Source organism: Pomacea canaliculata, linkage group LG14 (genome assembly GCF_003073045.1).
Source record: "Pomacea canaliculata isolate SZHN2017 linkage group LG14, ASM307304v1, whole genome shotgun sequence".
NCBI lineage: Eukaryota > Metazoa > Mollusca > Gastropoda > Architaenioglossa > Ampullariidae > Pomacea > Pomacea canaliculata.
This window is the reverse complement of record NC_037603.1, coordinates 1,868,157-1,976,092: the sequence shown is the minus strand read 5'-3', so window position 1 is coordinate 1,976,092 and position 107,936 is coordinate 1,868,157. Positions and strand designations below refer to the sequence as shown.

Genomic DNA, 107,936 nt, shown 5'->3' with positions numbered 1-107,936 from the left:
TGCCCGCTGGTGGAATACGCGGGTGACATCACAAAAATCGCTCGTTTTCAATTCAAAATATTTTATGGACTATCAGGAACAAAAATATAAAATTTAAATCACAATAAAGAACAACTTTTTCATGTGTTCAGAGTATGTCTTTGAATTTTGTAACAGGGAGAATAATGTGTATTGTCTGTGTGAGTAACATCGATCGGCAAGCCGTGCGGTTGTCCGTGTGTGCGCCGTGTAACGCGTTGTGATATGGTTGTGTCAGTATTTATTTGTGTTCGCGTTCGCAAGTTTTTGCATGGAAATTGATGTATAGACATTAAATGGTATCAGCGAAGATTGGCTGACATTCTTGTGTATTTTTATGAAATGTAATAGTTCTAAGCACAATAAATGATGACGCAAAATATCCGTCAACTTTGAAATGACGCAGCTCGAACCACGTGTAAAATAGCACATTGACGTCAATATGCAGACGTACGTAGGTGAATGATCATTTGAAGACTAACTTGACGAATGCTTGTGTTGAATGTCCTTTATTTTGTGACATTTCTGCCAGTCTTGGGGCAACTATGGTTGAACCTGCTTCAGGATCAGATCCCCATGCAGTTTACATTTATAAAACTTGGACAGGATATGTTGCAGTTGATGATGACGATCCACTTTTCAGGTTGGAGGTGGGTTTTTTTGTTTGTTTGTTTGTTTTTGTTTGTTTGTTTTTTTTTACATAATGAATAAACATAAAGCGATTGTCACATTTTAGGAAAAAATTGCTTTAGAAAATATAACCAATACACTTGGCCTTCAAAGGCTGATAGACAAAGTAGAAAATATACTTGTTTTTGCATGGAATGTAATTATATCTATCTAGCATCCAACAACGTGGTATATGGAAAGTACAGCAGCATGACCTTCACCAAAAATATAAAAATTATAAAACTAAATAGGCAGTTTAAAGTTTTGATGTCCAATTGTGAGACCTGAGTTCATTGTGACATTTTTTTTTAAAAAGACGTGAGTGTCCAGAACAAATATTAAATACTTACTCTTCATTTTTAATTATTACCCCCAACCCCATACATGTAAAAGTAATTAATATAGATTAACAGATACGTGTGTTTTCTATCGGTGTTTTAAATTTGAACCCACTCTGTACAGTAGATTAGAAATACCAGCTGTTTTAAGTTCGCTACCACTAAAACTTTTCATTTTTCCCCCTGAAAAATTGATGATTTTGAAATATTTGAAGTTGCATATCTACCTAGAGACCTTGCAAGTTTGTAGAAAAAAATAGAACAACAGTATATAAAAATATGTGCATTTAGTAAATTAGTATTTGAAATAGAGTACTTTAAATATGATGTCTTCATGGAAATGAGCAAGCGTAAGTCTATATTTTTGTTCAAATTTGGATTTGTTTTTTTCCCAGTACGTCTTTACAAATTTGTTTTTCAATCACGTGAGCAGAAAGTGTTGGTAACTTCTCATACAAAATCCTTGGGGACTTCTAAGATTTCACGATGGTATATTTGAGAGCCTTAAACATGGTCCAAAATAAATAGTTATTTAAATCGCGAACTTTAAAGAGCAATATCTCCAAAACAAATAAAGATAGAGACTCAAACAAAAATTAATTTTGTATGCTGGTACCTACTTTAAGGCAGGCAATTAAAGGTCTCGTATGCACGTTTCTCTTAGTCTGAGTTCGGCTTTGTTTCCATCGGTCCAATGAAAATATGAGTTTTAGGGGATTAAAATAATAATTAAAAAAAAGGACCTCTTTGATGTTTCCAGCGAGGGTGTTCACAATAAATTCAGTGTGGTGAATGTGCTTTCAAATTTGGCCTTGAAGACTTCTGAAACTTCTTCAAATCAAAGTGAATTAGGAGGATTCGTGTATGGAGGTGTTTTCATCGTTGAGAGTCCAGCCGCGAATGCAATGCTAGCGTCGTGATTTTCTAGAGGGGTTTACTCCTTTAGCCTTTATCCCAAGATTGCCCACAAAGACGTGGTGTCATTTTGCCTTGAATAGGGTTGTGGTAATGTGGGAAATGGCGAGGTCTGTTATCTTCCCATCCGTGGCAACACAAATCTTGTATTTTTAAACAGAATACGAAGATTGTATTGTAATCGTAATGTATAACTTAACGGTGAATGTTTTTCAAACATATCTTAGCTACATGTAACATATGATGAGGAGGTGTCCAGCAGCAGCAGAAAACAAATGGTAATAAGAGATGTCCATTCACACCACTGACGTATGCTGCGATTCACACAATTGGTCATTGGTCGAACGAGTAAACAAGTAAATAGGGGCTACGGGAAGCGTGACGGATGTATGTAGATGTATTAATTTACATCAGACCGATCCGCTTTCTCACTAAGGCTTACACCGCGGCCCCTAGCGCCTATCAGTCCGTTCCTCTTTGGTGTTCCAGGCAAGAGGACGGAGATTCCCAAGGAGAATTTTCTGCTAAAATTTTAGCTTTCGGGTGCGTTGAACACATGAAATCATGTAACCTCCCGATGGAAGCACGCTGATGCAAAATGAAAATAAATCCAACCCAACTGTGGTTAGGCTCTTAAGGTTCGAATCTTGTCTTGAGATGCATATGCGCATTTAATTCTCTCTAGATATGATAACAGGCCAGGGTGGCCGTTTTTTTCTGTTTAATTCTCGCTCCTCACCCTCTTTGGTCGCTCTTTTACCACTATATTACTCACCATTTGGTATTTCGGTTGAAGCAATTTCAACATATTAAAACTTGACCCCACCACTCAACTAATTACCTTCAATTAACAAGTGTTGTATGGTTGGGTTGATGCTCGGATGGGTGTAGCAAGGCATAGACAGATCACACAGGGTTATCATATTCGGACTATCCTGCTAAAAACGCAAATATTTGAATTTTGTTAATCGGACGGGTGGGTGGTATGGAGTGTATCTGTATGTGGCATCATGCTCACTCAGAATTCGGCCAACTATTAACACATTCATTGTCAAAACTAACGAGTTGATTATGATGATGGATTTAAATTAAACAATGACAGTGTCTCGCGGAGAGGAAAAGGAGTCTGTCAACTTGTTTGCGCGTTTTCTGTGATAATAATAAAGAAGATGTGAGCATCTGTAAGTTTTGTCTAAATGTGTGTAGGTGCTTATGCAAACATTAACTGCAGAGTTGCAGAGTCACAGTAGATAAAAGACAAAAGTGAAAGCAAAGCATCTAAAGGATACAAACACTTTCATGAAAGTAACATGAGTATGGCTACTTCCAAGAGAACTGTCATAATGTTTGATGATAAAAACAACAACAAATGTGAATATGGATGTCAAAGCAAACTGGGCATAGTTGTATTTTCCCTTAGGCTAATGTAGCCCATTAAAAATAAAATAAGTCTCTAATGTTAAGCATTCCATGGATGAAATGAGTTATTCTGTCACACAAAGGCTTACAAATTGCATATCTTTATTAGCTGTATCAATCATACTCAGATCAAAGAAACAGGAAGCAAATTCCATGATAAATAATGAGTCTTTAAAAGCTAAATGCAAACATCACATTTTAAAAAAAAAAGGCATAAAACTGTACTAAAACCCTGACTAAATATCGAAGAAAGACTCAAACTAGTGGTTTTCAATGTTATCCTAGTAAATTATCATTTCATCATTAAATATTCTGAAAACTTCAGTTTGCAATTTGATGTAACGCCCACCCTTTCACTGTCCTGTCATTCTATGGAACCTAAAGTTATCTGGTAAGCAAAATGTGGGGACATCAATTCTCCTGCTCACCTACAAAATCCCAGTCAAAAATGTTATTTTAGTTCCCCAGTTGGTGTGGTTGATGCCTCACTCTACTCCCTAACAGTACCCCACAACTATACTACCCTCGCTCCCACCCATCTAGTTCCTTGGTTCACCATAAAGACATGCTCTCACACACACTCACCTTCTTCCCTCCAACCACACACAGATAAAAGGGCAAAATCCATCACAGCCTGTCAAAGCCAAAGAAATATTTTGGTCTGGCTTACACCCCTTTCAAACATTTATAGACATACACATTTATTTGCCATTGATGAGCACTCACAACACTGTAACTTTGTGCAAAACCATGCTCTCACTAAATAATCAAATGTCACTTCACCTTAATTCTATGATTTAATGCTTTACACAATGGCAAGATATTTCCTTGAGCTACAGCTCAGTGTGAATAACAGCTGGAAAAAATTGCTGTGTTCAAGAATATTCAAACAGCACAAAAAAAAAAAAAGAAAAAAAGCAACTGTTAAGGAAAAAAAAACAACTTTGAAAGCATAACTGGTATTATAACTTCAAATCGTGAATAAGCAAATTACTTCAATTGTTGTTTACCAAAAGTATTTGAGACAACTGCTGGCCCACTTTCACATATCAGAGATAGATGAATATGACAAAGTCTTGAAATTTACCCAGTATCACACAGACTGCAGACTTCTTGTTTGTTAGGAATGCTGAACACTTCCTTCCTGTAAGGACTCTGTGGTGCGACTGCTGGTTGTCTTACGCATGACAAAGGTACCGATAAACTGAATGATGCCCCGGAGATGTTCTTGCTCGAGGAAATCTAGGTAGGTATCTTTCACAGTCTGTTCAGAAATATGATTATCTTCTCAGTAATTAGAGAAATCATAAAAATTAATGCATGATACATTACAGTAGTTGTTAGGTGGATAGAATTAGGTCTTTCTCCCTCTTTTTCACAGACATAAAAGTGCACATGTACATGTCAGAATGTCGGAACTTTTTCCCCCCCAAAATGAGACAGATTAGTTCATTGCAAAATACCAATTCCTAAAACATGGGCAAATAATCCCCCTTTATTCTTATGCAAGCCTTTACACACTGTCATCAAAGCTTCAGCCAATAGGTGACTTGGGAATGTGATTTTTGAGCCCTCTTTGAGTACAGGTAAGAGTACTGATGTCTGAAAGTTTGTATCTTGTTTAAAAAAGTGGAGCTATTAGCTCAGAGCAATAAAAATTAACATTTTGTAATGACTTTAACCCATTGATCAGGAAAATATGCCCTAGGAACTTTTTAACACTCATGATTGTTAAAATCTTGCAATAAAGTGGTTTACCTTTAGTTGATTTGGATGAACTTTTTTCCCTTTAGGCTGAGTCTGAAATCAGAGAATTTATATACTTTACCTCCGCCAACAAAAACTGGTCTATTGCAACTTGCAAAAGACATCACAATCAGCTTTTGATAAAGTACGTCATACCAAAAATCATTTTCCATAGGCATATACATGATCCATAAAAAATATTGTCTGGGTCTTCTTACCAGCACAAGAAATTTCCAGGCATAAGGCAAAAATGCCTGACCTTGGAAAATGGAGAAACGTGACGTGGGATATGATATGGAACAAGTTTGAAAAGATGGGGCGAGTTCACTGCCCATATTTCTGAGTGAACCCTGTGTTTGATTACTGAAGGCTTTGTTTCTCCACAGGGCATCACATATATCCACCAGCATGTCATTGAACATGTTGACACTCTCTCGCTTTCGACTTGGTGTTTGCACAAAGGCTTCTTTATATCTGTGGAAGCATTTAAAATATCATAAGAAATATAGTTAAATTTGCATTATTATTCAAAATGCCTAAGAATGTATAATAATGTAGCAAGCATTTTTTAAAACTTTTTTTAAATAAGAGGAATGCATGTTACTTTTACTTGTTGGGAGATAGTGGTTCTTAGGGATTTTTTGAACTGCATATGCCCAGATATGCTGGGGTTGTAGTTATGAAGGGTTAGTTGTCATCCCAGCAAATCAAGGTCAAGGTGAAGCCAGGTCCAGACAATGGAGACATTGCTTTGTTACTTTACCCTAGGGCATCTTTGCTCCTGAGCTCTAACTACAGACCTGGGAGTAAAGCAGTATTTACTGGATCTGGACACAGATCACCCTTTCTCTATATTACTCCAAATGTTGACACCACCCCTTCATAAATGTAGTGTCTCCATCCTGACCCCTTCATGTGCGCGCACACATGCACACAGAGGGACACATCTTAATTGATCTGTTCCAAAGAGGAAAACAAAATAAGTAACTTATCAAGACGTCCATAGTTTGTGCAGTTGACATTTCAAAGGGACTTACCGACAAAATACCATACAAAGACTTGATATTGCAACACTGCTACTGGAAAAGAGAATTCGGCGCACTAAATGCTCTGATGGCAGGGTAACTGCCTCAACTTTCAGCCGAAGATTCCAGTCTGCTAACTGTAATAATAATAATAATAATAAAAAAAAAAAAAAAAAAGTTTGGGAATTTTTTTCTGCATTGTCTTGCTATCATAACCATTTGAGCAAAACAAGATGTAGCTGCCTGTTATTATGTTTGCGCATATATATATATATATTTAGTTTGTAGTTTTGTATAAGTGTAAGACATGTGTGCAAAGTTCCATGTAAGTTAAGCATAAATGTGTGTGTGTGTGCACGCGCGCATTCATGCTTAAACATGGTCATGTGGGTGTCACTAACAAGCTGTTACTTATGCGTGTACAAGTGAGTGATGGTAATTAGTTGGTTTTTTTTTTTTGTTTTTGTTTTTGTTCTGTGAGTCTTCATTTTAGAACAAAAAAATTTGTCAGTGTATATATTAACACAATAAAAGTGGTCTTAAACACTGCTGGTACAGAAATATTGAGCAACAGAACTAATGGTAATAACAGCAACAGAATTTATAAAGCAAATTTCCTTAGTGGAGGCAACCTCAATGTGCTGTACTCAGAAAATTACAAACGAGCTAACAAAGAAGACAAGGGGTAAACAAGAATGAAGAGCATGAAAAAAAGATGAGAAAATGATAAAATAATGGTAAGGTTAGTTTGTAATAAAAAGTATTTCTGAAAGAGGTGTGTTTTAACACTGGACTTGGATGTAACTACTGTCAATCCAGTTCAAAGAGAAGGGGGCAGACAATTCTGAGTGAGGCCACAGAAGGAAGAATTCTGACAAATTGTTCTAATGCACGAAGTGAGCAGTAAAATTTGTTGCACACTGTAAACTTCTATTCTTACTGAGAAACAATAGATTGTCCCCTTTTGTTTTTAACAGTTATTTAGGAGCAGTAATAAAAACGATCAAAAAGGACACCACCACCACCACCCTACTCTCTCTCACACACACACCTACCCACACCATCACACATGCTCAGACTCACGCACACGCAGACACATTGCACAAAACCCCCTACCCCAAGTATTCACCAGGAAAGGAACACCAACCAGTTCTATGAAGTTGATAGCACTGTACATCAGAAGGCTGTTGTTCTCCTCAAGCAGTAGTCCCAGCACTGCCAGATGGTCTACATAGGCTACTAATCTCTGCAGGACACTGAGAGGTTGCACTGTCACGTTGACCTGGTCTGGAAAGATGCCACACCTGCCAACCCACTATACAAGGTCAGATCAGTTACTCAGCTCTAAGTATTCCTTAAAACCTATTGCATGGACAAACAGTGGATAAAGTCTGAAACAGTAAAACAGATGCACAACAAACAATAACTCATACTGTTTAGACAAAGACAATTAGATTGTCGATGTCTCAGACATAATAAGAAATGATGTTTAAGAAGAAACATGACCCAGAACATTTTCCTATATTCTGTACATTAAAATCCTCTTTCCTCGACCACCTTAAAATGTTTACACACACACAAAACATCAGAAAAGAATATGAAGATGAATTAGCTGGTGGAGGGAGATAATGCCACATTCTGTCAACCAGCTCAAACAAGCATTTAATGACATCCATAATGACAAGAACTGATAGCTGCTCACAAGCTGATCATTGGCTGGAGTTGGGTTTCTGTTGTGGTCTGGTCTTCTGAGCTGATCATGCCTAGTTGTTCCTGAAGCCTTGGACACTCATTGGCTGCATAGTTCCTTAACAGTTCCGTTAAGGCAAACAAACACTGGCACTGCACACACACGCAGAATAACAGCAACACATTAGTTTTTCAGTTAAAAGTTTTACACATCAAAATTTAAAAATACCTAAGTGGTATAAGAATGTCAGGAATCTCGATTAACCCCCCTCCCCCAAACTTGCGTGTGCAGTATGTACTGTGTGCATGCAGTGTGAGCATGTAAACAAGTAGAATGGGCTTAGAAACATATGCAGTAGTTCAGGGTTCAGAATGTTCACAGGGAGTTTATGACATGATTGCGTTTAATTAGCAAAGTGAATTGATTCCACAGGAGACCGCTGAGCAGGCAGGATATAAAACAGAGTTTTGGTGTATGACCCAGGGAATCCAGTGGAAAACTTAGTTCCTTGCCTAGACAAGGTTTACTATTATATTTATTTTAATTTATGTGATTCAGTGTAAACATAAGTGGTAAGCAGATTAACACACTTTCTCACTGTTTAACCTATCCAAGAAATGAATTATTTGCTTATGTTACTAGAGGCCTAATACATAATTTTAAATAGTAAATGAAATTAAGTAAGAAATAAGTTAACAAGAACTGTTGTGGAGTGGAACCATTGTGGAATGAACTATTATGGAATAAACGTAACTTCTGGGGAACCAGATTACATTCCCTTTCCTTTGGACCCACCTCGCGGTGCTGGCCATCGTGAGGGTGTCAGAGTTGGTGTAACAAGCGTCGCTGACTGGAAAGACCCCAGCGTTTTCTCTGACGGGTGTATGTCAAGGAGTTTCTCTCTTCTCAACTACTCAAGTTTATTTCTTCAGCAAGGATTAAGGTGTGTTCAATGGGAGGGTGTGGGGAATACCTTCTCCAGCATTCGAATGAAATATTATGTGCCAGAGGGATTTTGAGTAATCTTAAGTGAAATTTGTGTTGTGACCAGCGTATTTTTTTTAATCTTGTGACCATGTGAGGAAAGTGATATTGTTGGAAAGAGAAACCCAGTAGGAAAAAATACTGGTGTATATAAATATAGTAAATGAACAATAAGCCCATTGACAGGTCGTTGGCTCTCAAGTTGAAAGAACATGTTTGGACGTCATGTGTTTATTGGTGCTGTGTGAGTGTTGCCCTTGACAAAGGGGGAAAAAAAAAGCCGTTTGCAAAATACCATATTAAATTCTCACCTTGAAGTAGACAGAAGAAGAAAAATAAAGCTGTCTCAGAGGTTCTAGAATGAGGTCATTGAGATCTGCACAGAGAGATGAAGAAAGTTTCTAAGCTCCATTCAAATATAATCCAAAAACTGCACATACATAAGGACTAAAGGCATCTGTTTATCCATGTGTAGATGCAAGCACCCATACAACAAATTTACCACACAGCCTCCTGGTTTCATGCTCAGAAATTCAGAGGCTGCTCAACATAAATAAATCAATTTCACACCTGCTGTCATTACTTTCTATTTTTCTCAGGACATACCTTGAAATCCATAGAGGTGACATCTGCTTATCAACCGGAAAATCAAAGGGCAGTAATCCAGACCATTCCAGGTTAACAGATAACTGCTAAGGAAATTTTCCACAACAGGAATTCCTTCCTGCCAAAGATTCAGATATCAGATACAGTTATTTCACGATACTGCTAACATCAGATACAATCATTCCACAATCTTTCTGAGATCATTCCAGATAAAAATATCTAAATTCATTGGTTTTGTAAATCATAAACAAATGATACAAAATGAATAAAGGCACTGACCTGCAGAAAGTCTGTGAAATCCACAAGTTTCTTGAGAAGCATTTCATTATCTTCCATTCGCAAAGGAGCATTGTTAAGAAATTCTAGATAAAAAAAACAAACAACAAAAAACCCAAAAGCATAACATACATATTCCTCACTAGGACCTTCTCTACTGCAACTCCTTCATATGAGAGCTAATAATTATTTTGCAATACGGATTGGATTCTTCAACAATATTGCTAGCTCTGAAGAAGCAGGGGTTAGACAGGCAAAAGACAAAACCTTTAACTATTTGATAATGTTAGTCCTTTTCACACCCTTCTTTTTGCTATTTCATGTTACTCTCAGTTCTTGTTCTTGTTATTTGGTTCCTGTTTGTGTTTTCTGTATTTGATTTTATTTTTCGTTTAGTATGGTTGTTTATTGTTTTATAACTCATATGGTATATGTTTTCTTCCTGTCTTCGTATGCTGTTAATGTTTCGTTCTTGTTCTTAAGTGCTAAGAGCATACTCCTTAGGAGTTTGAGTACGCCTTTTAGAAACGCCACATTTATTATTATTATTAACTCATTTGCAACCTTACTTTTTCTACCCATCAGTATCTTAATTGATCCTCACAGCCTTATAATCTTGGGACTCAAACCTTTATATTTTATCCTGCAAAATGCATGCAGTTTCCTCAATCTTTTTACAATATCACTATCATCAATAAAGACTATTAGCAGAAAAGTGGAACTTCTCAAAGCAAGGATCAAATTCACCTTCAGTTAAGGTATGCTGGAGCCAGAAATTAAAGCGAGCTGCCACAACTTTATCTGCTGAATATGCCATCAAATGTTGCAAGACTGGATTCTGCAGGCAAGCTGCAACCTGGCTAGGAAACTGCAACAAAACACTCTCTATCACTTGTGTCCATGGATGAGCCATTGGCAAACACATAAAAGTGACGATTTATGTAATGATAATGCCCTTCAAAGATCTAGCAGGAAAGAAATTTTATTTGCATTAAAATTAGCCTTTTTTAAATTTATTATTTATGACCTTTACTAAAACTGACAGTGCTTGTAACTGACCTCAATTTTGTTGATGTTGTCCAGCATACTGGTGAAAGTGTCTATTTGAACGAAAGGAACACGGTTACAATTCACACACAAGGAAACCTGGTCAGTGTGTTCAGTTTGCTGGATTTCAGCAGATGCAGAATGAGCTATAGGAATGGAAAGCCTTTGTTTTTTCTTTGGCTGCAACATAATGATACAAATATATCTTTATAAATCGTTTTTCAGAATATTGTTGTACCTACCTTTAGTAAGATTAGAACATCACATAGTCACTTCAACATTTCATGTCATAACAAGAACATAAAATGTCAACATCTCAGTGCTAGCTATCCATTTTTACTAATCTACACTGGCACTTTCAGTCTCTCACTAATAGGTATTACAAATCTGTGCACATCAATGTAAAAATCCAGAATTGAGTTGTGGCATCAACATCCATCAGAACTAGCTTCTGAATAAGATAAATGCTTGTACTAAAAGCACTGGAGATGTAAAATTCTGTTTAAAGCATATAAAACCTCTTCTACACTCTATCTACTTCTACAATTCTACACTGCATTCACTTCTATAAGCATCAGGACAGCAAGTATTTATTTCTCTCACAGGACATTTTTTTTTTGGTACTGGCAAATTACAAAATGTTTTCCAAAGCAAAAGAGACAGAGCTGTTAAAAAAGAGACACTTCAAGGAGTATGCAGTGAATTTCTGCAAATTGGTCAGCACACACCTTAAGAAAGCTTTACTTTAGAAGACCCAGCTGTCAGCATACCTCCTCATGAAAAACTCTTTCTCCTCCATCCTCCTCCAGAACATTAAGTTTATCCCCCTCAATCTTTTTTTCTTTTGTAAAATTGTGGCAATCAAAGTGACACTAGAGCGTATTTAGCTTATCTGCATTCTCTCCTGTTCTCTGAGTTTTGATCAGAAAAATCTTCCTTCTACTCTGGTGCATATTCTTTACTTTTATTCCCTCTCATACTTTCTTCATATTTTGCACTTGAAAATTATGCTCCATCTTTGTTTCCTTTCTTTTCCCTTCTCTCTTTAATACCTCTTTAAGTTCTTTCTTAGGTGCCTTTCTGTTCCCATACCTGCAAGCTTGCTCCTTTTTGTTATAAACCCCCTTAATATCTTTCTTTGCCAAAGTTTGTTTTGGTAATGAGAGCATGTGTGTGCCTGTGGACACACACACCAATAATTCTGTATACTTCTTGAAAATGACTTTTCCTACCATTTCTTTGAAAATGTCTTGCTACTTAAAGTGAATAATGAAAACTGTGAATGTTTTTAAATACAAAAACAGCAATGAATAATATTTTATTTCTAGGACCTAACACAATCAGGTAGATCGACATATACTCACTGGAGGCTTGACTCCAAGTTGGTGTGACTTGGAGACACACAGATCTTCTGTCCTGGTGGGCCCTGACGTACCGAGTGATGCAAGAGTTCTGGACTCACTGCTGCTCTTTTCCATCATGGTCCTCACTTCGCTTTTCCACTTTCGGTCGTATAACCCAAAGAACATCTGGAACATTTTAAAAACCAAATGTTATCACATACACAACAAAAACATCAGCACCTGAAAGAGTTTTATGGCAAGACACAACTTGAAAATTGAAGCATCAAAGATGCACATGATATCTTCATTGTTTTGATATTATTTGTTTAGTCCTTGATTGATTGAAAGTTTAAAATATTCCTTGTACATGTCATGCAATGGATTGACAGAAAAAATTCAAGATGGTGCTCAAGCAAACAGTTTTAAGAGTTTATCGCTTTTTACCTGTTGTGAGTTAAACTGTTAACTGAAGGAAAGATCTACATTTTAATATCTGGAGATAACTAGAAAGAGCTCACTATTTTAAAAATGTTTTTGGTAAACAGCATGTTTACATTTTTAAAAATGGTTTATAACACTGTAACTGCTAGAGTATTAATTTTTTAAAAAATCAAGCAAAAATTAAAATGTTTAGAATATATAAAGGAAGACTCAACCATCCAATATGTTACAATTTTATAACTTTTAAAGAAACATATCTTTTATCTCATCAAAAATCATTCAAGCAACACGCAATGCACATATTTTTCTTCTTGTTCTTAGTCACCTCCAGGGGAGCAAAGGCTACAACAATGTACATAAGGCATATTGTAAAAATAAAGTCCTTATTTTTACTGCAAACTAATTATTGTAAATGAACCGATTTTCTAGATGCATCACCTTGTTTGAAGTAGGCAGAGCAAAAGACACCAGGTTTGGGTAATAAAGCTTATAGATTGTCAGGAGTCCAACAATGCAAGATTGATATCCCTGAGAAAAAGAGGAAATTATATTAAAAAATGCTGAGTACCCAGTCTTACAATGGTTTTTGCATTCAAATTGATCAAAGAACAAAAAAAAAAAAAAAATCATCAACAGTTCACCAAAATAATCCATTTCATGCTGTCAGCTGCACCTGCTGTCTGAACTCTGATCAGTTAGCAAAGCTAAATCAAGTAGTCTGTATGTATAATAATAATGGTGTGAGCTTTTACAGGGCAGTATCCCAGACAAAGCCAGGTTCTCCGTGCATTACAAACACACACACACAAACAAAAAAGACAGTTAAAATTCCAGTGGTTCTGTAAATGCCAAGTCGTTCTTCTGCTGGATGACATTCATAGGTCAAGACGTCAGGGAGACAGACCTACGGTCAATGGATTGAAGAAGAACAGATCAATAATCAAACATGTAGATCAAATTGTCAGGAGAATATCCAGATGATCACAAAGCAGAATTGCAGTACAATGTTGAAATGTATGAGTGTTTGGGACAGATGTAAAGTCTATCCTAGGGAACACTTGTAAAATGAAGAATGAAGAAACTGTGATTACATTAGCCAGAGAATATTAACGGTGATAAGAGAGAGCTGATATTAGCAGAGGAATAAATAAAAAGCCACAGGCAAGAACACAGTCAAACACAATGCCAATGACACATCAGAAAAAAGTGCAGCTCGGTACAAAAGGCACTACAAACAACAAATCCAAGAAGAAAAAAAAAAAAATGCTGAGAGCTGGTCCCCTCAAACCTGTTAGGCAAAGAGAAACAACTCTTGAATGTTTGAGTGTTTTAATGTACAGTGTTCCCTCGCGACTTCGCGGTTCATCTATCACGGATTCGCTACTTCGCGGTTTTTTTGAGTGAAGTATCAATCGATACTTCCGCGCTGGGAATTATTGTTCTACAAAATACCATAGATACTTCAACAGGAAAAAGACAAAAAAATTTAGCTATATTATATTTGCATGTATATTTCTATTAAAATATCACTGTAATTTTGTAGATAGTCAGACGAAAGAAATAATTGTGTATGAGAAATCCATTGCTATGCGTAAGCGACGAGCCATGATCGATATCTCCCATCTTGCAGCCAGTTTGCATCACTTTTTTTGGGTTTCTCTGAGTACAGTTATAATTTTTTTACACTTAAGTGTTATTGTACTGTATTAATACCATGATTAATATATTACTTTATACTAACATGATATTGTTTTGCATGTATATATTATTATTGCATGTATGTCCCTATTTCGCGGAAATTCGTTTATCGCGGCTGGTCTTGGAACCTATCCCCCGCAATAAACGAGGGAACACTGTACTTTGTTTTCTCAGCCAGAATTTCTTATAAACACCTATATTACATAACATGAATAGGAATACTTGCAAAGACCAGTTTGTCAAACACTTACTACTCGCCTTGGATGAGAGATAGGAGCTTTCGGACTCTAAACATACGGACATCCTCTTTGCGGGTAAGTAGGAAAAGCAGATGACACACATGAGGAAGCTGCAGAAAATAAGATTTTTTAAAATATCAATTTAGCAATCACCAAATGTTCTGTTATTGTTATTCTTTCCCTCTATTCACAAAGACCTGAAAAGCCCTTTGTTTACCAGGTGCTTTACTTGATGAAACACTCTCATCATGCCATTCTGTACTTGCTCTTTCATCACTAAAAGAAAGTTTGCTCTGGTGTTAAAAATAAAAAAGTACAGAAATAATATATGTTCATGCTGTTACATGACTTTGTTAAGAAATATGCTAAATTTATTTTTAAATTTGATTGGTTTTTTTTTTAATTAAGCACTACATAATCTCAAGTTTGTTTAGAAAAGCAATAGCTCAGAATTTCGCAGTATAATTTGTCTTGCGTGCCCATCATTTACTCTCAAAATAAAAATCAATTGTTTTCTTTATAAAATATTAGCTTTTGCTTGTACTTACCATAACCTGACTGTCCAAGAACAGAAAGATGATGCCATATAAGGCATGAAGTTTGTCATAGCCATCAATGTAGTCATACACTACAAGAATCCATCGAAGAAGAAGGCACTGCAACATATTATGGGATTAGACCCAGAAATTTTTTATTTATTTCTAGCCCAATGAAAGTATTAAAAAAAAATATAAACAAAATATCTGAGATAATATCCTCTCACTTTCAAAAGACTAAGCAACTTGTCCTTTGTGAAAGATTCTGCAGGTATACATAAAATTTTTTTTCATACCTGTATAGCAATGGGAGGTTTGTTTGTGGACATCCATGAAATGGCTTTCACAATTGCCTCCTGTGGAATGCTAGATGATGGTACTAGTGCACGTATCAACTGTCGACTCACTGTCTGGGCTAGATGTCAACAGAATTCCAGAAGTAACTGCATTTTTACATCTTGATACTATGACAACAGGTCTGCTAAATTTACTACAAAGTCACAAATATTTGTCATTTCTCTGCGCAAATTATTCTTAGATAACAAGCTTTGCAACCATATTAAATATGCAGACGTGAAGCTGAGGCAAACAGAGCCAATGTAGTCATTTTGCTCTGACATGCATAACATTTTATTAAAATTTGACATCATAATTCTTAGCTCAAGTAGGAAACCAAACATGCATACAACATCTAAGTTCAAATCAAATCACTTTCATGACAATACATACAGCCAAGACTTCTGCAACTACACACATAATTAAGTTTATAATGGAGAAATAAGCATTAACAATAAACATGGTCCGGAGCAACATGTACGAACCAAACATCCCACAACCTTTCATTTTGATGAAAACCACAAAAATGATGGACTTCTGCCTAATTATCAAAAAGAATTAATTAATTCATGAACTTTAAGAAAGTGTTAAAATAGTATGGAAAATATTGCATACAAAATTACTAATATAAAATGTTAAATATTATGGAAAATATTACCAAAGAATCCACTGGCTGCAGCATCCAATAATGGTACAAAGTGGAATGGTTCAAGGCCACTTTTTTGTGAGGCATTTTTTATTATTTCTAGTGATGTTTGCAGCTCCAAGTTACCTTTTACTACCACCTTGGCTTTGCCTTATTAATCAAAAAGTAAATAAATGTGAGATTACTGATAAATGGATACATGATAAACTCCACAAATATAGTTAACAATATATAATATTAACTATCATTACCATGCACTTGACCCGGTTACTATAGAATTCGTAATCGATTTGATAAAATCTCACTTGCTATCAAGACATACTTAGAAATAACAGGTAAATTTGTAGCAACGAAAAAATAAAAAGCAGACGACTCCAGGAGCGAACAAATGCTCAGTGAATGTACACATCTTCTATTCATCACGGTTGTTAAGGAAAGATAAAGCGATCCACTTACATTTTGCAAAATACTGAACTGCTTCACTCAGATCATTTTTCTTCCGATTGGCCTTTCCAGAGCTCATATTTCTAGAATCGTTCTAATCTATTTTTGCTGAAGATCCGCCAAGATTTTGAAACTAGTCCTCCATTATCTCGAGTTACTGCGCGAGAACTGAAATCGTGAGATTTCAGGAAATATTTATTTTGAGAATTGACACTATAAGAATAGAAAGACACAGAAGTGGTGTATGTTTCTCAAAGCGGGAACTTGCAAAAGCAAATTTATCTACTTAATCTGTTTTCAGCAAAAAACGTAATAAGAGAGGAGGTTTTGGAAATTAGCATATTGAACAGAGTGGAGCTGGTTGTGGACAAATGACACATACTTTACGACGGTAACAGAATAAGCAAAAGTAAGGCTATATCCACATGTAGTGATCGGACTAAGTAGTAGGGAAAAAATTACATTGTTTCAAAAGAATGCAATAAAAACAGAGAAATTGTTACATGTATAAACATGGCATTTTATATCTGAGTTGGCAGTTTTTGTTTGTCTGTTTGTTCTTTGTTTAGTAGGATTTTCCACATTACCTGATTTATGAACTGGTTTTAGAAGGGTTGGAAAGTGGGATTTACTCATTTAGCAATACTTGGGCTGTATAGGTAGGACAGCGTTTCAGCAGTAACTGATGCCAAGAGTTTTAGTATTTTATTGTCAACGTTATCAGGCCCTCTGGTTTCTTTTTTAATATAAATTTTATTTCTGTGTCATTATAACATTGCATGCCAGAGAAGCAAATTGCAGTCAATACAATTGTATATGTCAGCTGAACAAATCGCAATCTATGCTTCCTTTGTTTACCAAATTTCTTGAGTATGTATGTGGGACATAATATATGCCTTCGTAATTTCTGGAATAAATATGAAAGATGAAAAGTTTAACCCACTCCTACAAAAACAGAAAGTTAGCCTCTCTTTTAAGGGTTAGGGTAAGGTTATACAAATATATTCCTTGAAAGTCATCTAGCATGTAAAAATTGTAATATTAAGATGCTCCGCTGGGAGTGAATAGGAAGAAGCACGAACTTGTATTACTGGAATGCTGGCAGATGATTTTTTTCCAGTTAACTACTAAAACGAGGCATTAGACGACAAAGCTTCTGGTTTATTTACATTCTTTATTAAGGCTTGCCGATACTAACAGCAGATCACTTCGCAAGAGGCGAAGCGTTGGTCTTGGCAGACAGACAGCAATCCACCTATACACGTCTATGGAAGAAGTTTACTGAAATACTTTTTCTTTTTCATTCTTTTCACTGCGTTGACTAATGTTTCTTTGCTTCTTGGCCATTTTTCTTTAGTGAATCTCATACGCCTATGGCATTTTGGAGTTCTTGGTCAAATCATACAGAAGCATTTAACCTGTTTGGTGAGCAGTGATGCATGTTAGCTTATATATACATCCAGGAACTATATCAAGTTGTTCCTGTGAGCAAAAAGTCTGTAGGATCTGTAATATTGTATACATTATTTAGTGGAGAGCTGTAGAGGTCAGCAAGAAACTTCGATTCCACAAAGATTCTGAAGTGATAAGTAATTGTGGTTCTAGAAATTTTAATGAATTGTTTGCGCTAAGTGCACTGGGACGTGGTTGCTGCAGTCATTATAGGTGGTACACGTAGTTCGATAATATGTTGTTTTGGTTGCTGACGCAGATGTGGTTGATTAAAGTTTGGGATGCATTAGTGATTCTTGTGGAAGAGGTAACAAGCTGTGTGAAGTTGTAGGGGGTAGTAAAATACTCTTTGGCTTCAAACAGCACAGTATCCATCATAGAGCTGAAATTGTGTGCCCATAGGGGGACACTTTGCTGGCTCACCTCACACCCAACTTTTGCCTGCTCACCCAAGGTAGTGGCTTTCACTCGCGTGTGCTAACACAGTTGTACAACAATATAAAATTATTATTAAACAAGGAAAGCAAAATTAGGTTAGTGTGAAATCAGATGGTATGAAATCAAATACTCATACAAACTACTAAAGCAACCATGCATCAGGTCAGACAATAATGTGCTATATATATGTGCTGTATCACTTTGAAGATATTTTGGCACTGCATCGCTGGAAATGGCAACTGGAGCTGGAGTAGTTTTGTAAAGAGTTCAAATAAAGCCTGTTGTTTCAGGGTGGTAACATATAGTTGGGAAGATATGTGTGTGGGTGCACACAAGCAAATTTGGTTTTCGTTTTCATCAGCTGGTAAAATTAGAATTTTTAGGTAAGGCTCACAGTGTTACATGACACCTGAGTAATGCACTTGTCCATGCCCACGCGCGTGTGTGTGTGTTAGATGGACCTCAGACACAATTAATGGACATTACAACACAAAATAGAAGCTTGATTAATTAGTGCAACCACTTGTAGACCCAATCGAAAATAGTGTAGCAAAAACATAAGAAATTGCTATAACAAGAAATGTGATTGGAAAATATTCATAAGACAGAAACATGAATCCCAACAGCTAAACATTCATAATTACAGCTCGTACTTTTCAAGTCTTAGAGCAAAATAATTTATTCATTCACTCTGCTTTACTTTGTCATTTGTCATTCACCAAATTTACAGTTCATCATCAGCTACCAGCATCGCATAAAGCCTCAATGTAAGCTGACATATACATTAGTACACACTATGTAATACGCAAGTCAACATCGAAAAACATAGTTTCTTTTATTTTATTTACGTGTGCGCGTGTTATTTTGCAAGTGCTAGTTGTTGAGCCTGTCAGTAGGGTAAACTTTTCGTCCAAACATCGTGTCTGATGCAGTTCTTTGGCACGCACATATCTGTTTCATAATGTTCGCTCTGTTTAAAAAGAAAAAAAAAGCAGTTCGCAAGAGATAGGTAACGGTTCATAAAGGGAAGTCACACAGAAAAAAAGTGATGTTTGATTTGAAATTCTTTCCCTTTGACCACATCGTGAAGCGTGCTCGCTCTACCCAACCATCATACACTCTACCGTCGATCGACGTTTCATTTGAGAAGGGAGCGGGACATTATTGCCATTATTTTGGGGTCTGTGGTAAGGGCATCAATCATAAGTAGGTGTATATAGCTATACCTATATATATATACGCCGCCCATATATATTTATAATTATGCGTAGATTGAGTTAGAGATCAGTAGAAGTGGTATTAGGATGTAAAAGCACGAACATATAACTCATTGGAATAAACCTATAATCTACACGCGTAAACATCGATCGAACTGTAACGCATACAAAACACTTAAAAAATAACATTTATTGAAATCATTGGTTTTGATAGTTTTGTTTTTGAAAAGACTTTGAAAGACGTTCGATCATCTGTATTTAATTGATTACTTTTTTAAGAGCGAAAAGATATATAATTATAATATATATATAAAACTTCGGCATGTCTGATTCAACTTTTGCTGCGAAGAAAGATGCTCGACTTTGACTTCCTTCAATTTATTTCGAACTTCGTGAGAACTTCATTTTTCCGATCCAATGTTGTAAATCTCTGCAGCGAAACAAAAAATTAACGCGCCGAACAGTTGAGGTCAATGAACTTGAAAGCAGGCCAACAGCCAAAAGAATACATAATAAATAAACTAAATGAACATTTTATTTAATGGACCCAGCCATTATTCTAGACACTACACACGTGTGTTCTGTTTCATTTCTAGCATCAAGTGTAATTGCATGAACAATGTAAATGAGGCACAGAGCGCTGGCATCTGCTGTAAATTTGGTCTCTGATCTTCACAACCATTACTGCGGAGCATACTGTAGTAACTAGCTGCATTTGTCCTACTTATAAAAAGCCTGTTTTCTAGTAGTTTTATTTTAGCAGAAAGAAAATTATCGGGCAAGTTACACAAAATGCTAATAATTATGCTGTTCACTCTCTTGCTCTAATTAGGCAGCTGCATTATCTACAGCATTAACAATGATGTACTCTGACCCCCTCACCCCTGAAAAATATCGCACGCTGGTAGCTGTCGTTTCCAGACCAGTTCTCCGTAATCGGATAGTTATGAAGCCTGATTTATGTAGGTACACCAGTGAAGGATGCATGCACCGATCCATCACCCCCATTCCTGTTGTTGCATCCATTGCCTCCACAGCCACTCACTCCTTCACACAAACACACAGGCTGGTCCATCTCGTCTATCATAGGCAATCACGAGTTCACAGCAAGTTAATTTTCCGTACAAATTCATTCAAGACAAAAACCATGCATGTACAGAATTTGAACCAATTTACTATTATCTACTTGCAACTGCCTTTATTGTTAACCATTTCAGGAGCAGAAGCTTGATCGAAAAATCGTAGGTAAGAATAATGTAAAACTTGGCATGAAAGTGCACAGAAGCAGAAAGAGTGTATTGAATAAAACGGTGATACATACTAACAGCTCACTCTAAAAATTAAAGCAAGCGTTCTGATGAAATACACACAGTGCAGAGATATTAGACAAAACTTAGAAGGAAGATTGTTCTGTTTTGTTTTAAAGACAAACCACAAAAACAGAAAAAAATCAGTCAAAAATTCGAAGAAAGAGAGCCGTGAAGACTTGCAGGAGAATTTCTGTTTTGTGTCTGTCTCGGTATATTAGACTGGCACTAATATGTTCCCCTTTTACGAGTAATTTATCTCATTTGGCACAGACAGTGCAATCTATCTTGGTCGTGATGCTGCGTGTTATAAGTTTCCCATTATTATTATTATTTGTATTGTGGTTCTGAATTGACCTCGATAAAAAAAAATTATCTCTCAAATAAATAAAACAAGTACGAGCGAACAAATGCGCATGGTTTCTGTGTGTATGTGTGTGTGTGTGAGAGAAAGAGAACACTTACAGTGAGCGTATGCGTAAATAAATGTGAGTGAATGAGAATAAATTGCTTGAGCTTCAGTATGCTAATAAATGAACGAAACGAATGGACAAACATGGCCAGCAGACATAAGCACAGAGAGACAAATGGAATGCAAAAGCACGAGAGTGAATTGGTAATCCTATCCATTATGCCAACAGTCATTTGATGTCGTTAATAACGTACATGAGTGAAATACAACGACGTGTTAATTAGGGGGAGACAATGAGACCGTAAAACACCACTAACCCACATAAAAAAGGTCAAAGAACTTTCATCAAAATGACGATAATTCCAACATTTTTTTCAGCTTCAGTCTGCTGTCTGCTCAATGCGTTTTCAACGAAGAAAAGGATGCAGCCTGGTTCAGTAGTTTTGGAACTGATGTGACCATATATTTAATAGTCCAGCCTGATCCAATTAATCTGACCGTACATTGAAGGGTCTAACCTTATCCATTGGATGTGAACTGAATGACCGTACATTAAAGGGAAATTTCACTCGTGTTACGTAGATTAAAGTTTTCTTTAAGTGATTGGCAAAGGATAAGATGGCAAAAATACATCTTTACGTCCGTAGCCTGACAACATTAGTATGATTTTAGCAGAATTTAGTACAAAGCATGGTAGTTCCTTCTAGACATGACATACACTGTCCCTGGAGCCATGCTGCAGCAAACAGAAGTTGAGTCGAACTGACAGCAACCGAGAAAGTCTCGCAAAATTACAAATGAAATAAGGGCAGGTCAATGACAAGATCAGTATATTTGAAATGTTCAAAAATGTCGCGGCCCTGATGTGACTTTACTTCCCTCAACTACACCAGTGTTTCAGCGCCGACAGTTTGCGAGTTTCGGGCCTCGGTCTCGGAGTTGCTCACCACTGTTGGCCCAGTTCCAAGGGATGCTCCAGATTTCACCTCGGCGGAGGTCCTTGCAGCTTGTTTGCTTGACGTGGAACCATTTTCAGCCCCGTGAGCCGGGTCCGACGACGAAGACAGCGTCTTTCGCTCCCAGCCTCGACGTATTCGCTGGATGTAGTTATCGACGCAAGGAAGGAGGGTAATGATCCGCAGGGCGATGACTGTCGTTGGAAGGACGATGCTCATGAAGCTGAGGCGGAAAAGGATGATTGGCAGCCCCGCCCTGACCCACTTGTGGAGGCTCATCGCGTACAGGTGCGAGGTGGCGAGAGTCAGCATGACGTAGCCGAGTCCCGACTGCACGAAGCGCCACTCCGCCCAGTTCATGATGCGCGTGACGGAAGGCAGTGACGTTACGGCCAGCATACCCATCAGGACGATGGCCAGGACGCCGACCAGCAACGAAAGCTCGCTGTTCCACGTCATCCAGGCCTTGCTCAGATCGACGACGATGTCGCCGGTCTGGTTGACCGGCACGATCACCCGAAGGGCGTCAGGCGCGTACCAGGACTTGACATAAGTTGGGCTCAGGAGGAGAGCGGACAAGATGGCGTGAACGACGGCCTGACCGAAGGCCAGCAACCCCAGCTGCTTCCGGGCCTTCAGCCATGCGTCTAGCCAGCGTGGGAAACGCTTGTGCTTGGTGCCGTTGTAGATTTGCAGGAAGGCGGCGCAGGTGCCGGCCAGGTAGGTCAAGGCTAGCTCCGTCAGCGCGCAGGCGCCAAAAACTTTGTTCATCGTCTTTACGGGGAACTGGCTCCAGCTAGTAGTGCCCACCAGGTGCTCGCGTGTGATGGCGAAGAGCGCCCAGAAGGCCAAGACGATTCCGGCGATCACGGCGGCAACCCTCCACTCCGGGAAAACTGTCAGGACTGATTCCTCCAGCTGCCATGCGCTTTCCAGTCCTCCGCTCTCCTGGCACTCGAAGCCCAGGTCTCTGGCAAGGCTGCAGACGACGACGCGAGCCTCGGCATCGTCTCCCGCCACGCAGACCATCCGCGACCCTCCTGCCGTCTCGCTTTCGAGGACGTAGGCGGAGAGCGTGTTGAAGGCCTTCACCACATGTGCTCCAGGCACCAGCGACGACAACAGCTTGGCGTTCGACGGCTGCACGCCGCGCGTTGAGCGGTTGGAGACGTCCACCAGGATCTTCCCCGCGGCCTTTTGCGCCACTTCCGGCGTAAAGAAGCTCGTGAAGTGCTCGTGGTGCAACGCAACGATAACCACGTGACATCGCTCCAGGCACTCGGAGACGGACGTTAGGTGAATGGCGGACTGCAGGGAGGAGAGGCAGACGTCGCTGCGCAGCGTCAGCTTGCGATCCTCCGGGCGGCGGCTGGCCACGGTGACGTCATATCCGGCTAAAGCCAGCCGCTGGGCGATGGCGGAGGCGAAGTTGCCTGTGCCAAGAATGCCGACTTTCCTCACGTTTACCTCGTTCGCCTTGGTGGCGCCCACTTCCTGCTTTAAAAACAGAAATAATATCATGCGGACACACGATATAAAATGCACCATAAAGTCATTCCTGTCAAAACGTGTAACATATAGTTCGCCCTGTATCTACCGAAATTTATGAACTGTATGGCTCTGGAGACATTTAAAGGACTAGTGGGGTGAGATAATTTTTCAAGATGGTACAGGTCAAGCTTAAGGTACGATTTCCCAAATACCCATCTTCTATTCTCGAGATGCATGCCTACGAACATTATCATGCACAAAAACAGGTCAAAAGGCTAATTTATTTTCTAATTAACATATGGTCCTAGATCTCCCACTGGCGGAGAACTTTGTAGCATTAACTAATTCATGCTCAATTGTAAAGGCTGCGTTGCTGACATGGCAATGTTTGTCGGCGTGTTTTTCCAGAACAATAGTATAGTATTCAGCCAGATTTAGGGACCTTTTATCTCACACTTAACTTTACCAAATCATTACAAATAAATACTGCACCCACTCTTCCGGCTCAAAATGCTTGACATTATCAATGACTGTGGAAATCAACAATGTTTGCCGAGCATCAACAAGTCTGGGAGGAATATTGCCGTCGCCTAATGTTCTGGGATGGATTATATTTCTTTGGTTCCGCGATGTTTTCTTTTTCGTACTTTTTTTCTATTCCTAAACTCTGGCGCTGTAGCTCCAAATGAAAAAAAAAAAAAAAAAGAAGTTTCGAAACATTAAGCAGCGCAAATTTGGAAGTTTTAATTTGAGAGGGAATTCAATGCGACAACGAAAGAGAGAGAGGGTGTGTTTTATGCCAAGCTAACAGCTAAGATTATAACAAAGCAAAGCTGGCCCTGTAAACAAGGTCCACTTGAAGAAAAACAGGCGTGCCCCAGACGAGATCTGAACCGGAGACATCCGATCCTCAATGTTAACAAGGGCGTGCCACTGGACCACCCGAGAGACAGGAAGAGAATCAAGCGTGGCCACTTCACTCCTAACGATGTTCCCCATGAACTGGAGCTGTCAAACTGTTTGGTTAGGGGAGGTGCATTAGGAGTACAAGTATTTCTTTCTTCTGCTACATTGCAGCCGAGTTAGAATGGGTTTGGCTTATTATTACAAACGCAGAGCTATAGATCAACTGACAATAAAATAACAACTGAAATGGTGGCACAGTTCAACTTGGGCGAAGCTGGGAACCATGGCTTGTAATAATTAAAGTCAATTCTGGCAACAACTTGTCTAGTTTTCGACAATAACATGACTGTCGTCTTTCCCCTTTTTTTTCCAAGAATATTACATTGTTTTTACAAACTTTTTTTATAGTCTGTTTGGGTTGTATTTGTCAAGAGAATGGTCAGTCTAGTGTGTCTAGGCGGTGGGACAAACTGGTAGGAACTTTGTTCTACTTTTATTTTTAACTTTTACTTGTAACTAGAGCACCTTGCCGTGTTCTAATTGCCCACTGGGACAAATAAAGTTGATCATTGTCATTGTCATTGCCAAACTGGCAAACACTCGAGACAGGCTGGTCCGGAAGTTTGAGTGCGATGACTGTTAACAGATTTTGTATGTCTGGTGTTATAAACAACCAATCTTAATTAACGATACACCCAGTCACTACCCGTGCACCAAGTGCTTGGCCGTTATTGTTCGTTAAATCAGTCAGCAATGTGTATGCGGTTAAAGTATATAGTACACTGCGAGTCCAAGAACCATGTCACCTGCATTAAGAACAATATGTGCTAGTGAAATGAAACTTTATATATATCCCCTACGCACATATATCTAAAACTTGACACGATTGAAAGTTAAGTGTCAGACAATTTCAAAACAGATGGTGTGATAAACATGGAAGTGATTCTGTGGAACATATAAATCAAATTTAATTTCGATTTGTAGCGTTTTTATATTTTTATTTCAAAGAAGGAAATATTTTCTCAAAATTAAGCATCACAAACATACACACTCACGCCCAAAGACGAATGGAAGAATGCAAAAAAAAAAATAATAATAAAAATAAATAAATAATAAATAAAAAAAGCGACAGACAAATTATAAAATGCAATCGGATGTTCTTTAACAATTTTTTTTCCTTTTTCGAAAAATCAGTAACTTTGTAACAATAAAGTATTACTGGCTGAAAGAACAAAAAAATAAAATAAAAAAGAAAACGAATACAGACTAAAAAAAAAAAATTAGACAAAAGGAATTATCAAAAAATTTCTCCCCTTTTTTTGGTCGCGTGCTACTTTTCCAAACTTTCCACAAGCAGAAAGTCGCATCTAGACGGTTACAAGTGAAGAAACTCTCGTAGGCAAAGTGATGTCAAACTTTTTTTGCCGACTTACCATTTCCATCCGATTAGGTTAGAGTTGTGACTTCTTGAAAATCTTTTCCAAGCACCATCCACAGCTGGACTCCGCGAAGCGCTGGCACTTGGTTTTATTGACATCGCATGCGCAGGACCGACCTGCACTCCGCGAAGCGTTCCCCTTCCCCCCCCCCCAACTTTTCCCCCCGTCACGCATGCGGGCTCCGCGCCTGGCTGGCAAGTGGTCGCGACCCACGCTGTCTGTCGAAATAACTCGGGCGTCTAATTAAATATTGCCGAATATCAGCCCTATGCGCGAGCCCTCGGGCTGGATCGTCTTCCTCACGGGAACAATAGTTTCTGTTCACGACAGAGGGTCTAATCGAGAACAAAGCCTGTTGGTGTTTGCAATGGGAAGGGGGAGGGTAGGGGAGGGGTGGATCGGTGGGGTTGGTAGGCATCTAGGGACCCGAGATAAGAGGTGGTTTCCCCTGCTGTGACCAGTTACAGAGCAATCAAGCAACAAGTGCACGCTTGCATACAGCCTGTCTATAAGAACTCGATCTGAGTGGCCCTACAGTGACGTCGGAGGTCGAAATGTAATACGATTCTTGTGGAGAGTGCTCGAGAACTTTTGTCTTAGATGCTTATGTGATACGTCGATGAACTTTCTCTCTCTCTCCTTCACTGTGTGTGTACGCGCGTCTTTGTGTCATTTGTCTTCTTTGCCTTTATTCTTGCTTGTTTATTTTTGGTCAAGCGTGAGAACCCTCCGCCAGTCCTTTTCTCGATCAGAAAATTTAACATCAGATTGGACACGCCCAGTCTGCCACACAAGTCAAGTGGGGCGAGGAGGAGATCGCAGTCGCAGCAACGTTGTGTGTGAGAGAGAGATGGGCTGGGAGAGCATGTATGGGGTGGGAGGAGGACATCATTTCCAGAGTTCTGCTCTCCGATTATGGACAGCAAATCCAACAGACACAAGACCATGCAAAGACTATCTTGAAGTGAACACCACTCGCTAATTGTCTACACTGATGACATGCGCACTCGCTCTTTGTGTAGAGTTTGAAAGGGAAAAAGTGCCGTCCTCTCCCTTTCATATGATCACTCGCCAAAGAAGACGGAGTACTGGGATTTTAAACTAGCACGTGAAGACAGCCAGAAGAGAAATAACAGAGTGGCCGAATAGAGATCCGAATCCAGGACATATTCTCAATGTATCGGTGACAAGAGGGGGACCGTTGTTAACCGCCAGACCATCCTAGATCCCTTTTACTTAAAAAAAAAAATAAAAAATCCACACACACAACAAAACAACCGAGTAAATGAACCTAGTGTACTACTTTTTAAATAACTCTTGGCCTTTCCGTATCCTTTTCTACAACGTGACGCCGTGAAGTTGGACAAGACCGGAGACCAGTCCCGTGTATAGTTTATTGCACAACGATATATGAAAAACGATGGTTGACAAAATCATTGTAAAAAGATATACGGTAACAATCGTCGCAATATGTAATATTCTTTGTCTAGATAAGAACAGATGCTGCTGCATTGCCTTCGCTAAAGCATGGTTTGAAAAGGTAACTAAGAGTAATCGAGAAAAAAGCAGTTGCCCACTGAATCTGTACACTGCAGATGAGATACATTAAAAGGAAAAGAAAAAAAAATTACCGAAGTTCCAAGAACACGCACACAATTATCTGCACTAGCATCGCCTAACAAATAATAAATTCCACCAGGAATATACCCGGTTACCGATTAAAATATTACAACTAACCCTAAACAATTCAATTATGTAGAAAGAACGTGTAAAGCTGTCGAGAAACCTATACAACTATAGTTCCACAAACTCAATAAATCAACAATCATGAAAGGTTTGCACACTTCTGATGTTTGATATTTTCGTGTGGCTTTTTCTACTCTAATAACATCTCCGGATGGGAGACATTACACAGCCCGCGTATCACATGCTGAAAGGGAAGATTTTCAAACTTCTGTGTATATTTTGTTTCTGCTGCGTACCCTAAGAGATCACCTACATTTGTCATGAGAATTACCCCTCTCCCAGAAGCCTACTCATTCGAACGGGTTCATTAGTGTAATTTGCAAGTGCACGTGTTCTTGTGTGTGCTGGATTTTCGCCCCCACCAGAGCCACTTCACATAATGAGATGCAATGGCAAGAGGCTACCACCAGGGGTCAATTCATTCTCTTCTACCAAGAATGAGAACGCATACCGCTTCCTGTCTCTATAATGCACTGTTCTATGTCGGGACACAAGCCCCAATATTACAAGTAACAACAGGCTTATTTACTTTTTTCGTTAGCAGCGTTTAGGTAAAGCAGAAGACATTACAATGTACATTCACACACATGATCATACAGCTCAGCATAGCTGTAAAGGAGATGGGGAAACTTTCAGCATTTTTCTACGCACTCTCTTCTGAATTGCAAGCCTTGAAAAATAAACAAACAAATAAGTAGAAAAAATAATCAGCAGTCTTTGCGGAGCTATCTGATCCTCGGCGCTTCCCTTAAGGCCACGATGAACTGGTCGGCCATCTTGGAGGACCGGAAGCGTAGCCACAGCGCCACCTTCATGCGCTTACCCTTGTGCCAGGCGGACATGACGAGGCGCACCACTTTGCCTTCAACACGCACGCGAGTGACAGCATTGTGAAGATAAACATCTGACATAGCATTTCAGACAAAGACTTCTATGTTCCGGTGACCAGCCAATCTTTGTGTTCATAATGCACGTGCGCATGTGTAAATATATATTGTTTGCGCATGCACCGGGGTCATCCAAGATATAAATATTGTTTCATACAAGATCATATTGCCTATAACTATATTTTAAACGCTTTGTTTTACTTAGATTTAGTATAAACATCACTTCAATATCAACCGGTAATAAACGCACAATATCAAACTATTAGTGAACGAATTGTTCCTCTCTTGAACGTACTTGGTGGCGGAAAAGGTGACAGTTCACACAGGTGGTGAGGTCACTTGAGGACTACATTGAGCGCCTCTACCTTAATCTGTTTTTTGTTTTTTTTTTCAAATGTGATTCTTGCAACCCCTCTAGCTAAAACTTTTGCACATACACTGATTTGCAGTACTCGTGCAGTTCAGCAAGCAGAGGAAAGGAAAGAAAGACAAAACCAACAGAAAACGTACAAACTGTCCAAAAAACACAACAAAAACAAAAAAGTCCGAGAACAAGTGTTTATTAGACTTCTGAACACGTAACAGAGAATCAAAACTTTCAAAACTGCTTTATCTTTGTTGTCCCTTGAAACATTTACCAATATATTGAGCGATGCATTTTTTTCATTGTTTTTTTGAACTGTTTCTCACCAACGAAACATAGCGTTTCCCGAAGGTTAAAACCGAATATACAGAAATACTTTAGAACATTAAATACCCCCAACGTTTGCATTTCTGAATCCATAAGGACGCCAGCATCGGAATTGAAAGCTCTTGCAAACATTACAAAACCAAAGGAACCTGAGCAATGAGAACGTGAACAAAACACAACAGCCGACAAGACCTGTGTTTACCTGGAGATTTCTTGGGCGGCTGGGTGATGATCAACCCGGCGTCGATAACTCGATTGCAGAGGACGACGTCATCCTTGAGCTGCGTGACGATGAGGCGAGCAGCTCTGTCTCCCTCCCGAACGATGCGGACACAGCAGGACGTAGACAACCCCACTCCCCCACCGTCGAGATCCGTCCATCCAGGGTGCGCAGTACACGGCCACGCTCCTCTTCTTGCCTGCGACCTACCCGCACTAGTCGTCGGCGGAGACGCGTCATCCCCGCGGGTGGTGCTCCTGCCTGGAGAATCCCTCCTGCACAGACGGCTTTCGGAAACACCAGTCACCCTGTACTTTCCCGACCTAGGCGTGTGAAAGGAGTAAGCATCACGGCGACTCACGACCACGGCCTCATCTTCAGCGAAAGTGGAATCTGGGGTGCGGCTGGAGGCGAGGGTGGAACAGCTGTTCCCGCTAACTGAAGGATGTTGCAGGAGGCGTCCCCTGGACTCACGCGAATCTCCCTGGCTCCCTGACCGATGATGCTCCTCTCAGCTAGGCGGCGCAGGTGCTCACCAGCCTGGTCGTCCTGTCTGGATAAGGGACGCCGCGCCTGTGGTTCGTTGCCCGTTAGCCATGTCCACTGCACCTGCGCGCCCACTCCGTCGCCGTTGTGTGAGCGCGCCTCGTCTCTCTTCATCACCCCATAGGGGCCCTGATGGTGGCGGAAGTCTGGATGGCCACCATATCTAACAGCAGGACTGCGCGCTCGCTGTTTCTCTTCTGCAGGGCCGCTCCGCAAGGAAATCTGGCTGCACGTGGTCGAGCGGCAGGCAAGGGCACGGCCGGCGACCGGAACATCTTGCGGCTGTGCCATTAGCTTCTCGGAATCCCCAAGTGACGGCTTCTCGTGTGTTCCTTCCTTCTGTTCTCCTCTGATGACTTCCCCAGCTAAGCCCCAACTTCTCTCCAAGGTCTCGGTGTTCGTCTGGACAGCTACAGCGGCTGGCAGGTTGACTGCGATGTTGCCTTTAATGTCGATTGGTGAGAACCTGTTGGTTGCGGATCGTTCGGCAAGGTGTTCCTGCCAGCTTCTCCCTGATCGTTGGGATCATTTGCTGCGTTCTTCTCGTCTGCCCCATTCTCTTCGTCGTCCTCTTCCAACGAGAGGAAATTGTCGTCAGAAGCGATCGAAAGCGAGTCCTCGTCCTGGCAGTAGGAGCACGTGTACTCCACGAAAACTTCTGTCATGTCCGTCACGCCGTCTACCTGACCTTGCCAGTTCAAGTCTGAGGTCACCGGGCCGCCGTCTTTCGCCTCCGCGCCAAGGTAACCGAGAGACCTCCATAGTGGGGTGTCCATCTGCAGTTCTGAGCTAAGGAAATCAACATCTGATCTAGCAGTTGTATTTAGCCTGCCGGACGCAAAGAAAGCATCGGTGGCGGTTCCATGGCTTTGACGGCCACCTTTCAACCGGCCTTCTTTAGCCCTCGACTTGGCCAGACAATCCGTCTCGACTGTCGTCTCTGGGCCAAGTCCGATGGCTCTGATTGGCGCACATGACTGCCACACAGCTTCCGTGCACGACGCTTGTCTACCCTTCTCCTCTTCTTTGAGATGTAGGCTCTGAAAGCCAGCGTCTCTTCTTGATCTTTCCACCTGGGTGAGTTCCCTGAGCTCGCTTTGTGCGCTGTGCCGGTGTGTGCTGCCGTACTCTCAGCAGACGTACTTCCAGGGATCTTGAGTGCATTCTCCTCGTAACTCGAACATCGCATGGTATCCATGGTATCATGCAGCTCCACGCTGTCTCCCGTAATGGGCGGGACTCTTACTGCCGTTGTAAAGCTTTGCGAGCTTCTTTCATTGTCCAAGTCTGCAAAGGGCGTAGCTTCTTCGCCGTCGTTCGCATTCATGCAGTTGCAGCTGCAGTTTCTCAACGAGCTCACACGATGTTCCGATGAATTGTGACAGCGTTCTGCATCTTTCCTCCAAGTTTCTCGACGATAAGTCGCTATGTCAAGATCACTTTCTTCACAGAACACGACGTCTTCAGTGCCAACGGCGCCTCCGATGCTGTGTCTCCAAGCATCGAAACTAGGGTTAACCAGGCTCTGTGCGGCAACGCCCCCAACAATCACCTCTAGTCCTGTGAGATCCTGCCTTCTCTACCCACGAGCAGCAGGGTTCAGATCTGGTTATCAAAGCAGAGGCAGGCAGGAAGATACATTGACACGCCGACCTTCGCGAGGTCATGACCTCGGACCTGCTGTCAGTAATGCAGTCTTGTTACTGGTCATTACGCCAGCGGTGCTGTAGCCGTTTTTTCCAACTGATGCAGGTTTTCTGGTACAGGAATTATTGCCAAAGAGACCCCCTGAACTAGCTACACGTGTGCAGCAGCATCGTTGCTGTGCTCCAGAATCAGTTCTTTTCGTTGTCTCGGACTTCTCTGCCTCTCGCCGGCATGAAACACAGCCCTCTGACAATCCTTCAAGATTTCTGATGACGTCATCAGCTCAGCAGCACCTTCTCCGGCGTCCGAGTGCATACACGACCAGTTTGCATTTTCCTGCGTCTTCCGCCGCCCATAGGTGCTCAAAGCCACCAAGATACTGTCGCTAGCTTGCTGCACTTCCTCGCGGCACCTGTTGAAGACGGCCTTGAACTGGATGGCCAGTTTCTGGGTGGGGAACACTAGCACGAAGCATTGCATGTGCAGAGGTTTGGAGGACATGTCCAGCGCCGTGTAGATCCACCCAGGTCCCAACGAGCCTAGCGTCAGTTTGGAACCCCCTGGAGTAACTTCCTGTGTGGTGGTGGTGGTGGCTTTAGAGGAACGAAGAGCTTCCACCACTGCAGCAAATCTGCTGCCGCTCTTGTAGCGGTCTTTGACATCCAGTTTCCCCTGCTGCTGGCTGGCCGAGCTGCTGGGGTTAAGCTCCCTCGTCACACTGCCTTGCACGCTGCCGTCTCTCTGCGTCTCTTGCAAGCTTCTGCTCTTTTGGGCAGACAAGCTGCTTCTCCCCAGTGACTGCAGGATCATGCTTTTGCTGATGAAGTGGCTGGCACATACGCGCGCGCCGGACAGCATCACGACTTTGTACACACCCGGCTCATTAAGGTTTAGTATCTGAACCTCCACAAACTCTACGCTCGGGTGCAGCATCTTGTTGTCACATCTAATGCCACGCGGGTCTAGACGCACGAGCCTCGCGTGGCATGCAAAGATACAGATGTAAGAAGAAGAAAAGCCAGCTACTTCCTTTGCGTCTGGAGTACCTAAACCTTGACTTGAAAGCTCAGTTCTTAATAAACCATTGGAACGCGGGTTCGAGTCTGTGCGTTGATACGGCGCGGTGGCTGGTCTGCTTGCAGTAGCGAGCTGTAAATTCCTGATTCTCGATGCATACAAAAGTTGGGCACTCAAATCTGCAAACCGCGAACAACCCCTACTTGATAAGTAGGTTTTCGCCAGTCTCTTCCAAGCATTACGGGGATCCAAACTGTCATCACGCTGGCGTATGTCTAAATTGGAAGAATTCGTTTCTCCATCTTCACGGGCAGTGATCAGACGATCGGAATTTGAAGTTTGGTAACCATCCTGAGGATGAGCCCCAGCTGACTGTCTCTGTGAACTGTCTTTTTCATGCCCTGATGCTGACTTAGCCCTTTTTTCATTGAAGCGCAGTTGCTTGACTTTTTCTTGAAGGATACTAACGGTGCATGGAAACATGAAGCGGTATCTAGGAGGTGATGGCAATGGTCCACATGACGAGTCAGAGTTCCAGACAGAGGGCCCGGCTGCTGTGGTGGGTGAGCCGGAGCGGCCCAATGGCACTTTTTCATGGCTTGAAGAAACTGGCATTTTCTCTTTTAGACTGCTGTTCTGGTAGTCCGAAGCGTCAGGCTCTGCAAAGGGAAAAGCAGTTGGGTGCTTTACATCCTTTCCAACACTGCCGAGAGTTTCTACAGATGTGCATTTTAATGAAGAAAACTGCGATGAGACTCCCAAAGGTGAAGTAAACCTGCTGCTCTTTGCCTTTGTGCTATCAGCTTGAACTGTTGACATAAGGCCTGCTGGTCGCACTCCTGCCTTAGACACGCGCTGCAAGGGGATCTTGATTCTGTTCATGCGATCAGTGCTTGAATCTTCTCTGTGACTTGAACTCGGCTGAGATCCAGAGAAGTTCTGAGAATCTAGTTTCATGTGCCTTAGGACCCAAGAAACAATAGACTGCAGTCTTGATGCACTTTCAATTGACTGGAAACTCAGGCGAAAGGTCCTCTGAGATGAGCCTTTTCTTTGGTAAGTGGACCACATGATGTAGTATGGAGAAGATATTCGAAGCAACTGCATGTCTGATAAACTTTGCCAGAAGTTCAGGCTGCCATCACTGCATTTAAATTCCATGACACCATCATAGCCATCTCGAGTCACCCTCAGAGTACCAGGCACCTTCACATCTGCTTCAGGATGATAAACTGCATCTTCAAAGAAAATGCACAGATACTCAGGAATCAATGCTGCATCCTCTAATGTGGAACTTGGATTTTGCTCTTTGAGAGCTGTTGGGGCAATTTTTTCTTGTAGATGCTGTTTTATCCAGAATTTCTTTGCAGATCTTCCCCTTCTTTGCAGCAGGGCTTTGAGATGCCCTTACAGCCCTTTTTTCAGGAAATTCCTCCAGGCCACTTTTCTCATTTATGAACAAAGTCTTTTGTGCCACTGACGATAAGATGCGACTGGAAGACTCCTCCTTACTCACCTGTGCCCTAGTATATGCACTAGGGTGTGGTTTGGTAATGATAGGCCCAACATTTTCGATTAAAATCTTGTCAATGTCAGTCTCCCTATTCTGATCTTTATCAGCTGTTTTTTGACAGGTCAAATTATCATCTTGAGATGTCAGGGAGGCTGTCTTGTCCCTAGAGTGCAGGTTCTGCTGCTTACCTGCTACAGAGATGTTGCTGGAAATCATTGTCAACTGTTCCTTGTCACAGTCCCTTACTACGATCATAGGCCCCACATTTTCAACCACTATAATACCATTCTTAGAGGAAGTATTCTGAACACAAGTTCCATGTGCTAGATGCTCAGTTTTGTCAGCTTTTGGAGTCAGAGACGTCTTCCTCAAATCGGCAGCAGGCTTCCTGAATGGAATTTCTGCAATGTCATGTCTTTCAGAAACTGTCTCCCTAGAGTGCATGTTCTGTTGCCTACCTGCTAAAGAGATGTTGCTGGAAATCATTAACTGTTCCTTGTCATAGTCCGTTAGTACGATCATAGGCCCCACATTTTCAACCACTATATTACCATTCTTAGAAGAAGTATTCTGAACACAAGCTGCATGAGCTAGATGCTCAGTTTTGTAAGCCTTTGGAGTCAGAGACATCTTCCTCAAACTGGTATCAGCCTTCCTGAATGGGATTTCTGCAATGTCATGTCTTTCAGAAACTGTCTTTGGCATTTTTGATTTTCCGCTTGCGGTTGTATTGAGCCTTTGTAATGAATTATTTGGGATCCCCAAGTCATTAGAAGTTGTCTGTCCCTTGTTTGGAAGCACAGAAGCATAGGGGCCTACAGTTGGCAAGCATGATGGTGCCAAATTCATAGTATTTGAACATTGTGCCACTGGAACATATTTCTTTGACAGTGGGAGAGCCAAGCCTGTTTCTACTATGGATGAATCATGTTGAATAACATTTTCTTCTGCTTTTGCTTTCACTTTTGCAAGTGAACCTACCCTCTCTTTATTAATATCTGAACATATCTTCTGAATAAGTGCCTTCACTGAGACGAATGAGGATTTTTCATCAAAGTTTAAGTCTGCAAAAATGCAAGGAAGGATCAAGAAAGGTTGAAGCAGTATTAAATGTAACATCTCTGTACCTCTGCATGACAATAAGGTACATGTATATGATTTTTAGGTCTATGAAACATAAAAGAATAAGCTTAACTTTTTTAACAAAGCAGACAGGAAAAAAAACCCTGGCAAAAAAAAAAAAAAGAAAAAAAGAAGACATTTTACAGCTATGATCACCCCCATGAGTAGACAGTAATTTACTGGACTGGCATACATGACGGTGCATTATTGTTTCATGCACAATGCACAACGGGAAAATATAAAGATTTCCCAAAGAAACGTGGCATCTGGTGAGTCTCAAAAAGAAATTATCAAACCCTTTCCAATTAATTTTTCCTCTAATTTTCATAAACACATTCTTTGAACATCTGAATTGATTTTACTGACACCATGAAAAATGAGTATGATGTACAGTCCATGTATCTGGAGATGTGGCATAACCACGTGGTTAGTGTGATTGACTAAAGAGCAGATTCCTGGTTCAAGTCCTGGGCAGACAGATGTCTAGAAATCCCCCCTCAACCCGCCCAGGCATGGGTACTTGATTCATCAGGGGAGACAACGATGGCAAGAGAGGGTTGGATGCATATTTCTTGTGCTGTGCTAGACATAATAGAACATGCCCCCTGCCTCTGTAGCCTAAAGACTAAACATACACTCTCTTCAGGATTTAAACTAAACATAATAGCTAGCAGTACTCTGAATGTCTGAGGGGACAGTAACAGTATGAACAAAGCAGCAGTATTAACAGAGACAGCTGCAGTGTGAACAGAGACTGCAGCAGTACAGTAGCACTATGAAGGAATGACAGATCTGTGCAGCTTTAAAAAAACATTGTCTCATATACGTATATTTTTTACGGAAAAAAAAAACAGTGCAAGGTATTAAATGTTCTTTAAATTTTCTGAATTTAACACACTTGTTTCTAGCACTATGAGGGTATCCAAATAGTTCTACTGTTAAAAGGTTCTACATTTTACAGGAGCTGGTATATGACAAAAATTACAGTGGCGCTTCAGGCATGCAGTCCACCCCTCAACCTAAACCATGAAAATTGAGTTTGTTGCACATGCTTCCTTTTTTTGCCCCAAAAATCACTTACCTTTATCAACGTAATCATTTCTCTCATTCAGTAAACCTGAGGCTCCTGAGGGCGTTTCAGACTGATGGTGTGCATCATCACTAGAGATTAAGGCATCATGAAAAGGAAATTTGTCTTCTTGCTTAGATAAAGAACTAATTTCTTCTATGCTGTCTTTTACACATATCTCCTTAGATGAGGACATTGAAGCTGCAGTAATATTCTGGATGGTACCACTCAAATCTGTAGGCAAAACATTTAATGAATGGAAATATGAAGCCAGCTTAGAAACCAAATTAGGCAGAGACTGTTATAAGTTTACACCTAGCACATAGAATCTAAGTCTAAAGTGGACCTATCTTCATCAAGATAACTTATGTCTGTCCTGCAATCAATTTTATCCTCTGAATGCATCTTCAGGAGGATACTCCCAAAAGCTGAAACTAATGTCACATCTGAAGTACCTTCTGTCCTTTCCAACAAGCCCCTTGAAAAGGAATGCATCAAGGAATTACTTCTCTCCTCAGGCACATTTTCCATCTTCGACGTGCTTGTAACATTGTCCAAGAAAGTAACAGATCTGTTGCCTGTTATTTGGTTCCAGCTCTCTCTCTTTGACAAACTACCATCATGACTCCCAGATGACTGCAGCAGTGAAGATGACTTTAATGAAGATGAACTTCTGATAAGAACATCCTCATTCTTACTTCTCTCCTCAGGCACATTTTCCATCTTCGACGTGCTTGTAACATTGTCCAAGAAAGTAACAGATCTGTTGCCTGTTATTTGGTTCCAGCTCTCTCTCTTTGACAAACTACCATCATGACTCCCAGATGACTGCAGCAGTGAAGATGACTTTGATGAAGATGAACTTCTGATAAGAACATCCTCAATTTCTGCAGTTGGTGTTTCATCTTGGTCACCAATGGGCCAAAAAGCATTTGTGAAATCTTCTGTGCGATTACTGTGATCATTTGAGAACTGATTCCTTGTGAGCCTATAATCTGGATTAGTTTGACCTCCATTTACAGCTGTGTTTTCCCCAGAAGGAAGGTTGCTTTCCGCATGTGCATTTAATATTACATTATCAAAGTTAACAGCGGAAACAAAGGAAGTCCTAGAACTACTTTGATCGTTTGAAAATTTTCTCATAAGGATTGAATGGGAACTCTCAGAGTTGAGGTAGTTTTGTTTTTCAGTCTTCTGTACAGAAATAGCAGTACAACTTCTTTCCTTGTCAGTCTCTGTGCAAGTACCAGAAGTTGAGGTCTTGGGTGTTTCACAGATAATATCACTGTTCTTTTGTAAATTATCATCATCTTTAGGATCTTTAACTGTGAACCATGGAGTTGTTGGTGTTGAGGTACTTGTGGTTTCATATGAAGATGTACTTGCAGTACTACAAGTGGCATGGTCAGATGTCGATACAGCCAAATCCTGATATTTTTTAGACAAATGTGTAGAAGTAGGGACCATTTGCTTCAGATCTCTCTGAAAAATAACATGGATTTAATTAACGTTCTGTTAAGAAAAAGTGAACAGAGCATAGTAAAAAACTATATATTTTTATGACAATGTGATATTTAGAAGGATTTTGCTTTTATTTGTTATTGATTATTCTTTGTTACTTAAAATGATAATCATAGCTACACAACAAATAACAGCTGCCCAAACACTTCAAAGTCTGTGTCCAAACTTTTATCCTGTCATTCATTTTTCAACATATACTGTGTGTTTGCAATGGATATGATCTTAAATCACTTTTGTGTTATCCTCAAGCCACAATATTTAAAGGACCTTTGATAATGCACACATGGTGATAAATGTGCCATTAAATTTTAGTGTTCAGTATGTGCATCAGTTAAAGACTTTGCCTACCTTCATATTTTCAACATACTGCCTCACATCAGCAAGTTCTTCCTGGTGAAAAGGAATAAAGAAATAAAAATAAGCTATCACATTCAAAATTCATAACTCATCTTAAAAATTAGTATTTCTAAAAGGCACTCTTTCTTCAAGAAATAGGAATGCCTTAAAGTCATTCAAAACAATATTTATTTACAAGATCATGAGATATATATATATGTATGTGCATGCTATTTATACATATAGTTTCCTTTTCCATCTTTCAGAAAATGCTTTTTTTGTAGCTATTCCTAAAAGGATAGAGGTTAGGACAATATAAGGGCTGAGCTGTGAAAAGACTACAGACATAATAGTTGTATTGACTTCAGAAACTAGTTTGACATGGTGAGAAAGATACAGATGTGAGAGGAGAACAGTTGAAGCCATTGAAAAGAAAGGACGTGATATTTTTGCTGATGCTAGTCCTGCATCTGATTGAGTGCATGGAGGAAGTTATGCCTTTCCAACATCATACCCCCATCACTTACATACGTACCTGTAGGTGAACATTACTGGTCTTTATTGTGGACATTTCCTGCATTAGGTGAAGATTCATCTCCAGCAGCTCATCATTCTTTTCAACCATTGTCTGAAAATGACTGGTCTGTTGACAAGGAAACAGAATATGAACAGATGAAATAAGCGTTATTTTTACCCGCAAACGAGTTCTATCTTTCTCTCCTTCCCTATGCCTTAAACTGTAAGTTATGGTATCATACTCTGTTAATAACTTGCACGCCTCTCGCGCAAAATGTCATCTATATCACTCAGCTAGAAATAACTGTAATGAGAAACTTTATATTAATTACAACAATAATGATATAATGCATCCTATAAAGCCTAGTAACTCGGTGTGAAAAACACATGCACAACATTTATTATAATCGGTATTTCTGATTCGGACACTGCTAATATGGGTAGGGCACAAACAGTGCACACCTCCTCTGCAGATTGACAAGTTTGCAGCCCTCAATATTTTTTTACAGGTGAGGAGCTATCTATTTCCAAAACATTCCCAAATTTAGGCAAGCACAAACATAAGTCCAGGTACCAGTAGGTAATAATAAAAATAATTGCTTAACACTGTCACTAAAAGCCTCAGCCCCTAGTCATTTGTTTCGCCTAATATGTTCCTGAACACCACTCATATGCATCTGGGCCGACTGTTGAGCAAATAATGAAGAGAGACAGTCAACAGTGTATGTTCATGAAGTCATATGATGACTGGAGAAAAATTAAGACAACTGAGAGTAGTCTTAGCAAAACATTTTGCTCTCCTTATCTCTCCAAGGGAGCTAAGCAGATCAGACATGCCTGCCATGACTTAAAAAAAGAGTAGTTGGTTAGATGCACTCACCTGTTGTCTCCATGCTTCAATAAGATTGGTTACTCCTGTGTCTGGTATAGCCGCCAACTGTTTCACTTCAAGTTCTTCTTCATTTTTCTTTGATTGTTGATCCTGTGTGAGGCAAGCCAGTATTAAAAACTAGCTAAAATTATGATGCTATTCATGCAGCCATTATCTTTATAAATAAATAAAACATTCATCTTTATTCAAAGTGACTAAGCCTGGCATTATTTTATTTTTATTGCCGTTCAAATACTTGATGTCTATATCTAGACAAGTTTGTTTCTAACATCTCAGAACTGCACGTTTTGTGCTACATTAGCTACAAAATAACAGCTTGATCTGCGAGCATCTTTCCATCACCACCCAAATCCTCCTCTGTGCCTCTGTTTTATCAAGACTTAGTTTACTTTAGTCCTTGTTATTCCTTGAGGAGGGTAGGGCCGCAACAACACCTCACCAGCGAACCTGGTTTTGGGCAGCTCCTTTCAGTTGGGCCCATGTAGCTCCGAAAGTCCTTTGCCTCGCTTTCTACTGTTCTTTTCCATGTCAGCTTCGGTCTCCCCACTCTCCTCTTCCCCTGTGGATTCCAGTCAAGTGCCTGCTTGGCAATGGTGTCAGCTAGTTTGCACAGGGTGTGTCCTATCCAGCCCCATTTGAGCTTTTTGATGTCTTAGCTAATGGTATTCTGGCTGGTTCTTTTCCACAGGCTGCTGTTGGAGATCTTTTCAGGCCATCTTATTCCCAGAATATGGTGTAGGCATCAGTTGGTAAAAGGTCTGGAGCTTGTTGTTGGTGGTGTTTGTCACTCTCCAGGTTTCAGAACCACACAGTGGGACAGCTTTCAAATTGGTGTTTAAGATGTGGGTCTTACTGCGGAAGGATAATGCTCGGGAGTTCCAGATGGGGCGTAGGCTATTGAGTGAATGCCTGGCCTTGTTGATGCGACTTTCAATGTCATGGTCTGCTCCACAGTCCTTGTTGACAATGCTCCCCAGATACACAAAGCGATCTGTTTCCAGAATGTTCTCTCCTTGAAGTTGGATTGGGAGTTCACTTTGGTCTTCTTTCTGTTGACCTTTAAGCAAGTCTTCTCTGCTAGCTTACTCAGTTTGGTTTGTGCATGATGCTGCTGATGAGATAGGAGACTAATGTCATCTGCAAAGTCCAAGTCCTCTAGCTGTTTGGTGAAGGTCCACTGGATACTGGTGTTGTTGTCTTGGGTTGTCTTGCGCATAATCCAGTCTATGACCATATGAAACGCTGTCTTTTTGCCGGTCTTCATTACAAAAGGTTTAGTGAGTTTGCCGTTCTGAATAAATTGGCAGGACGAGTCTTCATAGAACCCTTGGATGATGTTTATGAGTTTAGGTGGAATGCCGTAGTGGATCATCAGCCTCCAGATGACGTCCCTGTCTACACTGTCGAATGCCTTCTCAAAGTCCACAAAAGTTTTATAGAGGGAGGACTGCCACTTAATAGACTTCTCAATGATGATATGGAGGGGGCTCAGTGCATGACCTATCCTGACAAAATCCTGCTTGTTCTGGTCTCAATCTCTTGTCTAGTGCCTTCTTCAGTCTCTCTGGAATTACCCTTAACAGAACTTTACTGGGGATGGACAGCAGCGTGATCCCCTGCCAGTTGTTGCACCGAGAAAGGATCTCTTCGAAGTGTTCCATTCAGCAGTGTCTTTGTGCTGCATTGTTTGCCATTGATCTTGCCATCTTTGTCTTTCAACTGGCTTGTTTGGGTTCATGACAGAGTTCGTGTTATTTCATATAGTTTTATCAAGACTTGACTCTTGTAATTCTCTTTGGTCCAGCAAGACAAGTCTGTTCTCAACAAACTTAGAGAGCTTCAAAACTCTGCAGCACAACTTATACTCCAAGTAAGCAAAAAGATAATGCAAAACCTCTTCTTCATATATCATTCAATCCAGACTCATGTACAATATAAACACTATACCTTGCTTCTGCTTTTTGCAGGCTCTGTTCCTTCTTATTCCTCACTAATTCACTATATTCCAACATACTATTTCTGCAGATACTTACCTACTTATGTCCCTAGAATCAAGGCAAAACCTTTGGTGAATGCATGTTTGCCCAATCTGCATCAATATGCTGGAACTCTCTCCGTTATTTGATACACCATCAGCAGACAACAGAATCTTTCAAACATGCCTCTTAAAATACACTTGTTCAAGCAACATCTGGAGGTTTAGCCAACAAAATTCAGTCAGGTTATTTTTGTTCCATATTACCTGCAGCTTTCACTGGTTTCATTTGTTGTACAAATTTTACCATTCATGTTGTTCATGTACATGACTGACATGCAGATCCTGACACTAATGTTGTAGTTGAGCACAGACAGGTATTATGTTAAATAGTTTTCTGTATACATTAACTGATTAGGTGTTCAATCTCAAATATTTTTACCTTAGCATATTTCAATGTAAGTGACACTGATGTAAGACAGAGACAACTTACAAATTCATGGTGAAAATATGCAAATGCTGTAACCCTAACCCTAACCCTAACCCAATGGGTTCCTAATACTCATCATTCACTAATTTCCTGGCCCATTCCCACCAAACTCATCACACTGACACTAATTGTTTGATAATAGTGCACATGTCCCTATTACAATAACTGCATGGACATACATTCTGGGCAAGGTCTGAATCTGTGCACATGTCCCCATTACAATAACTGCACGCACATACATTTTAGGCAAGGTCTGAATCTGGTAGCAGATTATAATTACAAATAATGAGGTCAGAGTGGCTGGTCATCTGATCTCTGGCTTGGTTGCACATAATATTTTGTGTTTTAGCTGCTCAAGGTAAAGGTTCCTATAGCACATAATGGCTCCCTTCGTTTTCTTTTTGTTCTGATATTTAAAAGTGAACCACTCTGTCTCTCATGTTTGAGCTGGCAGCATCCATGGTGGTGGTGGTGGGGGGACCCAGCCTATATATTTTAAATATTTTAAATTAATAAAAAATATAATAAAATGGTAAATTAATTTGCACAGTAAATAAATCTGTCAGAATAGTTAAATTTACAGTCTGACATCTATGGCATGACGAATCATTTATTGATAGTCATTGTGACTCTGACGGTCAAAGTTAACACAATACTGTGAATGCCAGCAATATGACTAATGAAAGGTGTAAAGAAAATGCTTATTACCTTCACATCTGAACCATCTTTAAGGCTCCAGTCTCTCCTAACCTTCTCCCTGCATTCATGATCCAGGTCTTCTTGTGATGATGAGGAATCATCATACTCAATCTCTTTCACAAATTTGATACTAAAATATCTGTAATTTTCCCCATCCCTGTCTTCAGAGCTGTGGTTTGTTTGAATATAACTTGGTGAATGCTGCACAAATAATAATAATAATGTTAAATATTGTTTAGACCAATAGGCAAGTGCATTGCATCTTCTACTAACTAGATTAAAACAAGCACATATCCACAAATAAAACAGCACACTCGCATATCACTTAAGCATTTTATACCCCCACTCCCCTCCACACAGTAAGCAATTAGTCTTTTAGATCAAGATATGTAAATGTCTCGGAGGTTAATAATTTACAGTGATGGACAATTTTTTTAATCCAGGCAATATATAATTCTGCTGGTTTATAGTGGTCTTAGGCTGTATGGTTTAGAGCCAGTCACAGAAAAGTTTAAGGTTAGGGTAGTTGAGTAGTAGCTCCAAATCATGTTGGCTTGATCTTGTTACTTGTCTGGTTGTTGATTGTCTTGAAGTCTTATTGCTGCATATAACTCATATCATTAAACACTTCTCTAACATTTCGTCACTTTTCCTCAAATTCAACTCAGCTATTGTTTGCCCACTTGTAAAGAAACTGTTCGCTGTATCACAGCTGTTTAAGGAACTACAGACCAGTATTAAACTTGTTTTTATTCAAGATTCTAGATTGTTGTTTCTCAGCTTCTTGCACATGTAGATCAAAATCATCTCTTTAATCTGTTCTTGTCTGCTTATAAAATGGCCATAGTACTAAAGCTGCATTTCTTAAAGTTATTAACAATCTGCTTCTTAATGTTGATGATGACAAAGTGTCTTTTCTTGCATTGTTGAGAATTGTCAGCACCCATTTGATGATGTTGATCTTTTTATGCTCTCACATAGACTTCAGCCCTCTTTTGGCATTTATGGTGCTGCTCTTTACTGGCGTCAATACTGAGGTACCAAACTCAGACCATATATGTAAACAGTGTCTGCTCAGATACTTCTGCCCTGAAGTATGGGGTCCTACAGGGATCTATCTTGTACCCAATACTTTTTGTGTTGTATACTCTGATGTCATTTCTTGCCATGCCATGTCACATGTGAGTTTCGCTGGTGACACACAGCTTTACGTCAACTCTCCTTACCGAGCTTGCTGCATTGATAACATGGACACAGGAATGCATAGCTGACTTAAATACCTTGATGATCCATAAGACTAAAACTAAATGAAAAGACCTAACTGCTACTGACTTGTCCAAAGAAATTTCTTAGTCATCCTTCTCTCCCTGTTTTTCTTCCCATGAACAATTTATCTACTCTTTTCTCTGCTTCTATCTGCAGTTTGTGTCACTCTTGATCGGAATTTGACAATATTTCTCATGTTTGCAGAATTGATTACCTTGAAACCTCTCTAAAAACATACACTTTCTCAGAACTGCTCCACTCATCTTTGAGTCCCACCATCTAAGACATATGGACAGAGGTCTTTTTCCTAACAGCTTAAGATGTACTTTTTTCAGAATCAGACTTCACCTCATGGTCAAAACATGCGCTGGCACGATGTACATCTGTATTTATTCTCTGTTGTACAAATGTGTTTATGGATGTTATTGTGCCAGTTTATTTAGAACTGGTCTGTTTGTAGTTTCTCTTATTTGTGAAGCTCTGAGCAAATTATTTTGGAAAAGTGCTGTATAAATATTATCATGAGGTAAGAATACTTTATCTTAGAAGGCAATTCATGTATTTCATGTTTAAAGCACAGCATTTGAAAGGCAGAGCTCAGCACTTTCTTTCTGCACCCCTTTAATTTTTCTTATTATGCAGAAACATATTGCAGATAGGTGGTCAGAGATTAACCCAGCCACAAACCCAAGTGGCGCTTGAATCATCAATCTCTGTTCGATCCACAGTCCAAGCAATAGCCATCACCTAATTAAGTCTCCCAAAGTCCTGATTACATACTAACCAATCAAGGTCAACATCTCTTCTACAACTTCTTAACATCCAAATCCTGTTGCATTGAATAAGTGCATATTTTTTAATTCCCTTGATCGGTGATCCAGCAGAAGTAATTATGCTGGTTTGCCTGTTGGACAGACTGGACACGGTCTAAGGATTAAATATTTTGGATCTTAATATCTTGTATGTTACAGGAAACTACTACAGTCTCAGCAAGGTGGTGTTGAATATTACATTCTGTTAGTAGTGAGGGATACAGGATGTTGTGAAACGTCACTGTGAAAATAAACATTCGCCCTGTCATTACTTAAATGAAAAGCAGCTTTTGGACATCATCCTTTGTTCTCCGCGCTCTTTTGAACACAAATAACATAATGTAATCCTCGGCTAGCTTAATCCAAGATTTTACCCGCAACGTGGTATTATTGCTTTGTCGATTTAAGAGAATATCGATGTACCTGGGCAGTCGAATCCTAAATGGTGCTAGACGGGGAGAACGGCCTACCTTTTCCATTTCAATCCCACGAAGAGAGAATATCCAAGATCATGCTTGAATAAGTCTTGCAACACCTGTGATAATGAATGTTAAACATGTTCCTGAAAATATTTTAGGTACGGAAAGAAAAAAACATTGTTTCACTCCATTTTAATTTTGTGCTCGACACAATAACAGCAGCTAAACAGAGATGAGAGATTAGGTACAGTGTGATTCAGATTTAAGAGGATTCTCTTAATTCATATTTTATATCGAGAAAAACGACATCATGATGAACTGCGACAAATTCGGTTCTTCGAACCTCGGAACGCATACCCGCCGGCAACTGCTTTCTCTGAACTGAGAGCAGGGAACTGGAAGAGGAAAAGGGCCAACTTTCTGTTTCGCCGTTTGTTGACGTAGATCATGCAAGAACATGAAGTAGTAAAACTAATAAAAGAACTATATCTGGTATCCTGTTAATTAAAAAAAATTAAAGAAAATCTAAATTTAATTTTAAAACACTGCACGGGTAGCATGCAAAATGAACTTTAAACAGCTTCGAATTGGATATTTAACAAGACGGAGTTTCATTGGTTAAGCAATTATGCACAATGGCAACAGTTTCTTTTAGTATTGGCTTATGTTTATCAATTTATAATTGAAACTATCGTTTGTTAACACAAAATTAAATCTTTTCAGTTGATCAATAGATATTTATCTATATTTATTCAAAGATAAATTAAAAATGATTTCTTTTCTTCTTTTATTGTCGATCCGCTACCCAATCACGCGTTTTGTTTCAAAACGAAAATACCACTTCCGGTTATGGTTGTCGAATGCCTACTCTGTACTAAATTATAGAGGTACACCAGATTAATCTACTACGCGCGTCAACTTTCATGATTTTTTGACATTTTTATTGTGCATCGCTTATATGGATGAATGAGGGATCAAATAAGTCACAGTTTAGAAGCAAATAATGGTGATTACGGGCGTAATTATTTACTGATAAGGTTTGTTTGGGATGTTCCAATCTGGTCATTACCCTACCGCTGACAGATGAAATGTTACCAGCAGCAAACTGCATGGGCAGTGTTCCTGTTAACATTAGGATCCCGTCAAGTAAATAAATAAAAATGTATGATTAAAAGAAGAAAAAAACTTTTTTTTGCAATTTTCGCATTTAAAATAATTAAAATACTAAAGAGGTCAGTCAATTGCAAACATAAGTGACGAAGGCAAAGTGTGTAGGCCCGAGAGATTGAGAAGTTCAACAATGAGCCAGACTTCGAACATGGAGATTGATCCACCAGCTTCTTCTAGCGTACCAACAAGTCAGGGAGGAGGAACATTGAAAAGGTCGAACAGTGCTCCAATGATCAACATGCTTGTAGCAACCTCCCATGTGGAAGTCAGGTAAGAATAGAATGAATGCCTATAGCACTTAACAAAATCAGGTGTAATTTTTATTAGTTGTTTCAATATTAAATTCATCGAAATACGGTAGTCCCTCACTTATCGCGGCCGTTATGTTCCAGAGACACCCATAATAGGTGAAAAAATGTGAAGTAGTGTTATATTTATTTTATTATTTGTATATATTTTAAAGCTTTATAAACCCGTCCCACACTCCTATAAACCTTTCCCACTCTTTTATAAATACTTCTTTTGCTCTTAAACACTTTCTACACTCTTAAACCTACGTATTTGTAACAAGATATAAAATTCTATATGGGTACTCACCAGTGCAGTACAGTAATCCTTGCCACTTCATGTTTCACCTTTCGCGGCTTTACTACTTTGGGGAATTTTACAAGAAATTAATGGGAAAAATGATTCGTCAATTTACGCTTTTTCATGGATTTTCTGCAAAATTCGATCAGTGGAAAAAATTTCTTTTTATGAATTTTTAGGTGAAAATATTCTAACAATAAAGAACTGCTATAAATAAAAAAATTAATATGAATTACAGTAAATAGTGCTTGTAATTACTCTTAAACGAGAATCTGCATCGCTTGCCTAAGATGCTACACACCTACTCACAATTATAAACAATTGTTAACAACAGTGTGGGAATGGTTATTAAGGTAATGGGAAAGGTTTGTGTAGTGTAAAAGTATGGGGGAGGGTTTGGAAAGCCTTAATATAGTGTATAAATACATAAATAAATGTACTATTTCTATTTCTATTGCAGTACATTGATATCAAGCCTGGAGTAGTTCATAATTCACATGCTTACAGAATTAGGTGTATTTTTTTACACCTAAAATAAATGTAAATGTTATGGCTGATTAAACTGATTTAGATAAGTTTGTGAAATATATGTAGACCAATTGTGAAAAAGTGGGAAAGATAAGATCAGTTTGATTTACTTCTTAGTCACCTGGCCGCAACTGGGAAGAAATGGTGCATGCAAATTTAAAATCGTTTTAAACATCTTGAACAGATTTTGCTTGTCTTATTACCTGTCGACAGCCAATCTTCGTCCTTTAAAGCTGCCGACACAGCTCGCATCCGTCGTTTGAGTTCCAGCAACATGGGTATTCACAATATTGCTTATGTAAGTTCAGACATTTCATCTTTGCTGATTTAAAGTTGAACATTTTATGACTGCATTGCAAGATGATGAAAGATAAATAAGTTTAGTCCTTAATGTTCAAGACTAGATCAAAATAATGTTGTTTCACGAGTGGAAAAGTACAAGATATAAAACAGGTGGCACCCTATTTTTCCTGTTGCTAAAGTCCAGCAATAGAGAAAAATCAATAAGGCTCATTTCATTCCATGTAGTTTTCCTTCAACAGCATGATGCTTATTGCATCATTCCAGACTTTGTCTAATGATCTGCATCATTTATAAGACCCTTTGTTAATGCACATGGGCTACTTGATAATTGTTTGGCTTAAACCTTGTTCAGTAAATATTTATCTCAACATTAAATGCCATGTTTAGTAACGAGATTTTATTTATTCCTAGAGCCCAAAGCCTCCAGACCGTGTTAACCAAATCAAGCACGAAGAAAACAGCATCACTCACAGAGAGGCAGCCCATGAAAAGTGTGTAGTCTCTTTTAGATCAACCATTTTAATTTAAACTGGTTGCTAGGTGGAGAAAATAAAATATTCAAGAGATGTTGTGAATATATGGTAAATAAGGGATTGTGTTAAGGTAAAACTGTAGCTTCTATGAAATCTCATTGCTTTCATGAAATGCAGATTGGAACCATACTTCTGAATACTTGGAGTGTGAAGCATTCTTCTTCCTCTAATGATCCCACTATCATTTTGTTTTTGTTTTTCCTTTAAAACCATGCATTGAGCCTGCTGCTTAGCAGGAAAGCATGCTTTTTATTAGAGCATTTTAGTATTGCAAAGAACAATGTTTAAGAGCCTTTAAAAGAGTATACTGAAGTATAAATGGGTTTTGGCCCATGCAAAATTCTTTCCCCTTTTGGTGTTTTTGTTATCTGTCATTGCTTTACCCATTAATGCTCAAATTATATGTTTAATTTTTCTTGTTTCAACCATTAAAGCAAGTTCTGCATATGCTCCAGATAACAAATTTAATTTATCATTTTGCCTATTACTCTGATTTTTCTTATGTCGTATTTTGTATTATTCTAAAACTTTTAGATATTTAAAAAGGTGTAAGTTAGCATATGTGTGTGTTTTACAGAGAAGTCCACTTTGCACTGCAGGTGACCAATTCTTGGGACATCTTTTCATTAGTGAGTTTTTATTTCACAGCTTTAACTCTAAATACTTGCATTCAAATGAAGTTACTGTGATCTAATTTGGTTTATTATTGCTCTTCTGTATAAACATTTTCAACATACTTTTATATCTGCTATTTGCCATTAGTATTACATGTTCACTCTTTTTTCTATTTTTTTGTTTTATTTTAGCAGGAGTTTTTTTCACAGGACAATGTTATCATTATGGTTGTGTTATCTTACAGTTTTACAGTATTTTAATGAAAAGGACTGTTTTCTAGACAAATACAGATCAAACCATGTCCGAAGCACATCGTCGACCACGGTCATTTAGTGAGTCTCTTCATATTCTTACCACACCAAGTCAGTCATGTGGCTCACCATCTCCAACTCGCAACTTGAAGGTGAGCATTGGTGTCACATATTACATGGAAGGTGTGGGGGTTTTGATTTATGTTGCACCAATGACATGCCTCTTTATAATCATGCATCCTAAAAGCTGACGTGCATATACCACTAAACAGTGCACAAACATTTTTCTGGACTTGCACACCATTTTAATATTGAACCATTTTAAACAATGATTATTCATGTCTAATTTCAGCATTCTTGATGGTGTTATTTCTTCGATGAGTTCTATAATTTTCTAAAAAGTAAGGCTGCTTTTGAGAATGTTTCTGATGTGTTTATTTTTGTCACCAATCTGATATCTTCCCTTTGCCATCTTTGACTAAACAGGATTATGAACCTCCTTCATCAAAACTTAATTTTTTTCTGACGTTGTAAACTAGGTTGCTTTCATTTTTTGACAGAGCATTTAGGCTGCTACATTTTAAGTAGTTTAGATCTTAGATCTTCAGTCTTCGATCTCTGCGCTTGAGCAATGTTGTCTGGTGATAAGATGTATTTCCTGTGATCCTACATCTTGCTCCATCCGTGTTTCTTGTTTATTGTAGTGTTTGATTTGTTTAGAGTAGTTGAACATCAACAAAAAGCTGCAAGAAGACCAGCAGCTATGCAGTGTTACACATCATCAGCAGTGTGGCACCACAGGATAACAAGGCACCAAGCAGAAAGGGCTGGAGAGAGATGTGCAACTGTCTTATGTCATCTTTCATCTTTAGGGTCAGTCAGCTGTATGAAGGACTAGAAACAGGACTGCAAGAGAAAGATTAATGCAGTGACAGAGTATCTGAGAGTTGCCGTATTCTTTCTATCCAGCCTCATCGTCCATCGATTCCAGACTGTGTTTGTGTCTTGAGAGTTTATTGAGATTTAGGTGATATTATCTGACAGTGGTAGGAAGGATTTGTTCAGAGAAAAGTTGGTGGTTACCAAGAGTCAGAGCTCAAGTTCTGAGTGACACAGCCATTGTTTTGCTGATGCAGGCATTGTAGCTGATGCTGTCAAGGCATTGCACAGAATTATTTATTTGTTTGGCATGAATCATTAGAATCCTAAGGTCCATACATCAGATCTTGTTTTACAACAGAACCTAGCCACTACCTACATTGCAGTGACATGTTGGTAAGTTTTAAATCAGGCTCTGCTGTCAGTGGCATGTCTTCCATATCCATCTGTTCCCTCGCTATTGCAAGTTGCACCCCCTCTTCCTGCAGGGTCTGCTGCATCCTATCAGGTTGGATCGCTAAACAAAGGGGAAATACCTGTTCCATGGCACCTAGCAATAACATTTTTCTACTTCTTCTATTAATATGACATATTAATTGGTATTATATTATTTAATTATTATATGTATAAATTAATATGATGTGCTTGCATGCCTATGTGTAAAGTGCCTTGAGTCTGGCTGATGCTGGGAAAAAGGTGCTCTACAAATGTGCTATTTATTATTATATCTGATCTAAGAGTGCAGCAAGAACTGGTCAAGATCATTGCTTTTTTTAATAATTTGACTTGTGCATCATAAATGGGTGCATTTCTTCCCTCTGGCAAAGTATGTTATGGATAAATACACATATTAACAGGTGTACATAGTCATCTATGAACATATATACACACAGATGCATAGTTAAAATGCAAGATATACCTTACAGGGATTCTAAAGGCAAAATAAAACTGCTTAGAATCGCGTAAAGAGTAGGATCGATTTGAATCTCGTCTATTTATATGTGTGTAAAATATTGAAGGTTTTTAGTAGAATGTTGTGTTAAATAAGAGAAATGACACGGGACTCTTTTTTTGCTTCGACTAAATCTCGTTCTCCGTCACGTGACCCTATGACATGTGGTTTCCATAGTGAGAACCATGCCTCGAGAATGTGCTGCACCCGATTGCCACGAAAAGATGTGAAAGGAGTCAAAAGTTTCTTTTCATCACTTTCCTAAAGACAAAGCGATACAAAAAGAATGGGTCATACCAATAGAAAGGCTCGATCCCAGTACGAAAAAGCTTTGGGAGCCCAAAGAGTGGGACATATTATGCTCCAAGCCATCTTGATTGTATATTAGTTTGGATATCACTAAGCCAATGCAAAATCTTCCCAATGACCACAGACACTTCATGTCAGAGACTGATGTCATAAGGAAACAAGTCTTCCAGCTTTGGAAGATATTGCGATTACTCGGCGGAAGGACACAACGGTCGATTTCACTGGATTTTTTCGATTTTTATAAACATCGGCAACCGAAATAGTGCTAATAAGTAGTAATTAAGTAAGAAACGAATCATTTATTTCTCCTGTATTGCTCTCGTGCTCTGTAATTGTAACTAAATATATTTTTGAAACGTTTGACCGTCGCCAGAGCCTTATCACAAGCCTTGAGTAACCCTTTAATGATGTGTAAACTCTATTTCAAGATTTTGGCTGTATTTCAACTTCTACTACTGTCAAATATATCTTCAAGTATAATCAAATTTAGGAACAAAAACTCCAGCTGTTTGACATTTTTTAGTCATAAGTGTGGGAGAAAAATTGTAATGGAAAAATGTATGATTAGAGCTAAGACTTAATCCTCATGTTTGATCCTTGTTAATCAATAATCTTAAACTTTCTTGTTTAAAATAAGAAATTGTGAACAGTTTTATATTGTACACATTGTCAAGAGTGCAGGTTACAAATCTTGTAAAGTAGTGCTGTTTGAATTAGAGTGCAGTTGGATAAGAAGAAAACTGCTGATTTTTTTTTTAAAACCAAACTATTCACTAGTTACGAAATTACAAGAACACATGTCTTAACTGCATCCTTTAAAAGCTGCAAATTGTAGTAGTCCAACAATATTTGATTTAATATCTATAATTATTATGTATGTCACTGCTACTTTTCTGCTTTTTCCAACAGCAGTGCTTTTCACCAGCAATGCGTGCTCCTGTGAAGAATACCACATTCACTCCCAGTCCAAGTCCTAGTCCTACTCGCAAAAGTTTTATCAGGTTTGTAGGTGATAGTTTTTTTCTCTCCTCTTTTTTTATTTCAGACTTGTTTTTACAACAACTTTGTTATTTGTGAATTTATTTGTACACATTATCAAGAGTGAACAGATGATGATTACTATATATACATATGTTGCCAAACAGAAGCTGAGATAATGCATAGTAAAACTGCATTTACTATATATGCAGTTTCATTAGGGTTAAATTTAAAGGAATTTTGTCTCTTAAACTGGCATATTATTGTGTACTAAGATAATGCCATAAAAGAAACATGGTTAATTATCTTTCTTTCCTGTTAACAGAAGTCTTAGTCCCATTGCCACTCAATCAGCACCATTAAAGAGAAAATGTAAGTTGTTCTAAACTTTACACTAACAATGTTAGTGAGGACTTTATCTCCACTTTGTTCATTTTTTTATGTGTATGTTGGTGTTATGAAAGATAGCTGCTTATCTGCATGTCTTCTCTCAAAAGAAGTATGAAAAGCACTTAAAGAGGATTTATTACTATTGTTTAGTGTGCAATTGTACCATTATAACTCTTTTTATACATTTCACTCCCACAGAAGCAAATGTCTTCACAGCTGCAATGTGTTTCACACATGAAAATGTGAACTGGGTAGTGTCGCAAAACATGTCATGCTGTGTGTAAATAAATGAATATATATAAGGGAAGAAACTGTTGGCTTCTCCAGGGATTATTTTACTACAAATATTTTCCTCAAAGGCGGAACTTCTTGTGGCCGTTTTTTTAAATGGTTTTGCCTGTGTGAGGGAAGGTAGGAGTACACGGTGGTGACTTTTACAAGGAGTCAGTTTTCCCTAATTGCTACCCTGACCCTGAGACGTCTTTTTCAGCCGAGTACTTGCTGTTAGTGTTTAGAAAGCTGAAGGGAAATGGTTTCCAACTGAACACACTGTCAGGGTTAGGACCGACAATTGAATGTATTCTCCATAAAATAGAGAGTAAAATATAGAAAATAAAGATGAACACAAAAGATGAACAGCGGAAATGACATAAACATAAAGACAACTGAATTTTAAAACTTTATTTTTATTGCTTTCGTCTATCTGTCTTTATATCTATATCTTTCTTTACTCATACGGGATGATAATATTCAACATTTTCAGTTTATTCCCATCGTGACTGACATAAAGTACATCTGCGTTTGGTAGCAATGTTTGTAACTTTACAAATGGGCAACAATTCACACCTGTACCACAGGGCCCTTTCACCATCTACAATAGTGGCCCCCACGGTCCATGTTTGTTTGTTGGTGAGCACGACAAGGTGAAGGACATTGTAGAACATGTTCATGCACATTCATTCTCGTGCCCCTCTTTGTTCCAAGTGAAGATTTCAAAAATGGGTGGACATGTGCTGATCATCTTTAGTTGTCCTAATGGACATAATATCATCTGTACTCTGTAACTAGTCCCACTAGGTGACAGTTATTCTGTAAGTGAAAGAATGTACCTTGTGGTAGATTGGGGATTATCCCCATTCAATATAAAAAATTTGCTAAGTGTGCCAATTTAGGACATTTAAATGATAAATTTTTGAGAAAACGGCTGCCACGGATCTGCAGTCGGTGATTTCTTGAAGCGCCAGTCTGTCACAGTTTCACTTCAAGCAGAAGTCTCCTCTGACCAATGGGACTAGTGTGATGACAGATGCAAGGCACGCATGTCGTAAAAACTCATATCATGTTGATGATGTTACTCTGGTAGTATCGACCCACAACGTTCTAAATCTTCAGCACATTATCAAAGAGGATAATGTGTGCACCCAGCGGCATGAGGCAGTGGGTGCGAGAGGATGTATGAAACAGACAGTAGTTCTGATTAAGATTTGGAAATAAGTAATATAATTTAAATAACAAAATCCAACCATCATTGATAAATGATATAATAATTTACCCTGAATATTTTCATTTTCAAAACTGAAATTGTTCTAACCACAGTTCAGCTCCACACTGACAATTGTAAGTACTGGTCGGGTGAGAAAGACGTTTTATTGCCAGGCTAGTCAGGAGTTCCTGTGATGTCTACTCTGCCTATTGTCTGGGTAGTAATTGGAGACAACTGGCCGCTAGCAGTCCGCACCACATGTATTCCTACCTTCCCTCGCACAGGAAGTTCCGCCTTCAAGGAGCTAAAATAGTCAACCAATCAGGTATTTTGTTATAACATAGGCAATGAGTGCGTTGGTCAAGAGACGGGGATGGTTGCCAGTTACTCAGTTTGACATGGATTTGTATTCTAACGTTTTTAAAAGCATGGCTGCTTATTTGACATTGAAATGGACAATGCTTTTTTCTCAGATTGTTTGTTTGCTGCTATCCTGAATACCACCCATTAATGAAAATCTATTGCATTAATTACAACTTTCAAAAGACTTTTTATACATTTTGATTGCAGTGGAATCAGATGGGGTGGACCGATATGACTACTTAAGTCCACCCAAAAAGTTTCACACTGGACCCAGCACACCAGATAGAAACCTTCCACATCCACTAGCACACAGGTACTCTAGATCTGAACAAGATCAGCTATAGAGTTAATTGTGTATTCACCACTAGCAGCATGCAGGTGGTCCAGCAGCGCAGTGGCTATTGCCTATCACCAATAAAGTGATCTTTGGCTGCCCTGGGTTCAGATCTTATCATAGGCAGGCTGTTCTTTCTCTGCTTTTGGCATGTTTCCACTTTGCTGTGATAGCCTTAATTGCTGGATCGGCAAAAAACGTCAATTCCCACACCAGCAGTATGCTTTTCAGTTACTCATTTAAATAATAGATGCTCATTGTACTGATAAAAGAGTACAGAAAAAAGTTTGTTACTGCTATGCTAATCCTAGTTGCAGCAAATGTGTAGTTTGTTGCCAACCACCTTTAGTGTGACAAAAGACAGGACTAATGGTAATGTTCTCTTACTCATACAGCAAGAGGCATATTTTAGGCTGACATAGTACATAAAGGCAAGCAGAAATTTTTTATCATTAATGTTTGATGTTGAAGTTGCAAACATTTTTGTCAGTTCCTTTCCATATTTTACATTCCAATATGACATTACATTCTCCCTTTGCTTATTGAAAATGTTATACTAGATATCTGATTTTTAGAATTGTTTAATACTAGTTTTTTTTTTTTAACCCATTCTTTCCCCCAAAGCCCCCTTCCCCTCATGATTTTTTTTTTTGCTTGTTAAAATTCTTCCATGGATATGAAGCAGTGCCAAATTTATTTGAAATTTAAATTTGACCTTTCACTCTTTCTGGTAACCCATGGGTGTGGTGTTAAGGCAGCACTGAGGACTTTGTAACACTCTTCTTTCCAGTTGTCACAATTTGCTATTTCTGATTTTTTGTTAGTTTTAATTTTTTTTTTTTAAATTAACGAACGGCAGGCTTGTAAGCTTTTCATCTGTCTTTGCCTACTTCATCTTCTTCTATTCTGCATAATAGCTTTTATTTCATAATTTTAAATTGATAATGTATTTTACTGTGGATAGATATATTTATTGTTTTAAAGGAATTGAAAAAGGTATTTCTTTTAATGTAGAAGGTGGTCATGCATGATGTTGAACTTTTAACATTTTTTGATGAAAAATATTTTAAAGGCATTGTAATTTCTGTTGCTCATAGCATTTCCTCAAGCAGTCTGGAAGAGAGCAGTCCAGAGCAGACAGTGCCACGTGGTCTGATGCCTCCTCTACCCCCAGCACCCCATACCCATACCCATTCCCATTCTGATGACAGGCACAAGACCCACCATCTGCGGGCATTTATGCCAGTTCACGATCCCACAGATATTCACATGACAGATTCAGAGAGTTCTGACTTTGCTGAGAGTTCCGACATATCAGATTTAACCAAACATGGGCTCGGAACACACAATCCTCAGACCAGCGGTTTCACACCTATTCATCCAGACCATATATGAGTTGACCAAAGACAAAACAAACCAGAAACCAAAAGGAGAAATGAAGAGGAAAAGATGCAAATGGTGTCCTTCTCAACTTAGATGATGACAGTTGTTCAATAGTTTAAAAGACCTAATGTAGTGCAAGCTGAGGAGAAAGTGGGGAAAGATGGAAGATGATAAATTCTGAGGATAACTAAAGAATACAAATTTATCAGATAGTTAAATATTCTACATCATTAGCACAAACATGGGCTGTGAATGTGTGAAGCATCCTTGTTTGCTGGCTTCAGTTTCAGAACATGACCAGTCCTTTCCCAGCATACATTGTCTTGAAATGAGCAGATAGCTATAAAGAGCATACTACTTGCTAATTGCTTAAAAGCCAGTGAGCAGCAAACAGTTGTGTGGATGCAGTCTTATGGATTGAATATGTGGATGTTCCCAGACAGATCTTTCTTGGTGGAAACATTTTGAAATGCCCATTTTTCAAAGTGGCTGCAGATCAGTGTACGCAGAAACTATATCACCTGCTGTGAAGCTGGAGAAGACAGCTTTGAAGATGGACATTAAAAATGCCCAGGTTTAATGAAAGCTTTAGCTCAGTGGTACATGCTTGAAGAAAAGCTTAAAAAATGGATTTCTGATGGAAAATATTACATCTGCATTTTCTGCAGAGCATAGAGGGACATGTTTATTTGAAAAACACCTTAATCTGAATTTTAGTTGAAGGGGATCTCTACACTAGTGCTACATCAAGAGCTGGAAAATATATTTTGTGTGCTTGAAGGAAAGACATCTTTTTCACTACTGTGCATCTTCTCTCAGTGCCGTAGAAATGGACTGGAGAGTGTCATAAACTGGACCGAACTGTGCAGAATAGTGACAGTGTGATACATTATTGGTAAATGGTAAATGTAAAATGCTGTTAATAGTTTAGCTTGTCATCTCCTTATCATCATATCAGATGCAAAACTGTTTTGTTGTAATACTCAAATTAAGGTAATTTTTTTTTATTTTGTATTCATGTTGTAGTAATTATTCTATGTTGCCCATTTGGTAGAAAAGATTTGGACTAACAGACGGTGTGTTAATGAGAAAACTGCATGGTTTTAACATGACAGCAGTAGTTTTGAAGCTCAGTGACATAAAAATTTGAGTGAAAGAAGGGGAAGAAAGTAGTGCGTTTTTTTTTTTTAATTACTATTTGGAAATGTTATTTGGTGCCTGTTTTTTGTCCAAAAAAGGGAAGTTGGGATATGGATTGCTTTTGTCTGAATGAGGATGATTCCTCTTTTGTTTCCTCACCCCTTTTCCAACTCCCCCATTTGTAAAGGAAGTTTAGTGCTTGCCTTTTGCTGACCTATAGCATCAATTTCACCACTGGAGGCTTCTGTTTTTAATTTGGCAAGCATACAAGAGGGATACTTTAACACGAGAACGTTAGACCAGACCCATGCACTTCAAGATCAGTTGCCAGACCCATGTATTTCAAGTACTGCATTTTCAGGAGCCAGGTGCAAAGTTTTTATGACAGCAAAAGTGCTGTAAATAATGCTAATTACTGCCATGGAAATGATGATAAACTCGATAGATACAAACACATAGAAAAATGGACTTGAGGTGGGCTAAAAGTGCAAGACATTTAACGGTTATAGAAAAGTTTACTTTAACGGTTATAGAAAAGTTTACTTGGTTGCATTTTCAAAACAGTGATATCATTATTTTGACTTTTTTTTCATCTCTTTATAGCTCAGAAGTTTTCTACTAAATCACTGAACAGACATTTTGTTTTGACTATTAATAATTCGCTAAACTGTAAAGAGTTAATCTTGCACTCTGTTTGGGTCCCTTTTTAAAAAATTTTTCGTTTACCTCATAATTCTGCTTCCTGGTTACCGCACTGTTGATGCGAGTTAAGCTTCTGTGAAGTTTCTGATGGAGGCAAAGCTGACCTGTTCTACTAAAGAATTGAAGACATTCTTTAGTAATGAACAAAAGGCTCATTATTTTCCCTAGTCAAGAGGAAAGTTTTACTTCTTACTAAAGAATAATCCTCCCCCCACTGCCTTCAGTTTCCATTTTGCTGTTTCTTTTTGTAGTATGCTTGTATACAAATACACATACCTGATATACTTGCATAAGTGATGGGCTATAAGAAATGTTGGGCTGCCACTCTTTGCAGTGCACCATGTGTATAAACCTCACCATTTGAGATAATATTGTACAGTTTACCCCTAGTCATTAGAGAGTGAAAGGGTTTTTGGCTGGTATTGAGAAGCTTGCCTACTTGAGAATAGTTTTAATCAAAAAGTCAAACCATTAGCTAGAATTATGCATTGTTGGATTTTTTTCCATGCCGTTCTTTCTTGCTCTCGGTGTTATCTGCAGCATTTTTCACCATGATCCTGACATTGCTGCAAGTCATTTCTTAAAGAGAATGTGCAGATTTTACCACCTTAATCATGAGATTGCATTTTGCATCATAGTTTTCATGTGGAAAACATTCTCATGGCTTTATTTTCATCTGCTTGCTTTACATCCGCTCCAAACTTTGTTACTAAACATGCCATTTTAATATTTATACATTTTGGCATGGCAGTATCTAAATTTAAAAAGTCTCTTTGGAATAGGAAAAGACAGTCTTCCTCCATACACAAAAAAGGAATTAATCCTTTCTTTGTTAGTGAGTTTTCAGAAGTGTTCTGACTTGTTGAATTATTTCAGATATGTATTTTCTAACTGACATAAGATATGTGTGCATGTGTGTGAGATGAAGCATGAAAATAACACCCAGCAGTCCAAGTTTCCTAAACCATAAAGCCCCAGTTTAGAAAATTGATCCAGGATTAGTGCTTCAGTGCATGGTTGCTACAGAAAAGTTTCTTATAAAGAAGTTGTTACAGCATGAAAAATGCTATAACTTAAGACAAAATTTTGCAGACTGCTTGTGGTTACCTATTTCTGTTTAGATGCAGACCCTAGAGGTGACTGTTGATGTCTTAATAGTGCACTTTAGCTGCAGATTGCCGGATCCAGCACCAGTTATTTCTCATCTAGGGTCTGGAAGTATATTGTCTATGATGATGAGTTAGGCTTTAGCTTGGCATGAAGGGCATGGGCTTCTTGTAAAAGAAGTGTTTATTACTGTGGTGCAAAACAAAGAAACAAATGGAGCAGTTTGATCAAAACTAATGTTTAGAGGGCAATCTTCTGATGGCAGAAGATTTATATTGTTCCTTGTTCGTTGCAATTTTTCTTTAGTGCTTGTTGCAATTTCATTTTGGACATTAGCTGCAGAAACTTTATGGATTTGTAATTTCTGTTACAGGTTATTTGTGGTAATAGTTATTATTTGTATGAGGACTTAAAGGGGTCTTCATTGGGAGGTCATTTTAATAACAGGTCATTTTAAAGGTGTGCATAAAACATAATAAAAGTATTTAAACTCATTTTCATGATGCATTTATAATAATAATGAAAAATGAATACAACTGCTGTCTTTATAGAATGTGGTTGGAGGTGATCTTTGATGTCAAAATGCATTTTCTAGCTTCATACCCTGCATAAACTATACTGATAAACAGTGATTGTACTGGTACCTGGAATCTGTCGCAACACTTACTGTTCATGTGCTTGTTTACAACAAATGTTTAACAATTTAAAAAGATTTCACAGCTGTGTAGACGCCTCCTTCTGTGTTATGCTGCAATGCCTGCATACATAGGTCTTAATATTATTGTGAGATGATGATTTGCTTAAAGGCTGAACTAATGTTTACCAGGAAAGAATGGGTCAATCAGGGGGACGTAGAAACAGCTAGTCAAGCATGACGTCTGAAATCTGTGCTTTTCATCTCCCTTTCCGAAATCAAATCATTCTCTCTTCAGTTAAGCTCAGAAGTTCAGTCTTTAAGAAGAAATACACATAATAAGAAAGCTGTTTCTGCAAGTGGTGGGCCAAGAGCTTCCAGTGCAACTACACAGTAATTTTTTTCTTGTAAAAAGATTGTTTAACCTTTGATAATGGCAAACAAGTTTCTTACAGTTAAGGCCATGCACTCTGTGTAGATGATTCTCTGACTTAACATATTTAGGATGACAAGTTCTGGACATAAAGCACCAGTCTGATAGAATTCAAAAACATTTTGCTGTGCTGGATAGATACAGTTTTGTCTATAGTGCTTTGCTGCAATTTGGCCTCAGAGGTTGTAGGTTTCAGCCAGCACTGTTGTCCCTGCTACACCTTTATTTATTACATAAAGTATATCATTTTTTGGAATATTCTTTTTCTTGTTACTGCACATCGAAGCTGGCAGATTATGTAACCTGTTTTACTGGCTTCACAGCTGGTCGTAACTCACCTTCTTCTTTTTACACCCCACCAACCTCTATGCCATTTAAAAGTTATCTGTGCTGAAACCAGCACTAAAATTGTCAAATATCTGTACTTGTACATATGTAAATAGCTGTTCTTGTACATAGAAGTAAACACATAAGGTATTAAAAATGATCTTGACTACCCACTTTCTTTTTTGTCGGAAGTGACTACACTTTGAAATGTTAAAATTTTGGGAAAGTTGAGCCATATATTTTTGAAAGTTTTTTTTGCATGCAGTCTTGAATAGACCATGATCTAGTTCGCACCTTTTTCAGTCTCTTAACTGGAATGCAGCTGTTAACCATAACATTTTCGCGTTTTAACATGATGCAGCAATCATTTGAAAGTTTCCCTGATTCTGAGAAGTGACATAATTGTTGCAGCTTGGTCTTTAGAGGCTTTTTTTTTTTAGACTACATCCATTTCATATTTTCAGTACATCATCAGCCTATAAAGCACAATGCTCATTATAAATGCTGCTTTTGTGGTAGGGCCTTTTTCTTTAATGGATTAGCGTGTATGTACCTGTCTACTGGGAGTCTGTGCACAAGACATCTACAGAATCAGCACAGTTTTGCCATGGTTGGGAGGCCTTGTAGTTTCATCTTCTGGGTATGTGATGTCTCAGCAGTGTATGCCTATAAAGTGCAGCCTGGCATTTGCTTCTTTTCAGTTTGGTTCTATGCATTCTGGCTGAAGCACACGCTGCTGCACACAGCTCATCTTTGGCATGTTGGCAAAGCTGTTTGTCACTAGGACTTTGTGATTTTGTTTCCTTTGCTGTGGCAGGATCATATCACATCAGAGTGTTCGGATAAAAATGTGTACAATGATCACCAGATATGATAAGTGAGAAGTCTCACCAGCATTTAATCAACAAGAAAGCTAAGGGTGGGTGGGGGATGTGTGTTTCTTCATTTGCATGAGGTGCATTTTGTGTGTATGTGCATGTATGTTGAGGAGATTAGAGCAAGACATAGGATTTATTTTGGGTTTGTGTTGACTGTTTTCTCCTCCCTGTTTGTAATGCATAGTTTGTGAACTTTTGATTTTATTTTAAATGGGAGTGGAGGTAGTTGAGAAGTGTACAAAGTCTTAGGTCTTTTCTTAATGATTGTGTGCGGCAAGTTTGACACTTAAATTCTCTCTCTGTCCTCTCCCTGACCTGGGTTTCCTGCATCCTCCCTATATTAATTCTCACAGTTTCTTCGTTGCTTCATCCATCCACCTCTACCTCACTAAGTTCTTTGCTCATTTTATCATCTTCTCACACTTGTCTAATTTACTTAGAACTTAGAAACTCCTACAAGGGAGTCAACTGCCAGCAATGGTGGAACATTGTTTCTTCTAGCCAGCTTTTCTTTTAAAAAAAGTTTGTACCACCAACTTACTGCACCACTGATGGAAACACAATGCCTCTACTTATAAACTGTATGACAATGAAAATACTTTCTTGATCTTTGTGAACTGCAGTTATCATGCAACTGTTGGTGAAATAACAGTCAGTATTATGCTGGAAACACTTTAGGAGCAGTGTGTTAAAACAACTTTTCCCAGTTCTGTTTCAGTCTTTCTGGGTCACGTTTAAATCTGCTGCACTTCCTTCTCCCTGCTACTCTTTCCCTCTTAAGTTTCATTGGTTGATGTCAATCATCGAATATGCTCCATGGTCCATACGCTATCTTCATGAGTGAACTGTTACACTTAACCCTTACCCTCCACCTATATATATATACACCCAGCACACTAAAGTTTCAATATTTCGAGTACACCCCATAATTTTTAGCCACCCCTTACACAACTACAGACATTTTTGGGTTTGTTTTCCAGTATTCTGACCTCATGGATGCTTCTACTTGAGCAATGTTTATTCTGTAATATCTAGTCCAGACCCATTTCAACCTTACGCTTTCAGTATTTCCAACACTTTGTCCCCTCTCCCTCCTAGCACGCATGCATGCACACACAATGAGCTCCACTCCATCTTGTATGTAAACAGTGATTCTACGACTGTTTTTGAGACCAACATCCATTCTTATTATGTTTGTGTTTTGTTTGCTTGTTTTTAGTAAAGCACTTTGAGCCCACCTTTAATGGTGGGGAAAACTGCTATACAAATAAACATTATTATTATTAAACTATCATATTGGATTTGGTCTCATTGCATTTTTAATGATACAGATCATTTTATATTTAAAATTATAGGAACTGATCAGGATGGCATTTTTTTCACTCCCCAGCCCCTTTCAGTCATTTTCTTGTAAATAGCAACATGTTGAATATGTGCAATGCAGGTAATTCATTTTTTTTTTAATCCAGTGATCAAGTATTTCACCCCAGCCCCATCTATTTCTTTTGCACACAAAGGTTATAAACATGATCTTTTGTTACATTTTTTTTTTAGCATCTGTACATATAATATTGTGGACTTGAAAGTTTCAGCTACAGTGATTTACTTGGGATTTTGTTGTATTTCTTGTGTAAATACATACTGCCTCTTTTTGTTACCAAAGATTTAACAATGCGCTAGTAACATCTTGTTTATGTCAGCCTTGTCATAGGGCGTTTTGAAATGTTGGATCACCAACAGTTATCTACGACGACTGTAGTAGGCGTTACTTAAGTAAACATTGGGTTGCTTCCCAACCCCACATACCTTTACTGAAACTATATTACCCTTTGTGCATATGATGTTATCGGCAGATGGGCTTTGTAATGTCTTTTGTCACAGTAGTTTGAACTGTAGGCTTGTGTTCGCACTCAGGGTAAAAATAGGTCTGACAAAATAAAGAATGTCGACGTCTTGAGCATCAGGTACTGTTGTTAAAAATCGTTCTTGTCAGTTTTTCGGGCAGGAGTTGGCTTGGGAGAGCAACAATCACCATTCAGACTAGCACTCACTTCAGCTCCCAAGGGTAAAGGGTTTATCCGCGACGATGTACTTTTGTGCTTGCGTTTCCTTATTTATGTTGGCGTGCCATATTCTTAAAGGCAAAGATAGTCTGTGCTGGCCGTAGGAGGCAGTGAACGTAAGACATTCACTAACCACAAATCTACGGAAACTACTCAATTCGTATTCTTCAGGAATGATAATAAATTTCACGCTTCGTAGCCCTGAAGTCCAGGAGCAACTGCACGTTCCTAGCGAACTGTTGGTTTCGTCTTCCGCCAGGACTAATTGTACTTCAGCGCAATATTACCTTGTACCGCGGGTACAGTCGTGACTCAGCCCTGCAGCCGTGTGAACGATGGAATTCTAAAATGCCACGCACACAGCACATGACCCTCTTGGTCCTGATCCTTGGCTGTAATGTTGTTTCTTGGTACTATAGCCAGGGGCGTGAGCGGACTTCACTGCAGTACAGAGAGTTTGATCACATTGTGCATAACTGTATTGTACGAAAACGAATTTCTGTCGGTCGCTAGTTCTAGACAAAATGCACAGCTGTCGCCTCGATGTCATATCGACACGACACACACGTTTAATCAGTTTATTGGTATGCGTATATAATGATATATGTGTTTAACGGCAGAAACATATACGTATATTATTATTACAACTGACAGAGATCAGAGAGGAACGCTGCTTGGAACAATAATGTGCCCAAGAGAAATACTAAAATCAACTTGTGACCAGTCAAGGTCTTAAACTGTTGAAAAAAAGTTTGTTTCTCAGAAGTTTGGTAGGTGCGCCAAGGATGGGGAGTAGAGATGAACCTACAGACCGCGTGATGCAGTGTTGAACGCATTGATTTCGCGGCGCTTCCGTTGCTACCTATTTGTTAAAAAAGAAAAAAAAAAAGGGCGGAAAGAGCCAACAGGATATTGTAATGTGCAAGCTGTCACATGCGCGCGCGTGTATGTGTGTGCCTGCGTGCACACGCGCTTGTATTTGAATAAGAAATACTGGTTTCACGAACTATGACTTTCTGAGGACACAATACTTGCACAAAACAACGTGATCGTAAGATCCAATCGTGTTCTGACAATGAAATATGAGAGTTTTACAAACATGCAGCCCCCCTGTACTTTTTCAAACTATCGTGCTTCCAGCAGTGCGGTGTACAGTCGCGATAGTCACGCACTGATGACTCGCCACGTCATAAAATGGCGCTGATGTCGACGCGGCTGTCGATGTATCTGTGACCTTACGGCGGAGTGTGGCTTCACGCTGGGTTCATGTTAGAAGGTATACAAACTACGACACTGCAAGGATCGATTGTTGAAAGCGTAGACGTGTTATGAGCCTGTGTATGTCCATGCGAAAATCACATCGATCTGAGACCCCATTAGCTGTTAAATCATTCGTTGAAATAAGTGCTTGGACCATTAATTTTCCATTTATAGTTCCATGACATCTCATACAGAGAGAGAGAGGCAAGCTCGAAAATCGAATTGTTTACAGTTCATTGCTTTCGTAATTTCGCACATCGCTGTCAGACGAAAGCAACAGACTTGCTGAATAATGTGCACGAGCAGACGACAAAAAAAAAAAAATCAATCGTGATAAACGATCGTTGCGTCTAGAAGAGCTGCGAGAGACTGAGGAACGCATAGTACTACTAAAATTTAAAAAATGGAAAGAAAACGTAAGTCGTCAAAGTTCTCAACTTAAACTAACACTTCTAAGAACGAGTGAAAATCAACAATAAACATAAAAATTCCTAGAAGGAAATAAAACTGTTTATAGACAAAAGTTAGGTATTTAAGGATGTTCTTGTGCTTCGAAGATATCAAGGACATCCAACCTTTTCTTCGCTCCCATACCCAGCGACTGCGTGTGACACCGCGCCATTTAGTTTACTCGCAAAGACAGCTTCCTTTCCAAGAATTGTTCTGTTATGATTTCATTCTTTGCGTTGGATGGCGTGTTTTTTAAATGTCCGCTGAAAGAGCATGTTTAGCTGAAGGCGAGGTTTCATCTATGACGATACTTTGCCTGTAGTCATTTGACACAGGTTCTGGTCATCGCTCCTTCAAGCTGACATTTTGATTACAAGGGATATCCTGCCATTGTCTTGCTACCAACCTGTAACAGCCGATATTTGTGTCTGTGGTAAGACTAATGCTGTTTGATCGCATGTATGACAACAGATTCCTTACGATGTCACACTTGTCAGCACAGCAACACAGTACTGCGATCTTCCTGTAACATTTCCACGAAGGTTCAAAGCAAAAACTAAACAAAAACAAGTGATGTGCGTAACAGGGGGTGATCGATTCGATCAAATTCTCATTCTACCACTGTCCATAGTCGATTCGACCACGTCTTCATATGATGCTTTGACTACGAAATTCTGCATGTGTCTAGACGCCATTTTAAAGTTGAAAAAAATCATATGCAAGTTTAATGTGAAATAAACAATGATAGGCAAGTTTTCGAAATGTTTTACTACATGTCTCTGCATATCACAAACCACCGACTTTTGTGTTAGAATACAACACTCATGCAATATGTCACCATAATGTTTTGAGACAAAATAATTTTTATGATGCGATATGATAACAAGTAATGAAGTCCAATCACAAGTTACACGCTCATGTTTCATTTCTGACAAGAGCGTACACAGGCGCGAACGTTTGATAGACGAAAGACGAAAAGAACAACTTCGAAAAACCTGCAGGTTAATCACTGTCTTCTTTAGATGATGATAAACTGTCAGTTTTTGTCTTGGAAAATTCATATGCATTCGACACAATCATCATGCTATTATAATTTCTCGCCTTAAAACAGTGTTTGGAATTCATTCAATAACACTTCAGTTGTCCGGTTATACTTGTCCTAACTCCACACTTTTATTCAATGTTCCTCAAGGCTCAGTTTTAGGACTGGTTCTGTTTGTCATATATACTCCACAGCTATCCACAGACACCAAACAACATACAGTCAATTACATCTTTGCAGATACAACGACAAAAATCTTGCAAGCCCACCAACATTCAGGCGTTGACTAGCACACGACGATTGCACTGTTGACACTTTATCGTCGACGACAGTCAAGATGCTAAAACAACGACGAGAGGACTGAACCTCTGTTCTTTTCTGGAGCCACCAAGCTGAACTCTGCCGATATTGGTCAAGGTCGCTTTCGAGGGCATTCCGTTTTCCAGCTGTGCATGAGATCTTGGCTTCTTTATAGATTATACATTGTCGATGAAACAGCATTATCATCAAACTCTGTCAGCTGTGAGTCCTTGAACTGAAGAGGATAATTTCGATTATAAGAATTTCTGCATAACAAGATATCCTCTTCGCCATCTGTGTTCCGTCCAGATAAGACTACTTCAATGCAGTCTTACATGTTCGTCGCAAACCACTTTTTATCGACAGCGAGTTTAATATTCTGCTGCTCGCCTTATTTTTAAATTACATCACCGTCGATGCTGCATTGCTTTTATGATGAGGCTACATCGGATGCCTGTCTCAGAGCGTATCGAATACAAGATTAGTTGTATCTGCTTTAACATGATCACTGGCGCAGTTCCAAGACACTTTGTTTGCCTGGTTTCTGGCATAAACTGGAATTCTTTGTCCTACAATATCTGACACTCATCCTCTTATCTCGGACTTCTGTCTATCTGTTTAAAGTACAGCACTACTTGTAAATGTAGTTCAGCCTGGTTGGCATCGTTACCAGGTGATATGTTCGTCGCGTTTTGCGAATAATTTACGTGACCGAATGAGGGAAGCAAGTACCTGTTGAATAGGCACTTTATAAACGCTGGTAATTATTGTTATTAACCAATTGGTTGCTTGTCGCAAAACAAAAGTCGGGACTCAGGAGTCGGGTGAAAGCAAGTCAGTCTTATAGATACGATGTTATGAATTGTTTTGACTCAGAATTTCGAAATTTACACGAACTTACAACTGTCTCTCAAGAACTCTAATTATATTAACAATAATATTCTAATAATATTAATAATAATCATTCTCTGTCACGGTAATATTCTCTACTTCACTCTGCTCTTTCTCGCCGACATGAGGTTCGAAATTGTGTAACACGTTACCCAGGTCTATCATGCCAGCGTTTCTATGGCGCACTTCTGGAGTGGGAAAGTGACCGCAGACTTCACTGACAACAAAAAACATGGCAGCCTCCTTGTACCGACCAAGCGATGCGTTTCAGACCCGACTGTCAACAAACCCCATTGTCTTACAACACGAAATCTTGAAACAATTCACAACGACAGTATCTATCGCTGAAACCCAACTTGTCACTTTACTTACATTTCTGCAGCATGCCATAGATTGTTACACACTGCCTCATGTCCGATTTCCCCATTCAGATCCAGATTTCACGACACCACCTAAATATGGACGTTATGAAGGTGGAGTCTTTCCTGCCAGAGTGGGCCCAGTCACCAAAGGAGAGGAGGGAGAGGAAGGAGACGGGTAGAGGCGACGGTACCCGGTTTCTTTCCTTGTTTCGTTGACAAAAATTTGGTGACGAAATAAATGCAATGTCTCCTGACGTATTTTTCTGACGTCTCATACTGCGTCAAAATGCTGAAAAATGACGTCAGGTGGAGGTGTCTGACAGCACGCGGAGACCCAGCAAAACAACCAGCGACCCGGTGATTACCATCACCACAGTGAACAACATCAGGGATCCGTCTGGAATCTTGACGATATCCGGTTCCTTGGCCGTAGGAAAGGCATCCTGCAACCGAAACAACCACAGTTATTCAATCTGCGAGGCACCATCTTGTAATCACAACGCGCCGCACGCAAGTCATGTCTTCTCTCCTAATAAAGTTACTAGCAAGAGAGCAGACTGGGTAACGTTTCGCTGAGTCATGGTCCGGTCATCGAAAATGATTTTATTAGAAATTCTGTAAAGGGAGGGAAGTAATTCATTATGTTTCCTTTGTGTGTCTTGGCCACCAGTCGGGGAGACCTTCTGAAGGGGCGCAGAACAGGTCATGCTGGCGCGCATACACCACTATTGACTACACCTTATCATGCCCACCCAACGAATAACACATAGATAGTGACACACATACACACAAAGTATATATTTATTTTTTAATACTGCTACACGTGCTAGCGCACATCCTCCTACGAACATGCACGGGCATTAATATACACACATGCACGCGCGAGCGCGCGCACACACACACACACACCGTCTAAAGGTGGGCTAATGTAAGTTCGATGCTGACAAGCAACCAGGCATGGGCCTTTTAGAATATTAGTTCAGTCTAAAGAGGCTCGTTTCCAGAAATTTCTTCTAGACCTCTGATCGATAGGAACTGAGGAAATAAAAAGTGCCTTCCTCATTTGGAACACATAGCCTTTTTTTTCACCTGCCTCCTTCCCTCCACACACATTCTCTCTCTTACTTTCGGACTGTAAGTGATAGATCCTAACTTTCCGAGCAATCTGTAGAAGAAGAAAGGGGCAAAGGGACAGAGAAGAAAAAAAAAGTGTCCGGATTTTTTCGTGGCTATGCAAGCGTCTGCGCGAGGCAACAAAGACACGGCAGTGGAAACAGCTAAAATAAACTACATCTCGGGCAATCCTCATTGCCCCCAACCCCTTGATAGTAACGCATACCAAACCTCCTGCCGTCCTTACCACACACTACAGTGCACTTCCGCGATGGGAGAAAAAGCTCCCAATGTGCTAGTAGATTACAAATGCAACAGGCGCGCATGCGTAGATCACACTGCTCTCTAGTGAAAGAAGCCTGTGTTTGATATAAGATCACAATCTGTTTATACCTCTCTGATAAAGATCTGTGTGTGAGACCACAAAGTGTATATATCTCTATGATGTACGTGTGTATGCGCGCGCGTGCACGACAAACTGAGGACTGAGTAATCAATATTTTGCAATGAACAAAACTCCGAGTCATTAAAAAATATTTTCAACTCGGGTTAGTCTTTAACATATCCATAAACCGAAGAATAATTACATGCACATATTACCCCAACATCTGTAAAATCTAAAAACTCCGGAGAAACCTATATAACCTTGATCATGCTAGATTCACCTCCCCTTATCCTACAATCATCTCCCCTCTTTTGTTTAATCATGTGTTTAGCAAAGAAGGGGCAAGAATCGATATGCGCGACGCACACTTGACATTACAGTCCTCGCCTTGAAACCGACAGTTTGTGCGCAGTTATGAGGCTACGGCTGTCTCAGAAGAAAGCGATGGCCGGTTAAAGAGCGTTAATTCCGTTTTTATCTCTCATCAGCACGGGCTAATATTTCGGCTAATACTAGCTGCCTTGACAGGGATGAATGAAAGATGAAAGCACATCATTGCGGAAGCAAAGAGAGAGAGAGATACGCAGGGTGGATTTCTGCGCAATCTGTTATTGCTCTTTTGTCTCATGAAGCCAAGGGAAAAAATCTCTTCCCGATGCTGAAAATCGATTATCCTTTAAAGTAAGTACATCGTTTTAGTCTTCGCTGTTTACCCTTTGTGTTCTTATAACTATCAAGTAACAACCTACAGAAGACTACCAAGACACGAATATAGAGGACGGGAGGGAGAAAGGTTACCGGGTGAGGAGGGGTGGGGAGACTGCTGAACATCATCGTCAAATTCTCTTGCATGTCGATAAAAGGAGAACTATTAATTATCTTACCATAATAACAAAAAAGTCGAAATAGCATGTGTGTTTAGCGCGGGGGACTGGTTTTATGAGGTTTAGGTGGGTGGGGATTCGCCATCGCGTGCAGACGTGGCGTGACTGCTACTGGTGAGCTGGGGTTGTCGAGCAGCGGGACCATTATCTCCGTTTGTCACCCAAAACGTGACAGCTGCTTGCAGACGATCCATTGCATGCGTCCAACTACACGCCTATTTTTCAGAATTAATATTATTATTACCTTCACCGGCACGCACTGTGCCTCAAAGATTACGCATTGAGCATGATAGCGACCCTTAGGCTGAGGACCGCATGTCTATGTCGTAGTTATATTTTCTGGCCAAGTGGAACATCCCTGACATTCATCTTAAGAAGCGCATTACTCAGCATTTTCTGGATGACTAGAAAGATGGCGTCTGTGCTGGAGGTGAGGTGAAAAGACGCGGAGGGGGGGGAGTTGGGTGGGAGGAGGTTGGTGGGGAGACGAGGTGGGGTGGACTGAAAAATAAGCGCAGTCCTCGAGATGAAGAGGCACACGCAAGGGACGGGCGTTGGTCGCTGTAGCTGCATCGACCGTGGCTGGGGCGTTGGTTGCTGTTAGGACTGCGCTCAGAGGTCATCGGATGTAAAAAATAAAATAACTGGACAGGCAGCCAGTACTCTTCCCGCTATAACAATGGTAAAAGAATTTTTAGCCACGTTACCGACATCCTCCTCCCCTCTAAAAAGACAGAAAAAAGGACAAGAGAACTGACACACAGGCATACGGGTGGATGGATAGCAAACGTCTGCCGAATGGCACACAGGCTACGGAGGTCACATCGTCCCCAGCCACGCCCACTCACCCAACCCCCTTGCGCCGCCAGCCAGTCCGTCAAGTTCATGGCCACGAAGTGTCCAACGCACATAACGATGTCCTCCACGAAGTTGGGGTGACCTTGAACCACGCACTCCTCAGCGAAAGCCGCGGCGATGGCCACCATGGAGACGACCTTGGCCCACGTCACGCCTGTGCGAAACGTGGCCTCCAGGACGGTGGTCAGCGCGCGCCGCACAAGCTGCGGCGAAGTCATCGTCATGGAGATGCGCCGCGAGACGTCGCAATAGATGCGAGGGTACAGCCGCTCCAGCTCCTGTCCTGCAGCGAAGAGGTCATCCGCCACAGGGCACTGGTAGGGTGTGGCCTTGACCCGCTTGCTCATTATACCTTTTAAAGACAAGCGGTGGAAGATGTAGCTGCTGCACAAGAGCCTCGTCTGCAAGCATATGTGTAGGAAAGAACACTTTTAACGAACAAGCAACATAATTACGAGGAATTTATGAGGAATGGAATTATCATGATGACAATACGTGTAGTTGCCATATTAAAACATACACTAACATGCATAAAACAAAACAGCCATAAAATAAACAGGTTACAGAGATAGATTCATAGACGGTAAGGTGACCAGACGTCCCGCTTTAGGCGGGACAGTCCCGCTTTTGACCTCGTGTCCCGCCTGAATATCGGGCGGGACGCCCAATGTCCCGCTTTCTGGCTTTCTAGCAAGTCCATCAAATGTCCCGCTTGTCTTTAAAAATCACTTTTTTCGGCGTTCTCTGACGGTGACGACACCATCATCGTCACGTGTCCCGCTTTCGCCCCCGAAACGTCTGGTCACCTTATAGACGGGGAGAGAAAGAGTGGGAAAAGATAAGAGAAGATAAAAGGAGAGAGAGAGAAATGAGCAAACGAGCGAAAAAAGACAGAAACAACGCTTTCAACGCGGAATATTATCATGCTGCCACGTTCTGCCGAAAAGTTGCCAACTTACCTGCTGGACAAGGCCTCAATGCTCAGGTGATCGTCGACCGATGTCGAGAAGAGTGACCTGGAGGAAGGCGCCTGTGACCCCAAACTCCGGACCCCCGCCTCCCCGCGTCGCCTGCCCAGGAGCGACGATGACAAGGCCCGCACACAGCTCCGCACCTTGACGAAGGTGCGAAAGGTGTAGCGGAGCAGCTTGGTCTGCATCCAGCCGGCAGTGGACGACCCATCACTTCCCTCGCGGTCACTTGCTCGCCGCGCCGCCTTCGCGTCCCCTTCACCCCGCGTGCCGCCCGAGTGCTTCATGGCCCGCTTCTTCTTCTGCCAGGCCGCTGAACCGAAGAGGTCGTCGTCTGGGTCAAAGTCCGGGCTCTTGGGACTGCCACCACCGCCGCTGGTGGTCTGTCCGTTGATGGAGACGTGCAGGCGGGCGCCATCTGCCAGCTGCCACCGTGTGTAAAGACCCGCGGGTGACGCGCCTTCTGAACTGGCGCTCGTGGCCGAGGAGGTACGCCTCATTGAGCGGGTGGGGGTGATGAGCGTTCACCGGAACCTCCTATTAGAAATAAGAGAGAAAAAGAAAACGTGATGCCATAAACGAGGTCAGTGTGGATGAAAACGTTCGCCTGATCTCAAACCAGGCTTTCATCCTCCGCCGCCACCTTCCTCAACACATCATCAATTCTTTTACCATATTAATCAAATCGTGTAGAAACCAGCGTTTCCTCTTTGCCTAATTGTCCACTCGTTTTTCCTGTCCAATGATGCCATGACCTCCGCCATATTTGAATTTTGTGTATGCCGTCATGTAATTAGTTTTGGCTTTACCAGGCATACGGCTAAATTAATTAACATCATCAATCGTCAGCTGTCGTCGTCGTTAAAGTACATTCTCAAAACTAAACAGTTAAATTTGTTTGGCATAGATTCCCTATTTCATGTGTCACGCACTTCATTGATTATACAATCTCGACAAGGCCGAGTAGCATCGATGTTCTAAGTACATGGGCTTTCCTTGATTTATCGCGGTTATACAGGCTAATTCTTAAAGCACACAAAGACATTTCTTTGTACACCCAGCCACCCTTCGTGGGTCCGTCAGGCGATAGTATTTCTGGACAGAGGAGAGCTCTTCCACCAAATGGCGAGAGATACAATTAACTCCGACACAAATGCCGCAGGAATGAGTAAATGTCAGGTGCTGCTAATATTTCTTCCACCCAGCTCTGATCAATGTTCAGATGTGACTTTAACCCAGACAAGCGTTATGAGCGGCCTTCTGTAACTCCTCCAGTTTTAATCCCATTCCTGCGGAATTCCTTCCTTCCTCCATTCATTCTGCATTGTCATGTCTTTGACGGCGACATTTTCTTAGTGCATTTAAAAAGCAAGTGCATTTCCACGCTCTTACCACGCCTGTGCACCTTACACGACTGTGCAAAGTTCATCTTTGTCACTCTTCAACCTTCTTCAGGTAACGATGCCATCTTTAAAGGCTAACTCAAGACATCGATTAACTTAAGGTTACCGTAAAGTTATTAGAACACAACACTGAAATGTGGCCTTGACTTTTTGTTCGCTTTTTCTACCCTACAAAAAAAAAAAAAAAAAATAGCGGTGAGAACTCTGATGTGTAAAAGGCTTGCATCTTACGAATAAAAGATCTAAAGAAGTAGTATCTTATAATGAAATAAACCTACTAATTAAAAACAAATTTCGTCGGTTTAGCCTTTAAGCAGCACGTGACTGTAGTGAACATGTTGGATACTGCCGAAACAGGGTAGGCTTTGTTCCGGAATTCATCCACAGACCACAAATTAAAGATGATGATTAAAATTTTACAATAAATCGAGGACTGTAGAAAAATTATTACAAAGATTATGCACATGAATATTCAAAATGTGAAGTTTTATACTATATATCGTAGAGACAAATTTGTGACCCGATTTTCAAAACCTTACAACTAATAGAGACATCAGGGGTGGGGGCGGTGGCAGCAAGACAAAACTCACCCGCAGCTTCAAAACCCTACGACTAAAAGAATCTGAAGAAGGGGATTGGGAGAGAGAAAAAAAAAGGATAAAAAGTTAGTGGGGGAAGGGCGTTGGTAGGCTGCAGTAATAAAGCGCCACGTGTGGGAAGGTTGTTCCCCTTGTGTATGCGCCACCCACTGTCTCCACCCGTCCTCGGAGTCCCACTTTTGTCTCCTGTTTCAAGAGACTTCAATAAACAAAAAGTGCAGAGGCTAGAAGGACATCTTCGGTGTCATAGAAACCTTTACCTTCCGTGCTAGTTACCAGCTGAGCCTGTCTACTTCACCAGTCATGCACTAGTCACTCCCTCCTCTCGTTGCCGCTGAATACCGTTTCCCTCTACCGTTGTGGCTGTTTATCAGAGTTCTCCCTATAAGCATAATCGTGAAGAAAACCTACATTGTCGTCGTCGTCGTCTTAATATCTCAGATTTCCGGATTCTTTCTTACCCTCCCTCTCATTGCACACCTTAACCTTTGTCTAGAAAGGACATGTCAGTGGAACAGATGACATTTCACCCTGGTGCTGGTGCTGCTGCTGTGGTGGTGGTTGTGTAAAGCAGCGATGGGACACTGCATCTTAGATGGTTCTGATGAGAAACAGTAGAACAATGACTGACGATGGAGCGAAAAGAGCAACGACTGTGACGACTGGTACAAAAGGGGTAAAAGGCAATCTGTCGAGGATAACTGGAGATGGGATGTCGATCGATTTCCCGAAGGCTGAAGGGAAACCATCAAGTACGTATATAGATCGCGAATGAAGCAGTATACTGGCATGACCAGGAGTTAGGTGTCCTTGCCACACACTGTCGTGAATGTATGGCTCTCTGTATATACTGTGTGTGTGTGTGTGAGAAGAGACAGATGTTTATATCTTTATTCAGCCTTCATTTTTTCACATATACTTCTCTGTTATTACATAGTACATATTACAAACTAACACCTTTCTTCATTTCGTCTCGCTATAAGATGAACAGAAACATGATATTTATGTACTTCATATCGTTGAGTCTTGACACAGTCAATCCCTCCTTTGCTTTGACGTTCGTGTTTATCTCTGCCTGACGACAAGGCTTGTGGATTTGTCCCAAAGTTTATCTCACCACGTCTTCCTTAGCAGTGTCACCGAAGGAGTGAGGCTAGATATGACATGCTATTGTTACGTAGCGACAAGCGACAATGTGGGATCACGAGCTTGCATTACTGGACTGCTTGCAGACGACTTTTTTCTCAGTTAACGACTAAAACGAGGTCGTCGGTTTAGCCACGTTTCAGCTTAACTACAAGAACGAGGCTGTTGTACATAAAGCTTCCGGTTTAGTCACATTCATTAAGCTCGCCGAGACTTGCGGAGAACTTCGCAAGAGGCTAAGCCTTGGTCTTGGCAGACAGACAGCAATCCAACTGTAAACGTCCATGGTGGGTTAGCACAGCAAGAATTCGTTGCTGCCAACGTGCCGTTCTCCGTCAGACTCCCAGCATGCTCTCCCAGAAGATAAATGGTACTTTAAAAGGCTTAGTGTAGTGCAAGCGTTATTGTTTTTTTCTAATTACCTGGTAAAGTGCAGTGCTTAGATGTCAGCAACACAGACATCAGGGTTATCAATGGAAAATCATGGCGCGTCCGATCTGACTTTGTTCTGTGCAGTGATGATGTGTATAAGCGTGTGTCTCGAGAAAGGAAGGGAAATATTTTGGGAAATAGTACCCAGATTTGGGAAAATATTGTCTTCTACTATTGCCTAGTAATTATTGAAATGCACTCATACTAGATCTTTAAACATATCTCAACGAATCGAAGATGTCCACAAGGTTTCTTTCCCCACTGATTCCGACCTTAAAGATTTAGTAAGAACTGAAAGCTGTCTCTCAACAGTAAGAGGGTCAGAAGATCGGCCATGCAACCACGGGTTCTATGTACATGCATCGTTTTATCCCTGCTCAAACAACAAACTAAGCTGCTAGCCAAGAAAAACTCAGCTTGGGTTGGGGAGAGTTTTTTTTTTTACTTACCAAAGAAGACGAATCACTGTTCTGAAGCAAAGGCACAGGTTAGAAGCGTTGGGAAGACCTCCAAGAAGAGGAGTTTAAACGTTAGATACATTACTTTTTCCTTCACATTCGAATGAGTTGTTATGTTCATTATGTATTCTCAAGGCAGCCTGAAAACAGCATGTTTCTCTTGCACCCATCGTATTTTCCATGCGCGCGCCACACACACATTGTGCGCGTGAGCACGAGTAACTATGCGCAGGGCGTTCACCTCAGTCCTGGCTGCGCAGAACAATGAACCTTGAATAAGGCAAAGTACTTCTGGTTTCCGTTGTTAAAGGTCGATAAAAGTACTAAGCTTTCTTACAATCTTGGCTGAACTAAGCACGAGATTAGAGTAACACAGGTTTGCAAATATCATGAACAAAGAGGTGTCATGACTATATCAGCCATGTACATGAATGCCTTTTTCGTTGTCAAGGTTACAGCCAATGACAGTGCTGGGATCATAGGTTGAGTTTGGCGACATCATGATGACATGCCTGAGGTCTTTCTGCACATCATAATGATGATTATATGATTTTACATGTATTTCTCGTACGTTTTTAAAACTCATTTTAATCTCATCGCTTCGCGCGCGCGCACGCACACACGCACGCACGTACACACACAAGCAAAAACTAGCGAGCAACACAGTATGATAAAGCAGGTTTTACAAGTTTTGCAAAAGAAGATTCCAGAGAGGGATCTTTCATTTGAGAAAGCCATCAACCATCATGGAAACAAAAGCCAACTCTCAAATCCGAAAGGTAATTCATTAAAAGATACCCAGATAGAAAAACGAGAAACTCGGATGAAAATGAAACAACCGTTTAGGAGGCTTGGGACTCGCACGATTAAAAACAAAAATGAAAAGGAAGTCTGTCTTCACCTAGAAAATACAGGCGTGACAGACCGGCGACAGCCGTTGCAGATGCTAGAGGACTTATGCGTATCACGTCCTCCACCATGACCAGCTCAGCGACACGTAGGCGAGTGGTCAACGCCAGGAATCGTTTTGCCTCGTGACGTCAGTATGGGAGAAGGGAAGTGGAGGTGAGGGGTCAGTATGTGCGTGTCTCCACAGACGTGAGGCGGAAGGATGGCAAAAGGAGGAGGTAAAATGGACGAATCTCATAAATTTCACATCACAGACAACCCAGTCAAAACGCACAAGACAGACAATATATACATATCAAAAAATCTTCGTCTAAAGCGGACAAGCAGATAATTTTTCCCCTCCTTATTTCTTCCTAAATGGCTTCATACTGACTGCGGATTTTGAAAGTGCGACGCTAAATTTAGCCATAGAGATTGCCTCTGATTTAGCTTACAGATGGCGATCATAAGGCTATTAACGGCGTTATTGCCGGAAATTTCGATGGTGTGAAGCGCGCAGCAGGAAATAAACTACAGAGATGAACAGATTATTAATTAATTCCTGCCGGTCCTAGTAGAGATATTATGTTTAAAGGAGCCCAACATTTGCATCCGCCAGCTTATGACGGATTTATACATGCATGCGCAGTGGCACACGCATGAATGTGAACAAATGGAGTTGAGCTGGGAATTTTAACTTATTATAAACGTCCTACACAATTTTATTTACACAATAAGCCCTGTAAGTTTAATTTACACGATGTGTCCCGATAATCTTATCCACACACACGCAGAGCGGCTGGTCCCATTAACACAGAAGGTGGTCTGAAGATCTTATTTCCACATCTTATGGTCCACAAAATTTGCTTGCAATGTAATGTGGCCCGCAGCCCGTAGTTTAACAATGCATGTAAAGCTACACAACTTGTTTAATTAAATATCTTACAGAAAGATGATACGGAGGATATTTGTACATGATAAAAGCCAGGGATCTGAAGGTGAACCGTTGCACACGCACGCTTAGAGTGAGTCAAAGTTCTTCCTTTTTAAGCCTAATTTTGTTTTCTCCTCTCATCTCCACAAACAAATGTAGCGGGTCATTTATAAGTCTTTAACTAACACTTCAGCTCGCACTCTCCCACATCAGTGGATCGAAAGAACTTTCCAGACATCCATCAGAGTAAACTAACTTTTCCAGAGTCGAGCGCTCTTTCTGTATTGGAAGGAAACATCTCATGGCATGAAGACTGACAGGCTGGGGGGGGGGGGGGGTGGAGAGAAGAAAAGAAAGAAAAAGAAACCAAACTGAAGCAAGAACAGGGTTCGATAATCTTGGCGGACCCATACTAGGTGGTCCCCATTATCTTGGCTATCTGAAATTGGCTGACACTGCATTGCGACTGATCTGCAAATGAGTTAAAGTTCAATTTTAAAAATAAAGGGACGCATAAATCATGTGAGACAAATAGCCACTGAGGATTACAGTTCATTTCAGTACACTGATCGAAGTACAGGGTAGGCCTTACAGGGCGAGTAAATGACATAAAAGGCGGGTAAAACGGCGTAACGAGCCGGGGTGGGGAGAACTTGAAGAAAAGTGCGATCGACGGGGGATACATACACTGCAGTTCACGTGTACGACAGAAAGTCTGGGAGTTCTATTGTGATAAATAACGCGACAGCACGAGACAAATGGCGTCGTTGGTGAGGCAATACATCATCAAATTGTCGCGTGCGCTGTAACCTTTGCCTGACCCCACACCGCCCTCTAATGATCAATTCGTTCTACATGCCACCGCGAAGTGGGTATGAGCATACTTCCCATGATACCCTGCACTTCTTCTTGCCACACAAAGCAATGCGGGTTTAACTCATCGGTCTCAGAAAGCTCAAGAGACTCGTTCATCTTTGGTTTATCCTTTATCCTCGATACAGGACGAGTCTAAAGGGAAAATTTGCTTCTGTGCGGTGCAGATGGATTTAGCTTTTGAAGCATGTACAGACAGATAGACGTACGAGTATACAGAGGTGCATGAACTAACAGCAAGTCTTTGAAGATCTAATGACCACTCCCCACCCTCCGCCCAAAAGGGAAAAGAAAATCACTACCCGATGTAGACAGAAAACAAACGGAATGTAAGAAGAAAATATAAAAAAGGGCCAGAAAAAAAACAGTCGATTCACCAGAGAAAATAGAAAGCAACTCTGATAAAAGGGATCCCAAGAGAACCTTCTAATGGACAATGTTTCTTCGATATATCTTTGCGCTAAAATGTCTTTCAAGAAAGCTTTAGAACATCAGATTTTGGCCAAACAGCCCTTTCTAGGACTTCTAGCTGTACATGTGTATCACAAGAAACTGTACACAGTCTAAACTTCCAAAACACTGCATCAGAAAATGTTCTTGAAGCCGACTGCACCATTACATATATTTACGCCACGGAACTACTTTGTGCTTTGCACAATCCGCTTACACCAGACAGAACAAGATCGAGGTGCTTCTGGTAATGCTGTCGACGGGAGCATCGTCCTGCAAAGGATCATGTGACCAAAAATTCGAGAGCCGGTTGCATGTAAGATCTTGAAAATAAGTCGTAAATTTCCGGTCTCAAGTTCAAGTTGACTTACTTCGCTAGTTGACTTAACCGAGGTTGGTCTGAATAAGACTACTTGCTAAGACACATTTTCAATACCTCAAATGCACACCAGCCAACAACTGTTGGAAATAAAGCAGAAAACCTGCTCATAAATCAATTCAGATCCAATATGTAACCCAGCCATGTGCTCTATGTCTGTTTTTGATTTACCAGCGAGGCACATGGTTACCAGTTTCGGAGTTGAACACATTGAAAACTGTGCCAAGGTCTGTTAACTGATGCACGCCTGAAATGTACTACCGTTTTTTTTTTTTCCTTTTTCTTCATCTAACTTCTCTCTCTCTCGCTCTCAGGCATGGGAAGATCATATAAATAGTAGTGAGAAGTTTTCTTTTAACTCTATATGGGTATCTCAGGAGCTGTTAAAATATTTGAACATTAATTTCAACGATCAATTGCTGACGGTTTGGGTCCACTTTAGAATAGGTGTATCCAACATTGCTATTAATTATTTTCGATGTAGAAAATCTGTCTATTGTGTATAAATGAATAAGGAAGGTGAAGTTCACTTTGTTGTGTGTTGCAAAGCCCTGTATCTTCTTAGAACAAGACGAACAAAGAAAATTTTACATTAATCCAAACACTTTTAACTAAAATGAGTTTGTTATTGGCTGATGGTTAATAGAATGATTGTAAAGAATTTAACATTGTATCTTTTTGTGCATTTCAGTAAGAAAGTTTATAAAATAAGATTAATCTATACACTTATCTAATTGTATTTGAAATCAGTACGTGTACCTATACTTTAATGCTAATTAATTTAATATTAATGAATGCAATATTGTAATCATTGCTGTTTGCTTCCATTATACGGAGCTATGGACTCTGATCAATCAATCTCCTCTTTCTGTCTCATTTTTTTAAGACTAGCTACAGCAGAAGAGAATTTCATAAAGAGTCTCTGGTACTGACTTGCACTGAGAGCTGCAATATGTACAGCAAGATGTCTATGAGTAGAATTTACGCGATTCAACAACACATTCATGAACAATATATCACGCCAAGGAACATATTTGTCGTGGCTTCAAAACACTGATTGTCAGGATCGTACACCAAGGAATTAGAATTGTAAACATTGTAATTACCATTGTTCTAACATGAGCGATTTCCATCACAAACTCATGTTTATCAGAGCCGTCCTGTTCACCTGCAGCCAATACTCACTTATTGCTGGATCCATGGCTGTTGACAAAGGGATGCTGTATCTGATTTATCACACCTTGATAGTATAAGGAAGACGAAGCCAAAGAATCTCATTAAGGGTCGTCCGATAGACGTGTGGACAGACCAGTATGTCGCCTGATGGCAAGATTGAAAATCTGTAGGCTGGTCGGGGGGTGCAAGAGGCTGTGAGAAGCAGAACTAGACCCGCTGTATCGATTCCAATAAGCTTCCCCGAACAGGTTTGTAATCTACTATATGTCAGTGCCGAACAGTCTACAGTGTGGCGCGTGCACTGTGGCTTCAACCACAACTGAGCTCTTAGTCTAGTTACCAAACAACCCCGATGACACCATCACGACTGAAATCTTAGGTGCCAAATGAATGAATGTAATAATGTCACAGGACTGAACCTTTAGTTACTGAGATGTGATGGGGTCAAAAGGCTGACCTATGGATAGTAAAAGACAAGATGACGTTAACACTAATGAACCACTAATGAACTAACAAGCTTTATTTGTGCGATTTATGCCACAGTCGGTAACATCCCTCCCCAACTCTACCCCCATCCCTCCTACCTACCCAGCAACAACAAACTAAAAAAAAAAAAAGAAGTTGCTCCAGAACTGCCAGCGATGTGATCTGTTAGGCCATCTGTTTAACCTGCCCTCAATAACAACTCTAAAAGCTATGCAACATGTTACAATTTTTCCAAGGTTTGATACTATTTTGCCGGCATTGCAGCAAAAAGTGTCAGATATGCTGCCAGGAGGCGATGTCTGTGCTGTTATTTTGATGAATTAACAATGAAGGAAGAATTCTCTTATAATACTGAAGATGACAATGTTGAGACGACGGAGAACTTTGGCAGCCAGAGTGAGAGATCGAGCTATGCTGCAAATTATGCCACAATTCGGTGGCGGAGGAACTATAAATTATATTTAGGATATAAGGACCGAGTATAAGTTCGATTTCTGGATCGTTTTAAAACGAAATGGAGGTCGCTCGTGTGTCCAAAATGCATTTTGCATTAAAAGAAAACAAAAGATACTTTTCTGTTGAGTTCGCATTGAAAAACAGAAAATATTAAAAATAAAACATCTGTAAACATGCATGTACAAAATTAGTATATTTCAAAGGCAATGAGTATAAAGACAACAACAATAATGTTTTTGTGTGTAAAAAATATTCTCACTGATTAGAGTTGCAAGGCAATTGCGAATGTATACTTGAAACATTTTTTGTTTTTGTTTTTTAAATTAGAGAAGTTGCCATTTTGGAATGTTTTATTTACAAAATGTAGGCAAGCATGTGCATATGACGTGTGTGTGTGTGTGCTAAACCGAAGTTGCCAGCACGCGATCGTCAGAACAAAGGCGCGGCACCTTTACTTCGCGGAAGGAGGAGTGGACCTGCGGGCCGTGACCCAGTGGGTTCTCTTGCTGGCGCTCTTTGATGGGACTCATATCGTAAACAGCTTATTCCTCACCTTGTAGACTCACAAATGTATGGCTATAGTATGAAATGTTCACCATAAAAGTACTGTAAAAACAAAACAAGCAAACAGATACAAAACAAAAAGGTTCTCTCTGTTAGTCTGCATGCTCGCGCTATGACGGAAAGCGAGTTCTCACTACAAGAGGCTTTCTAACCTTTTCTCTATCAGTGAATAAAGAGGAATAGTTTCGCTGCGGGGCGTCACAACTTTTCGATCGTTGTCGTGACAGGGATGTGGCTGCGCACCGGAGAAAGTTGTAGTTGCCTCCGATGTTGCATTAACTCTGTCGCATAGCTATATGATCCCGGAAGAAAGCTCTAAAGGATCGAAAACACATAGGAAGGGGGACTTAAGATTATCTGACGACCTTCGACCTCTGCACCAGTTTGCTACCTAGACGACAACCTTTGCACAGTCACCTCCGAGACAGCCTTATCCGTGACTTGGTGGGGAGATTTCAGGGGAAGGGGAAAACGAGATATCAATTATTCGAGAAATAAAAAAAAAAAAATCACATTGTGGATTACACAGTGCGTACACTGAGATAGAAAAATATTTACACAAATATTTTTATACATAAAATTAATAAAGTAAATATTTTACTTTAGTGCTACAGAGCCCATATTTTGTAGTTATTTAGATGAATGGGAAAAACATTAACTTTCTTTCAAAGCAAACGGAAAAGAGCAACAGGTGATGTAAATTCTTGTTATGCCTAAATCACAATGGGTACTGCAGCGCAGCTGATAAAAAGGGTATTAAAGAAAGTGGTATTCTCTCCTCCCCTCTGTCACGATAACGGTGCTGATGATGATTACGAAGAACAAGCTGCTGTTGACAACTCTGAGTTTTATTTTTAAGCCGACATTGCGTGAATTGTAATCCTCAGACTAATTAAAAATAATAATGTTGACAAGGACCTGCTCTTGGTTAATGACACTGACAGCAGCCTGTCTTCGTCAAGGGTCATGAGGATGACAGCAAATACAACGATGTCACTTTTGTACGGTGTTCTTCTTACCTTCTTTATAGTTGTTGTTTCAAAGCGCCGAGGGCCTGAACGAACTGCAACTTTGCGACGTTGCCTCACCCCTCCCTGACCTATGACCAGTCCAATGCCGACACAAGTACGTGCTTTGACGACACAGCCGAAGTAATTGCTAAATGATAGGTGTACCTGCGCCGCAAAGGTAATCAGGTGAATATTGCTTGAACCACAGGCCTGGCTCAGGTAGAATGCCCGCTGGCTTTCTGACAGCAAGAAGGTAGTAACTGTCACGCGCTTGTCATGCAATCGACGCGGCGATGGGAAGGTAAGTAGAGTGCAGCAGATCAGACGCTGCCGAGATATAGTGTGTGTGTGCGCGCGCGTATGCTTGAGAAAGAAAGTAACAATAGTATCATATCACACATAAAACTTAGCAGGCAAGCACACACACACACACAATGCTGAGTTATAATATCACTTAAAGGACTAATAGGTAGAAATCTTTTTCCTAAAGAATAAACAAAGCTTAGGGCAAGATATTTTCAACCTACAAACATCAACATGCAAAGAAAGAGGCGAACATCACAGCCGGCAGGGTTGTACGTGGACATAATTACTTGTTAAGGCCCAGGCCTGACGAGAGGGGGGGACAGGGGGGTTTGGTGTACCCGGGCCCGCGGCTGTCAAGGGGGCCCGGTCTTGGTCAGTGGATCTTTTTTTACATTATATACTGGGAAAATAATTTACGCTTACAAGTACAAGTACAAGGGGCCCGGAGAGGTCGTCTGTCCCGGGGCCCGGGCTGGCTCTCGGCGGCCCTGTTAAGGCCTCAGAAAATAAGAAAAGGGTGGGAACATATTATATTCATTTATTCGTTGTTTGACTGGTTCCGGGTGTTGGGGTGGTGGTGGTGGTGGTGGGGGAAGGTAGTGGTGCGGCAGCTGACAAGACCCGCCACTCACTCTTGCGTGAAGGTTAGTAGGTCCTGCACGGGAGGACCAGTCTACTCCTTCCCATTCATAAGCCAGCTACTCCTCTAGCCATCGCCACGTCGATCTCATTCCAAGGTACCTTGAAGGACAGTCATCGACAGAGAGTCGTTCCGGGCCAACTTACAACGCTTGACTGTTGTGAATAGAAGTTCCTGGTGTCTTACTAATGTGGAAACCGTGCCTCGTACAAAGTTATTGGTTTTATGTTCCTTGTACGAGATCCGGTGCATCCTCACCGTGCACTTGTTCTCGAATGCCAGATTCTCATTTCTGTATAAAGCAGAGTCCATGTTTCCCATACGTAAAGCAGGACAAGTAATAGGGACTTGTACGATTATATTTCTCAGTAAACCTGATGTTACGGACGCGCCAGACCCTGTTCAGCTCTTGCTGCTGTTGCTGTCGCAATCCTGATCGGACATCTGTCGTGGAGCTTACTGAAGACCTCGCCAAGACATCGTCGGAGTCTCAAAGAAATCTCTGCTGTACTCAACCGACGAACCGAATATTGCAAAGACCTGTACAGCTTCCACCTGGATAGATTTCAGCAACCTTCAAAACAACCAGACTAAAACCAGCGAATTTGCAGACCTACCAGCTCTACGGGAAGAGGTTAAAGAACGACACGCAGTTTGAAGAGGGTGAAATTTTGATAACATTCCAGCTGAGCCACTTAAGCAGGGTGGGATTGAAACAACACTGTTCTATGTTAATCAGGCACATCTGTGTACAACCGTGTCGTCAAGAAGTTGACATATATCTGTGTATGCTGGTGTTCGTCGGTGTGTATCTCGAGAATAGAAAGGAGATAATCATCCAGATTTGGGGAATATTTTTACTCTGTCATTAGAGTAAAGTGCATTCCACTAGTCCTGTAAAATAATGTCACGTCTCTATGAGGCGCATTCTGTGCAACACCTGTGACACACACACACAAATCAACAGCACAAAAAGAGAGCTCAAGAGTAATATTAAATGAATCTCGGGAGTTTGCAGCTGTCCGACGAACTGATGATCGTTTCGCATGTGTCTAGCGCAATGGAACGCATTATTACGTCTCAAGAGCTACGCGAGGTTGTCCACTGCCTTGACACGAAGCAGCTATTTGGTCTTTAAGGCCAGCGGCACTGACAATAACGAGTGAAGATGAATACCCCTTGCCACTCCCTCCCCACCTCCCCGCTCAAAAAACAAAACGCAAAACGCCGGATAACGCAAAGCCTTAAACACTTTGCCGCGCTACCCTCGGATAAATACGGCAACTGATGTCGCAGCTGACAGCGTCAGTGAATTTACATGAGAAAGAGAGACCATTCTATCCTTTGCTCTTCACAAGTAAACGCATCTGTTGGACCATTTACTAAATTAGTTCGTGGTTGGACTGCTTTTGCGCCGTTCGAGTGGACTAACCTCGTAACAGGCTGTCAAAAACTAGAAAAAATGTATGCGACGCATCTTTCATCTAGTGTCAGTGTACACAATTCTCCAGCCACCAAATCTGTCAAAGCGATGCTTCACCAACAGCACAAATCTGATCCAATTTGAAAGGGAATTCAATCAGTTACTGATTACAGCCGTCAGATCCTTTTTGATTCAGTATATTCCTAACATTATTTCGTCATTACATCACTAAGATTAAAAAAAATCACGTGAGTTGTAATCTGTGAAGGCAAAGCAAAATTTTTAGCAAGAAAAAACACACATACCTCACCCACCCAGCCATACACACACAAGCACACTTTGGGATGTGTCAAGCAAAAGCTTTTGCATGTTCATCACAGGACACAGCCGATGGTGTTACTACAGTTAGAGGAAATGTCCTCGATTTGGGTATTAGGTATTGATGGAGTGTGTGAAGGATAACAATTAAAGGACAGGTTAGTGTGTTTAAGTCACGGTCCTGGAAATTCCACTGAAGTCTCTCTCTTTCTCCCTAGAAATTAGTACACTCCTGCTCGTCAGAAAATTGTCCTTCACCAAAGTAAGCTTTGCATACTAATCCCAATCACTGAATTTAAGAAATTTTGTCAGAAAATTATAAAAATGTTTGAATGCATTGTCAATAATGAACTTATCTCATTTTAACTCAATACCTGGCTTACAAGCAGAATACTGTAGTAGATATACTATGTTTGATCGTGTGTGTGTGTTGAGTACTTGCACATGTACCTGTGTGTATGCACACATTATTTACGGATCACGGACCACATGCATACATTATAGTGTTTAAAAATGCAGCACATCTACATGGAGGGTAATATTCTCCACCCACTTTTTCTCTCACTCTCGTTTATCTAAGCAGCACATATAAAGCGGGGTTTCAAATCTCCCTAGGCATACTTATCTCCCCAGCAAGATAAAGACCTTAAAGAGACATAATCTTATCTTTCAGACGAAAACTTTTACGAAATCTGAAATGTTGCCGAAACTTTTTCCCGAGCACCCCTCCCCAAATCATCGAAGCTCATCAGTGTTATGTATAGTCATTTTCTATATCCTGCACTATTTCGTGATTTTTTTAAAGCATTGATGATGAAAAGCTTACCTGTGAATGTTACATCAGTCCAACTGTCCGCGTCTTGCGATTCTCTCTCTCTTCGTTATGGCACCTGAAACTCCCAAGAGGCGAAACTAAAAACCAGTCAAAGGGGCCGTCTTCATCATTGACGAAATTTACTCCTTGTACAGCCACAGTGACCCTGACTGACCTCTAAAAATGCGTCGCACAAGACTTACTGCAACAAACCCACTTCTCCAGCCGACGTTCCTAAATCTGTTGCTGGGACATAGGTGGACGAAACGACAACGCCAAGCATTCGGCTTACAAACTCCTGTCGTCTGCGTTATCAAGCGAGGTAACTCTAACAGCGAGTTCAAGTTAGAGCGAGACGTAGACCTAAGTTAAGTTTGTCGCACAACAGAAGAAGATGCCGCTGCCCTTTTTTCTGAACAGTTCAGTAAGTACATTTTTTGGGGGCATGTACATGCACGCAACAGTTACTCAAGAGTTTTATGAGCGAAGTAAAACACAGCTCACGTCGTAGGTGGAGTTACCATGGACGTATATATGGAGTTATCTTTTGATTTGTGGTCACGACGTCGCAGAAGTGACTTCGCGGTACAAAGTTTGTCGCATGCCGGATTGCAGCATACTCATTTTCTGTGACAATTCCAGTCTGCTTGCACAATTAGCGACACGCAGCTTGTCATACTTGTGTTTCTCATCCTGTCGTCCTCTTGTCTCGCGAGGAAGGAGAGGCGGGGGGGACATTTGTCGCATGTTACTGTCAACTACACCGCGCTGTAGTAAATCATTGAAACTGTAATACTGATTGTGCCTACGAACCACTACACCATTTTCAAATCAGTTAAAAAAGTAAAACTGATTGGAAACTACATTAGAGCATCAACATTCAATACCCCAGTGGCGTAGACTTCCCATCCACAGATACTGAATGGGCTTATCCCTTAAAAAGTGTTGATAGAAAACCAGCAGGGGGCAGGGGATGGGCGTCATCTTCATGAAAATGCTGGTCCGGAGATAAGTGATGACTACATCGTTTCTCTCCCAGTGATGGAAATGATATGAAACTTTTTACATTTTGTCTTAGGCAACACTATTCTAAACCATTTGAACCTATATATTATACTGCTGTAAATCCTATGTTGAAAGTTTCCTTGTCTTAGTCAAAGTGTTGAATAACAACTTTAGCACCATTCCAATAGCCACTGGCTATGAAAATAAATAGGAAGCAGTTTATGCTTGAATTTTAAATGAAATGTTTGTATAAAGTGTGTTCCATGCACGCACATACACAGACATATACTATCATGTGTGTTTCATTTTACATGGATACGCAGGATTGGTTGGTAGCACAGCAGTAATTATAGTGCTTAAAAAACAAAAACTCCCCCAAAAAATAAGAATTGTATGTGGGTTCACATCACACACAATTTGGATATACATTTCCAATTCACCAACATGAAGTTAAAAGTAGTAAGTCGTTTATAGACTCTTGTTCCAAAAATTGTGGGATGCATTTGCATTTATTTTTTTTTTAGCAGAAAAGCACATCTGGTTGACCCAAATTTTAACCAGACATCGTTGAAGATTGCAGAAAATAGAACACCTCAAGCACTTTTATAAAGTACTGCCATAACATTAGTGATCGTACTGTATGGTCTGTGGGAAGTGAAATTTCTGACTTTTTTACAAAATGCAGGTGATAGCTTGCACCTCATGAACATAAAGATGGATGAGATTTTAGGAATCAGTTTCATGCGCTCCATTTAGCCTTTAAAGAATTTTTCTAATTGTTGTGTAAAACTCATTGCAGATGTGGGTAAATTTTCCCTTTCTCCTCACAAGATGCGTCTCTACAAACATCATTTACAATTTAGTATCTTGCACTAAGGTTTACTCAGTCACAAGAAAAAAATGACGCACCCTGCTAGTTCTTTAATTTTCCTCATATCTCAGTCCCTTCTGATCCTTTAGGGCAATCTTCCTTGTCTATATTTAGCATGAATGCATATGACCCAGTAAGCAGGTAGTACTCCTCAGAAACTATTTTAGCTGTTATAAATTGTGGATGTTTTATGTGCATACATACTCCCTGTTCACACTGATTACCTCTCTGACATGAGCATTTCATTCAATTCCATCCTTGCTAACTTGGTAAGGTGACACCACAGGGGAGTTATGTCAACTGCAAAGAGGTTCATTTTAACTGTTTTAATTATTCCAGCTTTTAATTATAGGTGAAAGCCAAGCCTGATTGGGATGCTTTCTGCAGTGATGTATTGGTGGAAACCCGCACACACACACACATACCCCACCATGCAGAACCTCTTCTTTCTGGGCTCGAGGAAAGTCTAGATGTGCAAACAAGCTATATTGAAACAAAGAAAGGGATATGTCATAGTGAGATCTGCCTCAGGTTTAGAACAAAATTTGAGTCTAGGTCAAGAGGTGATTTTAAATTTTATGTAGCTAAAATCTGTTTTGTTGTTTGTAAGGAAGAGGGGGGGAGGAAATATAATTTATCTGCTTGACATTTAGAGACTGACAGTGATTAAAGTAATCACAGATGATTACTTGTAAAGTATGTTAAAGATAAGCTTTTCAGCATGCTAAATGTACATGTATATGCACAAATATTTGACACACTATTGTACAATTAGGTGGTTTTTTTCACCAGACTTATTTTATTGTTAATATTATCTCATAAATTACTATATAGGCTACTGTTTTATCCACAAGATAGTTTGCTAGAATGTCTTTCTTTTTTCCCATTCCACATTAACTGTTCACTATTAAATTTGAACTTTCTTAGCATGTAAAACAATTGAAAAGGAAACAAAAATCAACAGTTTAACAAACTTGTTAATAGAATTGGTGTGAGAAATGTTGCTATCTTGAACTAGATTCTTTTGATTTTTAAGTGACTTGCATTTGATAAAACTTCCATTTTGTTGCAATAATGATTGACATCACCATTTCTGTCATCTGATCAAAGAAATGGCCTTAAGTGACAAGATGATGAAATGTGATCAATATAAAACTCTCCAATGTCTTAATAAAAAAGTAGCAGCTTCTTCAAGGATCATATATTCTTTTTGAAAATTTCGCCTGTCTTTTATCTCACCTAATTTTGAATATAAATTTGTGCAATACCATGTGCAAACTCTGATGGATCAGGTTAATATGTTCTGGTGAAAGGTAATTTAAACATGAAGGGTCACAAAGAATGAGTTCATGTTTGTTTTCTGCACTTACATTCAGGAATGCAGACATACAAAGAAATATTACAAAACAACAACAAAACAGCAGTTCAGAAAAATACCCACCTTTATAACTGACATCTATGAAAGTGCATGCCTTCATATATTACGTGTATTATGCATTACCAACTACACCTGTACAGGTACACATGTGATCGGGCACACACACCGACTTCACAAATTGTTGTAGTAATAACTAAAATACAAGGAGAGATAATACATTTGCCCTTTGTTGTGCACGACTGACTTAAAATGCATGTTCAATCGCTATAAACAGCAGAATGTTTTATTAATATTTTCTAAAGTCACTAACTGTTGAAAGAAACATTAAGCTCTAATGACTCCTTTGCTGAATTTTATCTTCTAAATAAATACAAAATGCTTGTCTTTTGGTTAGGTTTGAAAATCCCTACGCATGCACATACCTAATTCAAGCAAACTTCTTATCCCCCAGAATATTGTCTAAGCTGACCTCTTAACTCTGAATGAAATATTAACTGGTGTCTAAGGACAAATAAAAATATGTATAGTTCTTAGATCAAGTGGGAACAGCAAGTAGAAAAATATAGCCTTATTATTTTTCTATATTTGCATTTATTTACTAATAATGCTATAGTAGCATAATGTTGGAACTGGTATTGCTAAGACTATTAATTTGTGTTAAGCAAAAAGATTTTGCAGACAAAGTTTCAAAACAAAGTATGAGAGGCAATAATAGTAGCATCAACAGATTTTCCTACATTGACAATTACCCACAACAGGTGCCCAGGGATCTCACCACAACAAGGTAATAACAATAATAACATTGACATGACGAGGCATATAAATAAATCACTAGTTTAGAAGATTATATATCCTAAAAAAAAATATGTTCCAATAACAGCATTAAAGATTTAATTGTGCCATTTTCTACTCTTTCTTGCATTACTGCAAAATTTTAAAAAAATTTCTTCTTGCTTCATCATTTTTTCACTCATCACCTTTAAAAGATTTCTGAGAAATACATTGCTAAAGTGAGAGACCATGAAAAATATAGTCTCAGTGATAGTGTGGCAATGACTACAGATTACGCATGATAATTTTTGTCCAAACATTTTCATATACCTTTATATAGACCCAAATGACTTGCTCTTGAGACAATAAATTAGATCACAACCAGTCTGCCATTTTTAATTAAATTGTAATTGTACAAGCAATTGATTGCAAAATACACAGATATGCATTTATATGCCTAATAGTTCCAGAGCATCATTTAGCGATCCATTGGCCTCCTGCAAAGCTTCCGCCAGTTGTAGACGGTCCATATGAGGTAAGATGCTCTGAAGAACATCAACATTGTAGTCAAACTCTGCGCCAGCTTGGAAATGTGAATCTCCATAGACCTGGTCTGAGCTGTCATCTGTATCAAAGTCAGCATATGTTTGATTTCCAACCTGAGCTGGGAATTCCCACTGTCTGCCTACTCCCCCTCTCTCCCTCAATAATCTGCTCTGGCTGCCATACAGGCTTGCTTCTTCTCCTGAAATGCCCTGGCTGATATAACTTCTGGCTATGTTTTGTGTCGAACTGCCTGGCTGTCTTCCATCTCTGCTTTCTGCTTCTCCTTCACTGCCAGTGCTAAGCGATGCACCAAAATAAACTCTTTCAGCTGATGTCCTTCCAGATGTTGGCCTGGCTGGTGCTGGTTTTGCTGGGGCTTGTGGGTTTTTCTGACCAGAAGGAGCTGAAGACCCTAATGACCGACTACTGGAACCTTTGGCTTGAGCTTCTAGCTTATTAAGAAAAGACTGATTTACCCTGTTAAGAAAAATATGGCATAACATGAATAAACCCACAAAAAAGAAGACAAGTAAATATCTTTAAATAATAAACGATAAACTTACAACTCTAGTATCTTAAAAGGTAATTTAGGCTAAAATTGTCACATTTACAAAATAAATGCTGTCAATTCTTTAAGGGCAAGAAGTAATAATAGTAGAATTTTAATAGTGCATTTTCCCACATAGAAGTGAGCTCAATGCACTTTACAAGATGGACCATTCGAACAGTGCACCATTCTTCCTTAGCATCTAAAATTGGTGAAACTGTGATGACTGAGCAAAATTACACATAGAACTATAAGACAGTTAATGGTTTACCTTCTCATTTCATCCTTCCATTTGTCTTGCTTGTCTTTCTGTCGTTGCTCATTTAACTCTGACTGAACAGAGGGGGAAAACCAAACTAGAATACCCTGTTATTTAGAACACCTCAGAGAGCATATGCTCTTAGCAAATTATCTTTTTTCACTTTATAGTCAGGATCACAAACACCTATTTAAAATCGTTAAACTTGACTCTTTACGCAAGGTGTGCAGCAATAACAGAGATGATGATGTTGATGATTTATACAATGACACTGAGAAGAACAAGAAAGATGAAAGTAGGTCATAATAAGGGAAGAAATTTTTACAATGATGGTGTTACCTGACACAAGATTTGGAGTTTTTTTTAAGTGGTATCTCTATACCATTTAAAATTCCCCCTTCCCAATACTGACTTACAAATTGAGATGCACGAAAGACACATTACCATGTCTCTTGCATTATAAATTATTGGAAGCTGAATACCTGTCTTCTAGCAGCCTCCTTTTTCTGAGCTAGCTGTAGCTCCTCAGCCTCTCTCAGCTTGGATTTTCGTTCTTGTTCCTTCAGCTGAAATAATATCATTTACATTATTGTCAACTACACATCCACAGTTTGACAAGGCAACAAACTGGAAATAAAAGACATGGGTGGCATTGAACTTTATCTTCACCTGTTCAACCTTTTTCAGCATTAAAATGATGAACTGTAAGACAGCTTACCAGCCGACCAGTTTTGTTCAGGCCCTGATGCATCATTGCCTGTTGTTGACGTGCATTCCATTCTGTCTGTCCACCTCCTGGAATAAAGTTTAGTTGCTATGATGAAATGTTCACTCATTATACTCTTGTCTGTGTTCCATGTTCTGTATAGTTTCAGCCAATCAGCACCATTCAGTAGGCATGGAGGTAAAGTGTTTCCCTCATTGTAGCTCAGTGATACAATGCCAGATTTTTAAAAGACAAGAAAGCTAAATTTTCTTGCCCATTAAGGCTCTTAGCTATATAGTGACCAAGCATGGGATGCCTAGCATACTGCTTTATGTAGTTAACAGAAAGTTTGGGCTGCAATATATTTTTGATTAACCCAATAAGGTGATCACTAAGATGCAAAGATTGCAGAACAGCAAATAAAATTTATAAATCTTTAATTGCTTTGTAAAGAATAATATTGTGTTTCTATATAATAAATGACCCTAACTTACCAACAGTTCCAACATAAGAGACTCTAGTGACTTTGTTTCTTTGCTTGTAATCTTCATACTGGAGGGCCTCTCTTTCAGCCTCTTTGAAAACAAAAAACAATATATATATAAAAAAGAAAAAAACGGATAATAAACAAGAACTGAAGTAATTGTCATTTTGATTCTGCATAGTCACTTTATAACAATACTGTGAAACAAAAAAGGCAGTTTAATGGTGAAAATAGTGTAACAAAAACAATATAAACAAACATAACAAAAGATAGTGACAAGGCCATATGCTGAAAGTATGAAAATATTTATTTCATCCAAATGATTAAAAGAACTGACTTACGTGCTGCAATACTTTGACGTTTTTTTTCATTTGGGCTGATCATTGTGTATCCTCCTGCACTGAAAAACATTAATGGAGTTGTTTTAGTCTAGCAAAAAATATCTGTTGGCAAATGCAGCACCCCATGTAAATATTACTGATATTATATTAATATTATATATACTTACTATACTGCTCTCTGTTCCAGTGAATTTCCTTGTGCTGGTCCTGCCTCCTCCTCATCCCCTAAATATTGCCTATTTTGGTAAGGGTCCATTGATGTTTTTCCTGAAAATGTTATGGCCATGAGCACAGGAAGAAAAGAAAAATAGAAAATGAGATAAATGGAATAGGAATAGAATAAAATCTAAGACTGTCATGATCAAAGTTCTAGCCCTGTTAACACAGAAAGCTATTTTCTTCAGGGATTTTTGATCATATTTTGTTTAAAATACTTTGTGGTATCACTGATTCCATCAACTACATCATGTCTCTTTCCATAAATATAAATGTTGTTTGCCAGTCTATACACAAAAACATACAAAACGCTGGCATTTTCATATACTGTCTGATGGTGATATATTTTTAATGTCATAATGACATGCACAAGTCTAATCCATAATATCGAGGCATTCAAAATTATAGCTGTATATAAATATACGCACACCATTTCTTTAAACCAGTATTGTCGATCAGCTGTTTCATCGGCATTCTTTCAGGTAAACATACACATGAAATATTTAAATAGTTCTGATATGACAACGACTTTCGGTTTGTGTATTTTTTAACGCGCCGATAGGTTTCGATAAATTTACATAAGTGTACCTCCTGTTTGACGACCAGCAGTTCTTCCTCGACCACGATTTGTCAAAACTCTTGATTTTGTTTGTGTCGTCTTTCCGCGAGGTGCTAGAGGCTGAAGTTTTGCTTGTGTCGAAAAATTTGGCCGTCCTCCTCTTCCTCGGATTGTCGTAGCTGCCCGCCGCGATGCAAACGTGTGGCTCATTTTCTACTTTCCGTTTCACTGTTGAGTTATTTGGTGCATGGGGTTTTCTGCAGCTGTTCAATTACTTCTGTTTTTCAACTTTCGCTTTGATCTACATCAAATCAGTTTTATATAAAATTATGTTTATACAAATAGGAAATCAAATTTTGATTCTGCATATGTTAACACGAGTACTATACCGATACTCTTTGTTTGTACGAAGTACAAGTACAATTAGGCAAACTAATATTTCACTTGCACCACGTACTACGTCGGATCAGTTATAAATTCGTGCTTGCACAGTACCGTGAAATCAATTATTTCCTGTGATCCGACCAAACTGATAATACTTTTAGTAACACATAAATAACATATGCTTAAGTAGAAAATTATTTTTAAAATTTAAACCAGCAATTCCCTGGGAACTTTAAAAGTTCGCTAACAATTGCTACATCTCTATGGTAACGCCTCGTCTTTACTTACATGACGTCAAATAAGTTTCCCGTCACCCTCAGCAGCTTGACAGTGGTCGTCGCCATCAGCAGACGACACACCTCTGGAAACTGTGGTTACAATTCACGGCCACTTTTGCTATGTAGACTTTGCAGTACCAGAAAATTATGTTAAAGGATGGTTTATCCGAAAACAAACATTGAAGAATAGTATGGTTGTTAGATGCATGATATTTCTGGTTTTCTGACCGGTACCTAGTTTTCGGACTCCGATTACCACTTAAAAGCCGCCGTTGCTAAGGAGATCCCACGCCTTTGAAGTCGACGAAACCACGAACTAATATCCCTATATACGTCCGTGGACGAAAAGCAACGGATGCAAGGGACGTAGATTAACAGAAGCCAAAAGCCTTCGATTATTTAGGCTTTACTAAAGAGTTTCTTCTTGCAGTCTTGAACACCCAACACCTCAAATATGGCGTTGCCATTTCTTCCTGCCCTTGGTTTAAATAACAATGTAAGCTAACGCCTTTTAATTTAAAATCGGTAGTATTTATTTATGTTGTCGGATATTTTCGTTGAATACTGTCCCTCAAACTTAATAACATTAGTGCAATAATACCTTAAATTAGTTCGGGTATGAACATTATTTTAAATCAATAGGGTGACAGAAAGGATCGAAGAGATCGACGATTTTAATTAGTTGCAACAGTAAATTGCAAAGAGATTATAACATAAATTAATTTAAAAAATGAAAGTGTTCAGTCAGTTTTTTTTATTCATATCTACATAGCAATGAAATCTACTCTTTGTGTATATCCTAGTGGAGTTTAAATGAACATAAGACAAATCGGCATCTATAGTAATGTATCCACTAAATTATATAGTTGTATTCCAAACACACAACTTTAATTGTATCAGTGTATAACAAATCATGAATATGTTTACATTTACGTGCTTTCAGTTATAATAAACAGCAAGTGCCTGGGTGCATTATTACAAATGTGTAGACTTGCATAAAAAAATGCAAAAATGTATATATCTTCCCACATAAGGCTGATTGAGTACTTACAAAATAAGTACAAAATAATAAACTTTTGCATAACACAGGCAGTCCACAGTTACCAAATTTTTTAGGTACAGATGAGGTGTTACAAAGCCTATTAATTTAGAAGTGTGACTTGCAGACAACTTGTTCATAGTAATGAATGTGGGAACTAGTTTAATGTTTCACTATTATTATTATGTTTAAGATGTTTTATTTTGTGTGGCAGTGTTTCTAATAACATTTTATGTGCATATAAAGGTAAAATTTATGACTGATGCTGAAGACAAACTTTACATATGTGTTCTGACTTGCACGCAAAGTTGACTTTGATCAAGAATGTGTAACTTGTTCATAACCTGGAAACCATCTTTATTTCTAATTCTAAGCAATTATCATGACTATGTTACAGTTAGGTAAAACAAAATACCACAAATCTCATCACTTTGATATCTACTGCAATGATAACCACTTATGTGTTGGGGATACAAAGCCTGGCATTGGTGGAGAGCCCAGATTAGGCCAGAAAATTAACGCATTAAACTCGAAAATACCTAAAGGGGAAATCCCTAGTATGCCAGCCTGGGTCGCATTTGATCGTCAGGTAAGATGATGAATACTAGCACGATGTTTTGTTTATGACACATTATTGGGTTAGAATAGGCTTTGAATAATAACTGTAATTTTAGAATTAATGAAATATAGTAGGTGGAAGGTTATAAAGACTTAAGGCCTTTAAAATACTTTGATAAATTTCATGCTTTTATTAACAAAAAGGACTAAAAGATACACATTTTCTGAACGTTACTTATATGGCCAACATCAAATTAACCAGTGACATGTTTTCTAGTAATAATGCTTAGTCTGAGACATTTTTATATGCATTATAAATTGCAACCATTTTTAAGGGTGGTTGGATGCTTTCTGGGAAGTTGTTTCCACCTTAAGGTGATTTCTCACCATGGGAGGAGGGGAGAAACCAGAATACCCAGAGACCCCTTCCCCTTTGCAGAACTAGCCCTGCTATATTTGTGTCACATTCAGATAGTGTCCTCAGATGAGAACTGAACCAGAGTGTCTCACTGCAGTGAAGACAAGCAAACTTTTTAACTACTTTATCACTGGGTGCCCAATTTTTAAGGTAAAGATTACCTTATACTTTTATTGGGGAATGAGGTGTTAAAGACAGTTTGGTGCCTATCTCTTCTGTTTTACTACCTTATCTTCCCTGTAATGCATCAGACGCTGGGTCATCTTGACAAAGTGTGCTGTATCACATGGACATCGAATCAGCCAATGTGCATGCCTCCAGGTTTGGATGCTATTGCTCTAACTACTACATTCTCCATTCCTCAAAAGTGACCCATGTGTTCGCTAGTGACATCTAGGTACAAATGTGACATCACAGTTTTTATCTCTTTGTGTGCATGGTGATGCTTGTAAGCATGTATATGAGGAACAAAAGGGATATATTCACCCAGATATTGGAAGATATTATCATACATTGAGCCTTACCTTATTATTAAAAGAAAAAAGTTTGCATCCCATCAGTCTTTTAAACTGTCCATAGATAGTAAATACATATTGCCATCCCAGCAACCCTATCCCCTCTTGAAAAGATTCCTTTTTTTAAAATAAGGCTATGAGGTGTATTTTTTAACTATTGTTGACAGGTGCTGTCATTTGATGCCTACTATCTAGAGAGTTATGTTGAGAGACTTGAGCAGTACCGTGTGGCAAAATCCAAAATTTACTTCTTCTTGGAAGATGACTCGATAATGGTGAATGAGCAAAGAATCGCAGATGTAACTCATTGCCAAGGTTAGTGTTCAGGACTGTTTAATTGTTTGTGTAAAATATCTTTGTATCAATACGTTTTGATGCAAAAAATTAATTATTGAGGAAAGTCACACCATTCAATATGCATGTTGGTGTATATGATGCACAATAATCATTGTATAAAAATTGTAAAAAAATAGATATTCAACTTCTTTTGAATAAATAAATGCATGGAGCAGACATGAATGCATTTAGTGCATCTGTGCGTTACATGGATACTAACATAACAACATCCAAGACTGGCCAAATTGTTTTAGTGTACATAGTATATGTTCTGGTTTGTGTGTGTGAGCAGCGTATTGTTGACTCCATGTTTCATACATCTTGAAGCAGATGTTAAAAAAAAAAAAGTTTGTAATAAAGTTAGTTTCTGCTGCTATGCAGGTACAATAATCCACCGACACCGTATTCCTAAACCACCACCAGATGATGATAAATTTTACACTGTGGAAGATTTCAATGTAGGAATTGAGCTGAACTTATACTCTAAAGTGTTCAGGATTGTAGACTGTGATGATTTCACTCTGAATTTTTTGAGAAAGCTTGGAGTAAAAGTTGGAGCACCTGAACGCATACCAGAAGATCCTTTTTTTACAAATCGCAAAGCCGTAAGCTGCTATACTTGCTTAAGGGGATTCTGTCTCATTTATTTCTTTCTGTATATTTTGAATCATAAGCAGATATTGGTTGTCTGTTACTTGTGAAAAGAAATGAAAATGTCTATATGCCCATGTGTGCACTGACAGACAAAGGTGTGTTTTATGTACATCTTTTTGATATGCCATTTGAACTTGTTTCATGTATGCATGATGGTATACTCAAGGACAATCATAATCTTTCTGGTGCATTTGCTGTTTTGCTGTTATTTTTACCCTTAGATTTTATATTTTTAGCATTAGCACGTTAATTTGCTATACTAGAATCTGTAACAATGCATTTGCAAGATGTAAACAGTTTGTATTGCAAATACATAACATAAATCGTAGCAGACACATACATGAACCCACAAGAGCGAATAATAAATGCCAAAAAAAAAAAAATTATATGCATGCAAACATGTAAATTTTAAGTCATACTTCAAAAGGCCAACAAAGACTTACAGCATTATGAATCTTTCAGGAAAAAGTTGAACAAAAAGTATTTGTCCATAGACTCGCCAGCCACGTGAGAGGTATGACACACTGAAGCAGTTCCTGGACCACGATCGCCATGTCCTGCGGTTTTTCTGCTTTTGGGATGACAGAGAAAGCGAATATGGTGACCTACACTCACTGGTCATGTGCTACTACCTGGCAGATGACACAATTGACATAAGACAGGTCTCTGAAGTGCAAATTCTAAGTTTCGTTGGTTTTTGTTTTCTTTTTTATGACTGAACTCTTTAACATACTATCCCAGCAAACACGCAAGATTCGGCCAATCTTGGATGTAGATTATCAAAAGATATCAGTAGGTTTTTGGAACATTTAGATTGAAGGATTTTTAATGGAATCAAATGGATTGCTATTTATCCAAATCTTAGCACATAAAATACTAAATACTTAAAGTTACAGTTACAGCATTAAGCAACAACTTCTAATTGTGTTGTTACTTGAATGGGTGCTTGTATGAAGAGTAAGCCATTTAAGAATATATTCAGTACATATGTCTATTATGGGTTTACAGTCTATTTTTTTTGCAGTTGCTTCCTCATAACAGTGGGCGGGATGCAGTAATGTTTCTCAAGCGAGCACGTGTACCAAAGATAGGGACACCTCTAAAATTTCCTTGTGCTCCTGCTCCAAGGACTGTGCTCAATGTCACTAAGCCTGATGGGCATGAAATGTTCTACATCCATGACAGTCTAAAAGTAAATAATTTTGGCCCTGTGAAAAAAATGGGATTTCCCACTCACTTTCCACGTGTTAAGATGTTAACGCTCTACAAGAGTTCAGTAAAATTTAAACTCGGTGATTTCTTCTTTATATCCCTTACATTCATAATATTTGGCAACAAAAATTAATCTTTTGCTATACATTTTAGCAATAATAATTGCTTCTACTACCAAGAATATTTGCATCAACGATTTGGCAACAGCAGTTAAAAATATCTTAAGCAGAGATTATTTGATTCAATGTGGAGAAAGCAGTAAACAGATACGAGAATTCAGCTTGTTTCAATGTTTTTCAGAAAAATTATGACTCAACAGAGTACATAAAAGACACAGATCTAACCCTGGGCTCTGTGGTCAATATATGGGGACGCAGGATTGTTCTTTGTGACTGTGATGAATTCACAAAGGAGTACTATCGTACAAAGCATGGCATCAGTAAGTTTTTAGCCTTACATTTTATTTGTTGAATTCCACAACCAGATGTTACATGTTGTCAGCACAGCATAAACACAATACCTTTTTTTTTCAATCTGACAACTACTCATTTTTAAACATTAAAGCATATGTCCTTTCAACAGTGATTCCTTTTATTAAGAAATTATTATGATTCTTGCGTCAGAAGTTATCAGCCCTGCTGTGATATGGTAAATATGCCAAAAGAAAATCAAAGATGAGCATATCACATACATGCTTGAGTTTAAGAATTCATCAGTACTTAATACTGAATTGTACACAGGTGACACAGCTGCAAGTGGTTTTCAAAAATCTGTGATTTCTCAATATCTGCTACAAATTAAACATAATTCACAATAAGCTGTTACACAGAATGCAGTCTTCTTCTGTTTGATCGAAACAGCTCAAGCATGCCTTTCTGTTGTCTTTTTCTGCTCATTTTTAATGTCAAAGGAAGAAAGTTTATTTTAAAGTAGTTGTAGTCCTAGAATCATTTGACAATTGTATTTTTCCTTTATCACTTGTCTTTCTTGCGTGGTAGTCTATTTAAACCAATCAGTAACCAATTGTAACTGTACCAGTGGGTATAGTACACGCACATCAATTGAATCTTTTTTGGAAGGAGTGGTTGGGCGAATTGGTATTTTATGCCAAGTTAGCAACTAAGCTATATAACGGCAAGGCAGCCAGCCCTGTAAACAAATGCCACTTGCAGATAACTGTTTGGGAAATTCTTTAGGAGGAAACAATGAGTTAATATGCATACATAATAAACATCATAAAAAAGGCAAAACTTCAGTGTATATATATCATCACTGCTGTGTTGTGTCTAAACTTTCACCTTAGGCAGGAATTCAGTGGTTTGATCATGTGAACACACTTTCCAGACATAGTCCTGCTGATGAATTTTTCCTTTTGTTCTGTAGCTGAGTTCACCCCACTTAAGATCCCACACGAAAGCTTCACAGATGGAACGACGATGCCACCAAAAAAAAGTTTTGGTTCTGAGGAGGATACTCTACATGCATACCAGTGTGGTTTTGTTGTCCAGCATCATGCACCAAACACTATTCAATTCATGAAATATGACAGGTGTGCACTAGACAGCAACCAGCTACAGTTTTTGGCTTGCTTTGATGCACCAAAGGCAATTGACAAAGACAGACTCTTCATTATCACCTGTTTTCTTAGTGATGACTCGATTTCTGTCTTTGAGCGTCGTAGACGCAATTCTGGTAAGTTTTTTTTAAAATCTACCACGACTTTATTCATTCTCTTTCCTAAAGTGATGCAGGTGATAAATATTGCAATAAATGCAAAACATCCAAACACTTAGTGCTGGATCCTGAATCACCACCAGTAAATACTTATATAATAAGACAATACATGTAGGTTAATATATTTTCTTAGGAGCATCCAACAGTTGTAAGAGCATAGTCGTACAATAATGAGCAATACAGATACAGAAGTGTCCAAAGTTCAAGGACAAAATAATACTGTGAGCTATGGAAAGAACCTTCCTAGCTTTTAAATAGTGATTTCTGGCTCATAATTTTCTTGTCATTATTTTCTTTGAGCATGTTACAAAAAATGAATTGACGTAGAAACATATATGCACTGCTTTCTCTATGTAGATCTCCACCAGTGCAAATTCAGCACACAAATATGGCTTCTTAGAATTTCTCACAGTGACCGGCCTGGGCAACATATTCCCCACTACAGTCCTTAGAAAACATTGACATAAGCATTTAAAGTAAGATTTGTAACATTGCATCTTGGACTGTCTTGTGCAGGCCACATTGGTGGTAAGTTCATCAAGAGATGTCGCATAAAGAAACCCAACCAGCCACGCTTTAGCACAGAACTGCCTGAACATTTTCAGGCGCAGGACCTATATGTGGGTGCCACTTTGGAATTTTTCAAATACAAATTTATAATACTTGATGCGGATGAATACTCCTTACGGTATATTGATGAACATTCAGAGAAGGTGAGCAGTATGTGCCAGTGTTGGCTAGTCAGAGCTTATGTGAATTCATGTCTGGATATGTCATAATCATTTAGGTGTTTTGGCTCGAAGCAGAAATACTTATACAAATTTATTTTGGGGGTTATGTACAGAGCCCAAGTTATCAAAATGCTGTATAAAATTACAGTACAACTCAATAACCCAGTGGGATACTTATTTTAAGCACCAGAGCCTCCTGCCCCCTGTACTGTTCAACTTCACCTTGAAGAAAATCACATAAGAAACACTTCTTGACCATTACACCTCCCTGTCCATCAGCAGGAGGCCCATATCCCCATATAAAATTTGTACCTTGCAGACATTAAATCTGACAGCTGACTGTAACATCAAACTCCAAGACTGTATTATCAGACTGACAGATATAGCAAATGCTTATGGGATGAGAACCAGCACTAACAAGACCAAAGTCAAAGCAAGGACAGTAAAACAGAGCTCTTCATAAATATAGTACAGGTAAAAGAGGTGAACACCTCAATTATGTGGTAGCCACCGTTTCCGAAGACAGCATCTCCACAGAAGATATCACACCAGGATTGGATTAGTGATAGTAGTAATGGCAAGGCTGGAGAGGATTTGGCGAAGTAGCACAATCAGGTTTGCAGTCTGTACAAGCTGCTTATAGTGCCCATCCTGATGTACGAGTGTGAACTCTGCTTTCTGATCAAAGAAAAAGAATCCAGGTAGTAAAGCAAGTTCCTAAGAAAACTGCTCTAAATTTCCTACATGGAATGCAAGACCAACTGCTTTGTACAGAGAATGATCACTGCCCTAGTGGGACGAAAGAATTACCTCTTCTCACAAAGGTGAAGCAGCTCAAGTTGATATGGCCATGCAGCCAAGAATATCTAAAACCATCCTACATTGTATCATGGAGGGTGATTGATGCCAAGGTGAACAGAGGCCAATGTGAAGGAGTGGACTGGCTGTTCGACAAGCCTAAGGGTGAGCCTTGTCAGCCGCTGAATCTACTGCAATTCCCATGAAAACTAGTACTGACAGGACTGCTTATCTGGTGGTCAGCTAGTATCAGCCAATGAATGAATGAGCAGGAGCTACATGTCTTACAAGAATTCATATTAAATAATTTTTCTGTCTTGGAACAGTAGACGCAATGCTTAATAAAGATTCAAGTTGCATCACTGGTGTGTTTTTTAAAGTTATGTGACATTTATTTAATCCTAGATTAGCCATGACAAAAGTAAGATTATAATGAATTTATAATGAAAACAATTATTATAGAGCACAGCAGTAATGACTATGGAGGAGATGCTCAGTCTTACACCAAACCTTGTCATTTTCAGTTCTTGAACTATGTTAAAGATATGTTGGCAAAAATCAAGCCAGTACTGAACGAAAAAATGGATGAAGTGTGTGTATTTATTACTCAGCACGATCCAACAAATAAAGGTGTTCTCAGCTATCCCCAGTTCCAGGAAATGATGAAGCTGGTCTGTATATTTTTCCAAAAATTTTCTTTTTTTTTTAAAATGTCGCCATTTTTAATTACAGTTATTGTAACTCATATACAAAGGTTAGTTAACTTTGTAAATGTACAACTACCTGAAGAACCAACCAACCATTTAGAAAACTCCGCCACACAAAGCACACATAATGTTATTAGCATTAACAGGTATTCAAATTCACCACATTTATATTGGATTTATTCTTCTTTTGTGGGGATGAAGATTATTCCCACTCTAGCAGAACATCAAGTAAGAATTCTGGCCAGGAAGTTTGCAGAGAGATCACAAGCAGTGCTAGATAAACAGCAAGTGATGGCCATTGTGCAGGAGGAGCTTCGCAAGTCGAACTATGACAACTTTGATAGCATATTTGTTTCTCTTCAATACCAGGATAAGAACAAGTGAGTTGTTGTGTGTCACTTAAATCTCTGACGCATATTTTATGTCATTCACATAGCACAGTGACAATGACAAAAGAGATACATTTGAGAACTAACAATAGTCTCATACACACTGGAGGCCTAATGTGTGAGCATTAGCTGGTTTTACACGATATTGTGATGCAGCAAATTCTCACACACAACATTGACCCAACTTTTGACTGGGTAACTGACCCTAACAGAACTGCAGAATAAATGGCAGAAAGCAAGGTAGAGAGGCAGACATTGGCCTCAAAAACAAAAAGAAACCAGTCCTGAGATAAGAGTGGTTTTTAACCCCTTCCTCCCCGATGACCAAACAGTTACAAGACTTAACAAAAAATCTAATTGTTCAGATACACTAAGGAATTTTATTACAAAGGTCAGCATATTAAACCTGATCATTTGGCATTCATCATAGTTAATAAAACTTTTCTGTCATATGTTCTTTTGTGGTAGCAGTTTTCTACAAAATGAATCACCTTGCTATTTTACTTTTGCAGGTCTGGTTTTGTTTCACCAGAGACTGTGCGCAGTGTTTTCTTGGCCAACCATGTTCCTATTCCTAAGGATTTGCTTGGAGTTTTTTTTGAAGCGTGAGTTACACACTTTAAACTGTGGACTTAAAATGCAAAAGCAAACCTTATTTTAACACAAACCCCATTGCTTGTGTATTTTGACTCTATTCAAATTAACAAAAAAAGTTTAGGATCTTTGTGCAGTTCATTGATCCTGTGAAACAAGTCAAAACAATGTTAAGTAGAATTGCTTGAAAGTCACTGGAAAATGTAAAATTAGTGAAAGAGGCAGCCTGGCAAAGAAGCAAAGGTAGGTAAATAGAAAAGTGTTCCAGGGATAGGAAAGATGAAACACAATTGAAAGCATGCTGGCCAGCAGAGTAAAGCATGGTGCAGGAAATAAGAACCCAGAGGAAAGTTTGTTTAGACAAAAAAGAAGCGAAACCTGTTTAAAAGTTTAAATGATATTATTTGATCATCACTAAAAACAGTCAAGCAAAAGAAAAAGAAACTCAAAACAATGATAATGACAATAATAAACTTTATTTGTCCCAATGGGCAATTTAAACATGGGAAGGTGCTTTAGTTACAGTAAAGTTAAAAATAAAAGTAGAAAAAGTTTGATGCCAGGTGCAGTGTTGAGATGCACATTAGCATGTGAAAGGAAGGCAAATATATATATATAACAACAAACTTGCATCAAGAATAATCATGTGCGCATCTACATCACACACACACACACTACTGACACTTCATCTGAGGGACTGACACGAGAAACATAAAGAGAAAATGCTTTGAAGCAGTAAAGAGATGTACTAAATCCACATTTCATGAAGGTCTTGGAGTTATTCTGACATTCTAATACAAGTGACATAGTCATGTAATGTGAGTCTCCTTTTCTTTATAAAATGTTAAAAACGATGTCACAAAAATCTGGAAATACTGCTTCAGCATGGGAGTACACAACAACACAAATCTCGCTCCCCCCCTCTCTCTCTCACACACACATCATCATCTTCCATCGCTGGAATGATATTCTGATTACTGTATGTACCATCCAGAAATTATAATTTTAGGTAATCAAGTCACATCAAATCCACTATATACTCGTAGTCTTGGCATTCATTTGTATATGGTGTATTTTAGAAGGCATGATTAAGACAAATACCAAAAGCTGATGAACTGAATGGAAATCATAAGTATGGATGTGTGTGAGGGTAGAAAAGAAACCTGTAATATGCAAATATATTGACATAAAGAGCTATAATCTATAAACCATAAGGGGAAAATATTCAGATTTAGTGTTTGCTTCATTTTCAGTGCTCCATCCAACGAGAAGGGAGAGATATCATATGCTGAGTTAATGAACCAGATAAACTGGCGAGATTTCCCAATACCAATGGTGCAGCAACATACAGTCCAGGCAGATGAATGGTGGCATCAAACCAAAATTGGTCCCATCAACTATTTAGCCCTCCTTGCAAGGGACTAATAAGGGCTCTCCTAAGGAGTTTTTAAAGTTTTGTGGTAAAAGGTACTGAAAGTGGTAGCATGAGATGGTTGATATAGTCATACAAATAGTCATCATCAAAGCAGGCAGACATTTCATGCCACTTGGATTATTTTATCAAATATCTGTTCTCAACCACCATACTAACATATGAAGCACAACTGATCCTTTCTCAGTTGCTCAGATCATATCATTCCAGTTTTTTATTACTTTCTTGTAAAGTAGCTAAAAATGTTGTTACACAGAGGGGTTTGTCTGACAGATGATTCCACTAGCACCAAGGTTTATTGTTATACTTGACACGGTCTCTTTATATGTGTATTTTTTCTATGACTTTGAAATAATTACTATATGACAAAATTGTATATATTTTTACCCTGTCTATATGGTCTACTTTTTGTCTAACAAAGACATATATGCAGGATTATTCTAATCCCTTTGAAGTTTGTCTAGCAGGTGTTAGGTGGTTTATACTTTGTGATGTGTGAAGATTTTAATAAAGGAGAGTCTTGAGTTTCTTTTCAGATTTGTGTCTTTGCATAAGTTCTGTTAAAATGCTACTTTTTAAACTAAATATGCCTTTCTAAAGTGTTCCACTTGACAATAGCTTATTATATTTTCATGCATATAAGCGTACATGAGGTAAGGTACGTAGGAGTTCCGCACATGGATTGATCATCCCCACTTGCATGTGTTTGGTGGGCAATATAGTAGTAGTGTGGAGTCCAACTGCCCAGCAACTGTCATCTTTGCCAGGATGGGAGGAAGAAGGTCATTCATTCTGGTTCGCATGGTTGTGGCTGGGAAGCTCGATCCTGCTGGGATTCAGATTGATGCGGCTGCCAATTACGTTCTTAGAGAAATAGGAGTGACACGTACGGAGTTGTCATACATACAGATACTTAAATTCCTTACAATACCGTTTCAAAAATAGTCAATGTATATGTAACAAGCTTTAATATAACAAAATTAAAACTTTTTTTTTTCTTGCGGACGCAAGTACATGTTGCTTTTCCTCGAAATCGAGAGAAACAACTCAACCGCCCTGAGACTGGTCTGCACTTGCAGGAGAGACACATCTTCGTTCTAGAAATCGAGCTCTGACTACGTCTATGTGTAGCAGCAGTTCAGATTTCATCAAAACTCTCTATACGTGGATTAATAACTTTTGAGTACAAGACTTTATTTTTTCCACTGCTTTCTCTAGTTCCCCAATAACTATTCCTCGACATTCAGTACAAAGTTTCCTTCCTTTACAAATTTTAAAAAAATTGAATTCAGGGCTAAACAGTTTTAATCCGCACTTCAAATGTTCCCACCGTGCAACTTGAGCGCCCACATTATGCAGGTGTTTGTGTGTGTTCGTGCGTGCGTCCATTGAGTTGCAGTCATTTCGCGACTGGGTAATTCAAGGGACTTAACTACCATCCT

The 107,936-nt window shown here is 39.5% G+C and overlaps 7 protein-coding genes and 1 long non-coding RNA gene across 19 annotated transcripts; 2 read left to right on the top strand and 6 right to left on the bottom strand.

The window, feature by feature from the left end:
* Positions 1-3,444: 3,444 nt before the first annotated feature.
* LOC112555507 (centromere protein I-like) lies at positions 3,445-16,579 on the bottom strand. Its single transcript, XM_025223942.1, has 19 exons — positions 16,429-16,579; positions 15,985-16,122; positions 15,287-15,405; positions 15,003-15,110; positions 14,467-14,564; positions 13,697-13,745; positions 12,956-13,045; positions 12,098-12,262; positions 10,746-10,913; positions 10,434-10,554; positions 9,690-9,772; positions 9,411-9,528; positions 9,116-9,180; positions 7,833-7,972; positions 7,278-7,434; positions 6,143-6,267; positions 5,324-5,579; positions 5,118-5,159; positions 3,445-4,623 (listed from the first exon to the last, which is right to left on the bottom strand). The coding sequence occupies exons 1-19, from the start codon at positions 16,493-16,495 to the stop codon at positions 4,480-4,482; spliced, it is 2,253 nt and encodes a 750-aa protein (XP_025079727.1). The 5' UTR covers positions 16,496-16,579; the 3' UTR covers positions 3,445-4,479.
* A 4,120-nt stretch (positions 16,580-20,699) lies between these two features.
* On the bottom strand, positions 20,700-26,255 carry LOC112555331 (metalloreductase STEAP4-like). Of its 2 annotated transcripts, none has more exons than XM_025223692.1 (2): positions 26,029-26,255; positions 20,700-23,692 (listed from the first exon to the last, which is right to left on the bottom strand). In XM_025223692.1, exons 1-2 carry the CDS (start codon positions 26,035-26,037, stop codon positions 22,127-22,129), a joined length of 1,575 nt encoding a protein of 524 aa, XP_025079477.1. In that variant the 5' UTR covers positions 26,038-26,255; the 3' UTR covers positions 20,700-22,126. The 2 variants fall into 2 exon arrangements, with proteins under 2 accessions (XP_025079477.1, XP_025079476.1); XM_025223691.1 differs by having other exon boundaries at positions 20,700-23,695; positions 26,029-26,254.
* A 1,153-nt stretch (positions 26,256-27,408) lies between these two features.
* Positions 27,409-46,088, bottom strand: LOC112555329 (serine-rich adhesin for platelets-like). 5 transcript variants are annotated; one of them, XM_025223686.1, is made up of 10 exons: positions 45,762-46,018; positions 45,470-45,534; positions 42,931-43,122; positions 39,746-39,847; positions 38,885-38,992; positions 38,362-38,403; positions 36,948-37,974; positions 36,505-36,726; positions 29,561-33,447; positions 27,409-28,642 (listed from the first exon to the last, which is right to left on the bottom strand). In XM_025223686.1, exons 2-9 carry the CDS (start codon positions 45,476-45,478, stop codon positions 31,922-31,924), a joined length of 3,228 nt encoding a protein of 1,075 aa, XP_025079471.1. In that variant the 5' UTR covers positions 45,479-45,534; positions 45,762-46,018; the 3' UTR covers positions 27,409-28,642; positions 29,561-31,921. The 5 variants fall into 5 exon arrangements, with proteins under 5 accessions (XP_025079471.1, XP_025079474.1, XP_025079470.1 ...); XM_025223689.1 differs by having other exon boundaries at positions 37,191-37,974; positions 45,776-46,018; XM_025223685.1 differs by having other exon boundaries at positions 45,776-46,017.
* Positions 46,089-46,241: 153 nt separating this feature from the next.
* Positions 46,242-63,662, top strand: LOC112555332 (protein FAM122A-like). 2 transcript variants are annotated; one of them, XM_025223694.1, is made up of 9 exons: positions 46,242-46,858; positions 47,918-48,002; positions 48,419-48,498; positions 49,118-49,169; positions 49,436-49,558; positions 52,459-52,547; positions 52,850-52,896; positions 54,968-55,073; positions 56,192-63,662. In XM_025223694.1, the coding sequence occupies exons 1-9, from the start codon at positions 46,719-46,721 to the stop codon at positions 56,487-56,489; spliced, it is 1,020 nt and encodes a 339-aa protein (XP_025079479.1). In that variant the 5' UTR covers positions 46,242-46,718; the 3' UTR covers positions 56,490-63,662. The 2 variants fall into 2 exon arrangements, with proteins under 2 accessions (XP_025079479.1, XP_025079478.1); XM_025223693.1 differs by having other exon boundaries at positions 52,456-52,547.
* LOC112555333 lies at positions 63,151-68,111 on the bottom strand. Its single transcript, XR_003097441.1, has 2 exons — positions 68,077-68,111; positions 63,151-65,994 (listed from the first exon to the last, which is right to left on the bottom strand). It is a non-coding gene; the product is annotated as an uncharacterized LOC112555333 (long non-coding RNA).
* Positions 68,112-68,123: 12 nt separating this feature from the next.
* On the bottom strand, positions 68,124-87,182 carry LOC112555328 (bcl-2-related ovarian killer protein homolog A-like). The gene is made up of 4 exons (XM_025223684.1): positions 87,045-87,182; positions 72,266-72,814; positions 71,297-71,707; positions 68,124-68,509 (listed from the first exon to the last, which is right to left on the bottom strand). Exons 3-4 carry the CDS (start codon positions 71,651-71,653, stop codon positions 68,369-68,371), a joined length of 498 nt encoding a protein of 165 aa, XP_025079469.1. The 5' UTR covers positions 71,654-71,707; positions 72,266-72,814; positions 87,045-87,182; the 3' UTR covers positions 68,124-68,368.
* A 109-nt stretch (positions 87,183-87,291) lies between these two features.
* On the top strand, positions 87,292-107,041 carry LOC112555326 (EF-hand domain-containing family member C2-like). 6 transcript variants are annotated; one of them, XM_025223678.1, is made up of 13 exons: positions 87,292-87,456; positions 96,814-97,005; positions 98,075-98,222; positions 98,625-98,848; positions 99,392-99,559; positions 99,922-100,089; positions 100,410-100,548; positions 101,493-101,801; positions 102,360-102,556; positions 103,897-104,043; positions 104,281-104,459; positions 104,981-105,073; positions 106,316-107,041. In XM_025223678.1, the coding sequence occupies exons 1-13, from the start codon at positions 87,427-87,429 to the stop codon at positions 106,485-106,487; spliced, it is 2,166 nt and encodes a 721-aa protein (XP_025079463.1). In that variant the 5' UTR covers positions 87,292-87,426; the 3' UTR covers positions 106,488-107,041. The 6 variants fall into 6 exon arrangements, with proteins under 6 accessions (XP_025079463.1, XP_025079465.1, XP_025079462.1 ...); XM_025223677.1 differs by lacking the exon at positions 87,292-87,456 and adding an exon at positions 95,392-95,873; XM_025223682.1 differs by lacking the exon at positions 87,292-87,456 and adding an exon at positions 97,644-97,713 and having other exon boundaries at positions 96,867-97,005.
* Positions 90,333-95,242, bottom strand: LOC112555327. The gene is made up of 8 exons (XM_025223683.1): positions 94,745-95,242; positions 94,108-94,207; positions 93,941-93,999; positions 93,610-93,690; positions 93,128-93,204; positions 92,892-92,975; positions 92,422-92,483; positions 90,333-92,080 (listed from the first exon to the last, which is right to left on the bottom strand). The coding sequence occupies exons 1-8, from the start codon at positions 94,923-94,925 to the stop codon at positions 91,507-91,509; spliced, it is 1,218 nt and encodes a 405-aa protein (XP_025079468.1). The 5' UTR covers positions 94,926-95,242; the 3' UTR covers positions 90,333-91,506.
* Positions 107,042-107,936: the final 895 nt, after the last annotated feature.

Excerpts from the sequence above, each read along its gene's own strand:
- LOC112555507 (XM_025223942.1), bottom strand. The coding sequence starts at position 16,495 with ATGAGCTCTGGAAAGGCCAATCGGAAGAAAAATGATCTGAGTGAAGCA. Across the intron at positions 15,406-15,984 it reads TGCAGCCAGTGGATTCTTTG|CCCAGACAGTGAGTCGACAG; the intron begins GTAATATTTTCC and ends GTTGACATCTAG. Across the intron at positions 4,624-5,117 it reads TTCATCCAAATCAACTAAAG|ACTGTGAAAGATACCTACCT; the intron begins GTAAACCACTTT and ends ATTTCTGAACAG.
- LOC112555329 (XM_025223686.1), bottom strand. Across the intron at positions 39,848-42,930 it reads AAGATGGTTCAGATGTGAAG|GATCAACAATCAAAGAAAAA; the intron begins GTAATAAGCATT and ends TGCCTCACACAG. Across the intron at positions 38,404-38,884 it reads CCAGTAATGTTCACCTACAG|GAAGAACTTGCTGATGTGAG; the intron begins GTACGTATGTAA and ends CCTTTTCACCAG.
- LOC112555332 (XM_025223693.1), top strand. The coding sequence starts at position 46,719 with ATGAGCCAGACTTCGAACATGGAGATTGATCCACCAGCTTCTTCTAGC. Across the intron at positions 49,559-52,455 it reads CTCCAACTCGCAACTTGAAG|CAGTGCTTTTCACCAGCAAT; the intron begins GTGAGCATTGGT and ends TTTTTCCAACAG. Across the intron at positions 52,897-54,967 it reads AGCACCATTAAAGAGAAAAT|TGGAATCAGATGGGGTGGAC; the intron begins GTAAGTTGTTCT and ends TTTTGATTGCAG.
- LOC112555328 (XM_025223684.1), bottom strand. The coding sequence starts at position 71,653 with ATGAGCAAGCGGGTCAAGGCCACACCCTACCAGTGCCCTGTGGCGGAT. Across the intron at positions 68,510-71,296 it reads TGGCGGCGCAAGGGGGTTGG|GATGCCTTTCCTACGGCCAA; the intron begins GTGAGTGGGCGT and ends TTTCGGTTGCAG.
- LOC112555327 (XM_025223683.1), bottom strand. The coding sequence starts at position 94,925 with ATGAGCCACACGTTTGCATCGCGGCGGGCAGCTACGACAATCCGAGGA. Across the intron at positions 94,208-94,744 it reads TGCTGGTCGTCAAACAGGAG|GAAAAACATCAATGGACCCT; the intron begins GTACACTTATGT and ends TAACATTTTCAG. Across the intron at positions 93,691-93,940 it reads ACGTCAAAGTATTGCAGCAC|AGGCTGAAAGAGAGGCCCTC; the intron begins GTAAGTCAGTTC and ends TTGTTTTCAAAG.
- LOC112555326 (XM_025223677.1), top strand. The coding sequence starts at position 95,832 with ATGGCGTTGCCATTTCTTCCTGCCCTTGGTTTAAATAACAAT. Across the intron at positions 98,223-98,624 it reads AGATGTAACTCATTGCCAAG|GTACAATAATCCACCGACAC; the intron begins GTTAGTGTTCAG and ends GCTGCTATGCAG. Across the intron at positions 98,849-99,391 it reads TTTTTACAAATCGCAAAGCC|ACTCGCCAGCCACGTGAGAG; the intron begins GTAAGCTGCTAT and ends ATTTGTCCATAG.